Here is a 144,179-nt window from a genome sequence, read left to right as displayed (position 1 = left end):
GTTCCCAAAAATGTTGATAGCTTTCATTTACCTCCAATGTGGTATCTCAAAAAAACTTATCAATTACAGATAATTATGTTTGTAGCTAAAATACCTTTTTTTTTTTTTCTTCTACTTACATTGATTTACTTGTTAACAAGTTGAGTAGGGATTTTTATTTTTATTTTTTATGAATAGAGATATTAATTTATCGAACAATTGCGAATGAAAACATACATTGTCAAGGATAGAACCAATCACGGCCAGGGACAGGGACAATCAAGGCTAGAGATAGGGTCAAGGCCAAGCAGGGTCAGGGTCAGGGTCAAGGACAGGGCCAGGGCTAGGGCCAATCCATCCCAACCCAGCCCAATCAAGGACAATCGGGCAGGGAATGGGCTTGGCTTAGCCCTAAATTAAGGTCAAGGTGGGAATGGGCTTAAATTAGAATATATATATATATAAGATTGTGCTAGGGATTGCAAAAGCCTAGCCCAGCTCGGCCTTGTTGCAGCCCTATTAACACTGTATGGAAAATAAAATTGCATCCTCTTGGATTTTAATCCTTTAGCGTTCGACACCCATTACTGATCCTTTGTTATCAAACACGCCTACCTATTGTTAGTGCCCATGGTAGATGGTGTCATGTATTCAAAAATATAACCCTCACCACTTAATTTCCCATTCTTACTAGGGATAGGCTACTTTGTATCCTCTACGCACAAGGAAATTTTCAAACCCATGGTTGGATTCTTGGCACACATCCAATCTAAAAGTAAGATTTTCCTTTAGTAAATTAGCTAGAATATAACTACACCATTAATCATCGTTTTGGTTAAATTACTAAAAAAAAAAAATTTCGTTTTAAGATTGGACGCATGTCAAGACTCCAATTAGGTGTGTTGAAAAATTTCCTCTCGATGTGGATAGAGGATCCAAACATGAGAGGAAACTAACCAATGCATCTTCTTCATTTGTGGCTATGAACACCACTCCCTTACATCGGTACCCCTCGCCGTCTGCAACCGCGCCTCCATGCAAGACATTCCCAGCCTTACCCACCTCCCCTGCCCCCACGTCCAGCGCTACAATAGTACCCTTTCTTCATAACTCCTTATATGTCTTCACTGTTGACTGGCAGTTCATGGAAAAGAGAGAGAACCTCACCACTTGATTAATACGGATTCTTTGCAAATAGAAATAGATCAAAGAGATATTCTTTGCAAGTGACGAGCTATTACCTTCTTAATATACTCCTACAGATATCCCATACACCTAAAAATCCTAGGAAAACGCATTCAAATAGAAACCCCTTTCCTACCTGAATTATTGTTGTTATAATCATGGAAAAAAATTCGGTCGAAACATGCGAAATTTCGACCGAAATTTCGCACTTTTGAAAAACCGAAACGAAACCAGTGGGTACCGAAAAAAATCATTGGTTTCGGTCGAAACCCTCGAAATTTCCCTCTGGGGGTCGATATGGGTGAGCCATCTTGGAAAACTTGCGAAAATTCGATGGTTTCGATCGAAACCCTCGAAATTTCGATCGAAACTCGAAACTTGGTTTTTTGTTTAAGTGAACCGGCTGAACCAGCCGGTTCAAGGTTATAAAAAGTCGCCATCTTCGATCGAAACTCTGGGAAACCAAAGTTTCGATCGGGAAACGCAGGCGGAAGTAGAGAGTTTCGACACGAGGTTTCAACCATTTTTCGACCTTTTTTCATGGTTTTGCATGATTTCAAGTAGATTCAAGCACTCCTTTGGTGAAATCGGCACTTGTTGGTGGATTATTTCAAAGTTTGAAGCTCTATTGGAAGGTAACCTGCTTTGAATGGTTTAGTGACAGCGTTTCCTTGCTTTTAGCTTCATTTCCTTGCTTCTCTTCTTTCCCCTTGAAATTCTTGTGTTTTCAGCATCGAGTCTTGCTGCAAGTTGGCTCATGTATTCCATTTCAGCTTTAAAAAATTAAATCTTTAGTTGTTTAGCATGCTTAATAGATGTATTCCATTTCAGCTTTAAAAAATTAAATCTTTAGTGTTTAACATGCTTAATAGATGTATTCCATTTCCTTTAAAATTAAATCTTTAGCTGTTTAGCATGCTTAATAGAGACTTACAGAGAATATGTTCAAGTTGGAATGTTCAATGTTGGATGTCTGAATTTTGATCCAGAAATTTTGGTACATAACTTGTTAATGAAATATGCCATTATCTTGTTCTCTCTTCTCTATTGTTGTTCACTTGTTCCATTATAGTGCAAGCTTAAATTGAAGAATTTTTCTTAGTTTTTGTATTTAGATGTTAAACAGTTAAAGTATTAATGCTTTGATTAAAATTTAAGTGTTGGACTGTTGGGTTTCTATTTTAAGTTTTTAACGGTGATTATTAAATATTATGTATGTTTGTATCAGGAATTCAGATTCAGGCACAAGCTTTTGAGTTTTGAGTTGGAGATTCAGATAGAAACACAATGTCCGACATAGCTTGGCAAGATGGTAAGCCTCTCGACGGATGATAGGAAAAAGTCGAGTGTAAATATTGTTTGAAAAAGATTGGATCGGGTGGGGCCACTAGACTAAAGATCCATCTAGCGGGAGGGGACCGCAATGTGGTTGGATGCCCCAATGTCCCTTATGAAGTTAAAGTGGCAATGCCAAAGTATGTGAAAGGAGGGCAAGAGAAGAGGGCACAAAAGAAAGCAAAAAGGGATCAGTTCGAGGCAGCATGCATAGAGGAGGTGGAGGTGGGAGAGACAAATGTGGATCCAGATCCAGCTGATGCATCATCCCCAGAGGCAGAGATGGAGAGAGTACTCAGGATGAGTAGGGAGTCTTATAGACTCGATGAGATCAAGAGGACACGAGAGCCGTGGGTGCGGGGTCATCCGGAGATCCGATGTTGGGAGGGCAAGTGGAGGCGCTCCGGATGAGGAGGAGCGAGTACCGAGAGTCGGTCCATCACCATGGGCCCCACGATCATGACCTAGTGCCACATCTCCGCTTCTAGACCCATTGAGGCCGATCCCGATGTGCGGATATACGCACTGATCCTGACTTGTTTGCGAGGCCACAGCAAAACAGAAGAAATTAAAGCATATGTGGGGTAATGTGAAGGACAAGGTGGGGATGGCCTTTTCTAAGTGGGCATTATATCATAGTGTTCCGGCAAATGCTGCACAGGGGCCTTATTATACGGCGATGGTGGATGAGATCAGTGGTGCTGGATGTGGGGTGGTTGGGCCAACCCCATATGAGATATATAATGTATATCTCCCACGGCATAAGGAAGAGTTGAAAGCCTACATTGATGGCCTTAAGCCAATGTGGATGCACTATGGGGTGACTGATGTGTGATGGTTGGACTGGTCCCACTAGACAGTCTATCATCAATTTTATGTTGAATTGTGATGGGAGGACGGTGTTCCTCAAGTCTATTGATGCATCCGGTCACAAGAAGGATGCAAAATACATATATGGGTTGTTGAAGAATGTGGTGAAAGAGGTTGGAGTCGAGCACGTGGTGCAAGTTGTGACCGATAATGGCGCCAATTTCAAGAAGGCTGGGATGAAGTTGATGGAGGATCCCGGATAGGCTCTTTGGACTCCTTGTGCGGCACATTGTATTGATTTGATGCTAAAAGACATGGGGGAAGTCAAATTTGTGAAGAATGTGGTTCAGCGGGCTCGAAATGTGACCACATTCGTATATAACCATGGATTTGCTTTGGATATGTTGAGGAGGACATGTGGTGGTGATTTGGTGAGGCCTGGGGTCAAAAGATTTGCTACAAATTGGATTTCCTTGAAGAGTTTTCAGAAGAAGAAAGCCCAACTACGTGCTATGTTTGCATCTCAAGCCTGGTTTGCTTGGCCCCAATCGAATCACCGCGGGGAGAGCACGACGGGCTACCATATCCAGTGATAGCTTCGGGCAAATCTAAGAGTTGTTATCAAGCTTCTAGACCCCGTGGTGACAGTCTTGAAGTTGGTAGATCAACAAAGGAAACCAACTTTACCACATATATGGGCTGCAGTTGAGATGATGAAGGAGATGGTTAAGAAAGTCTATCCTATGGGCAACCAGAAATTCCTTAACATCATCCAAGAAAGGTGGGAAAGGCAGTTGAAACATCCATTGCATTTGGCTGGTGAGTTGAAAGTTATTAAAATTTTCAAGTTATTACTTAAATACTTAATTGTTAATAACGTAATACTTATTATGTAGTTTTATAGTTTCTTACCATCTCATTTGTTGGCTTGTTTGATAGCCTATTATTTGAACCCCATGTACCACTACAGTAAAGAACTTGGGATGAGGACAGATTTGATCCGGGCAGTCCATGAAGTAGTGGAAAGGTTGGAACCGGATGTGACAAAACAAGCATTAATTAATAATGAGGTAAGACTGTGAGTTGTGACTTGTGAGATGACTAGTAGTCTAGTACTTAAGAATTAGGCTAAATACTTGTTTCTTATTACTAACTTTGTAATTATTTATCGCAGTTAAAGGCTTTTAGAGATGCTACTGGTAGCTACGGTCGCTCAGTCGCTATTCAGGCTAGGGAGAACACCACTCCTGGTTAGTCACTTAGTCAGTTAGTCTAAGTCTTAGATGCTCAATTTGAGTTTTTGACACAATTTATTTTTACTAATATTAATTAGATTGGTTATGTTTCTTGCGAGTGGTGGCTGCAATACGGGTTAGACTCGGAGTACTTGATTAAGATTGCGTTAGAGTGCTCTCCCGGACATCTTCCCACCGGCTGCGAGCGTATCGAGCACATTCAATCTGATACATTCTAAGAGGCGGAACCGTTTGGGGGTGAAGCGGCTGGAGGATCTTGTATATGTTCATTATAATATGAGGTTGAGAGAGGAGCACATTAGGTTAGGTCAAGAGCAAGGTAATGGGGACAAGATTGAGTTGGCTGACATCTTTGCCATAGATGATGAGGAGGAGGAGTACCCCTATTTGGTGAGTCGAGAGCCATTATTGGATGAGGCGGGAGGTCGACCCGCGTCAAATTGCACGAGAGATGGGAGCTGTGTGATGAGTTCTTGGCCCAGGGGGAGAGTGCACACCGAGCCTAACCGTCCCTTTGTACCACACCCTGGTGCATCCGGTCGTGGGATAATATTATTGGTCGATGATGATGATGATATTACTCGCCACCCGCTAGTCGGCCGGTGATGCGTGATGATGATGATGGACTTGGTAATGGCCCTAGTGGGAATGACAGTGGGAGTGATGATGATGATGATGATAATGATGGTGGTGGTGGTGATGATGATGATGGTGGTGACGGCCGCTGATCGATTCAGCTGAACCACGGAGAGAGACCACCACCACCACCACCGAGCCGCTTGAGAGTCGCTGGAGGGCCATTAAGGTTCACGGGGAGAGTCAATTCACCCATGCTACCCGGGATGTCGACCACGGTGCGGTCGTAGTTCCACTTGCAGTCGGAAGGGGAAAGGGAAAGGGAAGCACCATGGACATGGGTATGGGATGACACTTCATCGTCGGGTCTTACAATCCCATTGAGTGAATAGCTTGGCGGCTCCATAGGATCTATGAGTCTAGATGAGTCAGAGGCTCCACTGCTCGGATCCGGATACCGGCAACCTGATCCCCACTTGTCGAGCGGTGCCGCATCTTCTTCCGGGGCTTATGTGTGCATCTTGTCGGGGGTTTCCTCGATTATGGAGGACATACGGTGTGGAAGTGGAACGGGTAGGATGTATTATCCGCTCGATGGGAGGCGTATATGTGCATGGGGTGCAACTTATACGGATGCTGATTCGGGGCCGATGTTTGTGGAGCGGATCTTCGGGTGCAACCCCAACCCATACCCCCCGAGATTCATCAAGAAGGACTTCCCTATCCTTATTGTGCATTCCCTCGATCGGATATCTTATGCATGTTGATGACCGCCTATAGGCTGCGTTGTCGTTACCTCGCAACCATGGCATCACTGTCATGGGATGTCTATGTCCGTTGGTCGAGGGGGATGTCACAAGCACAATACTACTCAAGTCACGGGATGGATCCGCCGAGGCACTCCTATTGGCACCGACTTAGTGGTTGTACTTCCCATTTTATTTTTATTACTAGTTACATTGTATCGATGTTTAAGGTTTATTTGATATTTCGAATTGAACTTAAAAGTTAGAAGTTAGAGCTTGAAGTTAATATGTTCATGTTGATGTTATGCTTATTTGCTTAAGTATAGTTAACTTTATTGTGTACTTCTCGGTCATCTTTACATTAATGTTATGTAATTTAAAAGACATATTTACATTGATTTTTTTACTAAAATGCATGTGCCAATGTGTTCTTTATACACTAATTAGCTTAAATACAGAATCCCACCCCAAAATAGTCTCTAAAACCCCGAAACTTGTGGCAAAGTCCCGGTTCCCGAATTTCCCAAGTTTCCACCTAAGTTTCCCATTTTCACCCGGTCGAAACTTGAGTTTCCCCCGAATTTTTTACCATGGTTATAATATCATATTGTTGTTTATTGAGGGATAGGATACACCCCACAGAACTTGATATTATATTCATTGTTCCCCAAAGAGAGAGAATAAAATCTTACCTGGTCACACTAATCCCAAAAAGTGAAGTAGCCAAAATAAAAATGGATCCATGTACTTGCTCCTCTGCACTCTTTGTCACTAGTAAATTCTCAGTCTCGAGGATAAAGAATATAATCCACACCCCAAGTATCGTTGTGGATTGGTGGTCAAAAAACAAGATCAAGTGAGAATAGCAAAAAGCCTTCGCTCCTTCTTTCGTTCTTGTGCTTCTTGGAGAGAGAGAGAGAGAGAGAGAGAGAGAGAGAGAGAGAGAGAGAGAGAGAGAGAGAGAGAGAGAGAGAGAGAGAGAGAGAGAGAGAGAGAGAGAGAAAGTGTTCAACGAATCCTGTGTTCAATATATCGAGAGTGGGATGGTGGTTACCAATATATTCTCACATATTGTAACCGCCTAATTATGAGTTTCCATAATTGCCCTTGGGTATACTCAAATCTTCCAACATCTCCCACTTGCACAAGGGCAGGTATCAATCTCTCCTTCACAGTGTGTCCCAGATATACACATTTTGACCTCTCACTACGTATCCCAGAAATATAGACCTCTTGTGTTCCAAACACTAACATCCACAAACCATACCGGTAAATGGGTCATGTGACCTGCAATATACCTGCACTCGTGAGCCCCAAACTATAATTCTTCTAAGAAGGCCAGGATGGCAGCATCACTTAAAGAAACTCATCAAAATAAACATTAGTATACCACAATGTCTTAGGTTTATTCAAACTCACCAGACAAAATGTATGTCGATCCCCTAAAAGATCACCTTCTTGTCCTTAAAATGTTTGCTACTGTAACTAATACAGCTAGCGCTAGCAAACACTCTTAAGGTGCAGTTGAACCAAGCCTTTCCTTTTGCCCGAGACCATCACTTCACTTGGGATTGACTCCTTTCCCAGTAGTGTCCATTTAAATAGAATCAATCATGATCATAGGTAACACCCCAAAGTAGCCACATCAACCTCTCATTTCATGATGTTGTCAAAAGTCACTAAGGACACTAATGGACCATAAAGCCCAGGACCCACACAACGAAAAGAGTAGGGATTCATCCTTTCATTTCCAATGGTTGCTAAGCACACATAATATGATATACGTGCTATGGTGGAGCATTCTATATACAATAGAACGTATGTCTCTCCCAACACCATATAGGTCTTAGTCTAGCCGCACCACTGACACCTAACCCGAGTTTTTTTATTGTTGTTATTCCATTGCCACATAAAGTACTTGCACCTGGCTTCTATAGGCAACATGAATGGTGGGAACATTGATGTCAGTTCTCTTTCACCATAGAGAATCTCATCTTGATTCCAAAACCAAGGTGAAAACTCGATTATAAATTAACATACGCAAAGTCATTCACAATCCGTCTCATCTCCACTCGCTACTAAAGCACAAAAGGTGAATGCTTATGTGAGTGAGTCATTCTCATGCCTATTGACATATTATGTTTATGCAAGAATAAGACAATCGCAAAGAAGGGGGGAAAAAAGAAAAAAAAGAGGCTGGAATGAACTAATATTACTCAATAATAAGAAAGTTCAAATACATAAGTAAGTCACAATCTATGCAAGCCAAAGGATTACATGAGAAATAAAAATATCCTTAGCTATAGGTTTGATAAGAGGATCTGCTATCATCTGACTTGTAAATATGTGCCTAAGTAATTTTCTTCCTCGCTACAATGTTTCCAACAAAATGATATATCACTTGTATATGTTTGGTCTCCCATAATACTTGGGGTCATTGACATAACTAAGAGTTATTGTACTATCATAGAAGACAAGGGCTAGCTCTTTGGATGTCAACAAAATCACAGTATGTCGTAAGAACCTCCTCAACCAAACAGCCTCCTGCACTTCAGTTGAACATGTCACATACTCTGCTTCCATGGTCAAGAGTGCTATATAAATTTATTTCTTACTACACCACAAAATGGCCCCACCATTCAACAAGAAAGCATATCTAGAGGTTGATTTGCGCTTATTAGTGTCTCCAGCCCAGTTGGCATTTCTATAGCCAACCAATCACAAATTCGATCCTTGATAACATGGCATGTAGTTACTCATTTCCTCTAAGATATCTCAACATCTTCTTAACTGTTTTTCAGTGCTCTATGTATAGGTTTAATTGGTACCGACTAACCAAACCCACTACATAACAAATATTCGACATGGTACACATCATAACATACATAAGGCTACCCACAACACTAGAATATTGAACTCTTTTCATTTTAGTTTTCTCCTCTAGAGTCTTAGGACCCATGTCAAGGCTCAAATGCAAACCCTTCTCCACTGGAGTATCTATTGGTTTGCAGTTGTGCATTTGGTATCTCTTCAAGACATTGTCAATATAGGTCTCTCGAGATAAACCCAATAATTTATTTTGCATATTTTTGACAATCTTGACACCAAGTGCATAGCTTGTCTCACCCTTGTCCTTCATATCAAAGATGGAAGACAACCATTTCTTAATGATTTCGAATAGTTCCTTGATATTGCTAGCCATAAGTATGTCATCTATCTACAAAGTCAAATGACAAAATTACCATCGGATATCTTGGTGTAAACCCAGTGGTCTTCCTCAAGCATAGAAAAACCATTTTCCATCATTACTTGGTGGAAGTGCACATGCCACTGTCTAGATGATTGCTTTAAGCCATTGATGGATCTTTTGAGCATGCACACTTTGTGCTCTAGTCCCTTAGCTTCAAAGTGTTGAAGTTGATCCATATAGATATCTACCTCAAGTTCTTCATTGAGAAAAGCAGTCTTTACCTCCATCTGGTAAAGCTCTAAGTCAAAAACAATGATTAATATGAGGCGGATGGAGGCAAACCTAACCATAGGGGAAAAGGTTTCCTCATAATCAACGCCCCCTTTTCGGGTGTAGTCCTTACCAAACGAGCCTTAAATCTCTCAATAGATCCATCCGCCTTTCTTTTGATCTTGAAAACCCATTTGTTCCCAACTACCTTCTGGCTTAGCGGTAAGTCAACCAAGTCCCAGACATGGTTAACTCTCATCAACTCCAACTCTTCCTTTATAGTTTTCAGCCATTCCTTTGAGCTCGTTCCCACAAGAGCTTCATACATGCTCTTTGGTTCATGCTCATCGACTAGAGTCATCTCAGTTGCCTCACAGTTAGTCTCTTCAAGAGCTACCATGTAGGCTTCATCCTCTATGTTGAAATGTCAATGAGGAACTAGCTTGCGTTCACTACAGCACAAGTGCATGTTAGATTGCTCACCCTCTGAGGGAGCTATCACATCTACACTCCCACTCCCACTAGATCTTCTGGATGAACCCCAAGTTCACAATCTAGAATCTAAGTCCTTGGAGTGACAAGATCAATATCTTGTACCTCAAAGAATTCCAATGATTATTTGTTAACTCCTGCAAGCGATAGAAAATCATTTTCCAAGAAAGTTGTCCCTAGACTCGAGTTCCATTCTCCTCTCACTCTCAGCTTACCCAATAAAGACATGGCCCTTAGAGTGTTCAAAATATCTCACAAAAAAAAAATTTTCTTCTGGGTCCAAGCTTCCTATATTGGTGAGAGGTAAAGTGAACATATGCTGCACAACCCCATGTGTGCATGTGACTCACATCCGGCTTCCTTCTAGTCCACAACTCATATGGTGTGGAAGGAATCGATTTAGTTGAAACTCTGTTAAGGATATAGGTTGCAGTCAGAAAAGCATCTCCCCAAAAGATGAGTAAGTTTGCCTACATCATCATGGATCTCAGCATGTCTCAACGTTATACTTCTCCTCTCAACAACCCCATTTTGTTGTGGAGTCCCTGAAATAGTAAGTTGCCTAGATATCCCATTTTCATCACACAACTTTTTTAACATATCGGAGAGATACTCTTGACCTCTATCTGTTCTAAGAATTTTAATTTTCTTATCTAACTGATTCTTAACTAAGCTCATGAATTTCTTAAAGCATTTTAGATCTTTTGACTTGTGAGAAATTAGATAAATACGACCATACTACGTGTAGTCTTCTATGAATATGATAAAATAGGTATGTCCTTTCCTAGTACGCACATTCATGAGTCCACAAACATCTGAATAGATAAGTTATAGAGGAAGAGAGGCTCTCAAAGCCTTTTTGAATAGTTTTCTAGTTGTTTTTCCCGCTAGACAAGATTCACAGGTTGGCAATTCAGATAAGGAACCTTGACCTAATAAGTTTTCCCTTGCCAACGTGTTCATCCTATCTAGGCTAATATGCCCTAGTCTAGTATGCCACACAATAGAATCAATAGACATAGTATTTTGGCACATAAAAACAATCCTTTAATTAGATAAATTGTCAATTGTATATAAAATCATGAAACCGTTCTGGAGAAAACCATTACTATAAACCCTATCACCTAGATACAAAACCATAGAGTTATTCTCAAATACAACTCTAAAACCATGTCTAAAAAGCAAAATAACATAAACAAGACTCCGTCAAATATCTGAGCATACAACTATCATGGAGCAACAACGTCCGGCCACCCGCAAAACTAATTTGCACATGCCAACCCCACGGACTTCCACCACAATGGGAGGGGCATCAACCATCATCTGGTCCTCCTCCAGATTAAAGTGTTTGGCAGCTTGATCAAATGTCTTGACATCATTAGCATGAATCAAGAAAATCTTCATGTGCTCCCAAGACTTGGGCAATGACCTGATAACTGAAGAGACTTAATCTTCATCAGTCTTTTGGTGCTCACATGCACTCAACTCGCTTATCATGTTAGACATGGCAGTTATGTGCTACCTAATGGTATGACCCTAGTGCATCTTATAGCCACCGAAAGGTAAGTCCGAGATGGTGGCCTCTAGTGGTGGAAGTTTCTCCATACTGAAACTTCACTGCCTCTAACAAAGACTTTGCAATCCAATGCTTCTCAAATAGAAGTATTAGGTCATCCCTCATGGAGCTCAGGATGGTAATCTGAGCTACCCTATCTTTCCTCTTCCAGGTATTGTAGGTGTCAAGATCCCTACGATGCTATGCAATGATAACTTCTTTAGGGGAATTCATGGTCTGGTTTATAGTTTCCAGTATGTCTTTCTCTTTAAGGAGATATTGCACATTTTATTGCCAAAGGTCATAGTTCCTCTCATTCAACTTATCTCTTTTGGTGATGTCGACAATACCGTTAGTTGCAGCCATATCAACTATAGAGACAATGTAAGCAAGGATGAGTTTAAAATTTCTAGCATAAAAACACGAGTAACAACAAATTCACACTAGCATTGTTAACTTACAAAATAAGCACTTGAATCAAAAGAAATGCAAACAAACATCCAATCAAATTCTCATGCTAATCGATAATAAGTTTTCTATACAAGTTTCATTCTACACTAGAAGCATAGTTCAATAATTAAATGACCCAAATAAAAAAACAATTGATTTACTACTTAAAAAAGCAAAACACAAAATCATGCTTGTGCTATAAGGTGGCTCACAAAGAACGTTTCTACCTCAATAGCTCCCAATCAACCCATTAGGCTTTTAATGCCCAGACCTCACTCCGAGTGTCGAGCTCCAGGTGTCCACACAAACGAATCACCTCTTGTCTCATACAGATTGTCAAACGGATCGACGTATGGTCTCTGTGACCAGATGGATCACCGTTTGGTCTCTATGACCAGACAGACATTCATCTCATGAGAGACAGCACTTTGTTTGGACGGGAAAAAAAATCCCTCCACTCAAAAATGAATCAAACAATCCACACAGGGTTGGGTTCCTAGATCTCATCTTCCCATACATCAAAATAATGCACGAAAAACTCCAAAAAATAATTTCTAAAGAATACTATTTTCATGGATTAACAAATTCATGCAAATTAAACAACCTACTAATTTCTAGCTGGCGATAGTTTCATTTGGATATAAAAAATTTTAAAAATATAATAAAAAAGGGAAGAAAAAAACACACTAAATCCTTCCACTTGGATCAATCAAACAAATATATCTAGTTATCCATCTAAGGTTCCAATCAAACCCTAGATCTTTCCACATTGGATCCATGGATTAAAAACCATATTCGAGATAAACCAAAAAAAATGGGGAAAAAATATCTGATATCAATGTTGGTTATGGAGGGAGAGGATATACCACACATAACTTGATATTAGATTCATCATTCCACAAAGAGAAATAACAGAATCTTACCGAATATGCTAATCCCAAATAATAATGTAACAGAACGTAAATGGCAAAGCCACATTGGGGTTGAATGGGCCATGGCCCCCGAATTTTTTAAAAATTTGAATACTCTTATATATTTTTTCCTTATTTCTCTCACTTCACATGTGAAATACCACTATTGCCCCCCCCCCCCAAAAAAAAATTAAGATAAAGATGGTGGGTATTAATGTCATTCTTAATCATTATCTGATGGTTACCATTAAACCCCTAATTTTAAGAAATAAAAAGTTAAATCATAATTAAAAAATAACTCACGATCCATGAATTTCTCCCTATTTATTCTCTCATATTTTCATTCCTATTTATTCTCTTTTGAATCTCCTCTTTTATTCCCATTTTTTTTTTTTTTTTCTCTCTCTTTTTCTTCTCACATGTTTCACAAAATCTTCTCCACAATTATCATGTATTCACTCTCTCTCACACTCAAGATTTTTCTAGTATTCTTTTCAAAAAGCATAATTGAACTTTTTTTTATTTATTTATTAAGTTGTTCTTTCTTTCTCCTAAAATTTATATTATGCTAATAGCAATTTAAATCCCATTAGAATTCAACCATTGATTTTATCAGATCTAATCATAATCATTGATTTTTTTTTAATCCCTAAAATTTCAATCTCTATTAATAGAAATTAAATCTTGTTTAGAATTTCAGCCATCAATTTTATCAGATCTAATCGTAATTATTTAATTTTATTTATGAATCCCTAAACTTTTGATTCCTACTAATGGCAATTTAAATTTTTAATTTTATTAGTTAGATGTTTAGAATTTCAATCATTAATATTATTAGATCTAATTATAATCATCGAATTTTTTTTATTTATTTAATTTACAAAAATGGACCGTTTTCCCCATATTTAGTTATTAGAGTCCTATCTTTTTTTCTACAATTTCTTTCCCACTTTTCTTTCATGTATTTTTAAAGATTTTCTCCCACAATTTTAGCTCCTATGTTTTATTTCAATATATTTTTTATAATTTATTTATAATTGTGTTATCTATAATTTAGTCCTATTAATTTACCTAAATTTGTAATGTGGACCACAAATCCGAATATAATAAAATAATTCAGAGGTGGGACCCACAATGAGTCTCGCATTGGCCCACATAATATGTATTGTAAAGACATTAGTACTCGTCCGACGGAGAATTGATCCAGATCATTATTTGTCCACCAATATTCAATCCTGGATCCGCCCATGTCCATGTAGTTGTTCCTCCACACTCTTCGTCACCAATAAAATCTTAGTCTCGAAGATAGAGAATACAATCCACAACACAAGTACCGTTCTAGATCAGTGGTCAAAAAACAAGATCAAGTGAAAGCAGCAAAAAACCTTTGTTCCTTCTTCCATTCTTACGCTTCTTGGGAGAGAGAGAGAGAGAGAATCCAACGAATTCAGTGTTCAATATATCGTGAGTAGGACGGTGGTTACCAATATATTCTCATATATTGTAACCGCCTAACTATGAGTTTCCCTAATTGCCTTTGAGCATACTCAAAATTCCCAACACATATAAATAATCTTCACTACATAGAGATCATCAGAAATCCCATTTTGTTTCAATAGCAAGTTATCATCAATGGCTTCAGAATTCTTAAAAGCAACATTAGGATGAGAAAGCACATTCCTAACTAGCCTAACTCCTCAAGGTTGGTTTCAGAACTTCCAACTTTTGTATATAAAATATAGGGTAGGTGGTAGCTGAACGGACGTGTGAATATATTAGCTAAACGGTTCTAAATATCTTCCATCGAATCTATTAATTAAATCTGAATCGTTCAATAAAATTCATATTTTCTTCCTTTTGTTTGGGTTAGTTAAGTTAACCTTCTATGGTTAAATTTTCAAAAAGAAAAAGAAGAAAAACAACGTTAGAGTAACGTCTCTTTCTTTTTCCTCTGTTCCTTATAACAAGCAAAATAACTCTCTAATTGACCGTATAAACATCTAATATATATATTATATATATATATATATATATAACTCCAAATCAGAGAATTTCTTCACATGAGATATTTTTCACCACACATTCCCTCACCATAGAAAACCAGAAATGAAAGAAAGAAAGAATAGAGAAATACCTAAAGAATTCTCTTGAGAACAATGGAATGCGCTACGATGGAGAGATAATTTAGCAAAGATAATTGAGAATCCCAAGCAGGAGAGCAGCGATCATTGTTGTGAGAAACATCAAGAGGGGTTGTGAGTGAGACGAGAAAATGAGGTACCTGTGAAACGAGATTTCTTTTTCACTTCTTCAAGACAACAACAAAAGAACTACTGGAATCATAGAGTTTTCCGTGATGAACTCCTAACTTGATGGATTCAAGTGAAAGGATCTTTAGTGAAACCGATAAAGAATCAACAGAGGAAAAAGAAAGAGACGATAAAGAATGAACAGAGGAAGAAGAAAGAGACGTTACCGCCAACAAAGAATCCACAACCAGTGATATTAGCCAACCCATACATAATGGGAGAAAAAATAGGTATTTTATTGGACAATTTAGATTTAATTTAACAAATCTGACGGTGAATGTTTAGAACAGTTCATTTAACCTATTGACACTTCCGTTCAGCTAGCTACACTTAGCCTAAAATATAAATCCAGAAACCCAATAGAGAAACTCATGCCATATTCGATCGTTTAACCACTCTATAAAATCTTCCTAGTGGAATCTCCGATAAGACATTTTCAGGCCCAAGTATAAATCAATCTGCAAAAGAAGCTTCAGAGACAAACTCTACATCAATCTGCAAGCACCACCGGTATAATGAGACCGTATTATCCTCTCATTATGCAAACAGCAATAAAAGTAACACATCTTATTGAGGTAGAGATAGAACCTCGATGATGATAATTCACTAATCTCAATATTACCACTTGTAATACCTCTTATATTCCATAAAGACGTCCGCATTGCATCACTTTTTTTTTCTAGAGAGGCAGCCAGACATTTAGACCAAAAAAAAAAAAAAAAAGAGGCAGCCAGACATTCTAATAATCAGATCCTCGTTCAGATCTCCCTCCGATTTCTGATTTTTATCGTTGTCAATAGCAACTACCAACAATTCTAATTAATGCTGCAGCATCTATGTAGTTCACTACAGGGATCTTAAACTCTATGATCCCGGGGGGCGGGGGGGGGTTTGGTGGGGGGAAGTCCCCGCCCCCAGAATGTAGCATTTATTCATAACATTACAATCCCTCTGCGCCCCACTCCATCCTCTGTTCAGCTACCCCCCCCCCCCCCCCCCCTCCCCCCCCCGCCCCCCCGCCGCCTCCTGTTCCTTTAATGTCAATAGCCTGTCCCGTTCACCGTCTTGAACACTATACATCACAACAGTTGTATCAAAATGCCTCAATACACCATGTAATGTGACTACTCATGGCTTTCCAAAAAAGAAACATTTAACATGAAACTAAGAACTACCAACTGACTTAGGCATCAATCTAAATAGTGCTGTCACTAAAATGTCTGAAGATTGGAAAAAGAAAAGGCCTAGCTTGATTCGGGATCACACAAACTCTCCTTCAATAGGCAAAACATCAGGTTCAGCTAAATGGCACCTAAATGTTCCATGTAACTTACAAGTTACAATCTCGAAACAATAGACCATTGAATTAACAATAAACTTTGCAGACTAGACTTCTCATCTATCAACAGAAAGAACTGCAAAAGAAAGCATCGAATTCTAAATGGGGAAACATTTAAAGTACAATCTACATAATATTTTTTTCATTAACATTTTACATTAATATGCTTCTACATAATACAAGGATTAAGCTCCAAAGGGTTAAGCCTACCAGCTAATGATCACAGTCAGCTTTTACCTTTGTCTACTAGTGTAAGTAGGGGGCTTGGTACTGATAACCATTTCCAAAGTAGTTGCCATGGCCAGGAGAGAGGTTGTAAGCAGCAGAACCAAGTAGTGGCATTCCATGGTTATCAGTTGGTCCAGGATAGATGTAAGGCCTGTCATACATGTACATCGGGAACCTGTCAGGTGCTCTTGTATACATACTCTTGTCAGGGACGTTAGTGATTCGAGGTCCAGAACTGCCACCATTTGCACGGGGTCTCTTGGACTGGGGCTTCGCAGCTTCTGCAACCCTTTTCTTGTCAGCCTTAGCTTTCTCTAGCTGAAGCATCCGTTTCTGGAGTGTGTCCACAGGGTACTGCTCCTCCAGCTTGTGCTCCTCAATGCACTTGATCACAGCTTTCAGTGCAGACAGTTCTCGCTCATTCACCTCATTCTGTAACACAAAGCTTGTAAATAGTATCAGATACTACCACTGATAACTACTTTTTTAGGCATTCAGAAAGTACACCCAACCAAACTGGGCTTCAGAGAACACTCATGAAAGAGGCTAACAATAATAATAAATTATTTCATCCATGCAAAATCCCCAACAGTAACTACTATTGATAGGATACTGGAAAACGTTCTAAATCAAAACATGTGGGTTGAATAGAACAAAACTTGTATGGCTGTATGTTGTCTTCATACTTCATACCACAAAGCACCTTCCAGAGTTCTTGGTTGCCCTAAACCCTGTGACGGGTTAGTTTATCATGCACCTTGCATTGATCACCAAGTTCTTTATTTATGCAGCTAAAAGACAGTATAGAAACGTAGAGCAAGGCAGGAAAGGTAACTATTGAAAGGTGATGGGTGTTTTAGTGGTTTAGCCACAACTTAAACTATGAATTTTTCTCAAAGGCAATAGGCATAATGGGATGGAAAGAAGAAACTTAAAAACCAGAATACCAGATGCTATATTGAGAGGATTTAATGGCTAGGTTTTGTCTAGGAGATCATCTGTTCCTAAATATCACGCTAGGCATTGTACAAACCAATGAACAGTTGGCCACCTCATCTTTCATGCCGGTCCATCCATTGACATAATACACAATCTGCAGCAAAGTGATGACTGACATTTTCTGCTGGTTTTAATGTTTCAAATTAGATCATCCACTCATCCAAGTCCCCCCCCCCCACCTTTTTCTCCTCTGTGCCCATTCAGAAAGAAATATTCAAATACCCAACTTCAGATTCTTAATATGCCACATTTTTCATCTTGTAGGTGGACACTTTTTTCCCCTGATTAACTTTCTTGAGGGACAACTCATCATTTGGAAATCCTTGCATGGCATAAGAACCACATCTTAATCATGAAAGAGTTTTCATAGAAACAATGCATCAGGACATTACATCCTGATATCAGAATAACATACCTGAGCAGTAGGAGACATGTTTCCTGATTTGACAGGTGTGGAAGCTTTCCTTGCTTCCTTTAAGTAATTTTTTAACAGGGCAACAGGAGAAAATTGCTCAGTATGTCCAAATGCACAAGCCAAGTTAACAGCATCAATATGTCTTCCACTATTCACCAACACTTCAATTACACCTGGAGAATCAAAAGATGCCAACAAAATCAACAAATGGATGGACCTAAATGACAACTAAAGATATTGCCAACCATGTTATGTGAATTTTAACGTTACATATGTTGCTTATCATGATTCCAAAGCTATAAGCAGTTTGCACTGCCATCAGACAAAGAAGCAAGAGGCCTGAAAACCACCTATGCAGAGACTCCACTTGATAGATATTAGAACGATGACTTAAAATTCAGAAGTCCTCATTGAATCATTGTTTTCAGATAAAAGGCTAATTTAAGAAAAATGTAAAGGTGAACTGAGTGGGTCAGCCATCTGGAGGCCCCCAAATTTAGTTGAGCCTTGCAGGAATAAAAGCATCCTTTAGATAGATTATGAAATTGGGGATACCATGCAGTCATTGTCTTTGGGAATTCATCAACAAAAGTAACCAAACCTCCTACATTGCTAATTGTAAAACATAAACTTTAAGTCTCAGATAAACAGGCATTGAAGCTAACTTACTAGTGTCAAGCCCTTAGTTGACACAATCACTAACCGCAACCAAATCAAACCCCACCCCCAAAAAAACACAGAGAAAAAGGGAGGCAGGACTAGTATTTTGTGTAAAGAAACAAGACAAACCTGGCATTTTCTCTGACAACCCAAGTGAGCGACACAAATCCGCAGTTTGACGCCGACGGGAAACAGTAGGAATTAGCTTTGTTATTTCTTCTAGATTGAAGTTAGAAGCAAAACCAAATGTGGCCAGAAGCTGCAGGAATGCATGGGCCTCTAAGGAGTTCCCACTGTTGGCATCAACATCAAGATCAGCCAATTTTGGTTTCCAGACTTCAGCAATAGTCTTTGCTCGCTCCATAATATCTTCAGACATGACATCAGACACAGAACACGGTTCAGATTCTGCTAGCAACTGGTTCAGGCACTCCATCAGCATGATACAAGTTCTACGGACACCCAATAAACTTGAATCCCTCTTCCCATCTGACTGTGATACTTCTATTTGGTAGAAATCCTCCAAAGAGTCCAAAACCAAGCTGGCAGGGTTGGTTGCAGCTTTTAATGCAATTGGAATCTCCTCCCTAATAGCAGCTAGGTTCTTACGATTGTCAGAGATGAATTTATGGAGTCCTTTTGAATCCATTTCTCCACATAGTTTGGTTAACTGGGAACGAATCTTAACATCCATATTTCCATTTTGTTCAGAAAGCTTTTCCAAATACTCTGAATCACCTGCAGCAGCCTTGGCATCAGGTGGTTTCTCCTCCACAAACACATCTGCCCGGCCATTGAACTTGCTGTTACCGACAGCAGGCTCTGCAGATGAAGCCTTTTTGTACTTCCCACAAGCAATCTCAAGGGCAGAAAGAGCAGCATCTCTCTCGTCCTGGAGCCTCTCCAGTGAGGCTTCTTCTTTTGCCATAACTGCAGCTTCCCGATTCTCCAACATCTCTCGAGCCTCTGATGCCTTGGTTTCATACTCCTTTTCCTGATCTTCTACCTCATTGAATCGTTTTTGTAAGGATTTTTCAAGCCCATGAAAGTGCACTTCAAGTTCTTTCCATTTCAGATTCAGAGTTATGGCACGAAGGTTTTCAAGCTCCGCAAATGCTTGCTGAAGTTGTTGTATCTTAAAGGTTGCAGAGTCTAAGAGTGTTGCAACTGATTGTGCATCAGCCATGGTAGAGAAGCCTAAAGACAATGATAGAATATCAGACTAAAAGATCCAAGGTTTTGCAAATATGGAAAAGAAAATGCACAAAATAATACTCAAACATAACAAAATTGCAACCCCCCCCCCCCCCCCGCCCTTCCTTTATCAGTACAAAAAGTAATTCAGTGTCTTTTTCTAATTATACAGTGTAATCCAGATCACTAGCCTCTTCATTCTGCACGTTATAAATTATATTGTTAACACAAACACGAAGAAAAATAACAGAGCAAAGATTGCACAGAGTATTAATGTGGTTTACCCACCAATACAATTAGTCCATCTACATGTAAAGCTGAAGATGATTCACAATGTAATGGAGGAAAATACAATGGAAATCCATCCAGAATGCCCAAATCACAGCAAGAAAATCTCCCCAGAAAACCATATCAAAAATTCTAAATCTCATGATTCACTAGCTTAGACCAAAAGATCATAAAATACAAATACTCCTCCAGCTCAGATTGTACTGTACAGGCTTGGATTAATAACATCACAAACAAAAAATAGACACCCATGTTGCCTCCAAAAATGCCTGGGCAGGACAATCTTTTAACAGGTAAAAGCATTCCAGACACAAATAACAGATGCTAATTTTTCCCATCACCCCTAATTTTAATTTTGTTCAACAAAAAGAAACAAAAAGAAAATTTATAAATGCACATAGAAGGGGGCAAACATCCTCGCAAAATTATCAAACCCCACCTAAGAACACAGAAAGATGCAGAATTCACAATGTCGGAAGGGACGTGAAGTAAAGCCAACCAAGAAAAGACTGGCACAGAATTAAACAGTAAGGTGTGGCAAGGGGCAAATGACTGTGTGGGGGATTCATAATATGGGTATAAAGCCTCCCAGGGACCCTTCAATGTGTTCAATATCCATCTCAGTCAGTACATCAGAAGGGAAGTCTTAAGAGATGTCGCAGAGATGCATAAGATAGACAACAAATTAACAAAATGGAAAGGACAAACAAAAACAGTTAAGATATCCGTCGATATGCTCAAGATGCACGCAGACAACTATCTTGAACCATACAATCATAAATTAGTACCACTTAAGTCCAACCATAGGACATCTAGTGAATGGACCCAGTGACCCCACCATGAAGCAGATAAGTAAAAGCCAGCAAACACGCAATCTTATTCTTCTTAACATCATTCTTTTCTGCTTAAAGGATGCTAAGCCAGTGAACCACATCTTCTATTTAAGCCTTTTCTATTGATGAGATCTGAAGGTGGTCTCAAGATGGGTGAAACAGGTCCACCACAGGAACACATTTCCTTGTTTACAATCTTGAGCATGTAACTTTGCAGGGAGGGTAAAATAATAGATAATTCTGGTAGAATACTTGATATTAATTTCAGGAGCTGCTATCTGGTGAATTTGTTAGCTTGAAGTAAAATGTATTATTTGGAGCATTTGACTATTTGATGTGTTTATGGCCCGCTAGAAGGTGGCAGGACCACCTGTGAAGAATATAAGCCAGAATAATGGTCTGTTTCTTTCTTGGATTTGTTACTTTTTGCTGATAGTCCGTTGTCCCCACCAGGAATATAAAGGAAATACCATAGACAAACTGGATGAGCTCGTAGCTGGTTTGCTTACCAACCTTAAAGATAAAATGAATATCTATGGTTGTCCCATGCAAGCGTTTAAGTTCAAATATAAAAATGTCAACAAACTCAGCTACTTCAAATTTTACACAAGCAGCCAAAATACACACAAGGATCACAAATTTTATTCACAAATACGATATCGGGGCTGAACTTTTTGAGAAAGGATTTGTTGAACAGCATTCTCAGAGCTGCTTTATCTTTTTTAATTGGGATATGCTTATGGTTGCTGTTTTCCTTTCTCTTCTACTTATATTTTCAAATTTTGAAGAAAAATATTTCCCCTCCCGGAAGTAATTTATCGAGCTAAAGCATGTCTGCGTAAGCCATCAACCTTCCATTTCCTAGGAATCATATCAGAAACCGAAGAACAACTCCAAGATTCCTCTTTTACGAATCTTTAGTCATCTTTATCACTCTGTATAACAACTAACAACGCCTTGGAACACAAAATGCTGCGCTGCTGCATTTAGTGAGAAAACCCTAGAACAGCAGTACTCGCATGAAAGTGGAAAATACAAAGAAATGAGCCATAGAGAAAGAGAAACTTACAGAATTTCCGTTTCAAGGAATCTGACTGGAATGAACAGAGATAAAATAATGGCGCTGAGAAGGTGTGCACAGACGAAGCAACATCATAGGGAGCTCAGCGTCTTCTACATCGAGGCAAAGGTAAAGTGCTCTCTCCCTCTCTCTCTCTCTCTCTCTCGCGGGTTCGCCCTTTAAATATGAGAGAACCTTGCTGCTATACTATACAACCCGTTTTGAGTTCACCCTATAAATATAATAGAACCTTGCTGCTATATAACCCGTTTCGGGAGTGCAAATCGTTAAACCTTAAACTACGCACCAACCTACAGTCGGGCGGGTTAACGTAAAACCGTCGGGTTTGAATCAATATTACCCGTAAGCATGAGATAAAATGGTCATTTACTATTTGTAAGGGACAATCAAAGGATGATTATGTATGAATGTTCAATTGAATATATTAAATTCATTTAAAATTGAGTAGATAATTATCTTTACCTAGATGTATTTTTTCTATATATCAAACCAAACTAGAGACAGATTTCATAAAAAGAGAAAAAACTACATTCTCATAGAACGAGAACACAATTTCAAAACAAACAATCATGGCAAAAGATGGAATTTAAAAGGGTTTTTAGCTTGAGGATTTGTTACTCGAAGACCATCCAATGAAGCTTGAGAAATGAGCTTACCATCTTTATGTTATTACTTACTATATAGGTTCTTGAATTCTATAGGGTGGGTGAGATTTCTACAACGTAGAATGACTTTCAATTTCCTTTAGGAAATTGACCGATAACAATTTTGCTTTGCAAGGAATTTTGACTTTTGTTCTAAGATGCTCAACTAATTTCTTCTTCTTCTATTTTCTAACATACCATAAATGATAAACCTATAGTCAACTCAAGTTTAAATTGTTAGTCAACCCGAACCCAAACAGAAACCGGTCCGAAGCTTGTATTTTGCAAATGTATTATGTTTGGGCTGGGTATTTGTCATTCCGAAACTACCCAAACCGCACTGTTGACGCCCATATTCAAACATTCAAAAGATTGCTCACTCAGTGATAAGTGATGATTAACACCTCTTAGTGAAGAAGCCATAGGTTCGACTCTTCTAGTGGTATATGTAATAGTTTTTACCCAGTAATATAAGCTACCAATTTTTATTTTTTTTTAAATTACATTTGTACTACATGGAAGAACCTAAAACCAGGTAACAACTAATGAAAGATAGATACAAAAAAAAGCAAACCATTGAGATTCCGGTATAATTGTAGATTTGTGAAACTTATATCACCACTATTACTTCTATGAATTAAAATTTTATCATTAATAGGGCTATTAGGTGTTCTACAAAACCATTAAGTGGCATCGGACAGAGAGATCCACTTTCACCAGTACTTATTGTCCTATGTGCACAAGCTTTAAGTGTTAATTGAAGTCAGGGGAAGTGACAGTCATATGAAGGACATCAAAATCGTAAATAGAAGTGACCCCTCTACCACCTTCTCTAGTTGATAATTGTTTAATCTTCTCTAAGATGAATCTTGTTGAAGTGCATAACATCAAGACAATTATAGAAGCATAGTGTTAAAGCTAGTGCACAATTCATAAATTAGAAGAAATCCTTTATTTGCTTCAACCCCAATATCTTCATTAAACTAAAGAGATGGTTTTCTAAGATCCTAAAACTCTTTATGGTGATGGCATCTCAAAGTATCTTGGACTACTAACTATAATTGGAGCAAATAAAGTAACATTTTTCATGATTTAAACAATATAATAACAGAAAAGTTTATGGGATAGGCTAAACAATTAATCTCTTATGCATATAAGGAAATACTCAACAAATTATGTTATATGGAACTTTAAACTTCTAAAGTGTTGAGGACGGATGCACAATTACAAAGAAGTACATAAGTAAAATACACTCACAACTACAAGGAATTTAACGTGATTCGACAAGATTGCTTCCATCCTCCAGAGATAAAAAGAGCTTAAAAATCTCATAGCCTTCAAATCTTACAAAGTGTGAACATTTCCTTACATTTTTTTCTAGGTTATCCTTTTTTTTTTCTTTTCTTTTTTTGTGTGTCTGAGGTTCATCCGGGCCAGCTTGCGTGCACCTCAGGTTATCCTCTTATAATAAAACTTAAAATATCTCATAAATTTACAATTCTACCATTGTATTAGTATATACAGTCAAACTTTAATTATACAGGCTTGCAAAACAAATGACATACCCAAACCTAACAATCTTCACCTTGGCGTGAGTTCTACAAACCACCTTGAAGATGACTATTGTTCATGTTGCATCTGCAATCACTTGCCTCTGTGTATCCGCCACACCTTACGTTATGGCCCACATCCACTCTACAGTTGTTTTTTCTGACCGCTATCACCTAAATCAATATGCCAGGCACTCATCACCTAGGGTGTCTCATATAATTCATTGCTACCATACAATGTGAAGTGACTCCACATTTCCTATTGCTGTAATTCACTCTGAGAGATCACCATCACTCACCAAACCCAAAGTGGAAGTCACCTGCTTTTTTCAAATATGCCCTTGTTCGACGCGTGAACAACTTGCAAATTATGTTTACTTGTACCCCTTGCCCAAGTTTCAATCGGAGCTCCACTAGGTTCAAACTCCTTGCAAGACTATATAGTTTATTTGATTTATGCTCTTCGTACCCATCTTCAACCTAAATAACGTGTCCGTTGATCTCTGTACAAACCCACAAAATCTATACCAACAGGGCGAAATCTTCTCAATCTATCACTTCCGCTAAGTTCAAAACACCCAAAGACTTAAGAGCACTTAACCCCATATCAAAACCTTTACACAAAATCATATGCAAAACAATTTGTAATGTACAAATTTGATGAAAACAAAATTACCACATTTTGTTTTTGTTTTTCTATCATGAATTCCCCCCCCCCCCCCCACTTCTCTTTGGTTAATGTTCCACTACTCAAATTCTTTTTTCCCCCTCATTGTGACTACTCTATTTAAAGAAAATGATTCAAAACTTTAAATAGAACCAAACAAAACTCAAAAGAAGAAGAAGAAGAAAAAAAGCTTCTTCTTCTTTTCCACGATCTCGATTCTCAGCTAAATTCACCTATATTTTTTTCTTTTTCCCTTCTTCAAAACTTATACAAGCCATCATGCAAAATTTTATTTTCTTTTTCTTTCACAGTCCAAGCCGATCATCCTTTTTTCCCTTCCTATGATCCAACTCTAATGGATCATGATTTTTCTCTTCTTCGCAATAATCAAAACAAACGACCATTCCTTCTCATACTCTTCGATCGTCTAGCCTCTTTTTGCCCCCTTCCATTTTTTTCACTTGGATGATCTGCCTAATTGGAGAAGAAAAAAAATCATGACTTCTAATACTGGAGAATCGTATCTTTAATGAATCCATCAGGTCTTTTTCGTTCTTCTAATACCGTTCCTCTCTTTCCTAGATCTTCACACGCATCTAATGATAATCCACTAAAACTTTGCTCTAATACTACTTGTTGGGAATAGACGCATAATCATGAAGAAAAACAAGCAACACACACCCACAACTGCAATAAGCTAAGGTGGTTCGGCATAATTACTTGTGTCCACCAGAGAGAAAAATGGATTCCACTATATCCTGAAAATCACACAACCCTCACACCTTACGAAGGGTTAACCTTTGTTGGCCTTTTTCTAGGTTATCCCATAAAGACTACTTATAAGAAAACTCAAAACCCTAACCTTCATAATTACAATTCTGCCTATGTACTATTAATTGAGCGAGAACCCTTATCAATTATAAATACAGTCAAACTTTAATTATATGGAACCACAAAATACAACACATACCCAAACCTAACACAAAGGCCCACTGCAACAAAATAATGAAATTGACATTTGAATAATCAACCATCTAGGATAAAATATTCATAAGGTAGAGGAATTAATTGGCCCAATTAAGTGGAAATGGAGAAGAGACCTAGTGAAGAATATCTTTGAACCTAGGTTGGCACAACAAATTCATCTTCCACTCTTCCCTCATGATGATGTGTAGGTGTAGGGTGAAGATAATTTTTTGGGTCAAATTTGGTTATCATCTCTAAAAATAAAAATAAAATAAAATAAAAAATTTAAAAAAACCCACCCAAGATGAATAGAAAAGACAACAATCCTCTTCATCACATGTTGATACATAGAGCAACATTCTTATTGTGGTGTGGAAAAAGATTTGAAATATCCACGTCACTCCTACAAAAATTTTTATTTGAAGAGCTATAGCAAATGGAGTAGCAAGTAGAGAGGCCTTTTAGAGAAGGAACATGAAGATAGACCCCACGTGTAATATATTTGAGAATAAGATTGAAATTATAGATCATATTCTAATATCCAATGCTCCTTTGTTAAGGCTAGATGGTTCGATAGTCTTCTTTCAATCACAATAAAGAGTGATTCAAATATGACAGTGGCTGAATGGTTTGGCACTTGAGAGGTTTCTATCAGGGAGACAAGAAGATTGGGAATGAAAGAGAATGTGATGTAACCTTTCTCCTATAGTCTTGATTTGGCAAGAAATGATAGAATGTTTAAAGGAGAAAGTCTTCAACTTGTGGAAGTTGCCGACTTAGCACTACAAAAGGGCATGGGAGTTTATAAATAGAAAATTTATTGCAATAATTCATCACAGGAAGAGGGAACTTGCAGCTGAACCAATAACATGGACACCTCCCACCCACAGTTGTTGGAAATTGAATGTGAATGCGGCTTGAAATAAGAACACTAGTAAAGTTGGTTTGAGAGTGATGAAATGATGAAGATCAGCCTATACTTACTAAGTCAGTCCCTATTTGTTTCATACATATCCTTGAAAGTGAGGCGATGGCGATTAGAAAAGGGACGAGAGAAGTTATCAAGCTAGGTATTAAATAAATTGTGGCTAAGACTAATAGCGAAGAGTTGGCTACACTATTCAATGATAGATGTAAAGCAGCCCCCTTGGCTGCCCAACCTTTGATTTTTAGACATTACTTTCCTTTCAAATAGTTTTGTTCAGTATTCTTTTAGTTACGTTCCTAGGGAGGCCAATGTTGTGGTCGATCACCTAGTCAAGGTGACATTGTCATTTCATGTATGACTATGGTTAGATGAATCAGCTCACATCGCTACATAGGTCTTATGAATGAATGCTTGTTCACCAAAATAATAATAATAATAATAATAATAATAATAATAATAATAATAATAATAATAATAATAATAATAATAATAATAATAATAATAATAATAATAATAAATTTCTAGTACTCTTTTATACCTAGATTCTATTTATTGGAGGGGAGTGTTTTGTTTCATAATTTCCAAGAGTCGAATTTTTAAAAAAATCATGATTACAATTCAAAATCTATAGAGCCCACATAATTCAATAAAATTAGTTGACTCCAGATTTTAGTATGAAATGGATGATTCATAAAAACATCTATTAACGCATTTTTCCGTTGGAATCACCAAATTGAAGCATGCATCTTTAAGGGGTTAATTTCATCGAATCAAATCCCATTGTGCAAAATCAAACTTTTTTCCCCTTCTTCTACAAGCCCTTCTTCATTGTGACCTTCCTCTTCAAACAAGTAATTTCTTGAGCAAAACCTAACCTTAAACTTGAGCTAAACTATAATTTCTCATTTCCTCTGCAACCATGACTGTGGAATCTCTACAAGTCTTTCAAAAAAAAATTCATTCAAGTATGCAAATTTGAATATTCTTCTCTCATTGTACTCTGTTTTTCAATTTTAGACCTAGGGAGATTGATAGAATAGTTAAATTTATGTAAATTTGAGAAATATAAGATGAAGCAATAAGGGACCAACTTGCTGTCTTGCGGAAAAGCAAGTGCATATCGAAGTCAATTGAACAAAGGGAGGAGAATGGCCTTCCTTCAAGGCGTATATATTTTCACCTAGTCATTTGGTATCGATGTTTATCTTTTATTGGAAGTAATTTGGGATAGATTGAATGTTATCATTTCATCCTCTTATCACTAATTCTTCCTTTTATCTATTTATTTTTATTGTTCAATTTGTTTTTTATTTAATCAGGCTGATAAACTAAAAAAGAAGCTTAGACATGAAGCAACTGTGCACAGAGCTTTAGAGGGCTTTCAATAGACCGTAGGGAGTTCTACTTTGTCTTCCTCTTTATTTAACTTCATATATTAGTATTGTTTTAATTTTTAAAAATCTGTATTTTTAATTAATTAATTTATTATTTTTGTCTTGGGTTAAATGAAGCTAGGTATAATTATATGACTATAATCACAAGTACATATGATAGTTGATGTGGGAGAAAATTTTTTAGTACTGGATGACATTAGTTGGAAACACCAAATGGAGATGAATATTATGTGCATCGAAAACTTCATAACCGTATATGCTTAATTGAAATCAAAGTTACCAAAATTTATTAAAAGGTAAGCTCTATCAAGCATCCCCTATAATTGCAGTTGTTCATATAACCATAGTGGTTATTAATGTTCTCGTTTTTAAATTTTGATTCTAGTTATCTCTACTTGAATTTCATAATTTGGAGGCAAAAAATATAATTTTGATTGCACTATTTTTTGTAAATATTTAGTATCTATTCACATCTCCACTTTAATGTGTGCAAGGTTTTCTTTATAAAAGTTGAAAAGAATATGGTGGATTGTTGGATTCTTTTGCATCGGTGTTTCATATGATTAGTATGGGGTGCTCAAGGACTCTTAATTTTTTGAAAGTTGAACTGGTTGGAATCCGACAAGGATTATATCATGCAGAGCTTGGGCCAAGTTTGCAAGATCTAGTGTAGTGGAGAAGAGGTTTTTTGATATTCTTTCTACAGCAAATAAACCCATACTTTATAGGCCTCTCTCCTTAATGCTCTTTATTTTAGATATTTTGTGAAAAATGGGGAAGAGAATTTTATTAAGTTTATAGACAAAGAATTACTTGATTGGCTTTTGTGTTTTGCTACTAACAACCTAGTCTCCAAGATTCCATTTTGTAACAAATAAAAAGGGGAACGACCTTTTTATATGCTTTAATTGATTCATGAAACTTTTTTTTATCATTAAAAAAAAAAATTTTGACAAAGAGTCTTTCCCTTTCTTATAGGTTGAAGTGACATGTAAAAGAATCACCAAAATAAGATTCTTTATTAATCATACTATCATACTACTATTATAAAAGCATGAACTCAAATGGAGATGGCTACATTCAGTTTTCCACTAATATCCCTCTGAATTTAGACAAATAAAATTCTACATTTCTTTGCATTAATTGTAAATTATGTCTATAATGGTAAAGACATAATGGTAAAATTAATATGTATGAACTAAAAGCAAATTCTGAAAGGTCCTGAAGATCGTGAACTAAAAGCAGTTACAACACTTATGTTTTAGCAGTTACAACACTCCATTGTGAGTTTCAACTGTTTCAAATATTGCATTTCTTGCATTAATTGTAAATTATATCTATAATGGTAAATTAACATGTATGAACTAAAAGCAAATTTTGAAAGATCCTGAAGATCATGAACTAAAAACAGTTACCGCACTTATGTTTTAGCAGTTACAACACTCCATTGTTAGTTTCAACTGTTTCAAATTTTGCAGTTCTTTGCATTAATTATAAATTATATCTATAATGGTAAATTAACATGTATAAACTAAAAGCAAATTCTAAAAGATCGTGAACTAAAAGCAGTTACAGCACTCCATTGTGAGTTTCAACTGTTCCAAATTCTGAAAAATCGTGAGAACCTACAGCAATTTAATTGTGAGAATTTCTACCCCTTGAATCACCTACTGCAGGATCTCTCCTGTGGTTAAGAGAAAGGTTGAGGATTGTGCAAGTGGGAAGGGAGAAGCTGAGTTTTTTTGTGGAGCACAAGGATAGGGAGAAAATACAATTGCAGCTCCTGGAGGATATTGCAAAACAACTTCAAGAGATTAGACAGCGAACTGAGTCTGGAAAAGCTGTTAGGCAGGCTTGTTTACCCCCATTATGTTCAAAGGTATGTGGTTAAAATTTATATTTGCACCTTTTGAAATCCACACACAATGTGCAGATGCTACTTTCTTTCATTCAGTACTTTGATAAATCTCCCCTTTTAAGAAAGTTTTTCCATTGCCGTAGTACACTTCATCTTTACAATTTTTCGCCTCAAGTATTTACAATACTTTTCATCTTTTAATGCACTATCCTCTTCCCCTACTTCAATGCCTTGAACAAGGCTAAAATTTTTATAAATTGAATAGGGTAATGAACAAACAGAAAGTAAAAGAAAAAATTTTCAAACAATAGTCTTTGTGAGATAGAGGATCACAGGGCTTCGGTGTTGGTCACGACTTGAAGTTGCTTATTTTGGACTTTCGTTTTAAATTCTTGGCATGAATGCTGTTGTGTAGCCTTTTCTGTTGCCAAATAGTAGGAAAAGAACGCTAGCATGAGGAAATATTATGAGTTCAAATTAACCAAGGTATATTCCTATGAGGCTCTTATGTGTTTGTACTTCTGTATTTGACGTGTGGATACAGTCATCGTTGTTAAAAATGGGACAGCATGGTCCAGAGAACCATCACATGTCTTGTTGTTCCAGATGCCCAGATAGAGTGGCATCCTAGATATTGGTTTCAAAGTTGAAACAGTAAGGAAACTAATAAAGTAAAAAGATCTGGAGAAGTCAGAAAAATTAGAAAGTTCATTTTTCAATATATTCACTCATGTGTCTTTGTATTTTACCCCCAAAAAAATAATAATAACAAAAACCCTGATCCCCTGTTTGGTTTTGGCCTTCTAGTGAGAGAGGGGGAGATTCTTGAGTTTCAAAGCAACTTTGCTTTCACCTCTGAGTTAATTTGATTTCTAAATGAAATTAACTAAATTGGAAAATCAAAATTCAATTTGACTTTTAGGACCACACTTGGATAGGAAAAAAAAACAAAAGTGAGTACAATGACAAAGGAAGAATACTGGTTAAGGAAAATGTTTTACAATCAAAACTCTTTAGGATGACACATTTTCTTTTATTTTATCTATGAGAAATGTAAAGAAACAATTTTTTATTTTTATTTTTTTAGATTAAGAGCTTCTAATATACTGGGATGGGAATGGGAATATTAATGCCGTCGAATGGGTACAAACCAAAGACCTCCCCGTGAGAGGTTGGGCCTTTAACCGCTTTACTAACCCACCATTGGCACATAAAGAAACATTTGAGTTGCTTAAAAGAGTATGTGGCTCCTGATGAGTAGTATTTTATTTAGACAATACTTCTGCATGGAAGGGCTTCTTTGACAACCTAATACCTTTCATGTGGCAGTTATGTTACACTTGTAATTAGAGGGCCTTTTGGCTTTTTACCATTGATAATGTAATTAATCATCCATCCCTAACTGCTCGTTTTCCCAAAGTTTAATGTCTCAACCCTTGGAAAACAATGGTGGAAACTATGAGGAGGAAATACCAATATATAGGATTAGATGATTAAGTTTATATATGTCCAACTTTTATTGGACATTACCACATACTTTCATGACAAACCCAGACAGCCCCATCTAGAAAATGTTGGGAATAACCGGATCGACCCTTTGTGTGGTAGAAACTAGGTAGGAGGCCTTTGCTGTTAGATTTCTTTCTTTTGAATCTTATGCCGTTTTCTACCAACCTTCTTTTTCTAGGTATATTTTGTGTTGTTGTTGTCGGTTCTTGAAACCATTTACTCCTGTTTTATTTATGACAATCATTCATACACTTCCTTTTATCCCCTTTGACTTGATTCTTCTATTCAGTTTTGTGGTTTGGGTGTTTACGGTTTGGATTTCCTCATTAGTAAGTTGAGGAATTCGACGTTTTCATGATGGTTAACTTTTCAATGAGGATTTTGTGAGGATTCCTGAAGGATAGAGCCATAGAGGTTTGGGACTTATTTGGTTTTGAAATAGTAGGACTTAGACCACATAATTTCAACGTTTGATTTATGAAATACAATGTGGAATGCAGTTTGCTTTCAAATTTAGTACAAAACAAATATTTTTGTAGGTGGCTGTGGAGCATGTGTTCTTCTTCTGTCCAAGTATGACCTTGTGCTTGACCAAGTCGAGGACTTCACAATCAGTTCTTGTTTCACTCTTTGTTGCAGCTTAAATGGATGCTCAATTACCACCGGTGAAGGGCTTGGAAACATCAGAGATGGATTCCACTCAATCCATCAAAGATTCATTGGTTTTCATGCTTCACAGTGTGGCTTCTGTATGCCTGGGATGTGCATGTCCCTTTTCTCTGCTCATTGACACATCCACTGTTAGTTGTGTGTGCGTGTGTGGTGGAATGGGTGGGAGTAACTAGGTGTAGACTAATGACAAAAAGAATTTGTAAGAGAAGAAAAGGGCTATCTTTTTAAGCATGAATACTCATTAACACACCTACATACATAGTCTTCTATGTCTCCTACAGATTACTGGGTACTAGCAGAATAAAGAAGTTACTACACTGATGGCATTATTCAAAATGACACACCTTTTTCTGTATTTCCTACTGGACTCATGAATTACTGGATGCTTCTCATACTATAAATAAACTTAATTTTATGTATTTCCTGTTTGAGTCACGAAGTGCAGAAATCTGTTGTTGCAGAAGGTGCCGAAATCCTTAATGGTACATGGGTACCTGTATGTTAAATAACCCTCCTTCCATAGTTGTTATGAATTTGCAAAGCTTTTCTAATCCTGTGAAAAATTTTGACCTCCTAGAACATTCCCTATCCTTATGCAAGCACTGAACATTTTTTAGACCAGTCTAAGACGTGGGAAGTTTGATGAATCACCCAAGTAAGATTTTGTACTTAACATTACTCATTCAACATTCATCCTTAAAATGTTGGATATATATCATCATTCCTGTCACACCCCACCCGCTGGTCTTGGTTACCCACCCGACAACCTGTGGGAGAGATCCGTCACAGGATCCACGGTTCTAGTCTATCAATAATAATAAATGCAAGTAAAGACAATCATGAGCAAGAAAAGGTTCAATAATTAAATGAAAGAATTACAAGAGTCCAAATATTCCAATAAAATAATCAAGGAAAGAATAAATAATCAAAATGCAAATGAGTTCAGCGGAAGCAATCAAAAAGAGTTATATGATTTTCTTTCCAGTTTTCTTCTCTAAAGCTAAATAATGTTTTTCATGAATTTTTAGAAATGGGGTCCTCTAGCTCTTCTCCATACGGTGAGCAAACTGCCTGGAAACTTGTCTCCTCTGCCCATCAATGGGTGCTATAAGTGTCACATCCACCCAGCCGGTACCCCATTTGGAATACCCGGGATGTGATCCACAGTCCAAGGATCAATGATCTGAGGTCCATGCCTCCCACACACACGGTAACACAATCATGAACAGTAATAATCAATGGTAAAAACAACTAATACTAAGTATCATGAATAAGATAAGATTAACTAAATCAGAGTGCGGAATATAGATAATAATAGAGTGTGATCAAAATCATAAAGGGTGAGAAGGTGTGGTAGCCACCCTCTCAGAGTAGCGGAAATGAAGTAAATCAAGTTAGTTACATATCCAAGTGTCACCAGAATAATTCAAAAACAAGTTAATTACAAGATCCAAGGTTCCACAAATACACCAGGGGAATGGGGCACTATGCTAGGGTTTCTTCTATACTAATGGTAGTTTCCTCAACAGTACGGATGAAGTAAACCCAACGCTGCCGCTCCCGCACAACTGTGGGGCTAACCCTGGTGCGGATAGTAATCCTCCTCAGCTCCAATATACGGATCCTCACCGACGCCACTATCCGGAGGGTAGTATGTGGAATCATAGTCCGCCTCATAGGAGGTGCCATCGTAATCTTCGGTACTGGAATGTAATCTAAAACATTTGCACAAAAAGGAATGAGTTCGAAGAACTCAAAGAAGGAAGTTATTCCATAATTAGAAATCATACACATTCGAACATATAATAATGCAATGCGATATGGAACATATGATGCAGATATGAGCCTAACTCTATGAATGCTGGTCTCTAGGGTAGACATGCTTTAAGTCATAGCACTGTACTTCTCTGGGTCGTCAGTCACTCTCCCATTTCCATATCTTGGGAATGCCCGGGGAAGATCGGTAAAGTCATCAAAAAGCCGTGGTAAGGGGATCGGTCACCACTCTCTCACATCACCATTTGGTCAAGTATCGGCGCATGTCACGAGTAAAGCCTAGCCCAATGCAAGTCATCTACTCGGTCGGTCAAGTCGATTCAGATACGTCCATTCCTCGCCCCCGGCGATCCTTTCCGGTATCCTTCACACTAGAGTCAGCGAAATCTCGGATTTCGGACTCATCAACCCTATTGGTCATCCACATATAGTAAACGGGAAGCTCTCACGTCCTCTCAAGGATTGGTTACCAGTCTTGAGCGCCCGTGAGCCCAAGTCTATCTATATGCAAATCTACCAATAAATGGCCCCTTTCAGGTATCCGTAGCATGGTTTATGTCCCCTACCAGATTGGCTACCGGCCTAGAGCGCCCATCCAACCATACACTACCACGGGTTGTTCGGTCTCAATGCCCTTCCGATTCGGGTTTGACACGACAAGGATGAACCTAGCCACACAACTAGACAATCCTATGTATGTCATCCAATAACTCGGGAGAGTGTCGATAGGCACCATCGGAGAACATCCCATACTATTCCCTTCGATGCCCAAGGACAGAAGTGTAAGTAGGACACCCCCCAAATCCCAAGTCATACGTAAGCAATCACACATCCAATCTCATCATTTCTCATGCATCCAATGCATATTCATAATAGTAATCAAATCATGATATTGAAACGAATCGTTATAAACATAAGCAAATCAAAATGATAAAGTAACACAACAAGAGTATAAAGATTTAAATGCTACTGTTCTAACACATATGTAACAGTCTCATAATGATTGAAAGGAAATTTAGGGATTTCATTCTTTAAATAAAGCACAGTTCAATATTTGATGACTTATATGTTTATGGATATAACCATCCTTACCTTGGATGAATTGATGATGAATTGAGAATACCAAGGATAGTCCAATAGAATTGGTAAGGCCCTAAACAAACATCAATAATAAGTTAGAAAAGAAGTCGGGAAGATCGGATGTCATTTGGGTCAAAACTGACCAAGCTTGCTGTCAGCAACAACTTTGGTCGATGGTCTTGGTCAATGGTATCGACCAAAAGGATCAACCAAAATTGTCTTCAAGGGCGAATAGTGGATTTTGGGGATTTTGGTCCGAAATGAGTCTTCCAGTGTTCGGATCAATCTGGAATTTGGAGGCATACTTAACAACAGTAGTAGGACACTATAAATCAAGGAATTAACCCAATCCAATGGTCTAATTAAAAAGCCCCAATTTGAGCTATCAAGTTCAAGTGATAAACATCATGGCATGAGTTGGAATTGATTGCATTGATGAGGAATAGCATGCAATAGTTAGAGGAACTAATAGAAATTCGATTAGAATCATATGACAATGTTAAACATGAACATAATACACTCTATAGCTCAGTTTGATATCAAATGGCATGATGTTAATAGGTAAATCATGGAATACATATGTTAGGCATGAGATATAAGCATTAGCATCAATGAATAGCTAAGGAAATCATGGATTGAACATGAGTAGGCACTTGGAGTGGTGGTTGCAAGGTTGCAGCACCATTCCAAATGTCTCATCAGCAAGGTGACAATAGAAAAGAGTAGAAAATGGTAGGGTAGAGAGTGGAATGAGGAGTCATACCTTAGTGTGGAAGATGAAGACAAGAATCAATGATAAACTAAGTGTCTTTGATGAGATACCCTTCACACTAACCAAGGAGCTGCTTTGGTAAACTCTCCCCACGTTCTCAGGTGAGAAAATGATTGCAAAAGGCTCAAGGCTCGAGGTCATATTAAATAGAAAAGAAATATTCCATGGAATCATTAACTTGGCAGACTGGGATATTTTGGTCGATGGTCCTTGGTCGATGGTATCGACCAAAAGGATCGACCAAAATATTTCCAGCAGAAAACTCAGGTTTAGAACAACAACTTCAAGTAGGGATTTGAAAGGCTATACAAGGTCAAATTGAGTGAGGTTTTCTTCCACAATTCAATCAAGAAGTCTAGTTTCGGGGAATACCTTCGGATTGTGCACAGGAGGTCATTTGGTACATCAACCATATTAATATTCTCCGATGCGCAGACTTTCCTTAAACACTGACAATGCATTTAAGCAAGGGGTATCATTGTCAATGTCCATGGGCTCGGTCTTCGAATCATGATCATCAATAAGAATGGTCCATAAATCTCTTCTTCCACCGCTTCGGGTCTTCGGACCTGAATACAACAGTGGACCCGGGTTAGGGTCAAGGTTAGAATAGGGTTGGATATTACAATAAGCACATTCCTTGCACTCGCAGGAGTTCCCGCACAGGCTATCTCCATTTCCCATTGCCGGTGCCACATCTTCTTCATATGGGAAGGTTCCTTCATAGGAAACCAATCCATCTTCTTGCTCATTTCCTCTATCTGTACAAGCTAATAAAACATAGACAAATAAAGGAATGAGTTATGTAGAACTCAGTAAGAACAAACAATGATTCCCATCCATATGTCAAACCAATCAGAAATGCATAAATGATATGTATGAATGCAAAATATGAATACCGCTAAGATCTAACCATGCGAGTCTCTAATTGTTGACATGCTTTAAGATATACACCAGCCCTCCTCTAGGTAGGTCTAGTCACTCTGATCCGACAAGGACTGGTTACCTCTGTAGGGATCCTGGGTAAAATGAAAAGTCCACACCTGGCTCTCAAACCATGGCTGGGGTTAAGTCAACACTCTCTCACCATGACCATTAGCATGAGTACTGGCGCATGTCGAGGTTTCTAATCCAATGCAGGTCATAATGGTAACATACTACATGAAATCCAGATACATCCCCTATGGCACCAACCAACTCGGTTCAGTATCCTTTGCAACCTAGGAATGAGAACCCTCACGGACTGGCTACCGCTATTGGACTCCATTCCATAACCCTATGGTCATTCACATATTGTTGGGGCGGAATGCTCTCATGACTCTTCACGACACCCAGTCCGTTCCTTAGACGTCCATGAGCCCAACCCTAACATATGCAACTATACCATTTATATGACCAACAGTGGACCATCGTCACATCACTGTCATCACGGGTCATCCGACTTCAATTCCCCTACCGAAAGGGTAGTAGCATGTGGGGTACCTAGCCATGCAACTCTGGACTCTACCTAGGTATGTCCTCCAGTAGTTATGATAGAGCTAGAGACATCAACGAGCATGTGTCCCATACCACAGCCCTCTAATATCCCAACCTAAGATATCCCAATGGAATACCCCTTCCATCAGAACCACAAACCAACCAACATCAGCATATCACATTCATAATCCACAAAGTATAATTAAAAATAAAAACGGTACAAACAACAAGCATATCATAAGATCAGCATGCTAAACAAGGTTACAGCAGTATATGAAAAGAAATAACAGTAATAACAAACACTGGACCAGCATGTTCAAGTCATTACATAAAGATAGGATTGTATGTCCTTACTTGTAATTATGCATAATTCCTCTAACTTGCAATCTAGAAACTATTATAAGACTTTTATTTGAAACAGAGAACACCTATATACAGGGTTACAATGAGGTATAAGTCGAATGAATCAAATCGGATCAAAACCAAAAGTCATTTGGTCACTGGAAACCAGCTGGTCGCTCGGGTCGGTTGCTTAAGTTGATCGACCGCCACTAGTGACGGCCCTAAAAACAGAGAGTTCAAATCCGAAACTCAGGCTTTTGATCATCCGTTTTCAATCCGAATTTTGAATGATCATAGTCCGAATCTCAAATCTAACACTCCTATAATCACGGGTGATACAAAACCTAAACAATGACATCAAATTGGTTATTCATAATCCTTCCTCTTGATTAGATCAGCCCTTTTCATGAAAGCAGGGTTTCATTTTCGGATCTGATCTCACCAAGATCAACAAAAAGGTAGGCAGTGCAATAGAAGGATCAAGAACAACCAAAGGGAAACACTAATCTACTTTTATCATAGCAAGTGGTGAAGTATGAGTGAATAAGGAATCATTTACCTCAACCAGATCAACTATGAATGACAGTAGAACCTTATGGGACTCTAACAGCACTTCAGATTTGCTTCCAGCACGTCTCCACAGCCGTCTAACCTCCAAAAACAGTAATCCCAAATATAATATTCGTAAAATAGGCGAGGGTTACTATTTATAGGAGTTTGGGGGCAAAATAGGGCAAAACCCCACAACCAGGACCAGGCGGTCGCTTGGTTTAATCAACCGTCACTAGCAACTGCCCCCAAGTATATTGCTATACAAGGGTGCTTTGCTCAGGGGGTTGATTTCCAAGTACAACCTAACCCTAATGAAGACATGGGGGAGGTTTTACCTTCATTCCGGACATCTACAGACATCACTTGCCTTCCAGAAGTCCAACTACCAAGCAAGGCAGGCTTTTCACCAAAAGAATCCAGATCCATGGGTTCAGGGTATGGATCATGGATTTCTATCCGGACACTTCACAAATTTACCAGGCTAGACCTTCGGGTTCTCGGACTTGCAATACGGATCCTGGGTTAGACTTACGGGTGTCACATCCCGCCCTAAATCCACTAAGGAGATACCCTATCTGGATTACCTGGGGAGTGAATTACAGTCCCGCCAATCAAGTTTAGGAACGATCATAGTCACTTAGCACAATAATATAATCAAAAGCAAGAACAATTCCTTGTATCCAAATAATTTAATAATAAAAGTCGAGAAAGTACCTTAGAAGGATTCACAAATAACATCAGAGTGCGGAAAGGATTTCATTAGTATAAACAATCAAGTGTGAAAAGGAGGGAGGAAACCCATCCTATAATATTAGCGGAAGATGAAACGACTAAAAGTAAATGTTACAACCGATTTGCCAAATAACAAGTGAAACAACTAAGCTATAGTCCCGACAATTCAAATAAAAGGTTAAAAAGGGAATGAGGCGACATCCCATCCCTAACACACAAATATAAAACTGAACTGCTACAAACAAGTCCTGATCTCGATTTACTCGTCTTTATCAACTGGTTCATCGCCACCAGTATGATACAAGTCTTCAACTCGGCCTCCAGAGGGTTGACTGCTACAGTCAACAGTGGTAGTACCTGTAGAAAAGTCTAACAAAATATGTTGCAAAAAGGAGTGAGTTCAGAAGAACTCAGCAAGGTAGTCATCCCATAAAATATAAACCATATGATACAAGCCATAACATGATGCAATATGATATGGAACACATGATGCAAGTATGGTTCTAACTCGATGAATGCTGGTCTCTAAGGTAGACATGCTTTAAGTCATAGAACCATACTTCTTTGGGTCGTCTGTCACTCTCCCATTCCATATCTTGGGAATGCCAGGGGAATATCGGTAAAGTCATCTCAAAAACCATGGTAAGGGGATCGGTCACCGCTCTCTCACATCTCCATTTGGTATAAGTACTGGCGCATGTCACAGTAAAGCCTAGCCCAGTGCAAGTCATCTACTCAGTCATATCATCTCAGATCCAAATACGTCCATTCCTCGCCCCAGGCAATCCTTTCCGGTATCCTTCACACTAGAGTCAGCGTAATCCCGGATTACGGACTCATCAACCCTATTGGTCATCCACAAATAGTAAACGGGAAGCTCTCACGTCCTCTCACGGGTTGGTTACCTGTCTTGAGCGCCCGTGAGCCCAAGTCTATCCATTTGCAACCCTACCAATAAATGGCTCCCACAATGAGATTTATGACCTCTCACGGGTTGGTTACCGGTCTTGAGTGCCCATAAATCTCCACTGCTACCACGGGTCGTTCGGTCTCAATGCCCTTCCGATTCGGGTCTGATACAACAGGGACATCCTAGCCAAACCACTAGACAATCCTATGTCATCCAATAACCCGGGAAAGAGTCGATAGGCACCTTCAAAGAACATCCCATACTATTCCCTCCAGTGCCCAAGGACAAAACCGTCAATAGTACACTCCCCAATCCCAAGTTATACGTAGGCAATCACATATTCAAGTTCATCACTTCTCATGCATCCAATACATCTTCATAATACAAGTTAAATCATGATATTGAAATGAATCATCATAGACATAAGTAAACAAGAATAGTAATGTAACATGACAAGAGTATAAAGATTTCAATATTATTGTTCTAACACATATATAACAGTCTTATAAAGATTAAAAGTAATCAAGAGATTCTATTCATAAATAAGAATATAAATCATAAGTTGATGACCTATATGTTTATGGAGATAACCATCCTTACCTTAGGTTGAGTTGATGATGAATTTAGAATACCAAGAATTAGTCTAAAAGAATTGTTAAGACCCTAAACAAACATCAATAATAAGTTAGAGAAGAAGTCGGGAAGATCGGATGTCAATTGGATCAAAACTGGCCAAAGTTGCTGTTAGCAACAAGTTTGGTCGATGGTCTTGGTCGATGGTATCGACCAAAAGGATCGACCAAAATTCTCCTCGGGACAGAATAGTGGATTTTGGGGATTTTGGTCCGAAATTGGTCTTCCGGGGCTCGGATCGATCCGAAACTTGGAGGAATGATTAATAACAATGTAAGAACACTACCTAGCAAGTATTATCACAATCCAATGGTCCAAATAAAAACCCCCAAATTGAGGTCCTATGTTCTAACGACAAGAATCCTAGCATTCATGAGAAATTGATGGAATTGAAAGGGAAGTTAGAGAATTAGTTGGGGAATAGGTTAGGAACATGATTACAATCATTTGCAAGGCAAAGATTAGACTAATCATACTCCACATCTCAGTTTAGTATAAGAAATCAAGTTGTTAAGCAAGGAATCATGGTAATGTATATGTAAGGATCAAGATGCAAGTGAGGCATAGCAAGAATGAAGGAAAAGCAAGTATAAATGGGAAGAGACGTTCATGGCAAGGTGTTTGCAAGGTTGCAGCACCTTGGCCATGGTCTCAACAGTAAAAAGAAGAAAGGAAGTGAGTAGAATAGAGAGCAAGAGAGAGAATCATACCTTGGAAGATGATAGTTGGAGAAAAGAGACAATGATTATTGTAGAAGATCATCACCCAAGCCAAAGAGGAGCCTAAGAGGAGCCTTCCCACATTCTCAGGTGTTGAAATGAGTAAAATATCTTTTTAGGTTCGAGGTTTCACTTAAATAGAGGAAGGAATATCCAAATAGCATCTTTTTCTCGATTCTGGGTAACTTTGGTCGATGGTCTTGGTTGATGGCATCGACCAAAAGGATCAACCAAAACAGGTAACAGGTTTCAGCAGAAAATCCAGAAATAGTTCAGCAACTTTGACCAGGGATTCAGAGGGCTATACAAAGTCAAATTGAGTGAGGTTTTCTCCTACAAGTCAATCAAGAAGTCTAGTTTCTAGAAATACCTTTGGATCAGGCATGGGAGTTCATTTGGTTCACCAAATAAGCTCACCTTCTTCGATGCGCAAGCAGGATTTGCCAGACATAGTTCAGCAACTTCGGACAGGGATTCGGAGGGCTATATGGGGTCAAAGGCAGTGGGGTTTTCTCCTACAAGTCCGTAAAGAATTTTAGTTTCGGGAAATATATTCGGATTGGGCACAGGAGTTCACTTGGTATTTCAACTAATTCACCCCTCTTCGGTGCGCAGATTCAAAACTAACACTGACAATGCTCTCAAGTGAGGGGCATCATCGTCAATGTCCAAGGGCTTGGGTTCCGACACCAAAATAGCAACCAAAAGGGTCTACAAGTCTCATTTCCCCCACTTCAGGTTTTCGGGTCTACAAACATAACAGGTTCCGGACCGGGCCAAGGTTAGGATAAGGCCAAATATTACAGGTCTACCCTAAAGGAAAGGTTTGACATGGCTTCCTAAGGTTTTCAAAGATAATAATATTGAAATTAAAGTCCAACTTTTAAGGTCTAACATTGAACAAGTCTTTCTTTATCCCAAAATAAATAGGGTGTCCGGGCTAGGTTTGGGTTGGATGTTACATTCTCCCCCCCTTAAAATAATTTCGTCCTCGAAATTGGGAGAGTACTAGGCTTCTAAAGAGATGGAGAACATTGCTTTTATCTTGACCTTTCTTCTCCCAAAATCTTCGGAAAACAATTAACAATAAGTCTTTTAAAAGAAACAAGGAATAAATCTAACATGCTTTGAAATCAAATCAAAAGTATGATCATGGTTTCATGAAGACTTCACAAGGAAAATGGCGAAGATCAATACGAAGATCATAAAACCATAAGAATGACAGGAGATTGTAGAAGAGATGGTTGCAAGAATGCGACATCTTCTTCTAAGTCTCAATCATAAAGAATAAAACATAGTAAGAGTAGATCAATACAACACAAGAGAGATTACTAACCTTTGATTGAGGAGCAGGAGATGAAAGGCTTAAGGTCTTGGAACAATTAGAAGGAGTAACAAATCATGAATATCACACTTGATTTCTCTTCGAAATCATCATGTGGGGAATTTACAAGGTTATAGAGTGTATGGAGATCCTCTATACAATAGCATGTATAGAAAAATCAATCATGGGAATGACTTGAGATCACTCTCTCATCAAAGGGAAGAAATAGAAGGGGAAAAAGATCAGCTTCGAGATAAACTTCCACCAAATGAAACTAGGCAACTCATACAATAGAGAATAAATCGAATAATGCATATGGTAGGTATGGATTTGGCACAGTAGCAAGGTTAGGATTAGGCGGGATTTCACAACGGGGGTTGTTACAAACTTACAATTCCCTCCTGTGATAGAGAATTTGACATTTCAGATTACCAGATGATTCTCTAATGGAGATTAAGAAAGTTTACTCATTGGATGCGGTATTTCATAGCCCTGAAGATGTTCCTAAACCTTAATATGCCGAGTGATTTTATACTTCCAATGCTTAATATTTCAAATGAAAAAGTTTGGTTGTTTTGGTTGATTTTACCCACTAACTACCATCGTAATTCTTACACCCAGTCAATTATACAATAGAATGCACTCTACCGCATGGTTAAATACCATGATCATTCATTCATAGGTGAAGCAACTGTATAATATACTTGTGATTTCAATGTTACTTGCTTCTCGCCCACCACCCTTTGGAAAGACAAAAAATGTCATAGCATTAAATCTAAGTGTGTACTTTGCTCTTGAAGCTCTGGCATAGGTTCAATGAACAATTTATTGTATGTGTGATTTGTTTCTTTCGCCTTCTTATGCCACTGTCATTAGGTCCACTCAGAAGCCGTGCCGCAAAAGGCTATCAGTTTCATTGACAAGATAATTGAATATTCAAATGCCAATGCTCCCATACGGAGGAATCCTCTTGCAACTGAGAATTTGACCATCCCCTCTAAATTTTATTTATGTTTGCTCAATTACAATCTCTAAATGGTTTGTTAAATAAATTTCAGGTAGATGAAGTTGGGAACGCTACTGCCTTCCTTGTATCACCACTCTCATCGGCCATCACCGGTGAAGTTGTATACGTCGACAACCGTTTGAATGCAATAGGAGTAGGGATTGATAGTCCAATATTTGGTGATTTAGGACAAAAAAACACATATGAAATCATTTTAACAACCATAAGGAAAAGGTTTACCAGAATGACTTGTCTCAGAAGTAAAGCTCCACGTGCATCCTTACTAGTACACAGTAGTAATTGTACCTTATATATCCTCATTCTTACTAGGAATGCTTAATGTACTGACCATCGAGGGGTTGCAGCGGCTCCTTAACCCAAACCTGAGTTATAACTGCTAATTCTGGTATGAACAATGGACTTATTATTATTATTATTTTTTTTTATGAAAATAGAAATAACTTAGTATAAGTATATAACACATAAAGGTCAAATACAAAATTTCCAATAAGATCTTGAAACCTCAGTAAATGCATGCCTGGAATCCATCAGAAGCCTTAAAATGCCTGAGAGCAAAAACCACATTTAGAAATTCATCCATAGGAGGCAATCAGATTTAAATTTTCCAATAAAGTAACCATATGCTGAAACAAGCACTCCAAAAAATGAGACTCTAGGAAATTATCAGAAAAAACAGAGACAAAAAAAAGAGAGCAAATGCTAAGGCAATATTACTAAGGATTATAAAATTCTCCCCCTTTCATTCATTAAGAATTCAATTTGACATTTACGAAACGGAAGCTTAGCAATAGAATGATAAAATCTAATATTTCAATCTCTTGAATTAATGTACTATCAGGATTTTTGCATCCAAAAACATCTCCTCTGCATCTAGAATCAACCTCAATTGGTTAGAAAAATCCAACATCTTCAAGTAGCAAAGCTTGGTTCAGAATAGACTATTCAAGTCTATCCTAATTTCGAAAAAAGAAACGTGTATTTGGTATGATTCAGCTTCTGAATAAAAAGTTTATTTTGATTGATAAAAAAAATATTGTGTTGACATTTATTCGATATAACATGATAAAACATGAGTGGCATGATTTCCATTTCAATAAATGATACATAATATAAATTGACACTTACATCTAGGGGTGTAATGGATAATTGGAATTTGCTCTCAAATTCACATCTACATTCGTTTAGTGATATTCGAATCCTTCCGAATTCCGATTACTAATAGGATACAGATATGATATTGCCCCTTTTTACTGTTATTATCCGATTAAGTTACTTATTTGAATTTACTTTTTCTTATTTTTATAAGTTGTTTACTTGAAATGTGTGACTATTTTTTAGATTTTCAATTAAAATAACTACCAAAGTTAGCAGGAATTCTTAAATTCCAAACCTAGGCCTCACAAATAAAATAGTAAAAATGTCAATATGTAGTTGAAAACTTGTATTTAATTTGTATTCATGCCTATTTAAAAGAATTTACTTAGGGAAATAACTATTCAATTTCATCTGAATTCCATCGTCCGTCTCTTAACCGATATGATATTATTTGAATTCATCTGAAAATAATAGAATATGGATATGGTATTACCATTATCCGATCCGAATCCCCCCTACTCACATCCAATTCAAGTGCATCACATCAGTGTTCTGATTGCTCATTGTGCTCTGAGAGAACCCATCATTGCCAGTAGGCTTTCTAGTTTCTACATGGTTGTTCTAAGAAGAATAGGGACCTTGCTTTAGTCCTGCGCATTAATGCGTAGTACTGCCAAGCAAAACAATTTCGACTGTCGAATCAAAATTTCGATCTTGGCCATTGATATTCAACAGTCGAGATCAAAATCTCGACCGAAATTTTGGATCCGAAGATCCGAAATTCGACTTGATGTGCAGGATTGATGCAATTTCCGAAGAATAGCCAATGGAGGAGTAGTAGGATGTTTAGGAGCCTGCTTCTCAGTGGAGAGATCATTGATGCAATTTCCGAAGAATAGCCAATGGCGGACGTAGGATGTTTAGATTTCCTATCCCAATATATGTAATTTCCTATCCCAATATATAAAAAACGCCTTTATGCCAAAATTTTTTCCCGAAGAATAGCCTATGCATAAAACAGTGGGCAGTTCAAACAGAGCAACTCTAGCGTTATCCGTTGTCCGAACTCGGAACTCTCAACCTGAACCTGCATATCCCACTGCCAACTTCCCCGTCAATTCCAATTTTCAGAGACGCAACTGAAACCCCCTCAGCCCTGCTCTGTCTTGCTCTTGCAATTTCCGAGCTCAGAAAGAAGTAAGTAGGAACTACTGTCTGAAACAATAAAAGAGAAGAAACTGTCGAACAGCCATTTTTATGTACTGTTCAGGAACTCAGAATTGTTCAGCTTCGGAAGCTTTATCTGTTCATCTTGGGAGAACTTATAGTTCCTGACGAGTTATTCTTTTTCTGTGTTTTTGTGCTTCAAGAAATTTACAACTTTTTTGAACCAATCCTGAGAAGAAAAAACTCTCTTCTGGGTTTTTGTTCATATTCTCTTCAATTTGTCACTCAGTTCTGTTTATCTTCGGCATTGCTGTAGATATGTTCTTAGAGTATCACTAGAACATCGTTCATACAAATGGCATCTCTACCAACAACCTGGCTATATCAAGGTCTGTGGTTTTATTTTGGAATCGTTTTATTGTTTTTGCTCTAGTTAGTGCGATGTTCTATTGATTTATTTGAACATTTAAAAAAAAATGGCCTTTATTTATATCCGTTGGTTTCTTCTTTCCCTTGCAGATAGAGGACTCAAGTGCTTGTTTTCCGCAGATGGCTTTCTTTCTGGGCGATCCTGTTTTCAGGACTTTCAGGTTTGGTTATTTTAATGTTCAGTTCATGATGCTTTCGCTGATTTCTTCTTGTAATTGAGTATTTCTGCTTTCTGTCCTCAGAAGGCATGAAAAGCTACCTTTGCAATTCTGCTGACCTGGTTGCCTCCTAGGTCCTTAGCAACCTTTTCAGTTTTAGCATTAGAACTTTGACTCTTTAACATCATCAAAAAATTTAAAATGCTAGAATCAGGTTAAAAGCATTTGTCCAGCAGGGCTGACGAATTGTCAAATTGCTTCTGGTTACTTGTCTTGGTTTTTACTGATTGTTCTCTTTTGTGAATTTGAAAGAGGCCAAAAAAGTTGTCCGGGTACCACTTCTGATTCTACTAGATTCTCCTGTTGTATGGATTACTACCAAAGAGGATGGCTGTAGACCTAGATTCTCTACCACTTAGATACAATTAAATCCTTGGTTCACAAAGGTTCTGCACATGTGAAGCTGTCGGTTTGATATGTTGGGGGATTGCACAGTGTTTCGATTAATGAAACATGGTATTGATTAATTCTTTATGAATTAGCAGAAACTACAAAATTCAAGAGAATAAGTGTTTTCTTGTTCTCCCAAGAGGAAACATCGAAATTAGAAAGGTTCTGGTTAAAATTCTGACCGAAACCCACGAAATAAGGTGTTTGAGTCAAGTGGCTTGAGTCATTTTGCAAGACAAACTGGAATTGGTATAGTTTTATGTTTCACTTCCTGTTTCATTTCAGTAGTGTTGAAACTGCCATAATTAATGAAGTTTCTCCAAGATTTTGCAGTATGCTATTGTTTTATCTCATGTATTTGTGAGTTTGAGGCTCCACCTAAAGAAAAAGTTAAAAGGAAAGAGGGTTCTATGACTAAGTTATGTCATATAATATATGTCAGATGTGTGAAACTGTCATGGTTTAATACATGTGTGATGTTCTGATTTGAAAATCATGAAACAAATTATGCAATAATGAACGATGTTAAGAGGATAGGAATGCTTAATTCTGGGTGTTGTGTTCTGATGTATGTATTTTTAAAGATTTTGTGGGGCTCAAGAGTATATCGAAGATCTTTTGTGAAGACTAAGGACTAAGACCTTTTAGAAGTTTCTAAATATTTTATTTCCTTGGTTTTTGAAACCAAGAATTAGGAAGTTTCTTCTTATATTGTTGCTGAGAATCATAGCCAGGTAACTCTGCAAAGTGGTTTCTGTTTTCTAGATTAGTAGTTTCTAATTTTTGTGCAAAGTCTAAGCTCTATGTGTATGTAATTGGCTGTTCTTGGCCTACAGTTTTTGATGAAGTTGATTAATGAAGCTTTGCTTTGAGCTGTTCTCTTGTCTCTTGCTCAACTGATGAGAAGGGTGAGGACCATGCTGTGAGATTTAAATAACTTGGGTGGAGGAACCTAGCTGAGAGAGCTGAACCACCTTATCCCTTTTTCTACTTTTCCTATTCTTGTTGATCTTCTCTTGTTTGAATTTAATTGAATTGAAAACCAACATCTGCTGCTGCTACTGTGAAGAAAACTTGAAGGCTGTCATGAATGTGCAACAATTCAACTGCTGAGTTTTTGCTGTTGGTGATCTGCCAATCATTCATGTCTTGCTGCTGTTTTGAGAATTAATGCCTGCTGAAGCCTTACAATTCAACTTAAGTTACTAATTTCTGCCCTTGTTTCTAATTCTCTGATTTTTGTGTTAATGGGGCTAAGTCATTCTGGATCTTAGCTTTGCATTGCTAAAGGTTGAATGATCTGACTTCTCAATCCTCAGTTTTTTTTTTTTTTTTTTTGGGGGGGGTGGTCCGGGGGGTGTGGTAGTGATTCCACCAAATTGTAGAAGTAGAACCCGCAGATTATTATTTCCTAGATATATCGTGGAAATGTACTTAAATATCTTTATGTGTGGATCTTCTTGTTTCCCATATTTCTTAAGGGGACAAGGAGTAATTGCTGTCCACGTATGCTTCCTTCTCACCGTCTCGCTCCTCCATATTTGCTTTAATGCTTTTTCTTCATTCAGTATACCATTTCCCTGGATGTGAGATGCCAATGTTAGTGAGCTGCATGGGGGGTCCCTATCCCATTTTATAATTTGGTGGACTAGATATTTGGTCAACTGCAGAGTAAATTTGTCCATTCCGTAATTGTTGGATTGCATTATTAGCGGGCCCCAACCAATATGGATGAGCGTCACATGTATGAAATAGCTTAAGGATGATACTTGCTCTCTTTTCCAGCTTTACTTTTCCTCTTCTTTAATAATTTATGGCTAATATGTGTATTCTTTTCTGGGAATCACCCAGACATCATTTGTAGGTTCATTTTCTGTCCAAAGCGCGAAGCTTAGAGTTGGAATCAGCAGTAATAGGAAAGCCAATTTATTCCCTTGTGTAAAATGTGCGAAGGAGGATGATTCTTTTGATCACATTAAGGTTGAGCGTCCTCCATATTACAGTTATATGGACTCCACATCTGGACAGATGGAGCCAGCCTCTGGTGCTCGTGCAAGTATTCCTGGGCAAGAGTACTGGCCTGAAGGCACAGCTAACCGTGTTAGGGCTGCCAGAGCTCCTGAACCCACTGCTAAGTCCAAAGGGTCACCATCATATGGGAAAAATCCTGGAAGCAGAAGGAAAAAGTATAAAACAAGCATAGGTGCTGCAGGATCTTCAGATAACATGCACACTGTGGAATCTTCAGAAGGGGTTGGTATGGTGGGATCTGTGGAACAGACTACAGACACAAGTGACCCTGCTGCACTTGAAACTTCAGGTAATGTTACAGAGGAGCCTAATGACATCTGTACCGATTATGTTGTTTATCAGACAGAGCCAGAGGAAGAAAGCTCAAGTGATTATGAATTGAAAAAGAAACTTGGAGAACCTCACTCATTCATTCATCCAAATGCTAAGAAACCAACTGAAGAATCTCTGTCAAGTGAAGAACTCTGGTGGAACTGGAGAAAACCTGAGAAGGAACTATGGTCAAGATGGCAGAGGAGGCGCCCAGATGTTGAAACGGTGAGTTCTGAGCAGCAGAATTAAGAAACTTAGGGTACTGCAATTTGTAAGACAAATAGCACAATTAAACAAATGATTGAATGGAAAGAATAAAACTGTGAAATTGGCCCCACTTGGGAGATATCCTTGATCAAATTCAAATGATCCTAACATTATTTCTGCGTACTGGGTGAAGTCCTTATTTTTCCTCCCCCCCCTTTCTTTTTGAAACTTTGATGCTGTACATTTGATATCAGTCACCTATGGACCCCCTACAAAGTTATCCTTCACCCATGACATTGATCGAAAAACTATAAACTTGCATAGCTTCCTTGTGGCTTTTTAGCTGACTTTTGGTCAATAGAATGGATGCTCTCTTCCCTTCGTATGCTTCTGCAAATTGTGCAATGGATAATCTTATAGAGGGTTGCAACCTTCAGTAGAGGGTCACCTCTATTAAATCTTTGTACTCTTCAGATAAATGAAGCAAATAGTAAATGGATTTCATGCTCAAGGTCATAGTCATCAATAATGATTCTTCTTTTTCGGTGAGGGGTCTGCGAGATGAAGGGATGCAGATGTTACATCATGTCTGCATATTTAATTGAGGTGATTTCCAGATAGGGGATGGTTCTCACTTCCAGATAGGGGATGGTTCTGTTTTAAACTGTCTGGCCAAAAAGGAGCTTAGTATGCTTCCAGTTTTATCAATGTTGCAAAAATGATCTCCCAGCTGGGCCTTACACGGAACATGTCTGATGAATTTTATCATTCCAGAAATTCGATTGACTGTGTACATGCTTATTTACATATTTTTCTCTCGGTATGTGTTCTATTAAAATCAAGACAAAGTGCTCTGTCTTATTATGATTTAAAACTTGTCACTCCTTGGACACTTGGGAGATATTTGTAGGTGTTTCTTAAAGCTATGGCAGAGACTGGGCAAGTAAAGATTTATGGGGACCATCCAACACTAACCGAGACTAATCTTTACCGGGCAAGACGGCATCTCTATAAAGAAGAAAGGTAACATGCATATTTGCTTAGAAATTTAGTTCCTTAACATGTTTTTGCATATTAGTGGAAGTAAAAATGCAAAATGATGTTTCCCTCTGGTTCATGCTTGTGTACCTTCTTTGTTGCACCCATGGTGGGATCTCTTGCCACATAAAAAAACCGAGATCTCGACCGATATGTCAAAATCTCGGTTGAGATTTACAAATTTTCTGGCGTAAACTCGGTGGCTCATCTCGGTGAATTTTAGCTCCCCGGTTGGGCTGAAACTTGGTATTTAGCCTATTTAAGGCCTTTTGAATACACTAGTGGCCTTGGATTTGTGAGAAAATAACCCAAAGTATGTCTTCTAAGTGGATCCTATGTGTAAAACCGAAATGCTGTGAAATGCAAGGTTAGACAACATGTAATGTAGAGATACTCAAGTAATTCAAGTTATCAACTATCAAGTATCAAATACATTTTACATCAAACTATCAAAGAACTTAAATGTCTTCAAAATTTTACAACCATAAGAAGTTTTAGACTTTTAGTAAGTCATAAATCATAATCCATAGCCATAAGTTCACAAGAGTACAAGAGTAACAAGACTACAAGATAGCAAGGGTATCACTCAACATTCTGCATCAACTGATTTTGAACGGTGGCCACCTATGACTCCCAAGTCAACTCATCACTGTAGTATGTCACATATTTGTTTATTTGGGATCGATATGTCTCTATGTCAGAATACAAGAATAGCACTCTGGGGTAACCGTCAATCGTGGGTGGGTGAAAGAGCCATTGCTACTCTTGTTGTTTGTGTTGCTGTTGAATATATGGGTAGGGGTTTCTAAACCAGTCAGTCAACAACCCACCTTCACTCCCATATGTGTACTACTCATCACTGTAGTATGTCACATATTTGTTTATTTGGGATCGATATGTCTCTATGTCAGAATACAAGAATAGCACTGGGGGTAACCGTCAATCGTGGGTGGGTGAAAGAGCCATTGCTACTCTTGTTGTTTGTGTTGCTGTTGAATATATGGGTAGGGGTTTCTAAACCGGTCAGTCAACAACCCACCTTCACTCCCATATGTGTACTCTCCAGGTGTAGGGTCTTGAGGAATAGCATGATCTCCATAAGAAGAATCCCTAGTGTATTTTGACCCGGTGTTGTGATCTTGTATAGGTACTCTGATGATTGCCAATTGGCCAAACTTTGCTGTTGTGAACCACTATAACTATGATCTAGGCTCATGCTTCCTATGTTTAATTCAAGATCCTACATGCTCGCATTATCATTCGTTTGCCCCTGGTTTGATCTGCTCTTCCTACTCCTAGTATAAGTCCGAGAGATAGGGGAACTGTGGCTTGCATGTGTTGGATGACTCAGACCTGGTGGAGGTGGCTCCCTTTGTTGACCTCGACTTCCACCAGCAACACCACCAGCCTGATGCCCTCCATGACTCGATGGCTGACTTGGAGGGATGGTATCATCGGCATCAGTTGAACTCCCACTAAACATCATCGCAGCTGTTTCAAGTCGACTAGGTGGCTCCACAAATGGTACAGTTGGTCCTGTTAATGCTGCTACAACAGCCTGACCCTCATTAGATGACATATGGTCAGCCACAACATCTGGGCCCATGGCAACAACAATGGTAGGATCCGGCTGCCATCCTGGCCCATCCAACACTAGGCCACCTCGATCCCTAACCCACTGATATATAACATCATATTCCTCATCCTTTGCGGCGGGCTCGTGGAATATATTAGTCAACTCAATCGGTTCCCGATTTTCGTCATCCATATCATCTTGTATGTGCCCTACTTTCAATCTCATGTTTATTGCACATACACTAAGTCCTTGAGCCTCTTACTCCCCAATCTGTTCCGTACCTTACTATGGATGAGTGAGAAGGTGCTTCAGTTCTTCTCATAACCAGAGTATGAGCAAGTCTGTGAGAGTACTTTAATTGTTATGTCCTTGAGATTTGGCGAACTAGTTCCATATAACTCCCACCAGTCAGTTACATAATCAAATATAAGAATGCATTAGGCAAGTAAATCTTAATACTTATATAACTTATTAGTTATCACTTATAGAGTTATAGACTTATAGTAATGGACTATTTACCAGGATCTGTTTTTTGCCTAGTTGCAACCGCATAAAGCTTTCCAAAACTCTTAGAGGCATCCTTGAACTCCCTGATTTGTATACCAATAGTTCAATTATTATACTTTTACTACTACATATGCACTAATGAAAGAAGTTGAAGAAACAATTTGATAAGTTCTTACCTCTCCATTAATTGTCCCTTGCATGACAGAATTTGGCACAAGCTTCTCCACCATGTCTTGCACCGCATTCATCAACCTTACATTAAGCCCTAGATCATTCTTGTAATGGTACTTTGGGTTGAGGTAGTAAGCTTGTATTGTGAAAATAAAAATTTTGTTTAGTGATTTGGTTGTTTACTTGTTTATAAATTATAAGTTATAACAAATTAACAATGTTAAATTAAAGTATACAACAAAAACTTAAAGACTTAAAAGTGACTCACAAGCCAAGTGCAAAGGATGCATTAAGTGTGTCTCCCATCTATCATCGATGATCCTCTTGTAGGATTTGAAGGAGCCAAGGGCAGGAGCTCTAACCAACTCTTTCATTTGCTGGAGGGCAACATATATGTGGGGCATTGTGGGCTTCTTCTCCGAATACACCATCCTTAAAACAAACACAATAGGCTTTAAAATGCCCACTGTCCTATTCAGTTACCTCCAAAAGGAATCATCAACAATGGTTTGTTGGGCCACTACTGCATCAAGATGGCTAGATCCACACCAATTAAACCACTCCTCACTTGCAAACATGTGTTGTAGACCCACGACTTTCTTCTGGAAGCTTTTCAAAGCTACATAGTTGGTGGCGAATCTAGTCAATCCAGATCTGAATAGATTACCCTTACAGTGGTTCCTCATCATCTTCAGCATATAACCATGGTTATAAATAAAATTACTAGCCCTGTCAACCACAACATTGATTGACTTTCTCTTCCCCAAGTCCTTCAACATAAAGATCAATTGAGTGTGCTGCACATGGTGTCCAAAAGAGGTGGATCCTGCTACTCTTCTTTTTCATTAACATTTGACCAACTTTCTTGAAGTTTGCACCGTTATCTGTGACAATTTAGACAACATTGCTTGGCCCTACCTCGAGGACCACCTGCCTAAGAAGCTTGTAAAGGTAGTCAACTTCTTTGATTTTATCCGAGGCATCCACTGACTTAAGGAAGGATGTCTTTCCATTGCAGCTCAACATGAAATTAATGATGGATTGTTTAGTAGGACCAGTCCATCCATTAGCCATCATAGTAACACCATATGTTGTCCATCTTTCCTTTAATGAACCAATGTATTCCTCCACCTCTTGCTTCACCTTTGGTAAATATTTATTCATTACTGCCCAAGCTGTTGGGCCTTTAACCCCTACACCTGCTCTAGCAATTGCATTGATCATCCTTGATAGTATAGTGTTTTGGTTACATTGGCTGCAATGTTGTTGTAGAGCATGAATTTGTTGATTGCCAACCTAGCTTCCTCCTCCCTACTGCCGGCTCTACCTCTAGCAAACATATATGAAATACTTATTTTATTAGTGTCTTGATGCTTGGAGAGGGAGGGGTCTTGGTCAAATGTGGCATCATAATGTGTAGTCTTTCTCCTCCTTTTAGTCCTCTCACTTCCATGAAAATTATGTCTAAGGTGGCATGGATACCCTTGAACCACCCTGCTCCTCTTGTCTGTTCATATTGCCTGACATTCTCAAAATGTAAGGACTGTTTGCTAGCTTCCATTAGAGCCTTTATGTGTCTCCACTCAGCCTGCGACTTAATACCCATAACCCTCCTCTCCTTATCATCGTCTGACTCCTCATCAACATCAACAAAAGGTCTGCACAACATTGTATCCTTAAATTCCCTTTGTTTTTGTGCCATCTCATCCTTTTTTTTGTCTCCCTCCCTTTAAAGTTGTTGCAATTGCTTTTTGCACTTCATAAGGAACCTTGGGACACTTGGCAACATCTTTGTAGCCACCAGCCAAATGTTGCTTTAATCTAGTTGAACCACCATAATTCAAGGTCTAGAGGCAATACTTGCATCATGATTTTTTCTTGTCGGAAGTTAGTGGATCCTTATGTTGCCAAGCAATGTCCTGAGTCTCATTGCTAGTGCCGCCACTCCCACTAGTTGCCATTTAAGCTACAAGTCTACAACACTAAAATAATACATGAATGTTCCCAAATAATCATTAGAATAATATTTAGATAAATAAAAAAATGAAAACCAATTTATAAAACAACAAAACACACACTTTGTTCTAAGATAACAGATATACAATGCTCAAACACACACAGACATGTTTATATTTTTAAAATAAACTACATAATATGAGCATCATTTAAAAAAAAAGATAAAATTTTAATAAAATATTATTTTTTATAATTAATTTATTTAAATATTTAAACAAAAATAAATAAATACAGCAAGCATGCTAATCAAAATATGACTACATTAATCACATTCATATCATAAGTATTTTTTTAATATTTTTTAATTTTAAAATTTTAGATAATATATATTTTTTAAATACGAAAATTCAAAAAATAAATTAATAGCAGAAAATTAAATTTGTTTCCATGAAAGTGTAGATCGAAGCTAGTAGATCAACATATATTTATACTATATTCACACCCATTGTAGAACATTCTATTTGAAGAAATTCAAATTTGGGGGAAAATCTTACCTTCGTTGAAGATCGAGTTGAAATAGGCTTGAATGATGATAATCTGATGTTGTAGATGTGTTAATGATGTTTAGAAGTTGAATCCCCAAAAATTCCAGCCAAAAATCAAGTTTCGACGACTTATTGAGAGTTGTGGCGAGAGAGAGGTGAGAGAGAGGCGAGATATGCCTCAGTCAAACGTGATAGGGGGTTTTAAAACCCCCTAAAGCAGGTGGTTGGACCAGATTTGGCGAGATCTTGCAGAGAGATGGCAAGATCTCCCATCTCTTCCAACTTGACCCTCATCTCGTCTCGCTCTCTCCAAATAGCGAGATATCTCGCGAGATCTCCCACCATGGCACCCACAAATGGTAATAGGGACATACGTTGCCAACTTTGACTTTTTCATTAGACTCCCAAGCATTAGGAGTCAAGTTGTCATGTTGATTCCTACTGCATTAGATTACACAGATTCAAGTTTAACATTTGAAACACATTGTTTGGTGCTAGTCTCCCCAGTTGAATGTGTGGGGGCTATATTTTAAGAAAAATTTTCTATTTAGGAGTCAAGCAAACTGCCAAAGTGGGGACCTGTCATCTGTAGAGTCAACTTTAACAATTGGGCGAACATTTGGTATTAGTCTCCCGGGTTGCACAAGTCTAATGAAGTGACTTAAATTTGTAAATTCAAGAAAAATATTGCTAAAGTGGAGACCTATCATCTTACTTGTGCTTGTGTCATATCCTTGCATTCATGCTTTAACAACAATATATTTGAGTTGTTAGTGCCAGATGAGGAGGACAACTGATCAGATAAGGGCCCCGGAGGATGGAAGGAGAAAGATAGGTTCACCGATCTGGGGGATCTGCTAATCAAATGAGTGGGAGACGTCTTGGAGAGGAGTAAAGCACCATGATAGAGCCTTGGGATCACAATATTAGGCTACATTGAGGAGAGAGAGAGAGAGAGAATTAGGGTTGATTAGGGGTTATAAATAGGGGAAGATGTTAAGAGGAAAAAAGATTATTTATGTGAGTGTTTGGGCGGCCATAGGCTGAGGGGCAACACTGTGCTGTGGGGGTGACTGGCACCATTGTAACTAGTTTATCATTATTCTTCATTATTCTATAATATCAGTTTTGCATTCGATTCATGGGTTCTTATCAAATTGATAGAGCCCTGGGATCGCAGTATTAGGCTACATTAAGGAGAGAGAGAGAGAGAATTAGGGTTGATTAGGGGTAAGATGTTAGGAGGAAAAGGATTATTTATGTGAGTGTTTGGGCAGCCGTAGGCTGAGGGGCAGCACTGTGCTGTGGGGGTGACTAGCACCATTGTAACCAGTTTATCATTGTTCTTCGTTATTTTATCAATTAAATAATATCAGTTTTGCATTCGATTCATGGGTTCTTATCAAATTGGTATTAGAGCAGTGACGATCTGTGGGAATAGATGGACACCGGATTGCCCATGTTTTCTGGTGAAGGCAATGTGGAAGAGTGGCTTTTTGAAGTGTTGTTATTCTGTTGGGAACACCAAATTGAGGAGGAGAGAAAGTTGAGTGTGGCTCTCCAACACCTAAACGGGAACGCTTTAGATTGGGTGTACCAAAAGAATTGGTCTGAATTCAATTGGTCTTGCATCAAAGAAGCTCTGAAAGTGGATTTCGGTGAAGGCAAGAAGATTGGAAGGGTTACTGAACTTAGGAAATCAAAAGAGATACACGCGCACGTAGATTTAACGATGCTTGCTACTGGACCTTTGGAGTCCGATGAGAAAATTGAAGTCATAGCATCTGGCTACAGTCAATATGGCATGGTGGATAATAGCAGGTCTTCTCGTAGTGTTCTGGGCAAGTTGTATTTTTTCAGCAAAGTTCCGATGGGGTTGTTTGCAGCAAAAGAAAAAGAAGATGAAGGCCTCACGGACGGAGAGATGTGGAAGCCACATCGGCCCAGGACGACGGGGAAGCAAGAGCTCCAGCGAAGCCTCCTTGTATTACGCTGGAGGAAGCGGTTGCAGTCGTGGATTGGTTTCAGTTCCGACAATGGTGGAAACATTACAGTACGATAGTAATTCAGTTTCCCATTGAGATAGATCTCCAAGATTTGGTTACCAAATTAGATTTGATGGTGAAATCGTTTGCTGAATTTTTTGGATTGTTTACAATTCTGAAGAGGAAGGAGATCTTACACTCGACAACAGCAAATAAGGAAATTGGGGAATTGATTGGATTGTTTACAATTCTGAAGAGGAAGGAGATATTACAATTGTCAACAGAAAATAAGGAAATTGGAAAATTGATCGCTGGAAATCTCATTGAGGAAGAGCTGAAATAAAAATTTCCAGATTCAGCAGCGACAATCTGGGCGATGGTTAGGGTAAGGATCGTAGATTCGTAGGTGAAGTAAAGTGGAAGAAAGGGTTTGAACCAGTGGTTCAAGTCCAAGTGTGGTTCAAGTGTATTAGACCCCTGAGCCGTTTGGGCTATTTATTTCTGTGTAATAAACCCATGGAATGGGCCTTGAGAACCCACATAGACCTGACTACTCAAAGGCCCAAATCCATAGGCTGTGGACCAAAGTTTAAAAAAGAAGTACTAGGGCCTATTAAGCTGGGCCGAACTGAGCAACGTGCCCAAGATTTAAAGTCAGAAGTGTGGGCCTCAAGGAGCCAAATTAATTCAAAAGCCAAGTGGCCCACTCACTTATTTTATGGACTCAAGGGTCAAGATGCTAGACAACAGCCCATCAGGTGTTATATTTTCAGGCCCAGTCTAGTAGTTGCTTTAATGCCCAAGCAAATAAGGGTCCAAAAACTAATGGCCCATTTGCCAAACATCATAAACAGGGGTATTTTAGGAACTACACTGTTCAACCTTCTTCTTCTTTAAAACCTGCACCTGATTCAGTGATCCAACACTGCCAACGGTTGCTCACAGTCAAGGGGAAGGTTGCGGTGGCTCGTGCGGTAGCGAGGCTACCTTCTAGGATTGACGGCGACCCTGAGGAGTGTGTTGGTGCTTTCTATTTCGCGAAGGACTCCATTTTTGGTTGGCCATGTGTGTCGGAGACGATCTGTATTCCTTCTACAGCAGGCGTTGTGCTTTGTATGGGTCCATATGTTATTGCTGTTCAGCTGATTTCGGTTCCAATAGATATTCTTGGTGTACTCTTTAACTAAGCTGCAGTTTCCAAGGTTTTTCTTCATTTGGGTTGTTTGGAGTTGTGTGGCTATTGCATCTATTGGATTCCATGGAGGTGTGTTGTGCAGAATGTCGAACTAGCATGGTTGCGTGGCAAACATGTAAAGACCAAGTCTATAATTTTCCATCACCTTGAGGATAAGGTGATTTTCGAGGGGCAGGTAATGATAGAGCCCTGGGATCACAGTATTAGGCTACATTGAGGAGAGAGAGAGAGAGAATTAGGGTTGATTAGGAGTTACAAATAGGGGTAAGATGTTAGGAGGAAAAAGGATTATTTATGTGAGTGTTTGGGCAGCCGTAGGCTGAGGGGCAGCACTGTGCTGTGGGGGTGACTAGCACCATTGTAACCAGTTTATCATTGTTCTTCGTTATTTTATCAATTAAATAATATCAGTTTTGCATTTGATTAGTGGGTTCTTATCACACCACTATATAGATTAAATTTGATATTTGCGCCAGAGATCATATCTATTGATTTTATTTAATTTTCTCTTTTCTACATTTTTGACATTTAGCACCTATTGTGACTTTATTTCGGCTCCTGTGCCTCCAAAGAGCATCTAGTGCATCAAGGGCCTGCTACTGCAGGGTCTGGGAGGGGCAAAGTTCTATTATAATACTCACTGTTTTTTTGTTTTTTTTATTTTTATTTTTTATTAAATAATGGATGCTTGCCCATGAATCCTTTTTCTTAAACATTGTATTATAGTGTTTAGAATGCAGCTTCTCTGATGCCTCCTGTTGTTTTTGTCTCCACATTTAGACTAGAAGCTGAACAAGAGAAATTGGAAACAATTGGTCCCATGGCATATTACTCGGAATGGGTTAAAGCATGGAAGAGGGACACTTCACGGGAAGCTGTACAAAAGCACTTTGAAGAGACTGGTGAAGACGAGAATATGCAGCTGATCAACATGTTTGCGCATCAAACAGATAGGGAATATCGTATCATGATGGGCACGGACATCCGTATTCCCCGAGATCCTTTAGCAATGCGGATGAGAGAGGATCAAATAAAGGAAAGTATGTCCTCTGGCATGTGAAATCTGTTCAATATTTCGTTCCTCCTGATTTCCCTCTTCACTATTCATATAATATTCTGTCTTTGATCTTTTTTTAACAATGTTACTACAATTTGTTCGATGATTGGTTCTCCATTTGCTTCATCTGTTTTACTAGTATTATTGCTGATATGTCCTTTCTCCCCTTCCCTTTTTGGGGGTGATGAAATGAGTCTAGTAAATGCATTTGGATTGTAGTTCCAGGTTTCAGTTTGGAACCAGGCTCAAAACCAAAATGTTTCATAAAATCGTGACACAATTAGATGCACTCAACACTTGAGGCTTATTCTGGAATACCCCAAGGTTTTAAAAATTAGAGGATGTTATAAATCAATTATTTCAATTCAAGGCCATTTTCGTGATTTTACACATAAGGGGCAGATATGTGAAAAAAGGGTTTCTTAAATATTAGTAGGTGTGTTGAGAGTTGTTCTGATAAATCGACATGTTATGAAGTTACAGTGTACTAGTGTAGCTTAGTCTTTTATTGAAATATATATATTATTTGTCAACTTAATAAACATGTGAAGACTGAGCCCAGTGGTTGGAATTTACAACTATTGTATTAAGATGTCCAAGGTACAAGTCTAATGAGCATCAAAGGGATACTAATATTTTTAATGATTTTGATATTGGGTCAACAAAGGAATGAGCTTATCAAACCTGAAAAGGAAGGGGAAGGGGATAGGGATTCCTAAACCCTGATTAATAAGAGTTTGAATTAAATTGCAATTAGAGATGTCATGATAAAGTAAGCTAGATTCCTAAACTCTGATTAATAAGAGTTTGAATTAAATTGCAATTAGAGATGTCATGATAAAGTAAGCTATCTTTAGGATTACTTAGAAAATAAGTAGAGGATTTGTGATAAACTGAACTATCTAAAAAAAGGGGGAAAAGAATTGTGAAGAAGTGAGATAATAGGAAAAATAGGTCTACAAGCCTCCTATCCTAAAAGGAAGAGCGTGAAATTCTTTTTCCTTTATGTAGGGACTTGGAGATTGAATCTGGCCCTAAGAAGAATGCTTGTTATAAATAGGTTTGAAAAAGGAGCTTGGTGTGTATAGTGTTGGGCCAAGAGAGTCTCTTAAGGCCGTCTTTTTTCCTTCATTGCAGTTGTTTCACAAAGGCTTGCCATGGTAAGGAAACCCCCCTGTCACATCCCCCCAGCCGGTACCCTATTTGGAATACCCGGAGGTGTGATCCACAGCCTCGAAGTTCAAGTTTAGGGCGATCATATACCCACATAGCACAAAATATAATCAACAGCAGGAACAAATCATTGAATTCAAGAAATTTAAGAAACAATCAAGTAAGGATCTCAGAAGAATCACAAAAGAATATCAGAGTGCGGAATAAAACAAAATCAGAGTATAGCGGAAATAACTCTAAAACCAATGCAGAAGGTAGATTGAAACTAAAGTATTACAACTGAAAGAAATAAAGGAAACTAAGAATCGTTTTAAAACTAAACATAATGAGTATCTATGTCCATCGAACAAAGTTTAGACTCAGATGTCTTCAACTCCAGTACGGGACACTCAAGCTCCAAGGTTCAGCTAATCTTAGTACGCACCGTCATCACACGAGTGCGCTTCATTGTAAAGCTCGTAGTCACCAAAATCTTGGAAATCATACAAGTTACATACCGTGGCTTCGTAGTTTGGGATCTCGCAGTCTTCAATACCTGCAACACAATCTAAAGAAAACATGTGCCTTGAAGGGTGAGCTCAAAAAAGCTAAGCGAGCAGTTCAAACACAACTAACAATTATAAACAATCACAATCTTAAGAATAGGAACAAAACGTAAATGCAAATGACATGAAATAGTATGCAAGTATGCTTCTGACTCTATATATGCTGGTCTCTATTGGCAGACACGCATTAAGATAAATCACCATACTCCTCTGGGTAGGTTTCAAATCACTCTCCCTCAACCCTCTCGGTCTATTGGGTTCTCTATGGTAATTGGGTCAGGGCATCCCTCTCGGACATTCTATGGCTGGGGTTTAAGTCAACACTATCGCTCACCACCATTGGTATGAGTATTGGCGCGTGTCAGGGTTATACTTAGCCCAATGCAAGTCATCTACTGAGTCATATCTACTTAGGGTTGGATATGCCCATTCCTCGCCTCTCGCGATCCTTTCTGGTATCCTTCCCCCTAGAGTCACCATCTCCCTCTCGGCTACATAGACTCTTAACCCTATTGGTCTTCCACATATAATAAATGGGAAGCTCTCGTGTCTACTCATGCCTCTCGCCTCATTGGGAGCCCACGAGCCCAAGCTTATTATGTGCAACCCTACCAATGAATGGCCCCCACAATGCGATTTACGTCCTCTCATGGCTCTGATGCTGTATTTTGAGGAATTCCCATTGCTACCACGGGTCACTCAGTCTCAATTCCCCTTCTGATAAGGTCAGATATGATAGGGTTTTTCCACGTTAAACTCATCTAGACCAAATCCTAGGGATATCATCCAGTAATTAGGGAAAGCACCAAGGGGCACCATAGGAAAGTGTCCCATACCACCTCCACTGATGTCCAAAGATAGAAATGCCGAAAGGGCATTCCCCATTCCCTACTCACAACTTAGGCAATCACATCATATTACATCATGATTTCATAATATCATAATATAGTCCAACTCACAATCACATCCTTCATATCCAATAACATTATGTAAATCATGTCATGAATAGCATACTGGTAATTACGAAGTATAACAATGTAGAAAAGGTACAACTACAGTAGCTAACACATGCATATAAGTCCTAACATATCAAAGCATGTATTTATGCATATTGTGGGTGAATGTACTCACCTTGAATTCGATTCGTAATCCTCGAGAAAGAGATCAAAGGGTAAGTCCGAAATCATCAAAATAACCCTAAACAAACATGTATAGAACATAAAGAGCAAACTCTAAGGATTGGAGATGAAACGGAGGCAAAACGGAGAAAAGTTATTGTCAGACACACCTTAAGTCGATGGCCTTGGTTGATGATGGTATCGACCAAAGGGATCGACCAAAGCTACTGTGTACGGATAGTAACTTCCAATTTTGGTCGAAAACTCATTGAATCACATCGGAACGCTTCGAAATTAATATAAAATTCTAAAATGACATATAGAGACTATCTATGATGATCTAAACATCAAACAAGGTCATTGGAATAGAAATCCAATAAATCACCTAATAGGCTTGATCCGCGATTTCTCACGGAAAGACTAGAATGAATGGGGATTCATTTTAAAGATAAGAAAATAGTAGATCATGCATAGAAAACGACCTAGGAGTAGATCTAACATAGATTGGAATCAAATAACTACAGTAAGAGTAAATCATGGTCTTATACTTGATCAAACATTAAAATCACTCCGTATTGTCTACGGGAAGAATAAAGTGAATGGGGATTCACTGTAAGACTATGAGGATCAGAGACTAGGCCATTACAGTAGTGTAAGACCTTCCTCACAATCAAAACAAAGAGTAAATACAGTAGAGATAATAGATCAATCAATAGTAGAATCGAATACTAACCTTGTAGAAGAAGAATCAACGGAGGAACTTCTCTTGGATGCTTGGAATCAACTTTGGGCTTGAAGAGGAGGCTCTAGGGTTCTTCTCACGTTCTTCAGAGGCTTAAAGGCAAAGTTATTATGTCACATCCTCCTAGCTGGGTTTTACATATTAGGTTTAGTCCGAAGTTACATATATGTATAGGGCTTTAAAACCTAAAACTTATCAAAATAGACAAATCTGCCTCGAGGTTGCTTTGGTCGGTAGCCTTGGTTGATGGGATTGACCAAAGGGTTTTTGTTGAGAAAGCCGATTGTGGTAGAATGGCTTAATATGATCAATGTGATCTCAAGCCCTTTATTTATAATAAAGTGAAAATAACACTATTACATAAATACCCTTACTTGGGTAATAAGAAAATAAAAAATTACATGAATACAAACTCTAATAGAGTTGGACTCCTAATAGACTCCAACACTCCCCCTCAAGTTGTAGCATAGATGTTAGTATGCCCAACTTGCCTACAATAGGAAGGAAATCTCCTTCTTTCAAACCCTTAGTGAAAATATCTGCCACCTAGTCTTCATACCTCACAAAAGGCATGCAGATGAGCCCTTGTTCCAGCTTTCCTTTGACAAAAAACCTGTCAATTTAAATGTGCTTAGTTCGATCATGTTGTACATGATTATTGACAATACTAATGGTAGCCTTGTTGTCACAATATAACATTATAGGGTTTGGAACTTGGACTCTGATATCTTCTAGTAAGCCTTTCAACCATAGTAGCTCACAAAGTCCACGAATCATTGCTCTATATTCAGCTTCAGAACTGGATAAAGCTATCACATTCTATTTTTTACTTCTCCAAGTAACTAGATTACCTCCAACAAAGGTACAGTAACCTGAAATTGACTTATTGTCAGGAGATCCACCCCAGTCTGCATCAATGTATGCTTTTATTCTTAGATTATCATTGGGTAACAAAAGTATTCCTTTTCCAGGAGTTCCCTTCAAATATTGTAGTATTCTGGTAACAGCCTTCATATGAGCTAAATATGGATCATGCATGAATTGACTTACTATCCCCATGGCATAAATGATGTCTGCCCTGGTGTGGGAAAAGTAAATAAGCTTCCCTACCAGCCTTTGGTATCTTCTTTTGTCCATTGGTTCTCCCTCTTTTTCCTTAAGTTTAGCTCTGGCTTCAATAGGGGTATCAACTGCTTTACACCCCAACATTCCCACTTCTGATAATAAATTTAGGACATACTTTCTTTGGGATAGGAATATACCCTTCTTTGATCGAGCCACCTCAATCCCTAAGAAGTCCTGTAACATCCCTAGATCTTTAATCTTAAACTCTCAGCAAAGAAAGTCCTTTAAACTTTGAATTTCTTCACAATCATTCCCTGTGATGACAATATCATCCACATAAACAATGAGAAGTGTGATGTTAGTACTTGACTTCTTGACAAATAGTGTATGATCAACATTGCTTTGCTTGTACCCAATAAAAGTCATTGCCTTTAGGAGGCGTCCAAACCATCATCTAGGAGATTATTTTAAGCCATAAATTGATCTCTTCAACTGAAACTTCCCCTGCAGTGTTGTCATCGGAGAAACCATGTGGAATTTCCATATAGACTTCTTCCTCTAACTCCCCATGTAAGAAGGCATTCTTTACTTATAGTTGGTGTAAGTTCCAGTCTTTGTTCACATCTATAAACAACATAACTCTGACAGTATTCAGTTTTGCAACGGGGCCAAAGTCTCCTGATAATCAATCCCATAGGTTTGGGTAAATCCTTTTGCAACTAGTATAGCCTTCAACCTGTTAACTGATCCATCTATATTTTGTTTAACCAAAAACACCCATTTGCAGCCACGGGTTGTTTTCCTTGAGGAAGTGTAACCAGCTCCCAAATATCATATTTCTTCATTGCCTGCATTTCCTCTACCATAGCTGCCTTCAATTTCTTATTAGCATAGGCTTCCTGCCAAATTTTGGGAACATATATAGATGCTAGAGAGGATATAAAAGCATGGTAAGAGTCAGACAAATAGTCATAAGAAACATATTTAGCTATGGGATGCTGAGTACAAGATCTAACTCTTTTTCTAACAGCAATAGGAAGACCAGAAGAAGATACCTCAAGGGGAACGGTAGAATTTGATTCTGGAGCAGGAGATTGAAGTGGTAATGTGTCACCTTTCTCCACTTGCTTTAGTCGGTTGTAATTTTTCCTCTGATAAGTCTGCACCTCCTTATTCTGGTCAATCGTATTTTGAAAATCTCAATAGTGTGTCTCACAGGAGTGGTCTCCCCCTGACTAGGTTCTTCACATGGTTCAGAAAACGGAGGGGAAAAATTAGAGTACTAGGTATATTGGCTGAAGTTTCCCCCTGGTCAGGAAACACTTCTTGAACTCTTAAGTTGTGTTGTGGTGGTGTGATAGAGAGGTCTAGTGTTGGAAAAAGCACCTCTCCTCTAGGACTTTCCCCCTGGAGAGGTGTATAGTAAGCGCAAGACTCATTAAAAATTATATCCATGGAGACAATGATTTTCCTAGGAGGATGATAATATTTGTACCCTTTTTGAGTAGTAGAATACCCGAGAAATATGCAGCGTAGGCCGCGGGGAGCTAGCTTAGTTTGATGGGCTATGATTCTGGCATAACATACACATCCAAAAACCTTTGGGGGAATAACAAAAGAAGTGGTTCCGTGGAGAAGTTCATTAGGACACTTAAAATCAAGTATCCTACTGGGCATCCTATTCATAAGGTAAGAGGCAGTGAGTATAGCATCACTCCAGTATTGGTCAGGGGCATTCATAGCAATCAAAAGTGAACGGGCTATCTTTAAAAGATGCCGATTCTTCCTTTCAGCAACTCCATTTTGAGCAGCTGTATCAACACAACTGGTCTAATGTATTATGCTAGAGTCAGAGAGATATCTCTGAAATTCACCATCAATATACTTTGTGCCATTGTCATTGCAAAGGAACTTCACAGTGGCATTGAACTGAGTTTTAATCATATCATGAAAATCACGAAAACATCGAAAAACATCATTTTTTTGTTTTAAAAGATAAATCCAAGTAGAACGAGTGTGACAATCAATAAAAGTAATAAAGTACCTATGGCCAGTAATAGACAAACGTCGGCAAGGGCCCCACACATCAGAATGAATTAGTTCAAAATGAATAGATTTTCTATTATGAAGAGAACGTAAATAAGTAGAACGAGTCTGCTTTGCAAAAATGCAGGCTTCACAAAAAAATTCATCCTTTTTACAAGAAGAAACTAAATCGGAAAAAACTTTCTTTTTAGTTCCTAGAGGAGGTGACTTAGCCTACGGTGCCACTGCTAAAGGTTTGATATCACCGAATGGACCTGATTAGGAGATGCAGTTAGAGTAGAAGTAGATCCTCCAATTGGCTCCCACAGATAAAGTCGATTGTCTAGTTTACCACGTCCAATCTCCTTCCCCGTTACCAGATCCTAGAAGACACAGTAAGATGGGAAAAAAGTCACTTTATTATTCAAGTCATGTGTAAGACTACGGACAGAGAGCAAGTTAGTAGAGAAAGAGGGAACGTGTAAAACTTTAGTCAAAGAAAGTGATGGAGAATGCTGAATGGTCTCTTTTCTAGCTTTGGAAGAATAGAAGCCATTAACAATTCAAAGTTTATCTTTTTCGGAAGTTGGAGCATAATGTGAAAAAAAGGAGGAACCAGTCATGTGATCTGTGGCTCCTGTATCAATGATCCAAGGAGCAGAAACTGAAGAAACATGGTAGCCTATAAAAGTTTTACTTGAAGTAGCAAGGTAGGAGTTGGAATGGGTAGTGGAGGAAGCAGTAGTAGAGGCTGTACCGGCAATAAAAACTGCAGAATACGTCGCAGAGTAGCTAACTCCTCCTGTGAAAAATCAATGTTTGCAGAGGGTGTTGTGGAAACTTCTCAGAAATGTTAGCTTTCGGTTTTTCCCTTCTTTGTTCTCTTTTTTGCTCAAAATCAGCAGGCTTCCCATGGAGCTTCCAACAATTGGCCTTGGTATGATATGGTTTGTGATAGTGCTCACACTTGACAATCTCCTTAGCTGAATAAGATTTACTGCTAATAGACTGTAAGGCTGATTTCTCCACAATAGGAGCATGAAGTATGGCTAATCGACGGCTTTCCTCACGCTGAACAAGGGCATAAGACTGTTCTAGTGTAGGAAAGGGAGAACGACTTAATACTTGCACTTTGATCAATCATACTCCACATTCAATCCTGCCAATAAGTCATATACCCGAATCTTATGAACGTGCTTCCTATAAGTAGTCACATCATCTGGATTAGTGGGGTGATAATCCCCATAATAATCCAACTCCTGCCGAAGAGATCGCAACTCAGCATAATATGGGGCCACAGTCAGTTCCTTTTGGGTAGTCTCATGAAGCTTCTTTCATAGTTCATAAACCTGTGCATCATTCCCCAACTGTCCATATGTTTCTGTAGTAGCCTTCCAGATTTGGGCTGCAGTATCAAGTAATAGGTATCCATGAGCAATATTTGGATTCATGGAATTCAAAAGGGATGACATAATAAGAGAGACATTCGAGATCCATTTATCCCATGAAATACCTGTGCTAGGATGAAGAGTGGGGTAATGTTCGGAGTCGGTGGGAGCAATAGTATCATCGGTAGTTGCCATGTTGAAAAAAATTATTTGCAGTTCTTCAGTCTTCACCCTTTAATGTTTTTTTTTCTGTTCTTGTTCTGTAGGTTGTTGCAAGAGCAGGAAGCAGCGGTGGTATCAGCACTGTTTCTGTTGAAAAATAAACTGTTTTTTTTTCTTTCTTTCTGTTCTTGTTCTTCCGGTTGTTGCAAGAGCAACTGTGGCGGTAGCAGTGCTGTTTTCTGTTTTAAAAAACTCACTGTTTTTTTTCTGTATGTTCTTCCGGTTGTTGCAAGAGCTGGAAGTAGTGGCGGTAGCAGCGGACAATCAATGGTGGTGGTGCTTCTTCTTTTCTTCTTCTCTCTCTCCTCTCTTCTTTTTTCTGTTTGTGTTATTCCCTAATCATCTCGAGGCTCTGATGCCATGTTGAGAAAGCCGATTGTGGTAGAATGGCTTAATATGATCAATGTGATCTCAAGCCCTCTATTTATAATAAAGTGGAAATAACACTATTACATAAATACCCTTACTTGGGTAACAAGAAAATAGAAAATTACATGAATACAAACTCTAATAGAGTTGAATTCCTAATAGACTCCAACAGTTCCCCCCTGCAAATTGCTGAATTTTGGTTTTCAAAAGCCAAAACCACCATTTGGGTCCTCAACCAACTTAAGAAAGGATCTTACCTAACTTTATAGGACCTTCCAAAGGTGTCAACATAGTATTCTTGGTCCGCCTTTCCAGTCAAACTTCAATCAAGTCACCTCTTCTTCCAACTCACTCGGGGTCTTTGGATCTACACTATGGATTTCTGGATTAGGATTTTTGCGGGATTTCACAACCCCCGTGTGTGGAAACAAGCACCACTTGGAGAGTACAGTACAACGGAGAGTTGTATGTTGCGTTTGGGAAGGATGAATTGCTCCTAAAAGAATCTGTTGATTTCCAATTGGTTAGATCACAGGTGGTTGAGAGAGAAATAAGAGGGAAAAGAGATCGTGAGTAAAAGGTAGGGCAGATAGAAAATATTAATAAACAGTACGAGAGGGAGAGTTGGAATAAGAATTGGAATTGTGGATATAAAAGATAGGATAGGCAGCATTTCATAAGAAAGAGAGACCAGCCACGGGAAAGCAGTACACTGAAAGGGAGAAAGAAAGGAAAAGAGGAAGTTGCTATCGAATTCTGTCTCATTCATTAAATTCTGATTTAGCATGAGTTATTCTTATGCATTAAATTTTGATTTAGGGTAAGAGTTATTCTCATTCATAATTATCTGATTTAGGGTCTGAGTTATTTTCATTTCATTAAATTCTGGTTTAGGATAAGAGCCAATACCATTTATCAAATTCTGGTTTTAGGTTGAGAATAAAATTAGTGCTTGAGACTCAAAAAGTGGACAGATAATCTTACAAATCAAGGGAAATGGGATATAATAGGTCCACACTACTACGCTACGCTTTTGTATAACTACTACTGCTGATTTGTATAAGAATTGCTGCTGTCTTGCAAGATTACTAATGTTGTTTAACATCGTTATTACTACTGTTTAATGTAGTTGCCACTGCTGTTTATACAATAATCAATGTGTTGCATGATTGTGGTTAAGTTAGTTATTTTGCGATTAACTAATAGTGTGAACATATCAAACACCATGTCAGTGATACTGTGATAGCCATAGAATTTGAGGGCAAATTGACTTACGTGCCAGAGGATGGTTACATCCACCAGAGAGGGAGAGTTTCTGTGGGGTCACGGGAACACCCATTGGCGCAGAGTGGGTGCCAATGGGGTGTACACATTAGTCACAGAGGGGGCGACATGGTGCACATTATCACAGAATGGGTGACAGTCACATAGTGGGTGACAATAGTGTGGCCATGTTTTATTTATAATATGGACATTTGCAATGTATTTTCCCTCTATACCAGCCAAGGTAACAAGACTGTCGAAATCAAAAGTGATTGTTGAATCATTGTTTTTCTTTTAGCAAACCAAAACTGTTTTGTTTTACTTGATGGTGCTTGTTGGTTGTTTAATTTGGGGGGGGGGGGCTTGTGCTTCTCTTATATTCCAACCTATTGGGATGTGTAGCTCACCCATTTCTTACATCACAGAGGACAAAGATAAACTAGAGGGACTTGAAGACAATTTAGTTTGATATTTTTATTTTAGGGTACAACTCAGATTAAACTGTAAAATCATTTGAATTTTGGACACTTATTAGTTGGGACAGTAATGTAGTTTGCCAGCAGTTTGAGTTATCTGGGATTTAATCTTATATTTAATTTTTTAGATTTGAAATTGAAGTTGTGATTTGATTGTTGAGATGAGTGATCATTAAGGTTGAACCCTCACCATCGTCTGGATTCGGGTCATGACAAATCTATTGATTCATCACACACTGTTATCTTAAAAAAGACATCAACAAGTGGAAAAATAAAGCATTTCAGGCTTTACAGCATGAATGCTTGTCAGGCAAGTTAGAAAGTAGATTACTCCAGCAGAACTCATCCCTTTGTGATGATTAAAGCACAAAATGGAGATTAAAAATCTCATACAATCCCCACACATGCAACTAACATGGTTGCAGCACAAGAAAAAAATTAACCCTATATAGAGGAACTCCTCTACTAGTTTATTAGAGATTTAGATCACAAGGAAGGGAAAAAAAGAGTAAAAATCTGCGGACCACAGATAAGCGAGAATACAAAGGATGAAAATAACTGTTTGACATACCCTGATGTCATGTAACAAGCCAGGTTATCAAGCAGTCACAGAAAGAGAGACAAGAAATGAAGGAGAAAAGTGGAATGGATAGGTTTCAGATTCCCAGTTGGTCTGACTTGTTACAATAATCCTGATGATAACTTGTAGCTACAATACCCCCATGGCCTACTAACTACATCAAGGGTCTGTATCAGTTAGTCATGGTTTCAGTTCTTTTCTGCTCATTAATAGTTAGGCTAGAAAAGAGCCTTTAGATTGTTTCCTCTCCCCTTACCCTCGTGCAGAGTAAAGTTCCTTATTTTCATCATTGTACTTGGTCCTAATTTTTTCTTTTTTGGGCCCATTTAAGCTTAACTGTTGATTTTGCAGTATGGGGTGGAGATCCAGTTTATCCTACAGTAAATTACATCCAGGATCCAAATGAAGTGATTGACTACAGGGGCCCAGACTTCCATGAGCCAACACCAAACATGCTTGCTTATCTTATGGAGGTTGGTTGCTAGTATCAAGACATTTTCACTTGCATCAAATATGTTGTTTGCAATCTTTCATTCAGCAGTTCAATCTTGATTTGTGGTTATCTACCATCTATTAATCTAAATGGTATGCCTGACCTTTTCTGGTGAGAAAAATAGCTATTGAGATGCCAAGCAACTACTCCTTTTATGCATTGTCTAAAATACTTTTGGCTGTTTAGGTAAAAAACATAGAGCAAATTACATAGAGGCCCCCTAGGTTTGCAATCAATTAACACCTACTACCCCTGAAAAAAATCAATTACAAATGCGCCCCTATTGTAAAGATTGAAGTTAAATGACAATGTTATCACTAAACAAATACTTGAAATACCATTTTTACCCTTCGTTGTTTTAAGTATTTTTACAGTACCGATTTTCCCCTTCCATGGCCACCATATCGGGAGCCAAAACCCTGGGATTTGGGAACCTGTTGGAATTTATGGCGACTGGAACCCAGTTCTCTTACCATTCTTTGTCTCAAACCGTAAAATGGAAAAAGAAAACAGCCAAAGTTGCAGAAACTGTTTGAGGAGCCGATCTTTCCTCTGCAACTCCCTTTCTATGCCTTATTCCAGACTTCAGCCTGAGTAAGCTGCTGCCAGCTTTTTTGTTCTTTGCGAGATCTTCACTTTGCACCGCAAAGACCGCCGAGAACCCTGTCACGCTGAACTCTTCGGCTGTAATTGCAGGGTTCTTTTTGAAGATTGTTGCAGCAGAGGCCATCGTTTTTTTTCTAAAGATTGCTGTAGAGGATACCTGTTCTGATTTTTCTTCTTTAGAAAAAAATGCTGTGAACACAGCTGAGAAGTTCCCTGCTGTCCACTTTGATCAATATGGTTTGTGAAACAAAGAACTTCCGGCTTCATCCAAGAGTAGTACCCTTCAATCACCCACCTATTGAGAGGATTTCTCTACATACTTTCTGTTGCTCTTACTTTGCAGGTTTAGTTTTCCGCGGGGACGCACTTCTCACCATCCGTAGCTGCCATCTGTTTTTTCCACTGCCTGAGGACAGTGACGCATTGTGCATGATTCAAGATATGTCTTTGATACATCTTTAAAGAAAGAAAATTCAATTACCCACTTTCATTGGAATACATGAACTGAAACATTCCTCAGGTTGGGGAAACTAGAGAAGGTAGATGGGGATTTGGAGAAGACAACGGTAGGGTGGAATTGGTATAGTAAAAAGTACTTGAATAAGGAAGGGTAAAGTTCACATTTCAAATATTTGTTTAGTGATGATATCATCATTTAAATTCAATCCTTAACACAGTAGTGGTGCAATTGTATTTGATTTTTTTCTTAGGGGTAATAGATGTAATTGATTGCAAACCCAGGGGGTCTATGTGTAAATATCTAAAAAAAATGATTCCAGTGTTCAGTCAAACTTAACAAGAGGTTGAGGTTTTGTAGAGAAGACCTGGATTCGTATCTCCCTCCCTACCAGCATGGGTAAATGTGCATAATTATTGTGGTAAGATCTCAACATTCAATAGGCCCTCAGGTATCTTGACTAAAGTTGCACATGAAGCTTGAATTCTGATGGTTGTAGTTTGTATTCTTGCTCCAAGTCGTTGGGATTTCATGAAATATTTCAATATAGATGAAGGTTATAGCAGATGGGTAGGAATGTAGGAATGGACTGAAATTTCAGCATTTCAGTTGAGATTTCGGGTTTGGGTAGGCAATTTTGGTAAATGATTCAATCTTATGGTTTGAATGTCATGTGTTGAGAATTGAACTGCCTTGGTGCTCAAGTTATTGAGTTTCTAGTTTAAGAGATGGTGACTTGGTTCACAAGTTTTGGAGAATTGAGTTACGTACTTTCCTTTCTTGGAAAAGGTTCCTTGGTGATCAAGGTTTGGGAGAGTTAGAAAGTATATAACATGCTAGCTTCTTAGAATCAAATCAGAACCACAATTGAAGAAGAAACTAAGAAGAAGCAGTGGGAGAGGAAGAAGAGAAACTGAATCAGCAAGGGAAGCAATTCCCTGTGATTTTGGACAGATTCATGAGTCCATTAGATGTACTTTTTTATTTCATTTTTTAGAGGGCAAGATGGCTTGCTTCTTAAGTTATAATCTAGACTATTGAGATCTATATTCATTCTTGTTGAAGTATATGTAAATTTGGTAGTTTTACTGTTCACGTGAACAGTAAAAACAGCTTTTACTGTTCACATTACTGTTCATGTGAATAGTATTATGCTATTGTTTTTATTATATTTTCTATTTCTAATGTGGGAATCTTGCTACATAAGTTTTGGGAGTTTTTAGAAAGTATAGTTTCTATTTTGGTGGTAGTTTCTATTTTTAGAACTTTCTATTTTAGAAGTTAGGAAGTTACTAAAGCTGTAATATTTTGTTTCCTTTTTCTAGAGGACAATTACTTGTCTCTCAAGTTGTATTAGATCATTAGAAGCTATAAATAAAAGTGCTCTGTGATTCTAGACTCTTAAGCAAGAATCACAGGCCTCTTCTACTAGTTCTTCATCTCTCTTCTCTTCTTCTCTCTTTTCTCTGTTCAAGTTCAGCTGTTGTTTTGAGTATTTAATGCTTGTTTTCTAACAATTCTCTTTCAAGTTCAACTACTATTTTGGTTGATTAAAGCTTATTTCCTGTCATGGTATTAGAGCAAGTTTAATCAGCATTTGTTTCTCTCTGTGATTGCTGATTTGAGATTCGTTTAGGTTTCCAGTTTGAAGATGGAACCCTAGTTCAATGAAGATGATAAACTATTTGAACTAGGGTTCCTATGAAGATTTAACATGAAAAAAAGAAAAAAGATAAAAGAATATAGGTTTCCAGTTTCTTTTTTTTTTTTTTCCGGAAGTTTTAGTGCTGATCTTTTCCATTGAGATGTGTGATTTGTGTGATCTGTGCTAGTAGATGAGCACGGTAATCTTAAAGTTTTGGTGCGAAGTTCATCCACAGATTTTTGATGGATTGCCTATTTATTGCCGATGATGGTGCTGGTTGCTAGGTTTTGGTGTTTTCTAGTTTTGAGTTTCTTGAGTTTTCTTTGAAACTCCATTCAGATCGCGAGTTCAAGATCTATTTTCTGGTTTCGTTTTCTTCTGCCATCTGAGACTTTCAAGCTGTGATCTCTGCAAAGTAAGCTTTGTACCTTGATTCTGGTTCCTACTGCATTGGAGAAATTATATTTTCGCTGAGGAGGTGATGGTTCAAGACTCTAATTGCAGTGGACCATCATTGTTGTTCAAAGTTGACATCTTCAGAAGGGGGGGGGGGGAAGAGAATGCAGGAGAGAAATTGCGTGTGTTGTCTTCTTCGATTTTCAGGTTTGAGGAAGAAGATAAGTCAATTGGTTATTGGTTTAGTTCATTGAGTTTTCGGTTCAACTTCTGGTTCAGGTTTTAGTTCATTGTTTGGTTCAGTTCAGATTCTGGTTCAATTCTGATTTAGTTTTGGTTTCAATTTTGGGTTCAGATTGGATTAGTTTTGGGTTCAATACATGGTTCATTTTCTAATTCTGTTTTTTGTTCTGTTCCTTACTCAGTTTCTTTCATGTTTTTGGATTCTGTTCCTGATTAGGATTTTTATTCTGATTTCTCATCCAGTTTCCTGATTCCTAGACTTACCTTATTTTATGTTTCTGTTATTGGAGTGTTTCCTCAAACTTAGACTTCCAAGTTCAACGTTTGGCTTTTGTTTGGGTTACCTTTTGGAGATTTCTCTAATTATATTTATATCAATCCCGTTTCAGTTTAGGGATATTTACAAATTCGCCATTCTTTTCATTTATTTACCAATAACCCCTTGAAAGATTCTAAAATGTTGCCATATCTTAATCTATGATGAGAAGAGTTTGAAAATTGTTTCTTGGATTCAGACTTGCTAGAAGAATGAATATTATATCTACTAATAAAGGACACATTGGAAATTCTTGCTTGGGATCTTTCTTTACTTGATATTGATTTTCATTAATTGTCCACGTGTAATGCTACACGTGAGGGGGAGATTGTATACTCTTTATATATATCTATTTAGGACATGTTGAAAAGTATTATTGGTGAAGAACTTTATCCTCCTAAGATGGTATTCTACAACAACACCCATACTAATTTTACCTACCTACTTACCTACTTGTGGTCCGTAGTAATCTATACTACTTTTTACCACCTACTTGGTTTGTATTAACCTACATTACCTTTTACTTACCTACTTAGTCCACAATAACTAATACTACCTTTTACCTCCCTATACCTTTGCCTGCTACTTTGGCTTTTTGCAATAGGTTATGTGTGGACATTAAAGCTGCAAGTTTTATATGTTAGTGTAGAGATTCCTCCTTACTACTGGCATTACTTGGATAATGCCTTTGATGTTGGTATATGTATGGATTTTGTTCATCTTCAATATCGCCGATTGTTTTTAGTATTAGATGGTTCGTTTGACATGAAGAATTAAAGTATTTTTTAAGTTGACTATCTTCTGGGTGAAGTACTCTTAGTGTTTATTGGCGTCTGCTATTGCTATACGGTTTAGGACTGTGCTGCCTTTCAAGTTTATTATTATTGTCTAAGCTGGAATTTTCTTTGTGTATACTCCAGCTTGATGGGGGGTGTTGAGAATTGTGCTGCCGTGGTGCTCAAGTTATTGAGTGTTTAGAGACGGTGACTTGGTTTACAAGTTTTGTAGAATTGAGATACATACTTTCCTTTCTTGGAAAAGGTTCCTTGGTGGTCAAGGTTTAGGAGAATTAGAAAGTATAGTTTCTATTTTCAAGTTTCTTTCTAATTTCATATACTTTCCCTTTTGGTTCTTTCTATATTGACAGATTCATGAGTCCATTGGATGTACTTTTTTTGTTTCCTTTTCTAGAGGGCAAGAAGGCTTTAGACTATTGAGATATATAAATAAGAGGTTGCAATTCTAGTTCTAAGCTAGATAGAACTAGAATTGCAGCCCATTGTTGCTGGTTCATCATCATCATCTTGTTTTTCTTCTAATTCTTCATTCTCTTTCAAGTTCAGCTACTGTTTTTGTTGATTAAAGCTTATTTCCTAACAACATGTTTTGATCACATTGGTTCAAACTTCAAAATATAACCCATTGCACTTATTTCATTTGTTTCGACTCATTAGGAGAAAATCCCAGAGAGTCCCCTCTTTGGGTGAAACAAGGTATTGAGGGTCATAATAACACGTCAATTGCAGGAATTGAGAAAGACTTGTTGTAGATGATTGGCGTATATGGTTGTTACAATTAGTATACATTTTCTTCTTTGTTGCCTACGGCATATAAGGGTCAGTCACAAGATGAGTCTTCATTTGTGGATGGTGACTTCTTGTACCTGGCTCTCCAGCAAACATATCAATTCAGCTGACCAAGTAACTATGAAGTGTCCATATTTGCATCATCCTCCCTGCGTAGTGATCTATATCATAGGTTGTGTTGACAATGACATTTGTCAGGCTGTTGTATCGAGCATTTTGTTTTCTTCTTTCTTCTTCTTGGATACCATGACATAACCATTTGCTTAATTGGTGGCAAAACTCTTGTCATGGTGTTGGCGCTCCTTGGGAATCTCTGCGGTATTGACAACAACAACCGGAAAAAAAATCTCTGTGGTATTGACATAGTCTAAGAAATAGTAATGGACTACTTGTAAGTTTAGCATTAAATGGTTTTTCTTCATTCTTAATGCTTATCTGAGGTGTTTTAATGAATTTATGTGGTTTCTAGTGCTAAATTATGAGTATAATAGGCTATACGAGATAGCATTTAACAAGGTATGGTATATGTATATAAAGAAGAGAGAAATAATGGAGAAGAAGAAAATGGTGGGAACCTAGGAGGCCCTCATGTTAGATAGTGAGGATGTTACATCTCAAAATGGAGCACAGAAATCACAGCAAGAGCTGGCACCTGAAGTGGTCCATCCAGCCAGGAAAGAGACACGTAGTCATAAACTTCCTTCACATTTGAGTGATTTTATTGTCGGCAAACACAAAAGAGGCTTCAAGAATTAATGGGGGTAATTGGGCAATTTACATAGTAATAGTTCATTCTAGAAGGTTTCCTTAACCGTTTCACTGCTGTATAAGAACCACAGAGCATAATGAGAAAGCATCTGAGAAATTAATCAATCCTCTATCTCTATCTCTCTGTCCTCTTCTCCTCTGAAATCTCTTCTTCTTCCTTCCTCTTTCTGCAAATAATTCTGTTCGTAACAACTGGTCCGACCTGCCGGATTACTCATGGTGGAAGGAACACGTCAATGCCAAACGGACGATGCAATAAAGCAACTGAGCACCACCATGGCTGATCATGGCTCACAGCTTTCTTCGCTACACAATTCTGTCAATGAGCAAGGAGTAGCCATTACAGCACTAGTTAGGCAGATCGCATCTATGGAATGCCGATTAGAACAATTCTTCCAACGATCTGCAAATCAGGAGACTTCTACTATCAGCAATTTCAGATCTACAGGAACCAGTAATACCAGCGGCATTCAAGTGCGAACAGCGAGGGTAGATTTCCCTAAATTTAATGGATCTAATCCTATGGGATGGATTTTCAGAGCAGAGAATTTCTTTGATATCCATGAAACACCAGATGAACAGAAGTTAAAAGTGACGTCAATTCATATGGAAGGTGAGGCGTTACAATGGTTCCAGTGGATGTATAAGACGAGGAGATACCCGACATGGGAGGAATTCACAAGAGTCCTGGAAAATCGGTTTGGACCATTGGGATATGAAGATCATGAGGGAGATTTAGCAAAGTTGGTATAGATAACCACGGGGGCAGAATACCAATCCCGCTATGAGGCACAAGCAAATCGGATCACTGGATTATCAACCTCATTCATGGTAAACTGTTTTATTTCCGATCTTCGATTCGACATTAAGAATGAAGTGAAGGCATTTCGACCTACCACCATGGCCCAGGCAGCGGGGCTCGCTCGTCTGCAAGAAGCAAAAAATTGCTGAGAATAAGAAGCTCATCTTCCATCCAACTCCAATTTCAAGTAAGCCGCCTCTACTCCCAACTCCAACTCTAACTCTGGCATTCAAATGGAGCTCTGTTCCACCATTACAAGCACATGCATCCACCATTCCAATCAAGAAACTTACACCAGCAGAAATGCAGCAAAGGAGAGATAGAGGACTTTGCTATAATTGTGATGAGGGCTTTGTACCAGGGCATCGGTGTAAGTCACAACAACTATTTCTGTTGAAATTTGATGATAGCACACCGTCTTTTAACACCGAAAACATGGAGGAAATACTTGAAGATGAGTCAGAATACACAACCGAGTTGTCGTTTCACTCCATGAATGGCATTCCAACACCAACAACAATAAGATTCACGGGAATAATCAAGGGACTACCCTTACAAATCTTGGTAGACGGTGGGGCAACTCAATTTCCTACATAGTCAGGTAGCAAGTTCATTCAACTGCGAGGTGGAGAAAACGACCAATATGACTGTAATGGTAGGAAATGGAAATAAGGTGGAATGTGAAGGATTGGTATGTAATCTACCACTTAATATTCAATCTTATTATGTCAGCATTGATGCATATGTGTTGCCATTGGGCGGTGCTGATTTAATCTTAGGAGTTCAATGGTTAGCCTCTCTTGGGCCTGTTTTATTTTATTATAATCTGCTTAGGTTACAATTTAACCAAGATGGACAGAGAATTGAGTTACAGGGAGATACTAAACTACCACCGGCCCAACTCACGTATAATGGGCTTCGAAGCATCGTGCCAACCAAATCATGTGTAGTCCTATTCAAATTGGATCTAGTACATGAAGACAATAAGGCTGAAGGGGAACATGCATGGTGGGAGATCTCGCTCTCGAGCGAGATCTTGCCACTCAAAAAAAGCGAAATCTTGGTCGAGATCTACCCAAAAAATGGCGGTAGTCTCGGTGGCCCATCTCGGTGGGTTTTAGGGCTCTGATTGGGCTAAAACTTGGTATTTAGCCTATTTAAGGCCTTTTGAACACATTGGTGGCCTTAGATTTGTGAGAAAATAACCCTAACTATGTCTCCTAAGTCGACCCTATGTGTAAAACCGAAATTCTGTGAAATGCAAGGTTAGAGACTTAGAGTCTTAGAGACAACATGTAATATTGTAATGTAAAGATATCAAGTAATTCAAGTTAATGAGTTATCATTTATCAACTATCAAGTATCAAATACAATGACATTACACATTAAGTATTCAAGTCAACAAGTGATCAAAGTTCGACTAAGAATGTCAAAATTACAACTTACAACTTACAAGACTAAGACTAAGAGCATCACTCAGCATTCTCCATTAATTGATTCTGAACGGTGGCCACATATGACTCCCAAGTCAATCGATCACTGTAGTATGTCACATATCGGTTTATATGGAACTGATATGTCTCCATGTCAGAATACTGGAGGAATAGCACTCTGGGATAACTGTCAATCGTGGGTGGGTGAAAGAGCCATTGTTGTTGTTGTTGTTCATATTGTTGTTGAGTATGTGGGTAGGGGTTTCTAAACCACTCATTTAACAACCCACCTTCACTCCTATATGTGTACTCTCCAGGTGCAGGGTCTTGAGGAATAGTATGACCTCTATAAGAAGTACGCATTGTAATCTGACCCGGTGCTGTGATCCCCGTATTGGTACCCCGATGACAGGCAAGTGTCCAAACTCTGTTGTTGTGAATCACTATGACCATGATCTAGGCTCATGCTTCCCATGTTGAATTCAAGATCATGCATGCTTGCATCATCATTCGGCTGCCCCTGCCCTTGGTTTGATTTTCTCTTCCTACTCCTAGCATAAGTTCGAGAGATAGGGGAACTGTGGGTCGCATGTGTCGGATGACTCGGAATTGGTGGAGGTGACTCCCTTTGTTGACTTCCACCAGAAACACGACCAGCCTGACTGCCTCCATAACTCGAACTCGATGGCTGACTTGGGCCATTTGGCCCTCTGGTATCATCGGCATCATCTATATCCCCACTACTAGTTGTCACCTCAGTTGTTTCAAGTCGACCAGGTGGCTCCTCAAATGGTATAGTTGGTCGTCCTTCTGATGCCGCTACAGCAGCCTGGGCCACCTCGATCCCTAACCCACTGATATATGACATCATCTTCCTCATCTTCTGTGGGGGGCTCGTGGAATGCATCAGTCAACTCAATCGGTTCACGATTGTCGTCATCTATAACATCTTGTATGTGCCCCACTCTCAATCTCATGTTGTAATGCACATACACTAAGTCCTCGAGCCTCTTACTCCCCAATTTGTTCCGTACCTTACTATGGATGAGCGAGAAGGTGCTCTAGTTTCTCTCGCAACCAGAGGATGACCAAGTTTGTGAGAGTACTTTAATTGCTATGTCCCTGAGATTTGGTGCACTAGTCAGCTGCATAACCAAAAATAAGAATGCATTAGGCAAGTAAATCTTTATATTTATATAACTTATCAGTTATCATTTATAGAGTTATAGATATTTAGACTTAATGACTTATAAAGTAGTGGACTATTTACCAAGATCAGTTTTTTGCCTAGTTGCAACTGCAGAAGGCTTTCCAAAACTTCTAGAGGCATCCCTGAACTCCCTGATCTGTACACCAGTTCTTCAATTATTGTATTATGTATATGCTTAATGCACTAATGCAAAAAGTTGAAGAAACAATTGAATAAGTTCTCACCTCTCCATTAATTGTCCCTTGCATGATGGGATTTGACACAAGCTTCTCCACCATGTCTTGCACCACAGTCATCAACTTTACATCAAGCCCCAGATCATTCTTGTAATGGTACTTTGGGTTAAGGTAGTAAGCTTGCATTGTGGAAATAAAAAATTTGGTTGTTTACTTGTTTATAAATTATAAGTTATAACAAATAAAGAATGTAAATTAAAGTATACAACAAAAACTTAAAGACTTAAAAGTGACTCACTAGCCAAGTGCAAAGGATGCATTAAGTGCATCTCCCATCTATTATCGATGATCCTCTCGTAGGATTTGAAGGAGCTAGGGGCAGCAACTTTAACCAACTCTTTCATTTGCTGGAGGGCAACATAAATGTGGGGCATTGTGGGCTTCTTCTCCGAATCCACCATCCTTAAAACAAACACAATAGGCTCTATAATGCCCAGTGTCCTATTCAGTTGCCTCCAAAAGGAATCATCAGCAATGGTTTGTTGGGCTAGTACTGCATCAGGATGGCTAGATCCACGCCCACCAAACCACTCCTCACTTGCAAACATGTGTCGAAGACCCACGACTTTCTTCTGGAAACTTTTCAGAGCTACATAGTTGGTGGCGAATCTAGTCAATCCAGGTCTGACTAGATCACCCTTACAGTGGTTCCTCATCATCTTCAGCACATAACCATGGTTATAAATAAAATTATTTACCCTTCTAGCCCTCTCAACCACATCATTGATTGACTTTCTTTTCCCCAAGTCCTTCAACATAAGATCAATCGAATGAGCTGCACATGGTGTCCAAAAGAGGTGGATCCTGCTGCTCTTCTTCCTCATCAACATTTCACCAGCTTTTTTCAAGTTAGCACCATTATCTGTGACAATTTGGACAACATTTTGGACAACATTCTTTGGCCTTACCTAGAGGACCACCTCCCTAAGAAGCTTGTAAAGGTACTCAGCATCTTTGATCTTATCTGAGGCATCCGCTGACTTAAGGAAGGCTGTCTTTCCATTGCAGCTTGCCATGAAATTAATGATGGACTGTCTAGTAGGACTAGTCCATCCATCGGCCATCACAGTAACACCATACATACTCCATTTTTCCTTTAATAAACTAATGTATTCATCCACCTCTTGCTTTACCTTGGGAAAATATTTATTCATTACTTCCCAAACTGTTGGGTCTTTAACCCCCACACCTGCCCTAGCAACTGCATTGATCATCCCCTGATAGTATGGTGTTTTGGCTACATTGGCTGCAATGTTGTTGTAGAGCATGAATTTGCTGATTGCCAACTTAGCTTCCTCCTCCCTACTGCCTTCTCTACCTCTAGCAAACATATATGGAATGCTTCTTTGATAGATGTCTTGTTGGTTGAAGAGGGAGGGGTTTTGGTCAAATGTGGAATAATAATGTCTAGTCTTCCTCCTCCTTTCGGTCCTCTCAGTCTCAGTTCCCTGAAAACTATGTCTAGGTGGCATGGATGCCCCTGACCCCGAACCACTTGCTCCCCTTGTCTGTTCATATTGCCTCACACTCTTAGCATGTAAGGACTATCTACTAGCTTCCATTGCAGCCTTCATCTGTTTCCATTCGGCTCGTGACTCAACACCCATAACCCTCCTCCTCTCTTCATCATCGCTTGACTCCTCATCAACATCAAGAATAGGTCTAGGTAGCACTGTGTCCTCAAATTCCCTTTGCTTTTGTGCCATCTCGTCCTTTTTTTGTTTCCCTCCCCTTAAAGTTGCTGCAATTGCTTTTTGCACTTCATAAGGAACCTTGGGACACTTGGAAACATCTTTGTAACCACCAGCCAAATGTTGCTTTAATCTGATTGAACCACCAGAATTCAAAGTCTTGAGGCAATACTTGCATCGGGATTTCTTCTTGTCAGTAGTCAGTGGATCCCCATGTTGCCAAGCAATGTCCTGAGTCCCACTACTAGTGCCACCACTCCCACTAGTTGCCATTTAAGATTCAAATGTACAGCATTGAAAGTCTGAAATACATACATGAATGCTCCCAAATAATCATTAGAATAATTTTTAGATACATAAAAACATGTAAAAACAATTTATAAAACAACAAAACACACACTTTGTTTTAAGATAACATATATACAATGCTCAAACAAACATGTTTGTATTTTTAAAATAAACTACATAATATGAGCATCATTTATTAAAAAAACAGATAAATTGTTAATAGCATATTATTTTTTATAATTATTTTATGTAAAAATAATTTATAAAACAACAAAACAAACACTTTATTCTAAGATAACATATATACAATGCTCAATAAGACATGTTTGTATTTTTAAAATAAACTACATAATATAAGCATCATTTAAAAAAAAAAGTTCATTTTTTAATAAAATATTATTTTTCATAATTATTTTATTTAATTATTTAAATAAAAAAATAAAAATAAATACAGCAAGCATGATAATCAAAATATTAATACATGAGATTGTAGCCCTCTAAATGTAGTTTAATAAAAATAATAATCACATTCATATCATAAGTATTTACTTATAATCTTTAATAATTTTTTAGATAATATATTTTTTAAATACGAAAATTCAAAAGAAAAATTAATAACAGAAAAGTAATTTTTTTTCCATGAAAGTGTAGATCAAAGCTTGATCATCAACATATATTTATACCACACTTATACAATCATCGTAGAACCTTGTATTTGAAAAAATTCAAATTTGGGGGAAAAACTTACATTTCTTGAAGATCACTTGGAATATGCTTGAATTTGTTGTTGTAGATGAGTTGATGTTGCTATGTTGAATTCCCAACAAAATCCAGCAAAAATTTGAGTTTTTCGGCAAAAAATGGCCTTCCAGCGAGAGAAGGGCAAGAGAGAGGCTAGATATGCCTCTCTCGAGCGAGACAGGGGCTTTTTAAAGCCCCTAAAGCTGTCGTTTTCTTCCCGTTGGCGAGATCTCGCCAATATCTCGGCGAGATCTCGAGCGAGATCTGCCATCTCTCAAATCTCGCTGGGATCTCGTCTCGCTATGCAGAAATAGCAAGATATCTCGCGAGATCTCCCACCATGGGAACATGGGCTTGGATTACCAAAATTACTAGTCCAATATAAACAAATTTTTTATGAGCCCAAACATCTACCACCAAACCGGACACAAGACCATGCTATATTTTTGCAACCTGGAATTACACCGGTTAATGTGTGGTCATACTAGTATCCTCATTTTCAGAAAAACGAGATTGAATGACAGGTAACCGAAATGCTTAAGATGGGAATTATTTGTCCAAGTGTAAGCCCGTTTTCTTCTCGGGTTATTTTGGTAAAGAAAAGAGATGGGACTTGGCGTTTTTGTGTCGACTATTGAGCACTTAATGCTGTGACGGTACTTAATTGATTTCCGATTTTTACAATTGATGAATTGTTTGATGAATTACACGGGGCCAAGTATTTCTCTAAACTCTATTTACGTTCGGGTTATCATCAAATACGGGTTAAGGCGGAAAATATTCATAAAACAACCTTTAGGACCCATGAGGGTCACTATGAATTTTTGGTCATGCCCTTTTGGCTGACCAATGCACCTGCAACATTTCTAGCTCTTATGAATCAAGTCTTTAAACCTTATTTACGAAGGTTTCTACTAATCTTCTTTGATGATTTGTTAGTTTACAACAAAGGGTGGACTAAACATTTGGGCCATCTTAAGGTGGTTCTGGAAGCTCTTAAGGCCCATCAACTTTATGCTAAAATGTCTAAATGTGATTTTAGGAAGGAATCTATTGGCTACTTGGGTCATGTAGTATTGGCCCATGGGCTTTCAGTGGATCAAGAAAAGGTAAGAGCTGTGCTAAAGTGGCCCATCCCTAAGCCTCAAGGATGTCAGACCTTTTTTGGGCCTCATTGGATATTATCGAAAATTTATTAAAGGTTATGCAACTATAGCCAGCCCACTTACCAACCTCACAAAGAAAGGAGCATACAAGTGGAATGACTCAGCCCAATAGGTCTTCACGACATTACAACAACAACAAGTGGAATTGGCACTTCCTGATTTTAGTAAACCATTTACCATTGAAGGAGATGCCTTCGGTGTAGGACTTAGTGCCGTACTCTCTCAAGATGACGGACTGGTAGCATTCTTTAGCAAGAAGTTGTCGCCTATGCGGCAAGCAGCTTCAACATATGCTCGTGAAATGCAAGCGATTATTCAGGCCATTGGAAGGTGGCGCCAATACTTGGTTGGTTAGAAATTCTTCATCCGCACCGATCAGAAAAGTTTGCAAGAAATGATGATGCAAGTAGTTTAGACACCAGAAAAATACCATTGGCTCACAAAATTAATGGGGTACAAATTTGAAGTTACTTACAAACCAGGAAGTGAAAATCGAGCCGCGGATGCCTTGTCAAGGGTACCGGAGCTCTTCATGATGTTCTCTGCAATCACAGTACCACAACTGGATTTCTTGGAATAAATTCGCCAAGAGACCATCACTTCAGAATATTTACATTGCATTTATTAAGAGGTTCTATAAGACCCAACAACTCACACTCATTACTCTGCTCGCGATGGGTTACTCTTCCATCGGAAACGCATAGTGATGGATGCATCTTCCCCTTTATGTGGTTGCTTCTTAGAAGAATATCAGACCTCAGCTTGTGGGGGGCACGCAAAGTTCCAACGCACAATGAAATGCCTCTCAGCAAATGTATTTTGGAAGGGAATGCGCACAGCGGCACATCAATTTTTGGCGGAGTGTTCGGTTTGTCAACAGATGAAGTCTCTAATTTCTTCTCCAGCAAGATTGCTTCAGCCACTTCCAATCCTTGCACAAATTTGGGAGGACCTTTCCATGGATTTCATTGTGGGTCTTCCACCGTCCGCTGGCAAAACAGCAGTAATGGTGGTGGTCGATAGACTGTCAAAATATGCACACTTCACACCCTTGCCACCTCGTTTTACCAGTGCCAAAGTAGCCGAAGCCTTCCCTTGAGAATGTTGTTAAGATCTATGGTATTCCCAAATCACTAGTCAGTGATCGTGACCCTCTCTTTCTCAGTACATTCTGGCAAGAGCTTTTCCGACTCTAGGGAACTGTCCTCGCTATGTCTACAGCATACCACCCCCAGAGCGACAGGCAAACAAAAGTGGTGAATAGAGGCTTGGAAATGTACCTAAGGTGTTTCATGGGCGAGCAACCTCACCTTTGGACTCGGTACCTTCTATGGGCAGAGTTCTCTTATAACACTGCCTTTCATTCTGCCATACAAACAACCCCCGTTGAAGCCGTGTATGGACACCAACCTCCAGAAATCACACAAGATATATTCCAAGTATAGCCATCAACAATGCAGTGACAATGAGTTACAAGACCGCAATCAAATTCTACACGACTTAAAATTTCACCTTCGTCGTGCTCAACACCGCATGCAACATCAGGCGAACAAACGCCGTCAGGACCTTGAACTTCAACCTGGTGAGTGGGTTTATGTTCGTCTCCGTCCCTACCAGCAATCCTCTGTTGCTATGCGCATCAACAAAAAATTGGGGAAACGCTATTTCGGTACCTATCAGATCCTTGCTTGAGTGGGAAAGGTTGCATACCGCCTATCTTTGCCCTTGGGATCTCAAATCCATAACGTTTTTCACATTTCTAGCCTGAAACCTTGTGTTGGACAGCCACCGCCACCAGCATCTCTTCCGGCAAAAGCCCTATTTGAAATCACTCCCACTACTATCTTGCAACACCGCCAGATCCAACGCCATCACACATCCATTCATCAAGCCCTTGTTCATTGGAAGAGTTTTCCATCTAAGGAAGCCACTTGGGAAGATTGGGCAGCGCTACTGTTGGATTCTATTAGGAGTCTAATAAGAGTTTGTATAGGAGTTAAATTAGAGTTTGCATTCATGTATAATTCTATTCCTTGTAATAGTCTACTTTTCACTTAATTATAAATAGAGGGCTTGAGATCATGGATCAATAAGCCATTCTATCACAATCTACTTTCTCAACGGCTACAGCTTCAATTTCCTTACCTAAACCTCGAGGACCAGGTTACACTTTCAGGGGATGGGTAATGTTACATCTCAAAATGGAGCACATAAATCACAGCAAGAGCTGGCACCTGAAGTGGTACATCCAGCCAGGAAAGAGACACGTATTCATAAACTTCCTTCACATTTGAGTGATTTTATTGTCGGCAAACACAAAAGAGGCTTCAAGAATTAATGGGGTAATTGGGGAATTTACATAGTAATGGTTCATTCTAGAAGGTTTAACCGTTTCACTGCTGTATAAGAACCACAAAGCATAATGAGAAAGCATCTGAGAAATTAATCAATCCTCTATCTCTATCTCTCTGTTCTCTTCTCCTTCTAAAATCTCTTCAATCCTTCCTCTTTTTGCAAATAATTCTGTTGGTAATTGAGGACCTCTAAAACCGAGGATTTTTCTTCATTCTTAATGCTATCTGAGGTGTTTTAATGAATTTATGTGGTTCTAGTGCTAAATTATGAGTAGAATAGGCTATACTAGAGAAAGTATATAACAAGTTATTGTATATGTAAATAAAGAAGAAATAGAGAAATAATTGAGAAGAAGAAAATGATGGGAACTAAGGAGGCTTTCATATTAGATAGTGAGGACCTCTAGACCAACTTTAATTCATATAGAATCATGTAAGAGTTGAGCACTATATGAAAAGAAAAATAACCCCAAAACCTCTATTGACCTCTTATTCTTCCCCTTTTACCCTTTTTAGTCTTATTTTAACATCCTCTTTCAAGCTAGAGCATAGGTATTGATCATACCTAGCTCTTTACAAATGTAGTCGTTTAGTTCCTAAGGGCTTTTTGAATGTTGAATGGTCCCTTTTCTAGAAATAGAAGAATAAGAGCCATCAACAATTCAAACTTTATCTTTATCGAAAGTTGGAGAATAATGTAAGAAAAAGAGGATGAACTTGTCATATGATTCGTGGCTCCTATATCAATGATCCAAGCACTAGAAACTGAAGAAACATGGAAGCTTGTAAAAGTTTTACCTAAAGTAGCAAGGTAAAAGTTGGTACAGGTAATGGATGTGGTAGTAACAAAGGCTGTATCAGCAGTAAAAGATTGCAGAATATGTCGCGAGGTAGCTAATTCCTCCTGTGAAAAACCAGTGTCTACAGAGGGTGTTGTGGGAACAGTCTTAGAAAGATTAGCCTTTGGGTTTCCCTTTTTTTGTGCCCTTTTCTGCTAAAAATCAGCAGGCTTCCCATGGAGCTTCCAACGGTTGGCCTTGGGTATGTTATGGTTTGTGACCGTGCTCACACTTGACAATCTTCTTGGTCAAATCATATTTGGTGCTAACAAACTGTAGGCTGATTTCTTCACAATAGGAGTGTGAAGCATGCTAATCAACGGCTTTTCTCACACTGAATATGGGCATAATACTATTTTAGTGTAGGAAAGGGAGAAACGACTCAATACTAGTACCTGATCTAATCATACTCCACATTCGAACCAGCGAAGAATTCATATATCTAAATTTTATCAATGTGCTTCCTATTAGTAGCCACATCATCCGGATTAGTGGGTTGGTAATCCCAATAATGATCCAATTTCCACCAAAGAGATTGTGACAGCAGCATAATACTGGGCCATAATGAGTTCCTTTTGGGTAGTCTCATGAAGTTTCTTCTGTAGCTCATAAACCTGTGTATCATTCCCCAATTGGTCATATGTTTCTGTAGTAGCCTTCTAGATTTTGGCTGCAGTATCAAGTAATAGGTATCCACGAGCAATATTTGGTTTCATGGAATTCAAAAAGAATGACATTAATAAGAGAGTCATTTGAGATCTATTTGTCCTAAGAAACACCTGTGGTGGTAGGCTTGATAGTGGTGCATGTAATGTGTCCAACAAGTCCTCTTCTAACAATAGTTAGGTATGTAGATCGAGACCAGATCAAATAATTTGTTCCATAAAATCTTACCGAAAGAGAAGGAAGAGTAGGATAATGTTCGGAGCCAGTGAGAGTAGTAGTAGCATCGGTGGTTGTCATGTAAAAAAACTATCTACAGTTCTTCAGTCTTCACCCTTGCGAAACAATTGAAACGTCACAGAATGGAATAGTCAGACCACCCAAACAAGTCTAGGAGTTATAAGATACATAGGATAAAGGATATCATCCTTTTTTTTTTTTTTTTTTTTTTTTTTTTTTTTTTTTTTATGAAAGAGACCCTTGGATATATGGGAAATCACAAATGGCCTGTTGGATATATGTGAATTCACAAAAGAGACCGCTGGATATATAGGAATCACAAATGGACCCCTATAATGTGAGAAATTACAAATAGACCCTTGGATATATGCGAATTCACAAGAGAGACCTTTGGAATATCATTTTTTTTGGTTAAAAAAGGGAAACCAGAGGTCAATGGGGTCATTGGTTTGGTCTGGTTCATTGGGTCAATGGCTTTAATGGGTTTGGCTTGATGGGGTTTAATAGATTCAATGGTTTTAAATTGCTGTTTCAAAGAGAAAAGAAAAACAAAAGAAGGCAGAAGGAAGATGAAGGCGGAAACAGGGTTCGATGGGTTGCAAGTGGTCTGGGAGGAAAAATGATGGGTTGCAGGTGAGTCGTCAGGTGGTTTGGGAGGCAAAACAATGGGTTGCAGGTGAGTCGTTAAGTGTTGGGATGGGTATAGGTGCAGGTGCGTTGGTGGTTTCTAGTCTGGTTTAGGTCCACGATGGTGATTGGGTTGGTTTCAGGTCTACGATGGTGGTTAGGTTGCAGGTGGTGTGTCGGCAGCTGTAATGGAGATGAAGAATCGAGACCTTTTTTTCTTTTTTTTCCTTTTTTTTCCTTCCCTAATTGAACTTAGGCTTTGATGCCATGTTGAATCGATTGTGGTAGAATGGCTTGCATGGATAAGTGTGATCCCAAGCCCACTATTTATAATAAAGTGGAAAGAGGACTATTACATAAATCCCTTTCTTGGTTAACGAGAAATAGAAAACTACATGAACTAAAACTCCTAGAATTGAACTCCTAATATAACTCAACCAACATAAAGGACTGATGATAAGATTAGGGATGGAGTAAGAGTAATAGTTCCAGTGCCGTTAATTGTGCCATGGGAACCGTACGTAAGGGTGACTATAGAAGTGGATGAACAGAAAGAAGAAAATATATTTTGATGGCTAGTCATGTGATCAAAGGCACCTGAATCTATGAACCAAGGCCGAGAGGTGGAGAGAGGTAGGCTGTTGCATTCTGTTTATACGAATGTAGCCGTAGATGGCTGGGATTAGACTGCTCGAAATTGGCTGAAGTTTTATCTTCAGGCTGTGTTGCCGGGGGGGGTTTGCAGGTGGTCTTTGTAGTAGTGGTAGTAATGTAGTATTAGCAACGTGAGGGGGTTTGCCATGTAACTTCCAATTGAATATCTAAATATGTCCAGGTTGACCAGAGTTGACGAGTGCTAACTGGTGTGTCTCTAGACTCCTGAGGAGTGGGAGGGTTCCCTTCCAGTAGCAGCCCCACGACTGTGGGTATTTCCAGAATTTGCTCCCAATTACTAGTGAGTGGCAAGTGCAGACGTGTCATTGGACGAAGTATTATGAGAGTTCTCCCTGGAGACTTGGAGAACCCATGAAAATGTATCAGATAAGGTGGACACTTTGTCACCATGGAGGATTTGGAATCTTACAAAATCAAATTCCTTCCAAGCTCCCTTAGAAAACTCATAGCAGCAAGTTGTTCATGCTAGCTCTACATTTAACATTAGATGCAATGGGAAGTTTGGAATTCAGCACTTTACACATCCTCTTGAAGTCTGCAAAATATTTAGTCAAAGGGCAACCTTCCGATCAACTCTATAAAGCTCCTAGAACAGCTCATATATGAGGGAAGGGTTGTTCTGACCAGAATACAGTACAGTCAAATACTCCTGCAATTCCTTGACAGTATTAATATGAGTAACAAGATAACAATAGGCTTCTCCACAGAGTTCAGTATTTGTCCTTAAAAAGGGGCATACACCATTTCCCAGTTAGGGTCTCTAGCATCAGGATTTTTGGTCAAATGGTATTGTTGCCCTCTTCCAATAATTAGTACCCTAACAATTTTACTCCGCTGATGGAAGTTAGTGGCCCCCTCAAGTTTGTGTTCAGTGAGATGATGGGAGGAGGAGGATAAGACCTCGTTCTTGGTCTTTTAATTATCAATCTTAGCCATTAAGTACTACTGTTCTCCACAACTTTTTGCAGAAAGATAACCAAAACCACCAACTCAAAATAGGTCAAAACCACACAAGGAAAATGTGCTTTAGCAGATGTAATATGGACAGCCTTGAAACCAGTCGAACTATATTTTTTTTCAGCACTCTTCAGATTACACTTATAATTGCAGAACCAGAAAAACAGAGGTCAATTAGCAAGCCATCTAGCAGAACCAAAGGACAGATACAATCAGTCACGTAAATCAGAGTTGTATCCATAGATACACAACAGAATCAAACCAGGAAATTCTTCAAACCAAGAAATTGCAGAGTTTAAAGTCGAAGCAGCAGAAAGTCTAAATTAATTGTGCAGAACCAAACCAAGCAGCAAAACCATTCAAATTTGTGCAGAATCCAGAAAATTCATGCAGAAACTCAAAGCCAGACAACAGATTTCAATTCCGTCAATCGCGGGTAAAGTATCACAACTTCTGGTTAAAAAAAAGAAAAAAAAAAATCTGCACAAATCAGTAGGAAAGATTCTCCAAACAGCTGGGTAGAACTTGCATATCCCAGATCCCCCTCCCCCCCCCCCCCCCCCACAAAAAAAAAAAAAAAATCCACTCCAGAACTGGGTACCAATCCTTCGATCACAGAACCAGGAGTTGTGAAGAATCCTTCAGCAAAAGTCTAGAAGTTTTTGGAAAGCTGGTACCTCCCAGAAAAGAGTGTCAGGTACTGAACCCGTTCAATTGCAAGCTGTGAGAGACTTCAAAGCCTGTGTCAAAGCTTCTTCAGGTGTAGCAGCCTGTTGTGGAAAAACAGTTTGCAGATTAGCAAGACTGTGATCTTCCTATGGCTCTGATACCATGTAAACCAGAAATTAGTTTAAGCTGGAGAAGAGAAGACAGGGGAGGTGAGAGGTAGAAGAAGGGGAAAAGTGTATCCCAATAGTCAAGGAGGCTTTTCATAATGTATATTCCTCCTCTGGCCTAAGATTTTATTTATAGGACCAGTGGGCGATTACAGATCTGGAAACAAAGTATGAAAAGGAAACAAAATCTGAAAGGGAAACAAAATCCTAATCTAACATGGAAGTAAGCATTTTTGAGTTAGTGCTAGCTTGAGAATCCTCTCCTATTATTTTTCCTTTTTTCCTTTCCAATACTACCCTTTAACATAATGAAATTTTAATGGATTCAAATGGTTAATTTGGACTAGGGATAGATTTTACTGGCTAGGGTTTAAGGACAACGAAAACAGAAAGAAAAAAAAGGGTAATTGGATAGTTGTGTTTAGAGAATTGGAAGAATAATAACTCACTATTTTTGAAGAAATTTCATAGAATGCTTGAAATTTTTTTTTGGTCAGGATGCTTGAATTAAACCTTGAATCCAAGCTTTCCAATAGTCTTAAAGCTTCTTTTCTGGAGACCGAGTAAGACAGCTAAGTGGAACCCTAGGAGAGAGATAGGGAATTAGTAACACTAACTCACAAAGCAATAACCTCAAAATAGAACTTCCATTAATCAGATCATGGGCTCAATTGGGAAATTACATTGACATGACTTAAGACTAAAAGTAGGACTAAAATAGAAACTAGGACTCAATTAGAACTAGAGTTACAATTTACTGTTAGTGGCATGCACATGGGACAACTTTTCTGTTGGAATTACAACTTCATATAATACTTAAATAAACCATTTAATAGGTTAACTAAAAATCAAGATAACCTGAATGCACTATTTTAGCTGTTGGTGTAGGGGGGGGGGGAAGGGTCCCTATGCTTGATCTACACAAAATGGTGCTCACTTGTGGCTGTTTTTAGGCAGCCAAACTGCCACTAGGAGAAATCAGTCCTTGTTGTAGCTTCTGACAAACAAAGTGGCAACTTCAATATGCTTTGTGGACTCATGAAACTCAGGATTTGACACTATGCGAATAACAGCCTGATTATCACATTATAATCACATAAAGGATCCATTACAAAGCTAAGTTCTTCTGGCAACTGTCTAATCCACATCAACTCACAAGTAACATCTGTCATAGCTTGATTTTCTTGACTTTGCACTTGAGCAGGCAACTTCTTACTCTTCTAGCGCACAAAAATTTCACCACCAAACTTATAATAACCCATGGTTGGTCTTCTATAAGCTAGTCACTCGGCCTACTCTGCATTTGAAAGTCTCTACTTCATCTATAACCTTAGTTGTGTAAAAAAAATCCACCTATAGGAACCTTCATCAGATGGCTCTATATTCCTATAATAGCAACCCAATGAAATGTCAGAGGAGTGGACAAAATCTGACCCACAAAACTGACACCCCCCCCCCAAAAAAAAAAAAAAAAAAGCATTGTCAAGTCGAGTTACAATCAAATAATTCAATTCGCCAACCTGCCTCTAATAGTTCTTATTATCATCAAGAGAAACTCTTGTCATCTGGCATAGGTTACTATTTTGGACCCATGGGGGTATCTGAAGGTTTAGACCCAGCCATTTATATTTTAGACAAGAAATGAATTACATACTTCAGTTGTGACAAAAAGGTACCTTTCATGGATTGAGAAACTTCCACACCTAGAAAGTATATATGCCTTCCCAAATCTTAAGTGTGGAACTGCAGTTGCAAGTATACTTTGAACTTCTCAATGCCCAAATAATAATCTCAAGTAATGACGATATTATCCACATAAACCATAAGGAATTGTTTTCCAGCACCAGAATGACCAAAAAACAAGTCTTATCACATCTACTTAGGCTTATATCTATCACCACCTTATATCTATCACGGTTAAAGTAAATTGACCAGACCACACTCGAGGGGACTATTCAGCCAATATAATGACTTCTTAAACCGACATTCTGTTCTCCCTTTTGAGCAACAAATTCAAGAGGTTGATCCATATATACTTCCTCATGGAGATCAACATTAAGGAAAGCATTCTTTATGTCAAGTTGACATAAGGGCCATTGATAAGTTGTAGCCAAAGAAATCAAAACTCAAATAAGTGTGAGCTTAAACATAGGAGAAAAATTACCTTAGTAGTTCAAACCACGCTAGAGCATACCTTTTGCCACAAGCATGGTAATGTTTGTCGAAGATCAAGGATGACTTAGCCCTAGAGAATTGGAAGTAACAAAACAGCGAGGTCCTCACCCTTCTTATCACTCAAGCAGGAGACGAGAAAATTAACTCAAAGCAAAGCTTCATGGTGAATTTCATAAATCGGTCATGACTAAGAACAGCCAATATATATATATATTGCTCTCCAAGTCACATAAAATATAGAAATTATGGGCTGAGAATATTCTAATGATCTAGCTAATATTCTCAGCCACAAAAAATATAAAATTTTAAAATTAGAAAATTAGAATCTAGGCTTTATAAACCAGCCACGTGCATGAATCCTAAATAGTAGCTTTTAAAAACTTAGGAACACTAGAATAGAAACTAATGTTGAGAATATTTTGCTGATCTAGGTAATATTCCCAGCAACAAAAAATAGAAACTTTCTAAAATTAAAAGTTAAAATCTAGGCTTTATAAATCAGCCACATGCATGTACCCTAATATAGTAACTAACTTTTGGAAACTTAGGAACACTTAAATAGAAATTAAATAAAATCTAATAAAGCTAGAGTCTTTTGCCTTCAGTCTCAGTGACAGGATGAGGGTGATTCTCACTAATCGATAATCAAGAAATGGAAGCGAGTGGATAAATCTAATTAAGACAGAAAGTTATAGATAGGATATTGAATGGAACACTGAGTATCATATTGAAGAGCAATTAAACATCAAAGTTGGAGGAAAGAGCACTTACCATAGGATTCATTGACAGGTAAGGTAGAGGGGTAGAGCTGTGATAGTAGTGGGGCAGCAACTGCTGCTGGACACCTGAGATACATCTTTAATGGTAGACCTGAGGGGAACAAGTTACAATGAAAGTTGAGCTAGAACCTGTGGAAGCACCCTTTGAACAACGTAAACTGGGAGATCATCGTTGAGGTTAGAGCACTAACAAAATCATCAAAATTAGGGGTGGACTCGCAAAAGAATGTATCAGTAGTAACAAAGTATTTTTGTGTCTATAAAGTACAGCGATGATAATGTTTTTTTGAATGAAAACATCTTCCAAGAAGACACTTTAGAGCAGAAAGATCAAAATTTTAAATTCCATAGCGATGGTCCTGAATAATATGGACAAATCCATAGACACGAGGTAGTTAAAAAAAAAAAAGGGGGGGAGGAAAATAACAAAGAATGCGAAATATCACCTTTCAAAACTGAAGAAGGCATATGGTTGATAAGATTACAGGCAGTGCCAGTGGCATCAGCTCAAAAAGGTTTGGCCATCTTCATCTCTTGACCTCCATTAAATGACGATTTTTCCTCTCGCTAACTCCATTTTGTTGAGATGTGTAAGTATAAGAGAACAGATGAAGAATGCAAGTAGAAGTCATAAATGCATTAAAAGTAATGGGAAAATATTCTTTTGCATTACTATTGGAAGAATGCAAACAATAACACTAGATTGGGTACAAATTTCAGCCACAAGATCGCACAAATTTTGAAAACTGTAATAGAGTTTACATGATTGAATCCCATGGATTCGAGTGTACTAAACAAAAACTTGGTCAGACCATTGACTGACATGTGGATAACGCACTTGGTGAAGCTTCCCAAACTAACAAGGGTAACAAGTCAAACTTGAAATAGAGGGTAACAGGTCAAACATAAAATAGAGTGGGAATGACTATCTAACAGCTTCAAACTCTCTAATGAAAGGTGGCACAAATGGTAGTAAATTTGACGAGGTTTAGATATGCTCGAACATGCTACAAAAAACACATCCTTGAACAAGTACACCTCCTTAGACTCACAACCTCTAGCAGACGTCGTCTTCATCATGACATTTTGAGAGGGATGAAAGCTAGAAAAGGAGGTAACAGAGCAGTTATATGTAAATTTATAAAAGATAGTAATTTAATAGGAAACAAAGGTAAGCAAAGAACGGATGATAAAGATATAGAACAGGTAAGATTGACAGTGACCAAGCCCTTAACTTTAGCATGGGAGCCATCAGCAAGAGCAACTACTAAACCAGAAGAACAAAAAGAAGAAACGAACTTGAAATGCTAGTCATATGTTAAGATGCACCTGAATTAATGATGTAGAGGCGAGAGGTACATGAAAGACATGCTATAGCATTACTTATTTAAACAAGGCTGTCAGGAAAGGGCTGTGACTGAGCAGCTTGGAACTGGGTAAAGCGGACATCATCCTCATCAGCCATTTTCAGTCTTACCTGCAGGTTGAAATGTGGCAGCAGTAGAATTTCAAGTACTAGCAGCATTAGAAACTGTGAAGCCTTGCCATTAAACTTCCAACAAGGTCACTAGATATGACAAGGTTGACAAGGTTAACCACGTTGATTGCCAGTCCTTATTGCCTTTGAAAAGAACCTTCGGAAGTGTTAGTTGCAGTTTTACCTGAATTTTCTAGAGGACAATCACTTAACCTTGTCCTTGTGTAGCACCATGAGTTGGGGTGAAAGAAGCAAGGGCTGAATTATTCAATAGGATAGTATCATGGGGGTTCTCTTGAGATACAGGGAAAAATTGGTAAAATAGTGTGTGGGAACCCTTGTATCCTCATCACGTCCAAGGATTTGTCAATGGACCAAGTCAAACTCCTTACCAAGACCGCCCATGAATCTCATCACTACAAGTTGCTTTCTCTGGTTTTGTATTTTAATCACACGAGAGGTGATGGGAAAGTGAAATTTAACTCTTAATACATTCTTTTAAAGTCAGAAAAATACTAGGCCAAGGGGCTATCTTCCAATCAACCTGATAAAACTCTTGTGATACTCATAAATATGAAACATGTTACTTTAGCTAGAATATAGATTATTCTAATAAAATGGGGTGAACCCGACGCTGAAGGCTTCCGCACAAGCAAAGTTTGAGGGGGCAATTTACCTATGCAGCCTCACCCCAGCAACTTCTTGTTCTTTTCGAATTAATGCTACGGTTCATGCCTTTGAACCAAGCATGGATTCAATGGCTCAATGAACCCATTGATTCCCCTTGGAACAGATTAAAGTACATAAAAAACTGAAGAAAAGCCTGTTTTTACCCTAATTAATCCATGAATAAATATTAAATACATCAAATCCTACTTAATTTAAATGGACTACATGAATTTAACTTAACCATAAATTCTCAAAATAAATTACTAATAAATTTTAAGTTTATTTAATTATAAAAAATGGCGTACCCAGTGCCGAAGCTCCCACACTGTGGGGTCTGGGGAAGGGACTTTCTAGGTAGCCTTACCCCTGCTTTTTTTGCAAAGAGGCTGATTTGAACTCGCGACCTCCAGCGCACAATAAAATTCTTCTTTAAGTAGCACATTCATTTCTGGGTTCCATCAAAGTTCCAGCCCATTAGTATCTGATGGTACCTCACAGTAGCCACTGAATTTGAATAGGTGTTTGCACCCTTTAATTCGATAATTTTTGACTGACATAGGGCTTAGCTGTTACCCTGTTGTCTTAGATGGTCTCAGTTTACAGTTTGAAGCAGACATTTGGAGATGGTTGTTTGAGCTTTGAGGGGATGTAGGAGGCAAATGGTGCTTATCTGAGTATAGCATGTGGCATCTTCTTTAATTTTGAGCTTTTGAGTTATGTTGTGAAGGGACCCTAACAATTAGGGTAACCCAGTATGAGTCTTTATTTTTTTTGGTAATCACCCGGTATTAGTCAGTGTCCTTTGTTTCAGGCTATAAATAGCCTTTCTAGTGTAAGTTATTTGAAGATTTGATTGATTGAATGAATTGACTTTTGACTTTTGAGAATAGATTGATGTAGTCGTGGGATCCCTGGGAGGACGACCTACGGCTGGGTTTGAAGCTCTTATTTTCTTCGATTCTGAGATTTCAGCATCTTCTTCAAGCATTCCACTGCAACTCCAGCCAAGCATCCATTCACAAGTAAGTTTGAACCATCCCCAACATCCTCAGCCCTACTCCTTAGTTTCAGCCCCACCCTAGCCCTACCAAAGTAGCCAGAAGCCTTCTTCTTCTTCCCCACGTTTTCAGTCCTAACCCACTAGGATTCCCTCAACCTCAGCCCCAAAACCACCCATTACACCCTCATTAGGATCACCTAAGCCTATAGAAACTAGTCCTAATCGTAAAACTCTCAGAGAAGCCCTAATTCTGGTGTGTAGAATTTCTGCACTTCGTCTTCTTCCTTGAGAAGAGTTGCAGACTTTTGAAGTTTCCAAGAAAACCCTAACCTTTCCAAACTTAATCCCCTTTCTCTGAAACAGTTTCTAACTTACAGATTAGTAGTATTACTAATTCTGAATTACATAAATAGCAACCCTTGCCCCTTCCCAATCCTAGCTAAAACCTTAAATTTCCAAATTCAAATTTGAAACTTGAAGTCCACCAAACTTCATTTCTGTTTACCCATTCCAGTTGAGTTTTAGACCTCTAAACCCATCAACTAAAGCCTCCAGAATCCCTAGTCAGTGCTGGTTTCATTATAGAGGGTCTTGGTTAACAAACCCTAAACCTGGGTTTACATCATATAGTACTCCTAATCACAAGGTTTATTTATAATGTTATAAAACTCACTAATTTCCAGATCTGCCCTCAATCAACTCATGGCAGAGTTAAAATTCATAAAATAAAGAACAAGCCCTAGACTTTAAAAACAGTAAAGGACCAGCCTACCCTTACCTGTTGCCAATAGATAGAAGTCTAACTGTCGGTGCTGGACTTAAACTCAAATCATTAACTAAAGATGGCAGCTATAGTCGGCTATAAAAGACAGGATGTTTGCGTGGAAAATGATTTACACCAAACCATGAACTCTTGAAGAGAACTCAAAGTGTTAATGTGGCCATTTTATCCCTTTTTTGTTTTTCCCGTGTAGTTTCCCTGCCATGTCCAACGTCATTAGTAGCTTTTTTTTTTGGGGGGGGGATGTGTTAGAGATAATGAGAAATATCACAATATAACACGATAGGGCTCCCCTATACTGTTACATCGTGTTATCTCTCATTATCTCTAATACTAACCCTCAAGCTAGAGTATACACAAAGAAAGTTCTAGCTTGGACAAATAAGAATAAACTTGAAAGGCAGTTCCACTCTTGAATCGTGTAGCATCAGACACCAACAAGCTCAATTCAGCACCCCAACTAGCTAGTGTAAATCCATGTCTTCACAACAACCAACAAAAACATTAAACAGCCTTTGCAATAACAGTCTCAAAATGCAATATGCAACGGCTAGAGAAGTCCATCAAATGTGGCAGTTAACAGCTACAAATAAATTTCACCAAATGTAGCACCCTAATAGCTACATAATAGTCCATAAAATTGCAACTCCAATGCCTGCACAAAAGATCTCATGAAAGTTCAACTTCCTTGGCTACACAAAAATTCCAAAAAAGTGTACCTCCAGTTACTACACAAAACCCTATCCCAAGGAAGGCACTCTAACAATCAAACTCTATTGGGGGACATAATAGAGAAGAAAGAAGGATAAAAAGATAGGAGAAGAAGGGGAAATCTTAGAAAAATTAGTCTTGAAGAAGGGGAAGAGGGAGAAGAACACTCATAAGAAGAAGAAGAGAAGAGGAGAAAAGGCGGGGGGGGGGGGGGGGTTGGTGCTAGGGGTGCAAGTTTGGCCCTGGCGGCCTTGACCCGCCCTAAGCCCGCCTTGAGCCGAAATAGGGCTTGGGCTAAAGATTTTGGCCCTAAGGGCGGGTTAGGGCCAAAATATTCTGGCCCTAAACTAGGGCCAAGGGCGGGCCTGGGATTACTCTCTGGCCTGCCCAGCCCATCCCGGCCCGTCCCTGATTTTGGCACTGATCTAGGCCTTGTATTTGGCCCTGATTCTAGCCCTGATTTTGACCCTAATCTCGACCCTCATCTTGGCCCTGATTCTGGTTCTGATTTTGGCCCTGATTCTGACCCTGATTTTGGTCCTGATTCTGACTCTGATCTTGGTCCTGATTCTGGCCCTAATATTGACCCTAATCTTTGCCTTGATTTAGGCCCATGATTTTGGCCTTGATTTGAGTCTAAACCCTCTACTCGTATGGAGAGGAATTAATTATAATCCACATGGGTGAATATTTGACACGTGTTAAATTTTCAAAACATGATCATCCTGAATTTGGCCTGAATTATATATTCATTACCAATGTAGTAAGCATCCACCTGAATTTGGCCTGATCCTGACCCTAATTTTGGCTCTAGTCTTAATGTTAATTTGACCCTGATCATGGATTAGATTTTTACCCTAATCTTCACATTAACATTGATATAACTATAAGTCTCGACTTTGAACTTCAGTCGTTTTGATCATATTAGACTATGAGTTCACTTTTTATACTATTTTTAAGATAATTTTTATTTTTCGAACTAAGTCATTTTTAGTTCCAAAAAATCTTTGATTTTTTTTTGGGACTAAGGCGAGATAATATATTATAAATAATAAAAGTTAGTATATAGAGAATTAATATCTAACAAATCTAGACCCCCAACTTCTCATCATGAATATTGACATCTTTCTTTTGCCTCCAATGTGATATTTCAAAAGAAGGGGAAAAAATATTAAGGACAAATAATTATGTTTGTAACTAAAATATAATTTTCTTTAACTACGAAAAAAATATCAATACTAAATTATCATTGATTTACTTGTTAACAAAGTTTTGAATATGATTTTTTTTTTTTTAATAAGAATATCAATGGGAAGGGTTTTCAATTTCCATCACCACAAGTAATGGAAGAGGTTTTCAATTTCCATCGTCAAAGCAATGAGAGACTTTCAGAGATCAATATAGAATTATGGAGTATGAATTTATTTATGTTTAAAACAACATTATCAACTTATTGATTATTTTATCATTTTGTATGAGCTTGAATCATCTTATATTTCTATGAATTTTATTTTTAGTTTACCTATGATACTTTTATTTTTATTATTATTATATATTTTTTATTTTTTTATGAATTTACATTTGATATTTTAAGTCCAAGGATAGGACCAATTAAGGCTTGGGCCAAGATAGGGGGGGCCAAGACTAATCGGGGGGCCAATTAGAGCTAATCGGACTGGCCAATCAGGACCAACCCATCCCGACCTGGCACAATTAGGGCCAATTAGGGCGGGAATGGGCTTGGCTTGGCCCTATAGGGCTTAGGGCCAGGGACAATAATCCTTGGCCCTGAACTAGGGTCAGGGCGGGAATGGGCTCAAATTAGAACATATAGGGCTGGGCTTGGGCTGCAAAATCCCGGCCCACCCGGCCTCAGTTGCGGCACTAGTTGGTGCACAAAGCTAAAGCTTCAATTCATATTTTTCTATCCATCCTCAATAACCTGATTACAATGGTTTAAATAATAAGAGAGACATACGTCAATACAAAAACAACTATAGTAGGACTCTTGGGAATTTAAAATTAACAAAAAACTAATCATAGTGGACACTTAGGAATTTTAAACTAACCAAAAATGATCTTAGACATCCTCCCAAATAAAAAATTTAATTACATAATCATCCCAATAAATAAATAACAAAATCCGAAATTATCTCTAAAACTCCTATTTTATCTCCTTGTGAGCTGGACTTTGGGCCCACCAAATTTGAATCTATCTCCACGCAAGCTGGAATTGGACCTACCAAATATGAAAATTATCATCTAGATTACTATTCACGTTATTCGGGTGTGAATAGTAACTTCTGGTTGTGCTGCATCACTTTCTCTTCTAAAAAAACTCGTCTTCAAGTTTCATTAAAAAAAAAGTCTGCCTTTACTCAATCCGCATGCACAAAACAACCTTTGATGATTTGCTGCAGCATTGTTCTTACTGAGAAAAGAAATTAGGGGAAAGAAAAAAAGGAGGAAGAGTAGAAAGATCTCAAGGAGGAGAAGAAAAGCAGGGAAGAGAGACAACAAGGTTGAACAAACCGTGAGATAAAATAGAGATTTACCCAAGTTTGGGCTCTGATACCAATTAATGGGGGATAAAATAGAGAAGATAAAAGGATAAAGAAGATAGGGAAAGAAGAGGAAGAGGGAGAAGAATATTTATAAGAAGAAGAAAAGGGGAGAAGAAAGAGGGGGGTGGTTGCAAATGCAAAAAGCTAAAGCTTCAAGTCATATTTGTCTATTCCATAATAAGCTGATTACAAGTGTTTAAATAATAAAATAGACATACTTCAAAACGAAAACAACTATAGTATGACACTTGGTAGTTTACAACTAATAGAAACTGATCATACTAGGACAGTTAGGAATTTAAAACTAACTAAAACTGATTTTAGATACCCACCCAACTTAAAAATATAATTATTCCAATAAATAAATATCAAAATCCTAAATTATCTTTAAAACTCCCACCAAAACAGTTCCTATTTATCTACTTGCAAGCTGGACTTTGGGCCCACCAAATTTGGTTCTATCTCCACGTAAGATGGACATGGGGCCCACCAAATATGAAAGTTATCATCTAGGTTACTATTCACGTTACTTCAGCATGAACCATGGTTCATGTGTCGAGGGAACTCAAGTTTCAACCCAGTGAAAGTGGGAATTTTAGGTCGAAACATGAGAAATTTTGTGGAAACTTGGGAATTTTTCCTGCAAGTTTCAATTGGTTTTAGGGAGTATTCTAGGGTGAGGCTTTGCATATATGCTAATTAATGTATAAAGAATACATAGGCACACATTGATTTTTTTCTTGCATGCAATAATACTTTTTATAATTAAAATATTAATTATTAGCAGTTATTAAATACATGAAAAATTAGAAAAATAGTAGCACACTTCAAAAATAAAATCCAACAACATACATTTGTAGTTCTAGCTACTAGGGTCAACATATATTAAATTCAAAAGAATCCAACATCATTTGAGCATGAAAAAAAAAAAATAAAAAATTAGGTACTTTTTACAATTAGAAAAAATAAAAAAAGTGACACACTTCAAAAGTCAAATCCAACTGTATACATTTGTAGATCTAGCTACTAGAGACAACATATATAAATTCAAAAGAATCTAACGTGATTTGATTATGAAAAAAAAAAGAGAATATATAATTTTCTATTTTTTTAAATAAAAGAAATAAAAAATACTAACACACTTCAAAAATCAAATCTGACAACATACATTTATAAATCTTGCTATTAAAGAGCACATATATAAATCCTAAAGAACCCAACATCATTTGACCACGAAATAAAGTAATAATTAAAAATTGGGGGAAATTTCAGTTACTTTGCAAAAAAGCTTGGAAAACCGTGAAATAGCCATCAAGTAGTGTCGAAATCATTAAACGAGTGAAGCAAAATGCTTAAGGGCCTGTTTGGTTACATGAGTATGGAGATTCAAATCTCTAGTTTCAAATATCTAGAGATTTCAAATTTATAGATTTCAAATCTATGGAGTCATAATTTATAAAATTAAATGTTTGGTTGTAGAATGAAATCAGTGGATTCATCCTAAAAAACTATTTGATCGACGTGATTTTTGTGAATGTGCAAATGTATAGTTTTTTTGAAATCTCTAGATTTCACCCTTTACCCATATAGATTCACATTTTTAGTGTAAAAATGTGAATCTTTAGATTTCATGAATCTAGAGATTTTTACAACCAAACGGGTATAATTCTCTGAATTCATGTAACCAAGCAGGCCCTAAAATGAGTTAAATTCAACTCAAAAGGCTTGAAACACAGGGGGAAATGCAAGTTTTGACTATAGGGTGTTATGCCTCTGTTTTGAATGAAGCTCTGCAAAGTGTAGAGTTTCTTCTGAAAGAGATGATTTTAAGTTAAAAAATCGCTAGTCGAGCCGGTCAAACCATCTTTCGACCCAAATGGGAAAATTTTGCATTTTTTGAGCAGTTAGGACGAAATTTTGCAGGTTTCAATTGAAACCTGTAATTTCGTCTCAATATATACAAGTTTTGTTTCGAGCTTTCAAAATGAAAAAAATTGCATGTTCCAAGGGAATTTTGTACCTTGGCGTGAACAATAACTTCTGGTGGTGCTGAATCAAACTCACTTTGAATCCATTAAAATTCAGAAAAAGTTTCTTGCAATCGACATCTTCAACTTTGCCTTTATGCATCATGAAAAGCAACTAATAATAACCTCAAATAACAAATATCTAAACAAATTTCTTAACAAAAGATACCTAAAGAAAATCCCAATATGTGTTCAATCATCCTCCCAAAACAATAAATAAAGTCCCAAATTGATGTGATGTCCACTAGATTAAGATAATGGCAACATTAGTAATTAATCCACCAATCACAACTTAATTCTTAGTTGAGTTCAAATAAACATAGCAAATAACTTAAATAACTCATGGGGCTACAAAATCAACAAACTGGCCCAACTTAAAGAAGGAATGGCCATATTGCAACAAACCAGAATTTTTCACGGGGTTATTGGTAAAATAAATGAAAAGAATGACAAGTCTGTAAATATTATAAATTTGAAATGGGAATGACATGAATATAATTAGAGAAGTCCCCAAAAGGAAACCCAAACAAATGTCAAAGAAACTTGGAAGGAGAATACTCTCAACGGAAAGATGTAAATAGCATGAAAAGGTATAGGCATAAATTATGGTTGGAAATAATCATTAAATAAGTTATCCTAACAAAGGAAAAGAAAAAAGTGAAGTCAAAGAGGTAATGTGAGGTGGATTTTGTGAAAGGAAAGTAAGCCAAAAATAAAGGGTGAATAAGGTGAAATAAGGCCTAAAGTTAAGGAAACATAAAGGGAACCAATCCTAATTATGTTTTTTTAACCCAAACAAATATGTAATAACGCAATTATAAGCAATATAATGGTCGAAAATCAAGGTGAAACAGGAATCCACTACTGAAAAAAGAAAGGGTGGAATAGGGAACCACGATTGAATTACCTGGAAAAAGGGAGAAATAAAAGGAAAGAAATCAGAGACAAGAAAATAACCAAAAAAGGGGATTAAAAAAAAGGCTTGTAATTGGTAAGGAAGTATGCCCCACTAACTCTCTCTCTCTCTCTCTCTCTCTCTCTCTCTCACCCTCCTTTTCTCTCACTGTTCTATTTTCTACCCTTGACCTTCCGTATCTCATGGTCAAAGTAATCAGAATCTTAGAACCGGTCAAAGAAGAAGACAAAGAGGAAGCCTCATCCCTCGCTGGTCCATTTCTTTGATAAAATTAACATTAGTGCTATCCATCGTCTCAATTCCACACCCTGTTTGCCACCTTCATCTTCAATAAAAATCATATTGATTAGCAATGGCAGCAGCAGAAAGAAAGGAGAAACTACTTCAACTAAGAATCTGGAAACTGAAAAATAACAATTCAAATCACAAACTCTCAAACCTTGCTCACTACTGGTTCTCTGAGATGAAACTCCCAACGATGATCCCATAGCAAAAACTTCCAAATGACATCAAACAAGAGCATTGTGTGATTCTATAGAATGAAGCAAAAGACCCAATTATGAGAAAAATAGCAACTGGTCCGAACTCAAAACATGAGAAAAATAACACTTTTGGAGAGCGGTTACCCCTGTTACAGATGGAGACCAAGAAAACATATACGATTTCCTAGGTTAAATGTTTGTGAGAACCGTAGTTCATCTTCTTCATTGAACTAGGGTTCTGTTCTTCAAATTAGAAACCTAAACAACTCTCAAAACAACAATCTGAAAGAGAAATAAGTACTGGTTACTTTTGCTTTGATACCATGTAAAAAATCCCAAGATCTGTAACAAGTAATAGGTAAAGAGAAGAAGAAAGAGAGATTGAGGGAGAAGAAGAGAGAATAATTAGAGAAGGGTTGGGTGGTAGAATCTGTGTATTCTACCGTATTGGCAAACATATATTAATAATAAACTGAAATATAACTCTTTAACTCTTACCTAATTATGCCTATAGTTTAGTAGGAAACTCACTTAGATTAGGACACTAATGACCAAAGACCTAAGCCAAAAGGAAACCACTAATAACTAAACACCCAAACTAATGAGGAAACCATGATAGGGGGACTCTCCCTATCGTATTACATTATGTTATCTCTTATTATTTCTAACAAGATCAATAAATAAATTCATTACTAAAGGAGAAAGAGGGGGAGGGAAAATACAAGACGAAACAAAACAAAAAAAAAGCCCCACAAAAGCAAAGGGAGGCCTTAAGGTGCCATACAGCAACCTGAATTGGCGAACGGAAAAGAAAAGAGGCGGCTCCAAAAGCAGGCAATAAGGACCAGGAAACGAGGCTAAAGGGCCGAGCTAGATTGAGCCAAAGCCTAGAAAACACTCTGTTTCTTCTTCTTCTTCCTAGAAGACTTGAAATTGACAAGGAAATCTCTATCAACTTGGAAACACCCCTCAGGAATGCGACTACTTGTGCAACCATCACAATCCAGATACAAAGGCGTAGAGATTTTGGTCTCAGGGCTGCCTTCAAGGGCCTCCTTATTGTTCAAGGAACAGAGGTTTTTGCTAGGGACAGGCTGCCCACAATTGGAGGGGATAGCAGAACGAGTGCTAGACAAGGGGGTGGCCAAGGTTTTTAAGGAAATTGGAAATACCCAATTCGGGAGGAGGTACTGGAATGGAAGGAGTAGAGGGAGAGGGAATAGGCTGAGAACAGGGGGAGAGGGCTCCGGGAGAAGGGATGGGGGAGGGACGGGAGATCAAAAGTTGAGGATGGCTCGAGCACAAAGACTTAGGGATGGAATGGGGAGGGAAGCTAGGATGCCTTTCCCTAGAATAGGTAAGGGTAGGATTAGACGAGGAGAAGGGAGAAGGAGAGCAAAGGGTAGGTAGGATGTCTTTTCTTGTAGTTTTCTTGGCATTACCTGAGTTAGCGTTCCTATTTTGTGATAATATCGTGTTTCAAGTTCTATTCGTTGTCTTGGACTAATTGTGTTTCAAGTTCTCTTTATTGTCTTGGATGATGAGTAGTCCTTCGTATCCCAAGGCCTGAGTTCTAACTCTGGAAGATCGCCTGATGTCAGTTTGTTCTGTTCTTCATCTTTTTAACTGGTCAGGCTCTGCATGCCCACAGATAGGATGATCAAGGTTTGCTGAGATTTGAGGGAAGCAGTTATTTTAGGCCGTTATGATCTTCTTTCTTCCTCTCTGCTTGTTCTTTTTATATGGTTCTTAATTCATAGCTTGTTTTTCAGTGATACATCTATTTGAATAAAAAATATGCATGCAATGCATGAAAGACTGTAGATGACTGTAGATATTGATGTGAAGCCATGAAGCCACCTTGCTTTGAAATTTTGAGGTTTACTAATGTTCTCAACAGCACCAGAATTTTTTTCCAGGCTTCTGTGTAGTTTACAAAGGCTTAAAATCTTTGTTAGAAGACTGAGCATTTTGCTGATCCCTGTATAGTGAACTACTTTTAGTTCATGAGTGCGTCCCTGACATCATTTTGCTTATTATATTTGTTTGATTAGCATGGAAAAATCACACCGAGGGAGGAGTTCGAGAAAATTCTGGCCAAACAGAAGATTGAAGAACATGAGGTATTGAATTGATAAAGCTGTTCCTTGTGGCAAGTATAATTTTTCTTCCAAACTTTGTTTCTTATATTCATCAAATAGGCAAGTCTTGGTGGTAATTATTTGGTGGATTCAGAGTCTTATTGGAATATCTAAAGCATGACACAGTTGAAATACTCTTTCAGAAAACATTAGTTTAAATTAGGATAAATAGTACTCCGGACTCAGAATTTATTGATCACAGTTCCAAAGGAAATTAAAATGCCTTTGTGAAGTTTTGAACAACCTTTTAATTTATGTTGCTCCTGTGATTGTCATATGTGCAGTTAACAGATATGGATGAAGCTATGGCACAAGCTGTGGACATTGGTGAAACTGATGTGAGCTCACATGCAACAATACTTGATATTCTCCTATTTGCTGCCCCCTTTTTCTTAGTTTATCTTGGTCCCAATTTTGTCTTTGATGTTAGAGGATTACTGCCGAATTATCATTCTTGAGTGTTCTGCCATATAAATTGTATCTTCACATTTTTTTTTAGGAGGAAGTAGAGGACAGTGATGTTGAGGAAGATGAAGTAGATGAGAAGATAACACGGAATTGGAGTGTTCTTAAAAGTAATCCTGAGCTCCGCAAATCCAAGGTGCTTTTCTTTTTTTAGCTTTTATTTCTTTCTTCCAGCTAGTCAAATTGTCTTCTAGATACAAATTAAATAATTTAGGAAGCATTTGGTTGCATGATTCCCTGGAATCGTCATTCATGAAATCATGATGCTGAATTTTTAAAACTGTTGTGAAAAGAAATTGATTGCACCTAGATCCCATTTTATCACCTAAGGAAGCATTTGGTTGTGTAATTCATGTAATTCTGTAGTGACATGTTTTACTTTGCAATCTAGGTAAAATGGGAACTGTTTCAAAGGGAATCAAATTCGTAATATAAAAACTTTAACCTGAATATGAGAAATAAATCTACATGAAAAAACTATTTGCTTACTTGTACTAGCTGGATTCTGGTCTTCTACACCATGATTCTTGTAGGAGGATGTGATTCTGAGATCACTGTGGAGCTGGTCTCATCAATGAATCAACATATAGTATAAAAGCGTGACTTAGGAAGCAAACTTTTTCACTACCAAATGGCTTTGCCCAACCAGAATCACTTGCCAATTCCATTGAATTGCCCTGCCCAACCAAACAAATCATAAATTGGAATATACAAACACTAGATCAAAATTAGATCAGCGATCCATTTGATTTGGAATTATTTCTTTTCTCAATTTAAGTTCAACTGGGTATCTGACTGCTTTATAATAATATGAACAAGAGTCTGAATGACTCATGTTCAACATTAATAAAAAAATTAAAAAAAAAAAACTTAGACATGTCCAAATTTTAGCTACTGTCTTTTATACTTTTCCTTTTTAAAGAGAAGTTGCAGATGAGATCAGCCTTCTTGTTTCTTGAGAACCGTCCATCTCTGAACATATGAAGAGTTCTCTTTGAGATTAACTTATCAACCATTATTTTTCACCTGGCAATGCAAATAACTATAGTTTTTGTGTTCATTTTTGTCAGGAAAAACCAAAGAAAGAAGATCCCGTGACTCTAAAGGATGCTATTGATGATTCGGAGAACTTGACAGATTTTCTTCTGGACTTTGAAGAAGATGAATAAAAACTAAACTCCACTTGGAATTATATCAGGGCAAGATGTGGAAACTCAAAACCAGTGGGGAAAAGATTTTGTCTGCTGAAACTTTTATGGGCAGAGATGGTATGTTGAAGCTGGGAGCGATAGAGCTAAAATGAATGTTTAGGATTAGAGTATGTACTCCACTACGTCATGATCAAGGTAAGATCTATCTAGGAACATCCCTCTTATGTAGCTTCTGTGTGCTCTCCAGAATTGGGAATCTATCTTGAAGGAAATGGTATTTTTATCATTCTGTTGTGCTATTTGTGTACTATCAATCTGTTCAGGAAGAGAAAGACCATCAATTGGATGATTTAGACCAACAGACTTCACTATTTGTTCTATAATTTTGCTTCATATAGGACACTGTGGACTCACTAGTCAACTCTTATCACATTTCGCTCTGTGGATTGACCACATTGAAAGAACGCGCCAAGCCAGATCAGTTGGTCGTGGTGGTGGTGCACTGCCAATACTTGATTATCGGGGGGCTCTGACATGTTTTATCTTACGAAGAAAGGCCAGGGAAGACCCTGCAATCCCAAAGATTGGATTACATTCGAAGCATCAACTTTGAGCATTTAGCAGATTGGGTCCGGCCTGGCTACTTACAACCGATTTGGTTACAGAAGTGTCATCATCTAAGCTTTTTGGAATTTTTCCTTGCTGCCATGTGGGAATCTTCCACACGGCTATCTGATTGCAACACATGGCTTTTCCATGGTTGTGATATCCTCTGCCTCTTTAGTCCCAGCCATTGAATCTTAATTTTATAAAAGAAGGAAAGAAAATAAAATCCTATTAAAGACAAGAAAAATAATTAGGACACGATGAATTGAATTCTTCCATTGAATTTTAGTGCATTACATATTTATTGTAAAAATAACATCTTCTTTGATATAAAAATATCAATCTACAAATAAATATAATACATGATCATTGTACAGAATAAAATGCTCTTGATATGGAAGGATACATTATTGTGTTCTCCACTTTAAATTTGATTCTCTTAGGCATATTAAATCTTAATGAAGACAACGTCATACATTTCCAAATAATATGTATTGCTCTGCACGTTAAAGGGGGCAAATGGTGCAACACATATTCCTCCCATGATGACAATATCATTGAATATCTTTGATTTTGAACACCTCAATCTTATATACTAGCTTCTCAAAATTTGAAGTAATCAATGCCTAAGTAAATAAATCTTTCAGATAATCATTTGAAAGAATTCTTTGAACATCAATTTCACCATTTTGTTGAAGATCATGAGTGAAAGCGAATTTTAGTAAAATATTTTTTGTTCTATCTCATTTGATGTTTCATCCCTTCAATTGAGCTATGCATGTAATGTTATCTTCATATGGTATTGTTGAAATCATTTTTTCTAATGGAAGACCGCATGTTTCTTAGATGTGTTAGGTCATTGATTAAAACCAAATTCATTCTTGGTTTGTTTCATGAATTGCTATTGTTAGTTATCTTTCTAGTCTATAAATAGATGGGAGATATATCTTTACTTGGATTCGCTTTTCCCAATATAGATAGACCTGCAGCGGAAGTAAACTCCAATTCACGACCTCTTTCCTCTACGAAATCATCACCGAAAGCCTATCCACCAACCGGGGATGGGGGGAAAACCCCCCCCCCCTGCCGTGTGGATGGATGAAAGATGAGATCAAAACCAAGGAGAAGAAGAACCCCGGAAAAACCTGTCCTTTTTGCATTTCTTGGAGAGAGAGAGAGAGAGAGAGAGAGAGAGAGAGAGAGAGAGAGAGAGAGTGCGAGAGCCGTTTTTTAACAACTCACGAATGTCTGTTTGTTTTGTGGCTGCGGTGGGGTGGGGGCCGTTTTTCCCCTTTTTTTTGGCCCGCCCCCGGGGGGTTCCCCTTTTTGCTCTTGGGCATATTGAATGGTCGGTTGTTAATAAATGTCAACATCTCCCACTTGCACAAAGGCAAATGTCAATCTCTCTGTCATAGTGTGTTCTAAACACACATGTATATCCCAGATATACACATTTCAATCTCTCTATCACAATGTGTCCCAGAGTCACACATGGCAAATATTCTCACTGGTGATATGAATCAAACTCCAATTCACGACCTCTGGTCCTCTACGATCATCACCGAACCTCCACAAGCTCAACGAAAGGCCCATCCACAAGCATATGGCGTCGTGGATGGTGATTGCTTGCACTCGTGAGCCCCAAACTAGAAATCTTCCCAGAAGAAACACATTAAGTAAGCATTAGTATACCACAATGTCATTGGTTTATTCAAACTCACCAGACAAAAGATATCTCAATCCCCTCGAGAAATCACATTCTTGTCCTTAGAATGTTTACTATTGTAACTAATACAACTGGTGCCAATAAACATTCTTAAGGTACAGTTGAATCAAACATTTCCTTTTGCCCCACACCATCACTACACTTGGGATTGACTCCTTCCCGGTAATGCCCCTTTAGGTCAAATCAATCATGACCATAGGTAACACCCCAAAGTAGCCACATCTACCCCTCGTTTCATGATGTCGTCAAAAATCACTAAGGACACTAATGGACCATAAAGTCAAGGACTCACACGATGAAAAGAGCAGGGATCCATCCTCTCATTTCCAATGTTTGTTAAGCACACATAGTATGATATACGCGCTATGGTGGAACATTCTATACACAATAGAATGTATGTCTCTCCCAACACCATACAGGTCTTAGTCTAGTCACACCTCTTGAACCTAACCCGAGTTTCTATATTGTCGCTACCCCAACGCCACATAAAGTATTTGCACCTGGCTTTTATAGGCAACAAATAGTGGGAACATTCATGTCGATTCTCTTCACAATAGAGAAACTCATCTTGATTCCAAATCAAGGTGACAACATGATTATGAATCGACCTACACAAGGTCAATCACAATCCGTCTCATCTCTACTAGTCTCCAAAGTGCCAAAGGCGAATGCTTGTATGAGTGAATGATTCTCATGCCTATTGACATATCACGTTTTATGCTAAAAGAACACAATCACATAGAAAGTGGAAAAAGAAACGTTGGAATGAACTCATATTACTCAATAATAAAAAGTTTTAGTACAAAAATAAGTCACAATCTACCCAAGCCCAAGGACTTTACATTAGAAATAAAAACATCATTGGCTATAGGTTTAGCAAGAGGGTTAGCTACCATCTAACTCGTAGATATGTGCTTAAGTACATATTTCTTCCTTGCAACAATGTCTCTAACAAAAGGATATGTCACTTGTATATGCTTTGTCTTTCCATGATACTTGGGGTCCTTGATATAACTAAGAGTTGCCGTACTAATCCAGAAGACAAAGGCAAGCTCTTTGGATGTCAACACAAATCCAGTATGGCGTATGAATCTCCTCAACCAAATAGCCTCTGTACCGCAACTGAGCATGCCACATTATCTGCTTCCATGGTTGAGAGTGATATACAAGTATGCTTCTTGCTACACCATGAAATGACCCTGCCATTCAGCAAGAAAGCATATCTAGAAGTTGATTTGAGCTCATCAATGTCTCCAGCCCAGTCAGCATCGCTATAGCCAACCAATTGCAAATCCGATCCTTGGTAACATGTCATGTAGTTCCTTGTTCCTCTAAGATATCTCAATAACCTCTTAATTGCTTTCCAATGCTTTATGTCTTGGTTTGATTGATACCAACTAACCAAACCCACTATATAACAAATATCCGGCCTAGTACACATCATAGCATACATAAGGGCTACCCATTGCACTGGAATATGGAACTTTTTCCATCTTGGTTTTCTCCTCTAGAGTCTTAGGACCCATGTCAAGGCTCAAATGCAAACCCTTATCCATTGGAGTATCTATTGGTTTGCAGTTTCGCATTTGGTATCTCTTTAAGACACTAACAATATGGGTCTCTTGAGATAAACCAATAATCTCTTTTGCCTATTTTTGACAATCTTGACACCAAGCACATCGCTTGCTTCACCCATGTCCTTCATATCAAATATGGAGGACAACCATTTCTTAATAGTTTCTAATAGCTCTTTACTATTGCTGGCCATGAGTATGTCATCTACATACAATATCAGAATTGTCACATCCACCCAGCCGGTACCCTATATGGCATACCCGAGAATGGCCCCACCCACAAAAGAAGGAAAAAAAAAAAAGGGGCCATCCCTCCCAAACCCGCGATAACACAATCATGAACAATAATAATCAAGGTAAAAGCAACTAATAATAGATGTCATGAATAAGATAAGATTCGATAAATCAGAGTGCGGAAAATAGATAATGTCAATGTATAAGTGTGATCATAAAGATGAGAGAATAAGTGTAAATCACTCTCTCAAAGCAGCGGAAATGAAGTAATAATCAAGTTAGTTACAATCCCATGTTTCAAAAGATAATCCGAGGAAAGTTAATTACATATCCAGTTGTTCCATAATAGACCAAGGAAATGGGGCACTAGACTAGGGTTTCTTCTGTCCTAATGATCGTTTCCTCATAGGTATGGATGAAGAAGGCCCAACTCTGCCATTCCCGCAATATCATGGGGCTAGCCCTGGTACGAAGAGTAATCTTCTTCGGCACCAAATGTCACACCCCACCCAGCTGGATCCGGCCATACCCGAATACCCGTGGGGGTGATACACTGCAGGACCTAAGTTCAGTGACAATTCCATACAACACAAGATATAGCATAATTAAAAGGACAAGACTAAATCAAGTTCAAGTATAAAGTTATCAAACTTGATTGATCAAAAGGTTACAGTCATCCATTATCTAAAGATAATCAAAATGGACATCAGAGTTTGAATGAAAAATAGTTTGTTGCAGCGGAAATTAAACTAAACTGATTCTCTAATGGAATCCAACCTCATAAGAACAGTCTTTGCACAGGCATGAAGGTCCATGCCAGTCTACATCTTCTTTAGTCACTCCTTCAAGAAAGCCTGCCGACAACGAATCCTCCACTTGGAAGGAGTCATCATAACCTACAGAATATTCTAATAGAAACAAACATACAAAAAGGAATGAGTTCAACAGAACTCAGTGAGGTCAACTCAACATCTTATCATACATTCGTCCACAAGATTCCACACCACACATATAGTTTGAGTATCGATAATGTAATTAATGATAGTGATATGATGTATGAATGATTATGATATTATGCTCCTAACTCTATCATGAAGTCTCTATGGTAGACACGCATTAATTTTGTACACCAATCTCCTTTGGGCGGTCTCAGTCACTCTCCCTCAACAAGAGACGTCTATTGGGTTCTCCGCGGTTGTTGGGTAAAATCTTGTCAAGCCATGGTTGGGGTATAGGTCACCACTCTCTCTCATCACCGTTTGGTATGAGATTGGCGCGTGTTAAGGATAATCTTAGCCCAGTGCAATGTCATACAGTCTCGTACTACATATGGTCCGGATATCTCCCCTCATGCCTAGTGTCTTTTGGTTCAATACCTTTCCACCTATGAATGGAATCCTCAACGGGAGGCATCTGTTGGATCCCATTCCTTAACCCAGTGGTCATCAACATATAATGGACAGGATGCTCTCCATGTCCTCTCACGGATCATTTCACCGGTCTTGAGCGCCCAGGAGCCCTTATCTATTATATGCAACCCTACCTCTCTATGATGGTAGTGGGCCTGCTTGACGCTCAGGACCCAGCCACTAACATCACGGGTTAATCAGCTTCAATACCCCTGCCGGAAGGGTAGTAGTACTCGTGAGGTTACCTAGCCAAACACTTCTAGACACTTAGCATTCATGTACTTAAGTCTAGATGCATACTCATGTAAGTTCACTAGGGTAATGGGCGAACCCACAACCCTAGTTTGAAACATAAAATAAAAAGAGTAATTTAGTTCAACATCATCCATATATCTTCATATCAATAATTTAGAATTTAAAATAAAATAAAACACTCAATCCATTTAATCTCATCCATCTCATACATTCTCATATTGCTTTCAAAGAATATTGAAAATAGAAGCAAAGATACTTGCTTACCTTTCATTCATGCAAAGTCCCACACATAATCACAAGATAATAAATATTAAAGCAAGGCAATATATCAATAATGAAATTTAATTACATAATTAAACATGCAAGACAAGGTTGAGTATATTCCTCACCTTTTTAGTTAGCATAAAGCTCTCCAAAGTTCCACAAAGTCACACTTACGAGTTGGTGATTATAATCAAAATAAACCTAATCATATAAGAGGATCATTAGACATAAATTAGAAGTCAATTGGGTTTTAATAAGGTTCCCAAAATCACCCAACAAAAGCCTAATCTGCCAACTAGTTTCGAACCCACCTTTCTCAACCTAGTTTCGGCGAAAATCAAATTTCACCATTGATTCGAAGTCGAATCGAAACAAAACTTTAGGAATGTCTAATTGGAAGCAATAGGATCCTAAATATACTTTCAATTTGATCTAATTCCATCTCAATCAAAAAGCCCCAATTTTGGCTCTCGCGAGTGCTCTCAGCTGGGTCTGAGAGCCAAAATGCAAAATCGTTTGCAACGACTCGCACAAACCACTCACAAACAAAAGGGAAACATAAATGAAACTATTTGCAAGCATTCAAAACACCTATCATGTTACAACTATTCAAATTCAACATTTATAGCGAAGAACTACTCCTAAAACAAAGCCCAAAGAAGAGGGTTTGATGATTCTTACCTTTCCTAACGTTTCCGCAATGATCCGGGTGTTAGCACGCGTCCAAATGGTTAGGATACTTCCTCTCCCTTGGTTTCTCCTCCTCCTTGAGCCTCAGCCTCGTACTAGCCTTCTAAAATGCGAGTATGAGAGGTTAGAAACTCAAAATAGGGTTTTAAACATGAAAAATCCGATTCTGCCCCGAAGCTGGAAAATGGCTGGGGGGTTGGGGCGGTCGACCGGCCGTTCAACCAGTCCCAAGTTGACCCCTCAAATGGACTCCGATTTTGGTGATTTTTGGCTTGTTGGAAAGGTCTTTCGACGATCTTTGATTTGATACCTTATTTGCATCAATCGGATTCTCCATCGCCGATCTACAGACATTCCAAAATCACCCTTTTTACACCATCGAAATTAATCTTTTTCTTCACTTAAACTTTAGGAGAGTTGATGAGTCATCACAAGGGTCATCCACCAACATTGGTTCCATTTCCAACCCTTCGGGCTCCACTTGAATGGCCCACATTTGCCGTCAACTCAAGGCCTGATTTTCTCGATTTTGAAGCCACGGGTTAAAGGGGTAGAAATCTGGGGGATTTCACACCAAAACTTTGATCTTCACTGAAGCTACCACCCGGAGGGTAGTATGCAGGATCAAAGTCCGTCTCAAAGAAGGCGCCATCAGAATCTTCGGTACCTGTAGGATAATCTAAAAACATGTGTACAAAAGGAATGAGTTCGAAGAACTCAGCAAGGTAGTTATTCCATAATTTAAAATCATACATATACATAACATAACATAAATGCAATGTGATATGAAACATATGATGCAAATATGATTCTAACTCTATGAATGCTAGTCTCTAAGGTAGACATGCTTTAAGTCATAGCACCATACTTCTTTGGGTTGTCAGTCACTCTCCCTCAACCCATTCCGTATCTTGGGAATGTCGTGGTAATTGGGTACAGTTCTCTCAAACCATGGTATGGGAATCAGTCACCGCTCTCTCACATCACCGTTTGGTATAAGTACTGGCGCATGTCACAGTAAAGTTTAGCCCAATGCAAGTCATCTACTCAGTCGTATCAAGTCAGATCCAGATACATTCATTCCTCGCCCCTGGCGATCCTTTCCGGTATCCTTCACACTAGAGTCAGTGTAATCCCAGATTACGGACTCATCAACCCTATTGGTCATCCACAAATAGTAAACGGGAAGCTCTCACGTCCTCTCACAGATTGGTTACCGGTCTTGAGCGCCCGTGAGCCCAAGTCTAGCTATTTGCAACCCTACCAATAAATGGCCCATTTCAGGTATCCGTAACATGGTTATGTCCCCTACCGGATTGCTTACCTTTCATTCATGCAAAGTCCCACGGGTCGTTCAGTCTCAATGCCCTTCCGATTTGGGTCTGACACGACAAGGACAATCCTAGCCACACAACTAGACAATCCTATGTATGTCATCCAATAACCCGGGAAAGTGTCGATAGGCACCTTCAGAGAACATCCCATACTATTCCCTCCGATGCCCAAGGACAGAAGTGTCAATAGGACACTCCCCAATCCCAAGTTATGTGTAGGCAATCACATATTCAAGTTCATCATTTCTCATGCATTCAATACATCTTCATGATAAAAGTTAAATCATAATATTGAAATGATTCATCATAGACACAAGTAATCAAGAATAATAAATTAATATGACAAGAGTATATGGATCGCAATACTACTGTCCTAAAACATGTATAGCAGTCTTATAATAATTAAAAGCAAATCAAGAGACTATGTTCTGTAAGTATAAGCACAAATCATAAGTTTATGGCCTATATGTTTATGGAGATAACCATCCTTTCCTTAGGTTGAGTTGATGATGAATTGAGAATTACCAAGAAATGTTAAGACCCTAAACAAACATCAATAATAAGTTAGAGAAGAAATCGAAAAGATCAGATGTTAAACGGGTCAAAACTAGCTAAGGTTGCTGTCAGCAACAACTTTGATCGATGGTCTTTGGTCAATGGCATCGACCAAAGAGGATCGAGCAAAACTTCTTCGGGACAGAATAGTGGATTTTGGGGGTTTTGATCCGAAATTGGTTTTCCGAGGTTCGGATCAATCCGGAACTTGGAGGAATGCTTAAGAACAGTATGAGGGCACTACAAATCAAGGAATTAACATAATCCAATGGTCTAAATAGAAAGTCCCAAATTGAGCTACCAAGTTCAAGAGGCAAGCATCATAGCATGGATTGAAATTGGTTGCATTAACATTGAAAAGGCATGCATTAGCTAAAGGAACTTATAAAAATTCGATTAGAATCATATGCTAGTGATAAACATGTACATAGCATACTATATAATTCAATTTTGTACAAAATGGCATGATGTTAAGAGGAAAATCAAAGAATGTATATGCTAGGCTTGAGATGGAGGCATAGCATCAATAGATAGTTAGGAGAATCATAGGTTAAACAATGGTGGACACTTGGAGTGATGGTTGCAAGGTAGCAGCATCATCTCCAAGGTCTCAACAGCAAAAGAGGGAAAGAAAAGAATAGAAAAAGATAGAATAGAGAGTGGAATGCTGAATCATACCTTGTAGTTATAGATGGAGGCAAGAAACAAAGATTAACAATGAGTTTTGGTGAAGTATCCTTCACAAATGCCTAGGAGTTGCTTTGGGAAGCTCCCCCCCCCCCCACGTTCTCAGGAGTGAAAATGATTGTAATAGGGTTCAAAACACGCGGCTAGTATAAATAGAATAAAGAATATTCCAAAGAATCATTAACTTGGCTGACTGGGAAACTTTGGTTGATGGTCCTTGGTCGATGGCATCGACCAAAGAGGATCGACCAAAATATAAATCAACAGAAAAGTCAGGTTTAGTTCAGCAACTTCACACAGGGTTTTGGAAAGCTATACAAGGTCAAATTGAGTGGGGTTTTCTTCTACAATTCAATCAAGAAGTCTAGTTTCGGGGAATACCTTCGGATTGTGTACGGGAGGTCATTAGGTGCTTCAACTAAATCATTGTTCTCCGATGCGCAGACTTTCATTAAACACCGACAATGTACTCAAGAAAGGAGTATCATCGTCAATGTCCATGGGCTCGGTCTCCGACTCATAATTATCAATCAAAAGGGTCCATAAGTCTCTTCTACCACCTCTTCGGGTCTTCGGACCTAAATACAACAGTGGATTCGGGTTAGGGTCAGGGTTAGAATAGGACTGGATAATTTTTCGTATCATACTTGATCCGGGATGGTCCAATCGGTCATGCCAAATAATAAAATTATCAGAATCAATGTTCTTTTGATTTACCCAAGTATGTGTTTCAACCATATGAATATTCGTGCAGTACAAACTAAGAATTTGTCTAATACTTTTATAGTAATGCATAAATATTTAGTTTTACCTGCATTTGTAGTCTCAATCATTTTGGTATGTATCTTTGAAACTTAATAAGTTTATTTGAGATTTGCTACAAAATAATGCATTATTTATAGCCAATTTCGTCTCCAAATATTAAATTATTATTTTCAAAGGAGTTTGCAAGATCTAGATGTGTAATATATGTGAGGCCATCAAAATTATCCTCTTTATAGACAAAATTTGCTTTAGTATCATTATTTTAGAAAGTCAAATTCATCTTCACATTGTTTTTATTCATTTAATTAAAGTTTGATAAAGCTTAACAAAATGTTGTGGAGTACGACAGTTACATGCCCAATGACTTTCATACCACATCGATGACCAATATTATATTTACTCATTGAAGAGTTAAATTGAGAATCCTTATCATTTCTTATTTATTTCCTTCATAATGACGGTAATTATTCCGTCTTTTGCCTCGTCTACTTCTAGAGTCATAACCATAATTATAATTTTGTCTTCTTTCAGGTTTATCATGAATTGCTGCATTCACTTTAGGGAATGAAACAAACCAATAAAATGAGCTTCATGATTTTTCATTTATAATCTCTTACTTTACTCAACCACAAAAAAACATCATATCATTCAAAGTATTTCTTAAAACTATTTTTCATGATATTACTATTGTAATAGCACATTTGAAACATGAAAAGTCAAAAAAAAATTTCCTAGTAAGTTCTCATTAATAATATTTTCTCCACATAATTTCAATTAAGAAATAATTTTAAAAACTACGGAACTGTATTCATTTACAATTTTAAATTTTGCAATTTCATGTACATTTGCAAAGCTGTATTCATTTACAGTTTCAAATCTTGTAATTTCAGGTGCATTCAATAATACTTGTGGTACAAAATTCGTAACTACGATATACAATAAATAAAATCATCATATGAAATTAGTTAATGATAAGCCACAATTGTCAAATCAACCAAAGTGTTATATGACCACATAGATTACTATAAATAATACAACATTATAATTTTATAGGATTATGCTTACAAACAATACATATTCCATACTAATAAATACTTAATATCATGCTAGTACAGATCTAACATGATGGAATCAACAAATAATAAAACAAAGCATGAGATATAAATTATTTGTAAAAAAAAATACACACTCACATATACACAACTAATAATTATTATGACACTTAATGTAATTATCAACCCAAGTGTCTAAAGTCATAAAAGAAAATGTAAGAAATGATAATAGCAAGCCATTACTTGTTACAGAAAAAATTTAAAAATTAAAACCTTAAATCATAGGTCATATCTAATGAATTTTCTATTGTCACATTGAAGACTTATATATTTTTAGTTTATTATAAAAATGAAATTCCTAAACATATTGTCAATAAAATCTTAAATCACCAAAAAGAAAAAGAAAAATACTGAAAATCACCAAACTAATTAGAAAGGGAAAAAAAAAAAAAAAAAAAACTATGAATCAACTGCCAGATATGCTGACCTGCTAAGAGTTACTAAATCTCATATTCCAACTGCAAATGCTCCAATTAGAATTAATGTCTTAATATGACAATCTATCAGTGCAAATAAAATTAAACCACGTTTAAAACGTGGTAGATCAATCGGTTCCAAGGATAAAATCCTAGAAAAAGAAAATGAGCAAATGATCAAGATAGTCATAATATGGAAACAATTGATTATGAAAATCCTGAAGATATAACTTTCTATAAAACCCCAAAAGAGGTTCAAGTACCTAAAAATAATGAAGAGATCCCGATTAGTTATGTCATTGCAGAAAAAAAGATGGACCGAAAATATAAAGTTGTCGACAACATTTTTACATATTATGTTATTGTTGAAATAATGCAACAAAACAAAAATCTTGAATATAAATTTGTTGATGAATGTAAATGATGAAATGATTGGCCAAAATCGAAAGACGCCATTCAAACAAAATTGAGTTTGTTCAAAAAAATGAGTTTTTGGACCTATAGTCAAAACATCTTAAGGTATAAAGCTAGTAGGATACAAAATGAGTTTTTGTGCGAAAATTAAATGAGAAAAAAATAAAATCGTAATATATAAAGTATGAATTATGACACAATAATTTTCGCAAAGGCTTGACATCGATTATATGAAAACTTGTTCTCTTGAGGTGGATGCAATCACCTTTAGATATTTTAAGGCAATACATTAAAATTTTGACAAGCATTTAATGGATATTATTACAGCCTATTTGGTTCACTCGAGTGTGAACTTTATATGAAAATCCCTGAAATATTCAAAATGCTTGAAGTATATAAAAATTCCTAGGAAGTTTATTCAATAAGACTTCAGAGATGATTAGGGGATATATGATATCATATCCTTAGTGAATATTTACTAAATGAAAAGTATAAAATTGATCCAACTTATTATTGTGCTTTTATTAAAGGATATGGATATAATTTTAATAAGTGTATATGATGATGACTTAAATATCATTGGAATTTCTGAAGAGCTTCCAAAAGGAATAGACTATTTGGAGATAGAATTTGAAATGAAAGAATCTTGGAGAGACAATGTATTGTCTTAACTTACAAATTGATCATTTGATAAATATAATATTTGTTCATCAATTAACTTCTATAGAGAAAGTTTTAAAGCGATGTTGTATGAATAAAACACATCCATTGAGTACCCCAATAGTTGTGAGATTGCTCGACATAAAAAAATATTCATTTCAACCCCAAGAAAATAATGAATAATTTCTTAGTCTTGAAGTACCATATTTTAAAACAATCGGGACATTAATGTATCTAGCTAATAGTATACAATCGAATATAACATTTTCTATAAATGTATTAGAAGATTTATCTCTTTTCCAATACAAAGACACTGGAATGTTCTTAAACATATATTTCAGTACTTTGGAGGAATTATTGACATGATATTGTTTTAAGAAATATGGATATCAACTTACTTGTTATGCAGATGCAGAATATTTATCTGATCTACATAAAACTAGATCTCAACACGTTATATATTCAGAAGTGAATGTTAGCTATTTTATGGCGTTTAACAAAACAAATTATAGCTGTCACTTCTTCAAATCATGCAAAGACAATAGTGATTCATGAAGTAAATTGACAATATGTTTGGTTAAGATCAATGAACAACACATTCAGTAAACATGTAGTCTTCTACAATATTATATGAAGATAATGTTAGCATGCATAGCTCAATTAAAAGGAGGATACATCAAATGAGATAGAACAAAATATATTTTATCGAAATTCTTCTTTACTCATGATCTTCAATAAAATGGTGAAATCGATTTTCATTGAATTCGTTCAAGTGATAATTTAATAGATTTATTTATAGAGGCATTACTTACTTCAAATCTTGAGAAGCTAGTATATGATATTGGAATGTGCATATTTAAAGATACTCAATAATATTATTATCAAGGGCAGTAAAATACATGTTACACTCTTTTTTCCTTCACCAATGTTTTGTCTCACTGGGTTTTCCTGGTAAGGTTTTTAACGAGGCAGCTACCAAGACATATTATTTAGATATGTATAGTATCTTTTCTTCACTAAGATTTTTTTCCCATAATGTTTTTTCTTAGTAATGTTTTAACGAGGTACATTATCTATTGATAAACATCCAAGGGGAAGTATAAATAATATTGATTGTGGTTGTCCATCACCCTCATATAGATTATATTCTCAATTGAAGATCTCAATCACCTTAGCATGCAATCTTGATGATTCACATTCCCATCTTAATTCAAGATCACAGTCTTCTCAACACATAATGTTGGCAGTCAATATTTACATTCTATGCACCTTCTATCTTGGGCGACAATCTATTATTCCATATCAAGAACATCTTATTGTGTACAAGAATCATATATTATATTTCTTTGTAAATTCTGATGTTTCCATATAAGAGAATATACTAGTTACATTATAAATATGTAATGAATAATTCAATAAAAGAGTTAAACTCATCTTATCTTTCTTCTTTGTATTCAATATATCTTATTTATTTTATAACATAATCATATATTTTGATGGGAGAATATAAAAATTAAAGGGTATATTAGTCTTTCTAAGTTATAATATATTGAATAAGGTAAAATTTTAATTTTTAGTACACAAATAGTACTAAAGATATATTTGTCTTTTTATCTAATTTAGTTTACCATTCTAACCAAAAAGAAGAAGATATCATTTCAAGAGACATTTTGAGATACCTTTGTCAATTTGATATATTTTTGGGATGTGTGGGTTTTATGACATATTTGGAATGTCTTGAAGAAAGAAAAAAAAGAGAAAAGGGTGTGACATTCGATGATAATGCATTTTTGGGGTTTTGGACTGTGATATGACAAGACCAACTGGAAACCGAATCACACTAGACCGGCTAATATCGAAATTGAGAACCAAACCGGAAGAACAAATTATCAAATTCTACCACTTTTTTAAGCCGTTTGCAAGGGTAATTTTATCATATAACACACCAATCACACAAGCCTAAGGGTGCTTTTGATAATGTTCTTGAAAAACGTTTTTGGCGTTCTTCTGTTCTTTGGAAACGGAAGAACAGGTTAGAGGCGTTTGATAAAACGGTTCGTTCTTCTGTTCTTTAAGAACGGACCAGTCATAAAAGTATTCTAAAGAACGCTTTTTGCAGAACATCAAAAATGTGGTTTTACCAAAAAACAGAAACGGAAGTGATAAAATTGGTTCAAATTGAAGCCTTAGAACAAGTTTATCAAACACCAACTTATTTTTCAACCCAAAAAAAAAAAAAAAAAAAAAACACCAACATATTCTATTAGTATTATAAAAATATTTTCAGATTTGATTTATCAAACGCCCATTTTCAAGCAAAGAATGGTCTTTTAGCACGAAACAATGAAAAACGGTTTTGCAGAACTGGTTTCTCAGAACGGAAACGTTACCAAATGCATACTAACCGTTTTTTGCTTGAAAATGGCGTTTGATAAATCCGTTCTAAAAATATTTTCAAAACACTAATAATGGAATAAGTTGGTGTTTTTTTTTCTTTTCTTTTTTGGGTTGAAAAATAAAGTTGGTTTTTGATAAACTTGTTTTAAAGCTTCAATTTGAACCAATTTTATCACGTTCGTTTCTGTTCTTTGGTAAAAACATCTTTTTTATGTTCTGCAAAAAGTGTTCTTTATAACACTTTTCTGACCGGTTCGTTCTTAAAGAACAGAAGAACAAACCGTTTTATCAAACGCCTCTAACCCGTTTTTCCGTTCCCAAAGAACAGAAGAACGCCAAAAACATTTTTTAATAACGTTATCAAACGCACCCTAAGCTTTTGAAGTTCTTCATAAACTTCCGGAATCATTTGGAAAGGAAAGCACGAAGCAGTGTTCCCGCCACCTTTATTTCCAATTTCCCAAATTGGAAAATCTGCACCGTACTCAGAATGCTAGAGACGTTTAGCATTACAATCGACAATCCTATTTGGTACGGTAAAACATCAAACATTTGGTTCAAGATCTTCAATCCCAAGGAGGGTTGAATTAACACATGAAGATAAACTAAACATGTTCTGAAGCCAAGTCATGAAAATTAAGTAGACAGGAGATGTAACTCAAGAATCTTCAGCAACTGGTTGGGTTACTCCATATTTCACCAACAATTTACTAAGTGATTCTGACGAGCAGACCTCGTACTTCACCTTCCCAGAACTGGAGAGAAAGACCTCAGCTAGTTCAAGCTTGTCTGATGTAAGGCTTGTGCTGTCCATGGTCTTACTAAGCACCTTCAATGCAAGCTGAACAGCTTCTTCCCTTGTGATTTCTTCCTTGTAATCCTGCTTAAGAATTGACTGGGCTGCCTGATTGTTTGCCCCAATTGCAGCTGCCTTCCAACCAGCATAATTGCCACTAGGGTCGCTCATGTAGAGCTGGAAGCCGAAGTTCTTATCCCAACCTGCAAACAGAAATGAGACACCGAATGGACGGAGCCCCCCAAATTGCGTATAGCCTTGCTTAGTATCACACAGAGATTGAACCAACTGTTCAACGGGCATTGGTTCCTGGTACGCATAAGTATAGCGCTGGGCTTGGACTCTGGCAGTGTTAATTAATATGTTGGCATCAGACATTATACCAGCCACAGCACAGGCAACATGATCATCGATCTTGTACATCTTCTCGGTGGTCTTTGATGTTTGGAGCAATTTAGAAGTCACCCTCTTTTCCCCAACTAGGACAACTCCATCTTGCGATAATATCCCAATAGCAGTTCCTGCATTCCCAATGGCTTCTATTGCATATTCCACCTGGTAAAGGCGACCTTCCGGGGAGAAGATCGTCGTACGGCTATCATACCTCCGAGACATTTTTTGGAATTACTATAAAAGAACACAGAGAACACCATGTATTAGCATTCCACCCCTGAAAGAGTATCAAAAACAAACAAATGGATGCTAACACCCAGATGCAGAATGATTGAAGTGCCCATCAACGGATTCACTACCATAATAACTATAAACCACATCTAGCATTATAGTGAGAGAGTAAAGCATATGCTACAAAAACATGAAAGAAACTGAAAATTGTAATCACCAACTGCAACATGGTCCCAGATCTAGTACTATATTTGAGAGTACTGACGGTAAAGCATATCCTATAAAAAGTAAAAGTGAAAGAAACCGGAAACAGGAATCACCTATGCCGTTTTTTCACTGAAACCAAAAAGAAGCTGCAGACATCCATCCATCCCATCATTCCTGCTAGGCTTATTCACTGTAGCACAACTTCAAACATACTAAGCTACCTATCTCCCCCCCCCCCCCAAAAAAAAAAAAAAAACCAATATAAAAAGTAAAAAATAAACCATAGTGCCACTAGACGTTGAAGCTCTACAAACACTCAAAATCTCTTATTCTCATATGCTCTCCAATGAAACAAACAGCAAAAAAATAAAATCAAAAAAGGTTTATGGTTACTACCAAACTTATAAGGCATGGAGGTATCTTGCTATTACCCTAATATCAACTCTGTTTGTAAAACCCCACTCCCCATCCTACTATTGCAGAAGTGCAGCTGTTTCTAGCTACCATAGTTGGTTACTAAACCATAGCACCTAATAAGAAATGTAATGTAGCACATTGGGCCACATCAGCCATCATTTTGCCGCTTAGCTCATACTGCCACATGACAAAAAACTGTCCTACGCTGCAATGATTAATGATCATATAAAAACATCTTAGTACAATCCTTATGGAATACTTAACATACAAATTAAAATTAAAACACATGAATCATGCCTCCATGTCCTATGTAGGAGTAGGGCACAACCATGCATGCTTGTCGAAGCACTAGGCAACCAAAGGCATTGTAGGGCCTTCCTGAACACTTAGGCAACACGGTGACCGCTAAGCCCAAAGGAATCGTATCAAGTAAGACTAACATGCAATAGCCAAACAGCAAACTAGCAATTATAGAGTGCCACAATCTACATCTCTACTTATATGCTACAACATATTAGAGACAATAAATTTCTACTAAGAATAGTAGAATATGATTAAGATTTAAGAAAGCGAATTATGAATATAAACAGGAAAAGTACTCTTTTCCAATAGAACTTAGTCACAGATAGTTCTATTAAGCAACAGGTAGTAACTAAAAATACAAAAACATATACTAAACAGTAAAAAAGCACAAAGAATACCAATATCAAATTACAAATTTGAGAACAATCAGCAACAGAAATTAGTTTTATCAGCAGTAACACCACAAGCAAAATGGGGGGGGGGGGGGGGGGAGCGGATTCAAAATCAACAAGCCTGTACTGTTAAGGGACACAATTTGTATAAAAGAAAATTTTTTGGAAGGGTTATAACAACTAAAGAGCTCCCTAGACTATATCATAGATTTATGGCTAAATGCTGCCCAGTGCTACATTTGCCTCTCCAGGAAATTGTCTAACATAACACCCTTAAATTCTTCCTTCAGCCACACCCCCAACAGCTGCAGATATACCAAATTTAAGCTTTATATAACAGGAAAGCATCCAAGCAGCCCATAATAACGATAAAAACCCATACTATCTGGTAGAATGGAGACCAATGAAACCATAAATATGTAATAGACGATACAAAGATTTAAATGATTCACACCTACACAATCTGATACATCCCCAGGCGAATCTAAAGATGTACTCACTATCTAATGGAAAAAGGTTACAATGGAGATCTCCCATTACTTGTGCATCTAATGTGAACTACTGTCAGTAGATTCTTCATGTTTATCTTGCCAATATTACTAGAAAATTGGATCTCATTAAACTGAGAAGGAACTGTTTTAGCTTTGGCTGTAACATGAACTCATGGGTTTGCAACCCTAAATATCAGAACAGAGTACAAAGAGTGCATCGATGGAGCAAAGGGATTCCGCACACGCCAAACAACAATTTCTCCAATGGCTTTTGGATGCATCATAAAGTCAATAACGAGGTATGAGACACAAGTTTGATCAACGTCCAATCAGAGGCATTGATTAATTTATTGAATACTGGCTGGTTTTCATTAATTTCTACCCAAAAAATATATTTTCAATCAAAATTTTTTGATTGAAAATACTTTCTAATCTTAGAATTTTCAATCCTTAATTCCTTTCAATTTTCTTTAATTTATTATCTAGAATAACCAGATTATCATGCTCAAGAATTTGTTGGATTACATAAAATAACAAAATTAAGGTGTAATCATGTTTTGGAAGCAGTGAGGGAAACAACATAGGATCACTTCCACGTAAGAAAGGTTTTTTGCCCTTCCATTACAGATAAAACATATTTCACTTTTAGAATCAAATCATCTGTCAACATAACTTCAACAAAATAATTAGTACCAGAAATCAGGCCTAGACCCTAAGTAAACAAACACAAGAAGAAAGAAAAGAGAGATATAGAGAAGAACAAAGTTCAACTCCTGCGGAACTAGTGACGCACACTCGAACGCCGTTAAAAGGGAAAGGGACTTTAAAGAACCGTCAAGTTGAAACTTGCTAGGGCTCGGTTTCCTTTTTTTCTCTCTAACAAAGTCCCAAGATGAAAAGGATGATGAGGTATCAAAACTGGGCGTAATAATGTAAAATGGCAAATGTGTTTAAGTCGTTTATATGGAACATAAGCTAACTTTTCATACCTTTCTCAGGGCATGTGGCAGCTTTTTGCTCTAATTATGTAAATCCTGCATAGCTTAAGTTATAAGGGCAGAATATTCTTTTATGTTTGATTCAGTCTAGGATATGATAATGATTCCTTTTAAGTTTAGTTATAAGAGTCCTATTTGAATTTGGATAGTATGTAGAGTACAACTAGGAAGTCAGTTTCTAAGTCCTAATTTCACTAGGACTTCTTATGCAAGGCTTAAATAAAACCCTGGGCATGTAGCGAAGGACGGATTTGAGAATACAATTAATAAAGAGTGTGTTGGTGCTTAAGAGCAAAGTGTTAGTGGAGCTTCCCATCAATGATAAGGGACCTTCACATGATCAAGAAAGCAACCTAAGGCATCTTTTCCAAGGATTCTCCTTTGGCAGTGCTTGTAGCCTGTCTCCACTTCCACTTCTTTCCATCTCCATCACAACCATTACAAAACTTATGTTACAGGTAAGTAACAAACGAGTCAGCACTTAATTCCATTCCCCTTCTCATACCATCCTTTTTATTTTTCTTGAATTTTTGGAATTTTCTAGAGGCCTAAAATTCAGGGTCAGATCCGCAGCAATCTAACCATTATCACAAATCATCCCCCCAATTTTAGTGACCTTCCATTCCACTTTCAGCCCTATCAGACCAACCAAACCCTAGCCTAAGCCCTAATCCCGTTTCTGCCAAAAATTTACAAACCCTATTCTAATGCTTTAAATTCCCAAACTGCATCCTAAACCCTAATTCCTTGATGCCCTGAATTCCCAATGCAAACCCTAAAACTGTGAAACGTTAATTTGAACCTCAAGCTAAGGTTGGTTTGATAAGATCTTGGAGGAGGTTGGTCCTCATTCACTTGAGGCTACATCAGAGAGTGCCAATGAGAAGCAAGAGCAACAGAAGGGGAACCAGCAGTCAAGGAGATGGAATAGAGACCGTGGTTACTCTAGCCTCCGTAGAATGTCACCTTCATTGGAGACTCCTGGAACAAAAAAAAACTGATGGGGCCCTAGTATCTTAAGTGTACACTCAAAAGGGTAGGAGGTGGGACCAGGCACTCCAGCAAAGAAGTTTATCAAAACCCATCGTGAAATTCAAAATAAACAAATTATCACGAGCAAATTGATGAGCCAAAAGGACATTACAATCAAGGTTCAAGATATCACTCTCGAGGATAGTCTCACCCTTGAGAAAAAGCAAGATCTTGCTCAAGTTGGCGAGATCTCACTCGAGATCTAGAATTTTTTTCTCGGGCCAACTCAAGTGGACTTGAGACCCCATCTTGGGGGTTTTACGGGTCAGGTTGGGCACAAAGTTGGCATTTAACCTATTTTAGGCCTTCTACACGCACTAGTGGCCTTAGATTTGTGAGAACAACCCTACCTATGAGTTCTAACTCGACCTTAAGTTTGAAACTACAATGTTGCAAGAATGAACATGCAAGGTTATAAAATATGAAATATAAAACCATTCAGACATATAAATGAAAAGCAGGTAATATGATACATTAAGTAGCTTAAATATCAACAAAATTCCATCTATATGAGTAATATAGAAAATCACATTCTCAACTCTCGAGAATATAACAATACAACCATCATAAGTTCATACAAAAGTGTTAGTTATGGCTCATGCTTCACATTCTTTTGTTGACGACCTTCCCCCGGATGCACATGGGGTTCCCGCTCCGGTGGGGTGAGGGGGGAACGCCCCCAAGCTTATAGAAGCCTTATATCACTTTAGGCCTCAGGATTTCCTTTGCAGTTTGGGCTTGACCCATGAATAGTTGTTGTGGTTCATGGAAGCTATCGGCAAGAGGAGGCAACAGACCGGCAAAAATTGAATTTAGGAAGTTGTCGCCCAAATGGAAGGTGAGATAGGTCAAGTTTTCTACCTGTCTTGCCTGGAATTTGGTTTTTAAAGGAAGGGGTAGACCGTGATCTCGAGTTGAACTGAGATCTCGACTCAACTGATATCTCAATCCAGATTGTGTATTTCGTGGGAGTCAACTGTAATCTCGGCTTGAGCTTTTAGAAAGGCAAGATCTCGCAATATCTTAAACCTTGGTTACAATGTATATCAAGAACACAAAGTAAGTCGGAGCCTAAAATGAAAGGGAATCAGTATAGAGTTGAGAAGAGCCTGTGATACAGAATTGAAGACATATTTACGAAAGAAGAAGCCCATTGGGTCAGGCCCATCAAAGGCCTAAAGTTGTCACCTGAATCAGCCCATGGCTTTCATGGGCTAGGGCTGTTTTAGTGGGTTAAAGATAGCCCACATATGTTGAACTTCATAATCTAGACCTAAGCCTAAGTCTAGTTTTTGGAAAGTCAATAAAAGGGGCTTTAGTTTGAAAATAAGAGAACTCATTGTCAAAGGAGTTCTCCTTTGTCAAGAGTTAGGTAGTAGTTGAATTATTAATAGGTAGGTGGTGTTAGCTAGTGGTTGGATGTTGCCATTAATGTTTATGTCTCTTTTGAATGTTATATAAAGAGACTTATGTAAGTGGTGAAGACACAACTCATCTATTGAAATCAAATTGCTTTGTTAGCATTCCTTCTCTATGGAGACTCCTTGTGTTTGATCAAAGTAGGTTGGTGTTTGATCCAATCGATCCACCTTGCGGTGTGAAGCCCGGGTGTTACTTTGTTGTCCTTATTGTTCTCTTAATTCTCTTATATTGTTCCATCCATTTCTTCTTTATAGTCTACTGCTGTTTTGAAGACCTATTTAGTCCTTGTTCTTAAACCAATATCCTTGTTCTACCACTCCGGTTTTCAGCCTACCTTTATATCTGAAGTTTATTTATCTGAAGTTTATTTATCTTAAGTCTATCAAATCTGAAGTTGATTCCCTATGAAAGGTCCTATTTGGCTACTGTTTTGATCACTCAAATACAGTACTACATTAGCCTGACTAGGAGATCAAAATACCTTTACCATTACCAATGACTATCCGATCATTAGCAAAGTAAAGATAACTTATGACAAGGTTAGTGAGATCTGCAGCCAAGTGATGCATAGTGCCAGAACCTAACAACCAAGTTGAAGAAGGGAAGGCGGAAAGAGCACATACCAAAAAAGGCAAAGTTGAATCTCCAAGGTCAATTGGATGCAACATGACTGGCCAAAGTACAGATTTGACATAAGGTGAAACCTGCCTCATGAGGGAAGAAGAATCATTAAAATCAGACAGTTCAAGACCAGCATCCCCAACAGAACAACTGAAACCATTACCACCAGAAGAATAACCAGAATTACGATTCCCGGGCCACTGATTTTGATTTTCAAAGCCTTGACTAGAACGATTGAAATAAAGACCATTATATGTCCAACCACTAACCGACGAGTGATATTCTAACCACCAGAACAAAAATGAGAAGTATTATCAACAGATCAGGCATTAGAACCACTAGTATTGGAGCCAAAATCTGAACAACATTAGAAATGACAACAGGGGAAACATTCTCAACAGTGAAAGAAGCAAGATAGCATTTATGACTCAACAAAAGACCTGGGAGAGCAATATAAGAAACTGGCTCAGGTAGAAGACAGATCGAAGTAGCAAAGTCATGATAGTCTGATCAGAGACCTCAGACAGTGGCCAAAAAGTGATCCTATCAGTCACAAGGTGATCAATAGCAGCGAGGGTGACTGCAATAGATCTAATAGCAAGAATGCAATCAGTAACAGAAGAGGAATTCTAGATGCGATTGAGACAATTCTTATAGTCAAGGAGTCAACTGCGAGAAGCCGGAGCAAAATCACCGAAAGAGTCAACCACGCTTCTACAGATGTTGAAGCATTTAGCACATGAGGAACCACCGCCTCAGAGAGAGAGAGAGAGAGAGAGAAGCCAACTGAAAATCAGCTGATCCTGCTGATCCCAAAAAGAAAGAGATTCAGGTGGTATAAAGGCATGACAAAACGAATCATCGATGTACCCAAGCAAATTGTAGCTTGAAAAAGAGCAAGAAACTGAGCTCACCATAGAGGGTAATTTGTGGCCAAGAACTTCAGTGACAAATGAGACGAGACATCCAGAACTAGAGAAAATATGGCAGGGCTCCAAAAGAGGTAGATCCGCCAATATCAAGCGAGGACATTGCAGAAAAATTGAGAAAGAAATGAACAAGAACCAAGAAAACAAAGAGGGCACAGAAGAAACAAGAAAAAAGAGGAGCGTACAAGAACCAAGATAGGGGGGAAAAAGAAAGCTCAGAGGAGCATGTACCAATAATGCCATGATAGAAGAGTATTCTGTATATATTAATAATCTAAAGCTATTCCATCTATTTATACAAGAGTGCCCTGAGGCAACATATACAGATGAGACAGAGAATACAGTATCAATATATGATGGTAGTTACAACACTTGTCATGCAAAGCTATACATCATTGCCTGATACATCCACACATACATATGTCCATCTTTATTCTATCCAGTTACTGACCCCTTTTTTTTCTGTTGCATTACATCTCCCTTGGCGGCATAGGCAGTATGTCAATATGTCATTTATGAGCTTGATATATCATAATGGTGGATATTCTCAAAGGAAATTAAATGCCCTAGTGAAGTTTTGAACAAACTTCTAGTTATGTTGCTCCAGTGATTGTCATATGTGCAGTTAACAGGTACAGATGGAAGCTATGGCACAAGCTGCGAACATCGGTGAAACTGATGTCAGCTTGCAAGCAACAATACATAATCTTTCTGCTATTTGCTGCCCTTCTTTTTGGTCCCTCTTTTGCCTTTGATGTTATAGGATGTACTGCAGAATTATTGTTCTTGAGTTTTCTGCCATATATATCTTTCTGCTATTTGCTGCTGTTCTTCTTGGTCCCTCTTTAGCCTTTGATGTTATAGGATGTGCTGCAGAACTATCATTCTTGAGTGTTCTGCCATAGAAATTGTACCTTCACATTTTCTTTATAGGAGAAGTAAAGGACAGCGATGTCAAGGGAGAGGATGAAGTAGATGAGAAGATAATATGGAATTGGAGTGCACTTAAAAGTAATTCTGAGCTCTGCAAATCAAAGTTGCTTTTCTTTTTCTGCTTCCATTTCTTTCTTACAGTTAGGCAAGTTGGCTTTTGAAGATCTACATACAAATTAAATGGTATGGAAAACATTTGGTTGCACGATTCCCTGGAACTGGCATTCGTCGAATCATGATGCATGGTTTTTAAAACCGTTGTGAAAAAAAGGATCAATGGCACCTAGATCCCATTTTATCACCTAAGGAAGCATTTGGTCGTGTAATTCTTTTAACTCTGTAGCAGCATGTTCTGATTTGCAACCTAGGTGCAACGGAGGGAATCCAATTCATAATACAAGAACTGTTTGAGAATTAAATATACAAGAAAAACTATTTGATTACTTGAACTAGATGGATTCTGGTCTGTTACACCTTGATTCTTTCAGGTGAATGTGATTCTGAGATCACTATGAAGATGATCTCACCAACGAATCAACATGTATGTTGTAAAAGGTGACTTCGGAAACAAGCTTTTTCACAACCAAACGGCTTTGCTCAACCAGAGTCATGATTCCATTGTGACAATTCCTTAGAATTGCCAACCAACATTCATTATAAATTGGAATATTTATCCACTAGATTAAAATTAGATCAGCGATCCATTTGATTTGAAAGTATTTCTTCCTTTTCTCAATTTAACTGGGAAAGTGACTGTCTTGATGGTAAAACGAACTGAGACTGAAAAACTCATGTTCAACATTAAAAAGATAATAATAGATCAGCCTTCTTGTTTATTAAAAATCCACCATCTTTGAACACTAGAAGATTCCTCTTTGAAGTTAACTCAACAATCATTATTTTTCACTTTGCAATGCAAAAAACCCAGAATTTCGGGTGTTCCTTTTTGTCAGGAAAAACCAAAGAAAAAAAGATCCCTCAACTCTAAAAGAAATTCTCACGGACTCAGAGAACTTTGACGGATTTTCTTCTGGACTCTGAAGAAGATTAATAAAAATTAAACTCCACTTGGAATCCTATCATGGCAAGATTCGGAAACTCGACAAATAGCAGAAAGATTTTGTCTGCTGAAATCTTTGTGGGCAGAGGTGGTCTGTTGAAGCTCTGAGCAAAGCGTTAACAGAACTACTTTTTCGTTCTGCAATCTATTGCGTTTAGTAATTATGAAAATAGTTTCAGTAATCCAAAAGAAAAAAAGCTATAATGATAAAAATGATATCAGAGAGCTCCTAAGAATTATAAAATAACGAAGAATGGAGCTGAATTAGAACGAACGAAAAAAGAAAAATAGATCATCAGCACAATGAAATTAGGAGAGTTGAGATGAGAGCTCACATTCCAGAAAAGTATAACTTACCCGTATACAGGGAGAGCTTTCGTGTTCCTGAGAAATCGAACGAGCGAGCGAGAGAGCGAGAAAGACAGAGAAAGCGAGCGAGCGAGCGCGCCAGAGACAGAGAACCTTTCGTGTTCCTCAAGAAGAATGCTTCAGTGATGCGCAATAAATCGCAGTACAGGGAATTCTACGTTCGAGATTTCCGTTTCTCCTCGTTTCGCGTAGGCCATTTTTTTGGGTAAAATCTAACTCGGAAACAAGTCGTAGCATTTCGTCTCAACCCAGAAATTTCTATCTCAACCGTAGACTCCAAGGGTGTCGATTCGGTAACGTATCAGTAATTCGATACCGTACGGTATTGAATTTGAAAACCTTACACATAAATTGTACGATATGAAAATAGTACTTTTATAAACGGTAATAAATCGATATAGAAAAACGGCCCGGTTCGGTATACAGTTAGATTTTGTTACGGTATGAAAATCTGTATGGGTTTGTCATCTATGCTATTCTTATGATTAACTTTAATATTTTCTGTTGATTAACTTCAGTATTTTCTGTTTGAAAATGTGAATTAGTGATCGTAATTGAGAAGAAATCAGTCAAATCACTCAGATGATTGGAGATAACGTTGATGACTTGATTCTTACAAACCAATGGTTGGTTCATCAATCACATGAGAAATTGAGAATGTGGTCTTTCATATTTTTCATTAATTGCTCGATCGGTTCCTAGAGTTGCTTCCCATGGGAATAATCTACAAATTCATCTGTCATTCCCTAAAGAACAGCAAAATTGAGAACGTATTATTGCATTTCTTCAACAAACTTCACAATAAAATTCTACATAACAGCTACATGTGAATTGTGATCAGTAGCAACACTTAAATGCATGAAATTAGAAATGAAGATTACGTGTGATTCTTTCAATAGAATACCTATCCCTAGAATTACACTGAGGCTGCATGACTGTTATAGTCTAGAGATAAATCAGTCTATAAATTAGTGCAAAACTAGCAACAAATTCAAGTAATTCTAACATCCCCAAGTTACTACTCAAAAATTAGAACTTTTAACCACAGATGTTCATCTTCTAATGATCTCTTCTTCCACGCACAAGTTTACTTCCTAATGAGCCAATGATGATCTTCATTGTTAAATCAACTTACAATATCATGTTTATCTACGCTAGCTAATGTTGTTCTCTCCAACTCTTTCTTTATCCCTTCACATGCTTCTCTCTACAAGCTCAAAGTGAAGACCCTACAATGGCGGAGCACAATCTTGTTAGTACATAAGTGAGAAGAAACTTAAGCAACACATAATGCCTAGTTTTGCAATCTATAATTTTCTAAGACATTTTGCTTGTTGGCATAATCCAAACCAAGAAACAATTTAAATATAAAAGCTATAAGTTAAATATAACTAATATCTGAGGGAAATAATAACTATTTGGTTCTTGGAGAAAATCTAAAATCAGAGGTTTCAAATATTTGTCGAATTCATATATTAAACCTATGGATCCTAAAGTGACAGCAAGAAATTATCTAATTTACTTGAAAGAGAACTGATACAAGATAATCCTTTACATTTAAAAAATGTTCTTTAAATAGTGGTTGCTGGAAGTTTTCTACCAAGAAAGCTATCTTATGCTACTCTTCTCCCATCAATTCCATGGGAGTGTTTCACTTGACATGATGGAAGTTTTTTCTGAGAAGTTCCTTTGTACCCCAAATATACAGTAACTAAGTCAAATGATATTTGTTGATTTATGTACTTTCAAGCCTAGGAGGGATACAACTATGCTCTATTGGGTTTTCAAGGTCCTTTGTATATCTTTTTATCATGCATGGAAAGCTAGGGTAGCATAAGTTCTCTTTGCTGTTTTTGCATATTCAGAACTGAATTTTAGTGATTCAAGGGCTTGGGTAGGTCTGAAGTTTATAAACTTAGGGTTTTTCAGAAGTTGGATGAGTTGAAAATTTTTCAGGTGAAGAAGATGAAGCGTAGGATTTTTAGAGACTGAGAAAACAAGGTCTAACTAAGAGATTCACTACAGTTTTAAAGCCTAAAGGGTCGTGCGACATAAGGGGAGAAGAAAAGGAGGCTTAAGGGGTTGGGTTTGAACCTGCAGGGGAAGGGATCCTAAGAATGTTGTGGGGTAGTGGGAGGTGTGGGAGACCTGCGGATGCTAGGGCGGTGGGGGGAAGGAGCTAGGAGGGTCGTGGGGCTTAGGGGAGGCGGTCAGGAGAGTGGTGGAGGGTGGGGGATGCTGCTGTTGTAATGCAGCAGCAAGGAGAGGGGAAAACCTAAGTGCACAAGGTAGGGGTGAGTGGAAGAACTGTGGAAGAGAGGGGAGGAAGGGGAGGGGTGGGAGAGGTCTTCAACTTACTTGAGGCGGCTGCAATTGAAAGTGCACTCCTACATTTCTTGAATGAAGTTGCTTGATTGCTGGACGACGACTGGAATGGAAAAGAAGAAGATGAACAATTTTCATCGTAGGACGATGACTGGAATGGAGAAGAAGATGAACTTCAACAATTTTCACTCTACCAAGGCCCCCTCAAGTAGGAACCCGGATCCTCAAACTTTATTAATCATCAAAACTGAGAATTATAATGAACTAACTTGCTATTTATGTCATTTAAATTATAAAATCCTCTAGCTTTATTAATCACCAAAACTGAGAATTATAATGAACTAAATTGCTATTAATGTCCTTTAAAAGACTTTGACTCAATGTGGGAATTCCTAATAGACATAGATCCCACCACTTGACCTAAATTCTTTAACTTAAACTTGGTCACATCACAAGTTCACGGTGAATATGGATGAATGTGGTATTGGAACTAGAGAAAATGATGCATCTTCACTTAATGGAAGAATTCGTGTGAATAATCAGTACATCCATTTCCAAATACAAACAAGTGAGTTTAGTAATAATAATTATGGGGAAAAGGAAGCCCCATCAATTTTCATTTTCTGGACATGATTTCTGACCAAAGAAAACTATTTTACAAACTAACCATAGTTGAGTTCTTGAAGTTATCTACAAGGATTTCCATGTTTCTACAGAATTTGTTGTCAACCAAGTGGTTTAGTTTCTTTTGGATTTGTTTTATAGAGCTTGCTGTTTATCCTATGTGCATTATGCCCTCAATATGTTTCAAAGGTACTTGTTGGGAAGCTATCACCTTATGGCATCAAGACACTAAGACATATCAAAGATTTCCTGGGGGTAAAGTTTGTCATCAGACCAAAGCCTTCGACAGGGACAGTTATACTCAAGTGCATCAGATCAAGATTGAAAAATCTGTCAAGAAAGACTTCATGAACAACACAAGGTTAGAAGCTCATCTGTGCAAAGTTGCCCAGGAAGCAAGACTGACTGACTGACTGAGTTTGAACAGTAATGGCTACCATTGACAATATCATAAACGTATGGTTCTGATGACGCACGATTGGCAACTCAAGGTGTATTGTCCAATTGGATGAAAGGCTCTAGACTACTAGGCCAACGATGGGTACGCATTGACATCCTTCATCCTCTATCACGGCGTATTAATACCATTTTTGTTGAGAAAAATTAATTCCCATTTTGACGACAAAAAAGTTGTTATTACCTTGAATATATGCCCGTGGATAAACTATAACCTTTCATTGCCCTTACGCAAATCAATGCAAAACCTAGATAAACTACCGGTGAACATTCAACCATCAACAGCTCATATATATCAGCCCTTGAAAGGCAGCATATACAATTCAGCAGCACAGGGACCAACGTGAACAAGCAAATTGTTACCAAACATCTATATATGCTATAGGGGATAGCTTCACAAAGTTATGAGCTAGAGCTTAGAGGGTGTATACTATGGAATCCAAGTGGGCCATGCCCCCCCACCCCCCCCCCCCCATTTTTAAAAAAAATATATGAATGCATGTAATATCTTCTTGTTTTTCTCATTTTCTTGTAAAATACTAGTATTTGCCCCCCCCCCTCCGATATTGGAAACAAATTTAAACGTTAAGATGAATGATTTATTTGTCGTTCTAATTTTTTCTAAGGGTTTTATTTAAAATCCAAGTTTTAAGGAGGAAACTATTAACTCTCAATTGGAAACTAAATTTCTCCCTAAAATTTCTCTCTACTTATTCTCTTTTCTTCCTATTCATTCTCTCATTCTCTCATCTTCTCTAACGACTAAAGTTTTACAACTTCTTTTCTCCTGGAATCTGGATCTTCTCCACACGATTACAACCACTCAACCAGGTATTTTTAATTAATGTCTCTATTTTTTTCGGTTTAATTTTTTTTTCCTTTCTCCCTTGATTTATTTTCTTTGATGCCTTTTTTTTTTAATGTTGAATACTTGAATACACGCTTAATGCTTTCTTTTTTTTTTTCATATATCTTTAATGAAAGTTACCTCCACCACGTTAGAAACACAACCACATAAACTCATTTGGATTCTTATAAACTCCAGTAGATTCTTAGGCTTTGCTTTCCTTTTGCTAAGTTTGGCTACCATTAATACACTATTCGAGTGTTTTATTTTTATTTTCCCCCTTTTTTTGCTAAATATTAAATCTACATTAAACTGGAAACATATAAAGAATGATTAGTGAAAATTAAATTCACCTTCTTCAACTAGAAACAAATAAACAATCAGTAATGATAAAATTAGATTAATCTAATCGATTTCATAATCAAACAAAGAATAATAAATGGGAAATTTATAACACCTCCTTGAGTTACTTCTTAAAATTAATACAACTCTTGAGTCATCCAACTTATCAATCATATATGAAATCTGGTGAAAAGATATCTATGACATTGGTTGTGGTTAGGAATCATAATTAAATATTAATGTAAGCAAGATAAACTTTTGAAAAAGACAAGAATAACTTTGAACGAAAAATCTTATGCTCGCTTCTTTATCTTTCATTAACATATGTAAATCCTCACAAAACTTGAGAAAGGTTCATAAATAATGTATTTAAAACTTAGAATGTAGATATAATATTTGATAAAAAAAATAATTGAAAACTAACTAGGAAAACTTAGCAATAATATTTCATTATTGCTGTTTTTTTTATTAAATTAATTATTTTATTTGTGGTTGATTTGAATTTATTAAGTTTATTATGTATTAAATAATATTATGCCATTATTGTAAAAAAAAATTATAGTTTTAGGCATAAATTAATTATATACACTTATTAGTGATAGTGGTTAATTTTGGAATACAATGAAATTTTTAGAAAAACTTGAGAGGCCTATAGGAGAGGAAAATAAAAGAATTCAAAGAGATTTGAATTTTTCTTTTTCTTTTTTTAATAGTAGTTCAATGAATCTTTTTTATGTTTACTTATTTCATGGTTGATTACAAGTTTAGGAGAAGGTTTTTAATTCAACTTTTCAAATTTAACAATTAATCAAATCAAATGGATATAGGAGAACAAACTACTTCTACGACTTCCTTGGGAGTGAATCGAGTGGTGCAGTTGTCAAAAGTAGAAGGATTTGTTTAACCATGGGAAAGAAGTCTACCATTGATTCTTTCTTCAAAAGAAAAGGCGTTGAGAATGACATGGTTGATGCATCATTGCCTACCTTTATTCCTGAGACCTCAACTCGTGAAAAACGTCCTAAACAGTCTCCAATACCTGAAAGCGAGCAAAATAATGATTTTGAGCGCGATCCAGGGTTGAAAAAACAAATTTCGTATTATCCAGTTGATCAACATGATGAAATTAGGCGTCGTTACCTTAAAGCTGGACCATATCAGCTTATTCTTCAAGAGTATCCAAAATCTGGGCCATCAAGTCATCCTCGACATTTTCAATCTTCGTGGTTTAAGGTTTATCCTTTTTTGTTAGAGTATTCTCCTTTTAAAGATGCAGTATTTTGTTTACCATGTTTTCTTTTCAATAAGCCTGGAGCGAACTCTGGACAAGTGACATTCACTATTGATGGACTTAAAAATTGGAAGAAAGTGGGTGGAAAAGAGTGTGGTTTAATAAATCATGTGGGAAGGCAAATCAACTCATGACACGACGTTGCTCAAAAAGATTGTGCAAACTTAATGAAACAAGATCAACATATTGATTTGATGATTGGAAATTATACATCTCAATAGATTGAAAACAATCGACTGCATTTGAAAGCCTCAATTGATGTGATCAGATTGCTTGTGTCTCAAGGTTGTGCTCTTAGAGGTCATGATGAGAGCAAATATTCGTCAAATAGGGGAAATTTTATTGAATTCTTAAAGTTGATAGCTTCCTACAATGATAAAGTTGCAACAATTGTGTTGGATAATGCTACTCAAAATGCATCATACACATCACCTAAGATACAAAAGAAGATTTTACATATTATAGCAAATAGAGTGAAGAAGGAAATTTGTAAAGAGATTGGTGATGCAAAGTTTTGCTTAATAGTGGATGAATCTCGCAATGAATCTAAAAGAGAGCAGATGACTATCGTTTTAAGGTTTGTTGACAAAGCGGGATTTGTACAAGAGCGTTTTTTTATCTTGTTCATGTTTCAGATACAAAAACCTTGACTTTGAAGACCGCTATCTTTTCTACCCTTTCTCATCATGGGCTTAACATTCACAATATCCAAGGCCAAGGATATGATGGAGCAAGTAACATGCAAGGTGAGTGGAATGGGTTACAAGCCTTAGTAGTTACCGACTGTCCACATGCCTATTATATCCACTGTTTTGCTCATCCTTTGCAATTGGCATTAGTTGCAACTTTTAGAAGTGTTGATCCAATTGAGAAATTTTTTTCTCCAAATTGGTGTCTATTATCAATCTTGCTAGTGCCTCCAGTAAGCAAAATGATGAGTTAAAAGTTGCTCATGCTTCTGAAATTGCATACTTGATCTCCATTGGATGAACTTGAAACTAGAAGTGGGCTAAATCAGATTAGAACTTTACAACGTCCTGGGGATACTCGTTGGGGTTCTCATTTGAGATCTATTTCAAGTTTGATAAGTGTGTATGGTGCTACATGTGAGGTCTTGATCGCCATGAGTATTAATGGGACTACTTCATCGTAGAGAGCGTAATTCGGCATACGATACATTGGCCTCCTTTGATTTTGTTATGATTTTGCATCTAATGCAAAATATTATGAACATCACCGATTTGCTTTGTCAAGCTTTGCAGCGGAAGTCTAAAGACATTTTAAATGCTATTCAACTTGTGTCCACTACAAAAAAAACTTTTTCAAGAAATGAGAGATGTTGGATGGGATGAGCTTTTGACTAATGTGATATCTTTTTGTGAAAATCGCAATATTGATGTCCCTAACATGAGTGTTCAGTTTGTTGGAAGGAAGGGTCGAGCTCGCCAGCAACATGATGATTTTACAGTTGAACAACATTATCGAGCAAATATTTTTTGTGCTACAATTGATAGCCAGTTGAATGAGCTAAATAGTAGATTCAATGAGCATGTTATAGAGTTGCTTACTCTTAGTTATTCTTTGAATCCTTGAAGCGGATGCGAGAATTTTAGAATTGATGATATTTGCAAACTTGTGGCTAAATATTATCCTCAAGATTTTACTGAGCATGAGAGAGATCACTTGAAAGTACAGCTACGACACAATGAGATTGATGTAGTCAAAGGTCCAGATTATTCGAACATGTCAACCATTAGCAGTTTGTGTCAGTGGTTGGTGAGGTCAACAAAATCTGACATATACCCACTTATTTATCGGTTAATCAAACTATTGATTACTCTTCCCATTTCTACTGCAACTTCAAAACGAGCATTTTTTGTCATGAAGATTATTAAAACTAATTTGCGGAATAGGATGGAGTATGATTTTCTCACAGATTCTATGATGCTATATTTTGAAAGAGAAATTGCAAAGAAAATCAGTACAGAATCAATTATTGAGGATTTTCGCGATCTCAAAGATCGTCGAGTTCCATTATGAGACACTTGTTTTGTGGCTTTTCACTTATTATTGTATTTTTAAGAATTTAATATAGATTTTGAAGTATTATTAGTACGCTTTCGTTTTTGAATATTAGTACTAAAAATTTTGTAATTATTTTTTAGCCCCCCCCCCCAATATTGAATCCTGGGTCCGCCCCTACAGGTGGGTCATTTATAGTAGTAGGAACATTTGTCTTGACTGGTGTTTCAACAACTTATGTGGAATTTCTAGCAATAGAGCTTTTGGATCCATGTTGTGTGGATTGTGGGAGGTTTGGTCATTTAGTTGAGCGAATTGGTGTTTTGTTGCATGAGATGGTGAGTACGCGATGCATATGTATTGGATGTACTGCTAATAAGGTTGTTGATTGGATGTCTAAGTTTCCACTCAATTTGGAGTGCTCTTGGATGTTCTTTCATGATGTTCCCCACGGGTTGGAGGAGATCCTTCAGGCGGATTGTGATGCAGCTTCCTTTTAGTTTCTCTTTGAGTCCTTGACTCCATTGTTTTATTATCGAAAAAAAGAAGTTATACGCTTGGCTCAATCCCTCCCACTACCTAGACTTCTCAACTCTTCTGATTACAAACCGGTGGAATGGAGAAACCAACACTATCGACTAGATGACCACAAGCTTAGTGGAAGATATCATTAGTATTAAGCTTACTTTTGATTATTTAGCTTTCAGATTTGTACATAGGAATGCAAGGTGTTATGCATAATTTAAAGCTTGAGGAGCCAAGTTATTTTGACCGTCAAGGTTAATATAATCTTCATTTTAAATCGGAAAAAAAAATGAAAAGAACCTCTTGTCATCTCTATTTTTTAGCTCTTTTTATTTGTTGGCTGTTTGACGACATTTTTCTTTATTTCTATTTAGAAGTTGAAAACAATGCATGTATGTAAATTGCTTTTGGTACTTTTGAATGTTTAAAGGAAATCAATGTATTATAAAATCTAACATGTTTTTTGCAATGGTTTAAACATACTACTATAGAATTTTAAATATAATTTATATCTTAACTGTAGCTAAAATGAGGATATTAATATAGATGAGTGGCAAAACTAGGAATGATAAGATCGAAATGATCGTATTAAAGAGTCATTTATTTTAAGGCGACACAAAATGAGCGGCCTCGGGCGGTATTGGAGTTGGAGTCAATTGATTAGATGATGACTACTTAACTTATTAGAATAGTATTAGCCGCTATCCCATAATGGAATAAAAAAAATGCAAACAACCACGTTCCATGGATTATTTAGATGGCACAACATTTAACTCCCATATTAGCTCTCTTCTAACACTTTATGTCAATATCTCAATATTTTATTATAATAATTTCTATTTATATAAGAACAAAACCATAAGTAGAGCTAAAAATTATTTAAGTCAAATTATGTATCATTAAAAATCTATAATCTGTAATCTTCAATATAATTAAATTAGGAGCAAAAACTCCATGTGCATTTGCACGTAC

General features: G+C 37.7%; 3 protein-coding genes and 1 pseudogene across 4 annotated transcripts; 2 read left to right on the top strand and 2 right to left on the bottom strand.

The window, feature by feature from the left end:
• Positions 1-16,300: 16,300 nt before the first annotated feature.
• LOC149005179 (FRIGIDA-like protein 3) lies at positions 16,301-22,300 on the bottom strand. The gene is made up of 4 exons (XM_089169209.1): positions 22,090-22,300; positions 18,835-19,902; positions 18,046-18,218; positions 16,301-17,063 (listed from the first exon to the last, which is right to left on the bottom strand). Exons 2-4 carry the CDS (start codon positions 19,889-19,891, stop codon positions 16,650-16,652), a joined length of 1,644 nt encoding a protein of 547 aa, XP_089025335.1. The 5' UTR covers positions 19,892-19,902; positions 22,090-22,300; the 3' UTR covers positions 16,301-16,649.
• A 23,434-nt stretch (positions 22,301-45,734) lies between these two features.
• PTAC12 (plastid transcriptionally active 12) lies at positions 45,735-109,869 on the top strand. 2 transcript variants are annotated; one of them, XM_089167650.1, is made up of 11 exons: positions 45,735-45,924; positions 46,211-46,283; positions 46,414-46,484; positions 48,783-49,499; positions 50,392-50,504; positions 59,235-59,494; positions 70,829-70,950; positions 107,381-107,449; positions 107,752-107,805; positions 107,967-108,068; positions 109,003-109,869. In XM_089167650.1, the coding sequence occupies exons 2-11, from the start codon at positions 46,250-46,252 to the stop codon at positions 109,099-109,101; spliced, it is 1,641 nt and encodes a 546-aa protein (XP_089023776.1). In that variant the 5' UTR covers positions 45,735-45,924; positions 46,211-46,249; the 3' UTR covers positions 109,102-109,869. The 2 variants fall into 2 exon arrangements, with proteins under 2 accessions (XP_089023776.1, XP_089023775.1); XM_089167649.1 differs by having other exon boundaries at positions 45,735-46,283; positions 109,003-109,868.
• A 14,688-nt stretch (positions 109,870-124,557) lies between these two features.
• Positions 124,558-134,989, bottom strand: LOC149005177 (proteasome subunit alpha type-4-like). Its single transcript, XM_089168514.1, has 2 exons — positions 134,764-134,989; positions 124,558-125,604 (listed from the first exon to the last, which is right to left on the bottom strand). Exon 2 carries the CDS (start codon positions 125,590-125,592, stop codon positions 124,840-124,842), a length of 753 nt encoding a protein of 250 aa, XP_089024640.1. The 5' UTR covers positions 125,593-125,604; positions 134,764-134,989; the 3' UTR covers positions 124,558-124,839.
• A 5,286-nt stretch (positions 134,990-140,275) lies between these two features.
• On the top strand, positions 140,276-142,700 carry LOC149005176 (uncharacterized; annotated as a pseudogene).
• Positions 142,701-144,179: the final 1,479 nt, after the last annotated feature.

This window comes from Hakea prostrata, chromosome 9 (genome assembly GCF_041222555.1).
Source record: "Hakea prostrata isolate BN-2017 chromosome 9, UWA_Hpros_2, whole genome shotgun sequence".
Taxonomy (NCBI): Eukaryota; Viridiplantae; Streptophyta; class Magnoliopsida; order Proteales; family Proteaceae; genus Hakea; species Hakea prostrata.
The sequence above is the reverse complement of the archived record's forward strand: the minus strand, read 5'-3'. Positions and strand labels throughout refer to the sequence as shown.

Bases quoted from the DNA above. Each gene is read 5' to 3' on its own strand.
- LOC149005177 (XM_089168514.1), bottom strand. From the start codon at position 125,592: ATGTCTCGGAGGTATGATAGCCGTACGACGATCTTCTCCCCGGAAGGT.
- LOC149005179 (XM_089169209.1), bottom strand. From the start codon at position 19,891: ATGGCTGATGCACAATCAGTTGCAACACTCTTAGACTCTGCAACCTTT. The intron at 18,219-18,834 runs GTTTGTCTTGTT...TTGATTCTCCAG, and splicing joins GTTGTCAGAGAAAATGCCAG to GTGTAATTGAAGTGTTGGTG. The intron at 17,064-18,045 runs GTATGTTATTCT...TTTGTGTTACAG, and splicing joins ACATGTCTCCTACTGCTCAG to AATGAGGTGAATGAGCGAGA.
- PTAC12 (XM_089167650.1), top strand. From the start codon at position 46,250: ATGGCATCTCTACCAACAACCTGGCTATATCAAG. The intron at 49,500-50,391 runs GTGAGTTCTGAG...AGATATTTGTAG, and splicing joins GGCGCCCAGATGTTGAAACG to GTGTTTCTTAAAGCTATGGC. The intron at 70,951-107,380 runs GTTGGTTGCTAG...TTGTTTGATTAG, and splicing joins TGCTTGCTTATCTTATGGAG to CATGGAAAAATCACACCGAG.